Source organism: Anolis sagrei, chromosome 2 (assembly GCF_037176765.1).
Source record: "Anolis sagrei isolate rAnoSag1 chromosome 2, rAnoSag1.mat, whole genome shotgun sequence".
NCBI classification, from domain to species: Eukaryota; Metazoa; Chordata; class Lepidosauria; order Squamata; family Dactyloidae; genus Anolis; species Anolis sagrei.
This window is the reverse complement of record NC_090022.1, coordinates 136,024,080-136,168,258: the sequence shown is the minus strand read 5'-3', so window position 1 is coordinate 136,168,258 and position 144,179 is coordinate 136,024,080. Positions and strand designations below refer to the sequence as shown.

At 41.3% G+C, this 144,179-nt stretch overlaps 3 protein-coding genes across 4 annotated transcripts in view; 1 reads left to right on the top strand and 2 right to left on the bottom strand.

Annotated features, from left to right (window-relative positions):
• The window catches only part of LOC132768391 (keratin, type II cytoskeletal 80-like), a 42,428-nt gene extending 8,556 nt beyond the window's left edge, over positions 1–33,872 (top strand). The window contains exons 2-10 of one of the 2 annotated variants that reach the window (XM_060764210.2): positions 8,336–8,550; positions 14,538–14,598; positions 17,429–17,524; positions 25,497–25,664; positions 26,338–26,463; positions 27,202–27,422; positions 28,201–28,256; positions 28,483–28,605; positions 32,681–33,872. In XM_060764210.2, the coding sequence (XP_060620193.2) occupies positions 8,336–8,550; positions 14,538–14,598; positions 17,429–17,524; positions 25,497–25,664; positions 26,338–26,463; positions 27,202–27,422; positions 28,201–28,256; positions 28,483–28,605; positions 32,681–32,778 (1,164 nt within the window). In that variant the 3' untranslated portion in view covers positions 32,779–33,872. Of the gene's footprint in view, positions 1–8,335; positions 8,551–14,537; positions 14,599–17,428; positions 17,525–25,496; positions 25,665–26,337; positions 26,464–27,201; positions 27,423–28,200; positions 28,257–28,482 lie in introns of both variants that reach the window. The other variant, XM_060764209.2, reaches the window with a different exon arrangement.
• A 37,364-nt stretch (positions 33,873–71,236) lies between these two features.
• On the bottom strand, positions 71,237–74,348 carry BCDIN3D (BCDIN3 domain containing RNA methyltransferase). The gene is made up of 2 exons (XM_060764212.2): positions 74,112–74,348; positions 71,237–72,340 (listed from the first exon to the last, which is right to left on the bottom strand). Exons 1-2 carry the CDS (start codon positions 74,328–74,330, stop codon positions 71,750–71,752), a joined length of 810 nt encoding a protein of 269 aa, XP_060620195.2. The 5' UTR covers positions 74,331–74,348; the 3' UTR covers positions 71,237–71,749.
• Positions 74,349–91,812: 17,464 nt separating this feature from the next.
• Positions 91,813–132,801, bottom strand: FAIM2 (Fas apoptotic inhibitory molecule 2). Its single transcript, XM_060764213.2, has 12 exons — positions 132,340–132,801; positions 127,565–127,754; positions 117,404–117,504; positions 114,870–114,934; positions 113,878–113,931; positions 109,261–109,311; positions 107,474–107,513; positions 104,527–104,564; positions 100,496–100,583; positions 98,539–98,634; positions 95,830–95,883; positions 91,813–92,437 (listed from the first exon to the last, which is right to left on the bottom strand). Exons 1-12 carry the CDS (start codon positions 132,352–132,354, stop codon positions 92,288–92,290), a joined length of 942 nt encoding a protein of 313 aa, XP_060620196.1. The 5' UTR covers positions 132,355–132,801; the 3' UTR covers positions 91,813–92,287.
• Positions 132,802–144,179: the final 11,378 nt, after the last annotated feature.

Sequence of the window (144,179 nt, the reverse complement as noted above, 5' to 3'; positions counted from 1 at the left end):
TGAGAAAACTATGTTTGCTTTTGACTATCTTTAATGTTTGGCCTGGATTGTTGTTCTTAAGCTTTTTTATAATATATAGTTTTAGATATATTGTATTTAAAATTATATTCTAAGCTACATTGGGTCCCAACTGGAACATCTGAGCTTAATGGGTTTGGTATCTTCAGTACACAGAATACAATCAATTATTGATGGTTCTACACAGTCCAATAAAATGGGTCATAACCATCATTCAAGATGCTGGTATCTTCCTACTTCCCAACAGGATGGCCTTGAGCTGCCTGAGTGACTGCTGGGCACCTCCACTGCCTAGCCAGGTTGAACCTGGTTCATCACCCCCAGGCAAGGTATCAATTGTTGCCACCACCCCTCCAATGTTGTTGCTGGTTATTACAGTTCTGACAGGGTGGCTTGGATCATCTTTCCAAGTCTCATGTTTTTGCGAGGCACTCTGTTGCTGCTGTAGCCAGCAGTGAAAAGGGGAAGGGAGGTAGGGAACAGTGGTCTTAGAATTATAGAGTTGGAATGACTACACAAGCAATCTAGTCCAACCCCCGCCATGTAGGAAAGCACAATCAAAGTAACCCAAACAGATGGCCACCCAGCCCCTGTTTAAAACCTTCCAAGGAAGGAGCTTCCTCCACACTCCGAGGCAGAGAGTTCAACTGCTGAATAGCTCGTACAGTCAGGAAGGTCTTCCTAATATTCAGGTGGAATCTCCTGGTCATAAGTACCTGGGTCGCTTCAGCCCAGGAAGCATGGGGCGGCTGTTGGGACCCCTGCAGCCGGTTCCACATAGGAACTGTCTGCAGATATTTGAACTGCCATTTGAACTGGTGCAGGATTTGGATGTTCCCCAGAGTTATATTAATCTCATTAAACAAGGTCCCCAGAGCTAATTTAGATCAACCCACATATATTTTGTGGTCACCTTTGGGCTGATTCATCCCCACACTAACCTAAATGGTCAGTCAAGATGGAGCATCTGTTATACCTTTCTACCACAGTCAATTGAAAACATTTCAGTCCTAAATTAGTGCCTGATTTGGGTGGGATGGGATGGAAGTAGACAAATATAATTTCAATCCAGACAAGGCAGAGCTGCTTCTGGACAATTAAAATACAGCTCAGAGAACAAACAGTCAGGCTGTGCTGGATGAAATTACACACTCTCTGAAGATGCAGATCTGAAGTTTGGATGTATGCCTGGATTCACCCTTCTGTTTGTGTGTGCAAATGAAATGACATGCAAAAAATCACAAGAAAAATCTTCATTAATCTTTTGTAATCTCTTGTAATCTTGCTAAGAGAAGAGAGAACTTGAAAATCTTAATTCTTCCCTGTGTGAACAAGATAAGTAAAGATTTATATCTCTAGTCTGTATGTAACTTTCAGTTATGATGAGAAATCACTGTTACATGTTGAATTTCAGTCTGAGGTTTGCTCATTTTATGCCACTGATAATTATAATCCAAACCCAGAATGTTTTGTAATGGGTTCCAAGAGCCAAATGTTGTAAACAAACTTCAGCCCTCCACGTGTTTTGGACTTCAACTCCTAGAAATCACAGCCAGCTGACTGGCTGTTAGGATGTTATGTCCAAAACACCTGGAGGGCCAAAGTTTGCCCATACCTGCTTTAGTGTGAACATTAAATGAGCTATCCATGGTGCTGAGCCTACTTTTGTGATAGATTTCAGGGCTCTGGACAATTCCTTCAAAGTTCACACTAAATCCACACAATAGAACCACCAACCATCACTACTAGTTAAGAAATCTGAGATGAGGGTATCTTCTCTGGTGAGCCAAAAAGTAGAATCGTGGTTCCTGTTCTTACCTTTTGCTATGGTGTTTTAAATTTATATAGATCCACAATTTTTATCCCACAAATTAGCAATGATTCAGTTTATGAGCCTATTGATTATTAGTGACTCAAACTATTTGTTGTTATTTTTCTATTTGTTTCACGTGTTTGAAAAAGTAAGCTGTTCAGGAGGTGAGTCTATTCCCCATTCCTGCTCCCATGTTCTGGGTTGAGCTAGCCATTTTGGAAATGATTTTATCTTTAAAAATACTTTTTATTGATTACAAACATAGAGTTCCATTTATACAATATAAAAAAGATTAAAATAGATGGGGATAATTGGGAGGGGTCTGGACAGGTAATTATGTACACTTGCCCCTACACTACCTCGCTAGTATACATGTAAAAAAGCAACAACCCAGAAACAAAATCTGTGGAAGGAAAGGGGGGTATGAAGGGGAATAAATAATTTTATATTTGTTGGAATATGCCAGTATAGCTTTCTGGCAGTCATTTCTGGTACAGCATCCATTTATAAAATCATTGCAGATTGTCTAAAGTCATCAGTAGTATCCAGATGCACAGTGAGACAAGCTTTATTCCAATACCACAATTGCCATACATTTCAATTTAAGTACAGGGTGTGCTAATGCTCACAATCTCTGTGTGTCCATAGGCCACAGATTATGGGTTCTCACCACAAAGATCTGTCCAGATCAAGCTTTCTCGCTCTTTTTTCTTTCTTTCTGGTCTTATAATCTTATAATGAGATGGATCTACAAAACTCTTAAAACAGAGTGTTTTTAATTCCTGAGCACAAATCCAATACCTGTTGGGGAAAGTATGCCTGTAGTTTCTTGCACCATCCTCTTGAAAAAGACATCTACTTTAATTGCTGGGGAGCATTTAGTGGCTTTTAGTGACATTGCTCTCATGGATGAATACGTTCTACCTATAATTTTGGAAAAAGGGGGAATGTATACTTTTTAAAAAACTGGGGGAATACATTAAGTTTTACAATCTGTAGTGTTACTTTCACCTTTAAGGGTCAATCTGAGGCATAGTACTGAAAGAAAATTGAATAGGTTGTGAACACTGGTATCTTCCAAGAAAAGCTTTGCACTTCAGTGTCTAATCAGAAATGCACTTGACTCAATTCAGAATAGCGGACTTCCTCCAACCATGTTCCCTTTATTCCCCCTGATTAATTGATGTTATTTTTTCCACTCTACTTTCTCACTCAGCACTACATGGAAGAGAAGACTGCCTAGATGGAAATGTTGAGGTAGTAGTTGTTACAGTCACATCTTATCATATCAGTTATTGCCCCAAAAGCTATCACACCAGAAGCGACTTGCAGTTTCTCAAGTTTCTCCTGACACGAATAAAAGTTATTGCTCCATTATTAGACTGCATCTGCAGTAATCCACTTCTCAACAATGAAACAGTTTGCCTCCCTTGCTGTTGATGAATGCTGCCTCTGATCCATTTCTCACACACACATGCATCCACATACATTTTTGTGATGACTCCATGTATAATACTATTTTAGTCTCCATGGAATTTTCTGCTAAGGGTTTCCATAGTTTGTCAGCAGATTTGACACTACTGGAACCGCTGGTTATTGTTTTTTAACTGCAAAGATTTGTTTTATAACAAGCTCAAGTATTTTAAGCTTGAAAAAATCATAGCATTTCAACTCTCCTGATAATTTGAGCTATCACATATTTTTGGTCCCTCCCATCTATTTTCAGCTTTGGTTTCAATGGATAATACCTTATTGTTCATTTTCTTAGCACAATGGACACAGATGAATCCAATTTACTTCAAGTTGTCTTTTCCGATGTCTTTGGATAACCCCCACCCAATTTGGGTGTGTGGTTTCACTTATCTCTGTGAAATTTAAACAAATACATGAAGGGATGAAAATGTTATTCTATTCCTCCTTCATTAAGGATGGGTTATGATGTTTTGGTTTTTCTTTTCCTTCTTGGAAAATATGTTTTTCATGCTATCTGACATAGTGTGTCATCAATCATTTTCACCAAAGAGTCTAAAACTGGTTTTATATTTGTGCCATTTATTAGGGAAATGTATTAGCAAGAGGATTGATGGGGGGGGGGGGCATATTTCTTAATAGGTGGAAGTAATTAAGATGGGCACTGTTGCTGACATCTTGGCCTTTGGCACTTTGGACAGAAGGAATAATTACCATTAAGCTTCACTTCTTATGTAGCAGATCATGGGTCACCCCTGCAGGCTCAGAATCAATGCAATTGATGTGGCATCATTGGATACAATGGGTAGAGAACATGGATTTGGTTAAGTTTTATCACATGGGTTTTGTGCCAATAGGAGAGTAAGTACATAAAATAGCATGGAGTGTCTGGACCAGAGGTTACACAGAGGTGATGTTAGTGGTGTTTTGAGAAAAGGTTTGAAGACAGGGAGAGATGAAGCATGATGTATATGATCACAGAATCAATTTCAAGCATGAAGGTTACCCATGGGGATAAATATCAAAGAACAAACTTGAGTATGGATTGAGACGATTGTACCTTCCATTAATACACAGGTCCAAAATAATAATCTGCATGTTTCCCAAACATTTTCATGTAGTTCTGAGCTCAAAACAGGTGAAAATTGTTTTTAAATGCCTTTAAAAAATACATTTTAGGGTTTTATGAGTGGGTTTTTAAAAAGTTAATCCAGGTAGAAATTGGATGCAAAACCTTTAGAAGTAAACACATTTGAATGTAACATAGACCATAAATAGTTTAATTCATCCAAACCTAAATAAGCCTAATTGGATATGATGTGATTCATTGAGAATAAGTAAGCTTGCAATCCTGTAGTGGACTTTGAGCTCAGTGAACTTCCGAGATGACATCCATAGGGATGTGCTTTGGTAAGTCTGATGAATGTACCTCCCTTTTAGTATTGTTGTCTTTAGGATATTTCCAACTAATGGCAACCCTAAGGTGAACCTGCATAAGATTTTCTTGGCAATATTTGTGCAGAGTGATGTTTCCATTGCCTCCCTTTGAGCATTCAGCATTCAGATCAATTTGTATCTCCCAATTTGAAATTTTAGGCATGCTGCCCATCAGAATGTATGGTAGACTCTCAGTTAACCAGCACCCATGGGGAATTGGTACATGTGGGATAAATTTAGTTTCTGGTTGCTTGAGAGTTACTATTAAAAATAGGCATAGCTAATATTACACCCCATATTTTACCATACCATAAACTATATACTGATTTGATATAATATTGAAATACAATAATTAAAAGTAAATAAAGACCAACTTAACGTAACATAATTTTACTGTATTATAAAACTTGGTTGTGAATACATTATGCAATTTTAATTAAATGGCATCAATAAACTTTTCAGACTAATTAACTTAATAAATAATTTAATTTTTTATTTATAGTGCTACTTTTGGATTATTATTTTTTTGCCTGTTGCTTTAGCGTTCTAGTTAACTGAGGTACTGGTATGTGTAATGACCATGGGCTCTACAGATACTTTCAGCTGGTGACTTTGGTCTGGTGCCTCTACTGAATCCCACCAGTGTACTATTAACTTAGCAATTTGTAAGAATAATTACTGGGGTTAAACAGATATTGGAATGACACTGTCAGTTGGTGATATCAATTAAATCATAACAGCAATAGCTATTACCCAAAGACCCCCACTAAGCATTTATATATGTCCACTAGGTTGCTATGTGTATTTTGGATATATTTACTTACTTATGTGATCTATCATCTGGGTATGATGGCCCTCCAAGTGCTGTGTTTTGACAGTGGATATGTAGGTGGCTGTAGAGCCCTATTCTTGATCGACATGTTCTTCCACAGTGAGGGCATCAGTTTCCATGTGGAAGGCAGTCCCAGTCAGGGTTGGCTTGACACACCTTCCTCTTGGCATGTTTCTCCCTTTCATCCTCCATTTGAACCTCTTTGAGTTCCACAGCACTGCTGGTTATAGCTTACCTCCGGTTAGAGCTCACAAGGGCCAGGGATTCCCAGTTCTCGGTGTCTATGCCACAGTTTTTAATGTTAGCTTTAAGCCCATCTTTAAATCTCTTTTCCTATCCACCAACATTCCATTTTCCGTTCTTGAGCAGAGAGTAGCGTAACTGCTTTGGGAAACAGTGATCAGGCATTCAGACAATGTGGCCAGTCCAGTGGAGTTGATGATGTAGGATCATCATTTGAGTGCTGGTGGTCTTTGTTTCTTTCATAATGCTCACATTTGTCCACCCGTCTTTCCAAGAGATTTTTAGTTTCTTTCAGAGACAACACTGATGGAATTGATTTGATTTTTAAAAAATTACGGTCTTTGACCAGCACAGTATAGAATGGGGCACCGGTGCCCAAGGAAGGGAATCGCAGTTCCCAAGTAGGTCAGGTATAAAAGCAGATTAAAAGCATGTTATAAAAGAGACAAACTGAAAAGATAAAACAGCCTAAACTTACAGTTTAAAGTGCATGTATGAATCTAAAATAGGGGGGCGGCTAATAAGAAATATCGGACAACTGGGAAACTCTAAAAAGGGATGAGAGGGGAGCATTTACAGCATTTCAGTTATTACAGATCATTCTAACTATATTTCTGGCAGGAAGTTGACTGGTGGAGTCAGTCATCAGCTGTATAATGTTAATTGCTGCAGCACAGAACTTGGCAACACTATAGGTTGTCACAGGGCAAGAGTCCGAGAGCAACAGGGAGGTGTAAGATCTTTCAGTGCACCCTGGATGTTTTAAAAGCCATGGAGTGATGAAATTAGCTCTAATGTCTCTATAGAATACACATTGGAGGAGCACATATTCAGTTGTTTCAGTGTAGTCAGACTCACAGGGGCATAGTCTCTCCTGGGCAGGGGTCTTCCGGTACCTCCCCTCCAGTACTGCTGATGGAAGGGCATGGCATCTTGCCAAAGTGAAAGCTCTTCGGTGTTTAGGCACCTCCAGGTTTGCTAAATAAGCCATAGGAGCTATGAGATATCTGTTATCTTCGCTAATGGTGAATGCTGGAGAGCAGGCTAAGTCTGATTGTTGCTCTATATCCAGGATCCGTTGTCTAATAAGATCCTTGGTTTGGTCCCATCCCATACCTAGCAGTTGTCCTTGAGAGAAGCCTAGAGTTGCGATTTTGATTGCCACTACCTTATTCCATGTAGACTGAAATTCATCTCTCAGAGTTAACGGAGCAAGGCCACATGTTGAGAAAGACAGATGCAGCCAATAATTGAGGGTGGCTGTCCACACTCTCTCCTCCACTCTCACGAGGCCTGTCTCTAGTCACAGGGTGGCGTTTGAGACACATCTGGGGACTTGCATTGCCGATCTTAGAAATTTTGATTGTACTTGCTCCAGAGGGGCATAGTTTGAGAAGGGACCGAGTTGGGCTCCATACATCATTTGTGCTATGGATTTTGCCTCAAAGAGCTTAAGTGCAGCTGGTATGTAGTGGCCTCCCCCCCGTTTTGAGAAACTTCAGGATAGCATATGTGCTCTTTTGTGCTGCCTCTGCTACGTAATCCACATGTACCTTCTTGTTTCCAGTGCAGTGATAGAATACTCCCAGGTATTTAAAGCTGGAGACCTGTTCAATATTGTGTCCATCTAGTCTCCAGATATGATGCTTGGGTCGTTTCGCAAATACCATAATTTTGGTTTTTTTAAAATTAAGATGAAGCTGTTCTTCATTACAATATTTTGTTAAGGCTTTTCAGGCCTACTTGAGTTCTGGATAGTATCACTGCAACGTCTGCATAAAGCAGGGTAGATACGTGTCTTCCTGCCAGTTTTGGAGGGTGGTAGTCCAAGTTGTAAAGGTGCTCCACCATGAATCCGTCATTATGGTCCACACGTGCACTGATAGAATCATTTCAGAAGTTGTGTGTGATGTCTATAGATGGTCCACATTTCACGGGCATATAACAGGGTTGGAAGGAAAATAGTTCTATAAACAAGCACCTTGATATCCTCATGGATGTCCTGAACTTCAAACACTCTCTGCTTCATTTAGAAAAATGCTGCATTCATAGAACTCAGGAGGTGTTGAATTTCAGTGCTGATGTTAATTTTTGTGGAAAGGTGGCTGCCAAGGTAGCAGAAATGGTCAACATTTTCTAATGTTACACCATTATGCTGTAGCAGTTCCTTAATGGAGCAGTAAAGTCAACATGGTATAGTGGTCTGAGCATTGGGCTATGATTCTGAAGACAGGGTTCAAATCCCTGCTTAGTCATGAAAATCCACAGGATGCCCTTGGGAAAGTCACATTGTCTCAGTCTCAGAAGAAGGAAAAGACAGATATTGTAGTATTGTAACATCCACCATTCCTCTGAACAAATCTTTCAAAAAAATATTTGAGGACCATTTCAAGGTCCTCATAAGTCAGAAATGACTTGAAAGCACAAAAGCCTCTCCAACAATTAACACATAGTTGCAGGTAAGTTGTCAAAGGGATCATTGTGGTCATCTTCAACTTTCTATTCTTCTAAACAACCCACAGGTCCAGAATCTGGAGCAGCACAACCAAGTCTTGCTCACCAGGTGGAACTTTTTGAGAGAACAAGACAACTCCCTTTCTGATTTGGACATCAAACTCCTCTATGACCAGTATATGAACAGACTACGGCTCGAGATCCGCTCTATTGATAATGAAAAGGAACAGCTTGATGCAGAACTTGATGAAGTGTTGGATACCATGGATAATGTTCGAAATAGGTAGGTCTCTTTTCTTTCTCCTTCTGCCTCTTCTGAATTTCTTTCAGAGTTCTTGGACAGATTAACAAATCTCTTTTAATCCAGTGGCCTCAAAAACAGTCTTGGGGGCTACACGCGGACTATGGGCCACATCTTATTCATCACAGCCTTAAGGTTTAAAGCCATCAATTGCATGATCTGTCCAAATGCCCTATGTTGTGAAGAGAGGTCTTTTTTCCAGATGCACGCTTTCAAGAGATTTTTTAATTAGTGAATGAATGAATGAACGAGAACTACATTACTATGGGCTGGAGAAGATGGGATGGGTATCAGTAGGTCAAATCTTCTTCAGGCAAACCAACATGTAGGTCTAAGTACAACCATAGTATATCTATGAGAGATTCATTTCTGATTTTACTTTGGAAACAGGACGCCATGAAAAATAGTGAAACCTGTTGAAATGAAGCATGCCATAAAATCATTTGGAGGATCTAAACAATTCCAATAGTTGATCTATTTTGTCAGATGCAGTAGATGAAACCACTGATACTGGTCCGAAAGGTATGGGGGTTAGACTGTATGTCTGCAGCTGCTTCTTAACACCATAATTTTACCAGCATGCTCATGTTTCTGAGTGCTGTAAAGGCATACATTTCCCCCAGTTTTGAATAAATACCCCTCATTTAGAGATGCCAGAAATATTTATAATTTTCCCAGTACTAGAAATACATATTTGCCAATATGTAAAATTATCCTAAAGGTGTATCTCTTGTCTTGCACATTGCTCTTATTCACTTCATTCCTTTCTTTTGAAATACAAGGCAGGCCACCCTGAGCATCCTTTAGGACATTAGACATGGTTACATATAGATAATGTTGGCAATGAAAAAGCACAAGAAGCACACTCTCTCTCAAACACAAGTCATTTGGCAACATCCTGGTGTAAATTACATGAGTGTATGTGTATAAAATTATTTATAAATAAGATGGTTTGTTTATCTATCCCCATGTTTCTTACAGTTGGCAAACACACATGGTTCTCCATAAGGAACGTAAACTGTTGTAACTTGGAAGGAACACTTTGCTTCCACATGAATTGTCTCCTAAAACCACCTCCTTGATCCCAGAAACTTCTCTGCAAACACACCCCTAGTCAAAAGCATATGGTTGAGTATTATGGGCTTTGAGCAGAGAGACAGGCCTCATGTTTGCTCCCCAAACTGTCAAATTATGTCAGAGAACCTTGCAAGACATAATGTCTTCTTACTGAGTTGGATGAAACCAGGAGATAACCAGATGAGGTGTAAAAGAAGATCTGAGTTTGGAGGATGAGGTAGGCTGTAATTAAACACAGCATGTGTACCCTGGCTTTGTGTCAAACATTCCAGCCCAAAGGGCAGGAAAAACCAGAAGAACCGACATTTCTACCATCAGCATCCTTGTAATGGGACTTACGAAATAGGTAGCTCCCAGGGTGAGGAGGAGATTCTGTCAGTGTCCTTCTGTTTGGAAGAGCTATTTCTTCCCTAAGCCATAGGCTGTTTCTGTTGGTTATTGCTTGTTTGTTTTTAATTTACACTTACTGAATCTTCAACAGCTGTGTTGCTGGTTCTGCAGTTTGAGAGCTTGAATTGAGGGCCTTGTAGTCCAAGGCTGTGATTTTCCTAAGATCTGATGCATGTTGAGGTCTCAGAGTTTCCTTCAATAAAAAAGGAAGGCATGGCAGTGCTTGGCATCATGGCCTCTGGATTGGTCAAGGCATGTTTAAATCCTGGGCTTTTGTCCTTGTCTGAATAAAAGACCTATAACATCTACTCATTAAACTTCCATGTCCATCCATCCCTCCTTGACTTAAGGACATGGGAGAAATTGACTAAGTTCATGAATTCATTCAAGCTTCCTCGTTCACAACCTTCCTAGACACAAAGGCAGCCCTGCAGGCAAACCGTCATCAGAATTTGCATATCTATTAGCCTCCAGCGATATTAACTTAGCAACCAAAGATATTTGGAATGTATACAGTTGAACATGCACAAAAATGCACACGTTGGGGGTGGAGGTGAAATATACACAGACACAATGTAGTCAATGGAAACAAAAGTAGAAAAGTAAATGTAGAAAATATATAGAAGTGTCTATGCAGGAGAAAAGCCTCCAATCTGATATTGATTGTGAGTTGGAACTTACTTTGAGGAAGAGATCAGAAAATCCTAACATTTGTGAATTTTATAGATTTTCACATTCCTGATCCCAATCCAGGAACCTTATTCCAAGGCTGAAATTGGTCAAGATCATCTATGTAGCTCCAGCTTCAGTCTTACATAGGTTCTGTGTAGAAAGATGTGAACAGAGATCAGCTACATAATAACATGTCTACCCATGCATTACATACATATCTATTGAAAATAAGCCTCTTTTTAAAAACATCAGGAGTAATGCTAATGAAGTCAATACACACATGTGGATGCTATGGTACTGTTTATGGGGTCCTAAATAAAAGAAGATCAATAGGTACTGTTACAGTGGGAAGATAACAGCACTCCATGCAGTCATGCCAGCCACATGACCTTGGAGGTGTCTATGGACAATGCAGGCTCTTCATCTTAGAAATTGAGATTAGCACCAACCCCCAGAGTTGGACACGACTGGATTTAATGTCAGGAGAATCCCTTAACCTTTACCTAGATCAAAGAAGGGAGAAGCTTTAGGAATACAGATAAGGCTAATAGTTTGGTAATGACATTATACAGATGCCTTGAAAAAAATAACAAAGGATGGCTATTCCACAATAAATGACTTGTATCAGTGAAACAGCACATGCTTATTGAGCATAAAGTCCCTGGTTGAGTCTCTAGCATCTGCAGACAGAGGAGCAGAAGAGTTGTGTCTGAAACTGTACAAATCTTTTTGTCAGTCAATGCTATTATAATGGTAAGCTACATGAATGGATGGTCTAACTTGCTGTAAAGCATCATTCTACATTTCTGTGTACCGTATGTTACCACTATATATCAAAGTTATAGACGGATCTGGTTTGACACATTCATGGCTACTAATCACAACGCATATTAAAGTATAGATGCAGAGGCTATGTGTCTTCATACCAGTTGTTGCAGAACGAATATGGGAGAAGCCTATTATCCATATGTGAGTTTCCCAAGGCATCAACTTGGCCACTGAGAGGAAGAGGGTGTTTGACTTGTACTCTTGAACCGACTCACCTAGGAGTAAGCCACTAGAAATTACTGCAACTTATTTCACAGTAAATAGGTATAGGACTGTTACAGAACTTGCAAGTGGCATGTTAGAAAGGAACAAGCAACATTTTATGGTTCTGCCCAGAAAAATGAGAAGGAAAGAGGAGAGTAAGATGCACCCAGGTCCATTGTCAGTAAAAATAACATTCTTACTTTATTGTAATACATAGCTTTTGTACCATCTAACATGACACAGCATTCCTCTCATTCAAATTAATCAGAAGCATGCTTTTTTCTTTGTTATTTAGATGATACAAAGGTTGTTTGGCAGGGCTGTTAGTGTCATTCATTATATTCAAAGCTTGCCTCAGGGGCTAGTGTGGGACATACATGCCACCTGAGGCTACACCCCATGATTTCCTAGTGTAAAGAAAATGGGCCATGAGCATCTTCATGACTACAGGCTGCCAGTATCACAAAAACTGAGCTGCCTTGCTCCCAATCCCATCTTCAGATCTTTACAAACCTGTTTTGAACACCTACACTAATGAAACCTCTTCTGGGAACTTAAGAAGAATGGGACACCAACCCATCCATCCAGTTCTTTCAGCCTTGGAATTGCTGGCAATGTGAGGCACAGTTTGCTATCTCTTTATATGATTATTCTTGAAATGGGTAGATGCACAGAAAGCTTGATCTATGATTTGTTTGGGAATTGCTCTAATATTTGGTGCTGTAAAGTACATATTAGAAAAACAAGGGTATAGTTCTTACTAAATAAGGACAACTGGATTACATAGACTAAGAAAATTACCAACCCCTATGCTAGCGAAGAATGATTTTGATCAGACTGCATTAATTTTCTTCACCTTCAACTCTACCTGATTTCATGCCATTTGGAAGTGGGGTGATTCCACTGGAAATGCAATGCAAAGAGTGGTCAAGAAAGTACTGCAATGTGTAATTTTTCATTCAGGCACTGCTCAAATTGACATCCCACAAGACTCTCTGTTCATCAAGTTACAGTTCACAATTTAGTAAATCAGGCTTCAAATACATTTACTTATTGGGCAACAAGAATGGTTTTATTTATGCAAAGTTTCTAAAATAGTGATGAGATCATAGCATAGTACGTTCTATAGTTGGCACATAGTTGTGGATCTGCATCCTGTTGGTTAGTCACAACTGAAGTCAACCCACAAAATAAATTATTGAATGGTGAGACAACAAGTAAAGAAATTCATTGATTAAATAGGTCCATTCCATAGATCAGTGCAGCGAAAGAAAGATGGTGACAGTATGTGTGAACAACCGATTGAGCCCAGTCCAAATGTCCATTAGTCCCCAAAGCCCATGGATATTCCATCATTTCAATTTTGCTTAGTGCAGAGCAAAATCAGGCTACGTTCAGGCTCTGGTTATTTACTAGAAGTCCCTGTGAGTCGTGAAGACTGCCAACATCAGATTCAGGGTGAGTACGTATACAGGAGCCACGGTGGCATAATGATTTAAACCCTTGTGCCAGCTAAACTGCTGACTTGAAGACCTGAAGGTCGGCAGTTTGAATCTGCGAGATGGGATGAGCTTCTGTCTGTCAGTCTCAGCTTCCCATGTGGGGATGTGAGAGAAGCCTCTCACAGGATGGTAACACATCCGGGTGTCCCCTGGGCAACATTCTTGCAGACAGCCAATTCTCTCACACCAGAAATTACTTCCAGCATATTCTCAATTCGCTTCTGACGTGATTTTTTTTTTTAAAAAAAACTAATGTAGACAAGCCCTACCTCCTTCAGGGTGGCTCTATAGTAACTTCCACCATAAGGTGTTCATTTCAGTAGGGTTCTCCTATTATCCATGGTTTTCTGTTTCCATGGTAGATACAGGAACATAATCCCCATTGATATAGAGGTTGTGCTATAAGAAGTAAATTTATCATGTGTATGTACATACTATGTACTTTATTTAGAAGTGTGTATGCACAGAAACAGTGTTTGCATCCAAATTTACTATGTATGGAAACATTTTTCTTATTCAACTCAGATATGATATCTAGGTTTGGAGAAACACTGAATAACAGGGTGGACTAGGTAAGGTTCCATGGGCAGAATGGATGTGGAAACAAGACTATAAAGTGAGACTCATGCAGAGAGAATGAGTCCTGAGTGTCAATTACCAGCACAATAATCAAACCCAAATATAAATGCCAAAGAAGAGAAAGGGGGAAATAGGACTTTTTGTAGGGACATGGAACTTCAGGTGCTACCAGTGGAATCCATGAACAGTGGAACTGGTAAACTACTAGATCGCTTTAAAAAAAACCTGAACATTGAAGGCAGGACATGGGGTGGTGATGTTGGAAGGAAATAGTTTGCATTATTTGAGGCTTGTGACAAACCACCCACCACAGTGATTGGGGTTTGTGTCCAGCTCTTCTAGACTTACCCCATACCTGACATCTTCCGCTCTTATTTCCAACTCGATTATGTCTGACATTATTTATCCTCCCACACATTTTTCAGGAGGTCCGAGAATTCCTCTGGAAGTGGATATATTTCACATTATTGTGTTGTATTGTATCTAGGAAAATGGGCCCATTATATGACCAATTAAGAGCTGTGATAATTCACAGACTAATGAGCAGATGGCACAGGTGTGGTTTTTTTATGTGTTGATGTGTAAGATCACTGGTTTTATTTCCCAAACAGATTAAGGAAGTAAATATAGAGAACCCAAATTATATATACTGCTTAAATTATACCTTTTGTCATTTCATTCATACCAATTATCCCCCCCCCCCCCATCTTCTCGTAGCTATGAGGAAGAAATAAACAAGCGGACTGGGATGGAATTCACCTTCACGGCTCTGAAAAAGGTAGGCATGTGTAAACATTTTAATGTCACATTTATGCACCGATTTAGCCAAAGGGATTGATCACATACAGATTTAAGTTACATTTTATATGAAAAAGAAAGGTCCTTTGATTCCCCCTCCCAAAAAAAAAAAATAGTTGGTCTGAATCACTTTTTGAGGCACTGTAACCTATAAAGTGCAAAATTAAGACTTCTTTTTAAACCTTCAGAACTTAAACTCTTCTGCAGAGTCATTGTCCAACGGTCAAACCAGTATATCACACTGAGTTTTGGGATTAAATTCTATGCAGGTTTAGTCCTTGTAGTAACCTATAGATGCAAGAGGTGGACCATAAGGGAGGCTGAATGAAGGAAGATAGATGCTTCTGAACTGTGCTGTTTGAGGAAAATTTTGAGAGTGCCTTGGACCTCAAGATGATCAAACCAGTCGATATTCCAGGAAATAAAGTCCGACTACTCACTGGAGGGAAAGATATTAAAGGCAAAGATGAAATACTTTGCTACATATTGAGAAGACAGGAAAACTTGGAGAAGATAATGATGCTGGAGAAAATGGAAGGAAAATGGAAGAGGGGCCAACCAAGGGGAAGATGGATGGATGGTATCCTTGAAGTGACTGGCTTGACCTTGAAGGACCTGGGGGTGGCCATGGCCGAAAGGGAGTTCTGGCATGGGCTGGTCCATGAGGTCACGAAAAGTCAAACAACTGAATGAATAAACAACAACAGGTTTAGTCCAACTCTTGTATGGTAGGAACAGGTCTTTTTTTTTAATTGCTAGTTTGATTTGTTTCCTTCATATAATAAAACCAATGAAAATATTTTTATTCTTTTTTTCCTAGGGAAAAAAATGTTTGGGGAGATATTGTGCCTTATGATCCCTCTGAACCCAGCCTTGGGGTCACATTAGGTTCCGGGGTCCATTTTGCCTAAACCAATTGCAGGGCTTTCTTGAAAGAATAATGAGATGACATCCCATTCTGCCTTACTTAAAATACTGAGAATAGTTAAATAAATGCACAATTATTTGCTTCTAAACCTGAATTCACCCATACACAGAAATTGAGGAGAGAAGAATTATTTATTTATTAATTTATTTATTATTTACTTTATTTCTATACCGCTTTTCTCAGCCCTCATGTGACTCAAAGCGGTGAACAACATCAGTACAAATTATCACAAAACAAGTATAGGGCAATTAAAAACAATTATCACATAAATCATTAACATCAGCATAACAATCATTAGCGCCTCAACAGTAAAATCAGAATCCAGTCTCATCATCCATTATTCCTTTTCCTATGTTCAATTACACTGTTTAATCAAATGCTTGTTCAAACAGCCAGGTCTTCACTTTCCTCCGAAACGCCAGCAGGGAGGGGGGCCAATCTGATATCTGCAGGCAGGGAATTCCACAGCCGAGGGGCCACCACTGTCTCTCGTCCCCGCTAAGGCCCTGTCTCTCGTCCCCGCCAAGCGCGCCTGTGATGCAGGCGGGACCGAGAGCAGGGCCTCCCCAGATGATCTTAGTGTCCTAGTCAGTTCATAGGAGGAGATGCGTTCGGAGAGGTAAGTAGGGTCAGAACCGAGATGAGGTAAAAATTTCAAATACACTGAAATGCTGCAAAGCATTTCTTAAACTTTGGACAAGAAATAATAGTAGGAGAGCTTTTAGGTGCTTCAGCTAATAACCTATTGACCTCTAAAACAATAAACTCCAACCATCCCTGTCAAGGAGGGTGAAACCAACTGAATATTGAAATTAGTATTTGGGGTTTTTTTTTTTTTACCTTTTAAAAACATATAATTGGATTTCCTCCTCTTTATTTCTGAAAAAGTCAATCCAATGGCTTGGTTTACTCATCTTTGTTCCTTCTCGAAAAGCAAGTGAAATCTGTGATATAATGATATCAAATCATCAGCATTTTTTTCCTCAATTTTTTTGGGGGGAAGAAAGAATAAATAAATCATAGAGCTGTTGAATCTGAGGCAATAGCTACAATGGTAGTACAATCATAATAATAAAAAACAAGTTTTCAGTTTAGACCTTATTGTGATTATTCACTGGAAAACAAGAGTTTTTAAAGCAAAGCAAAACAAAAACAGGCCAGACGCCCTGTAATTGTTCAACATCACCTGGCACTCAGGCAACAGCGTCTGAGCCAAAACTGTATAATTATAACCAGTCTGTTTAAGATTGTCAAGATTGTCATGGTGTGTTATACGCAAAGAGAATTTTCCAGAATTTCCTGCTCTTAAGCTTTATGACACTCTTGTGCCTCTAGAGAGTTGCTTCACTCCATTTCTGAAGGGATGGCCTTAAAATGTTATTTGAAGGCTATTGTTATGGAGACCTTCAAGGATGGGACAGGTTGGGCATTATAAATGTTTTCTATGATGACCTGCTTGATGAATTGTAAATACCTTTTAACTGTGCTCATCCTCTAGTGAAACCTGCTTGCAAGCGCCTTTCTGTTTACTCTGCAGCTACTACTCAACAGTCTGATTTTTCTTATAATTAAAGGATGGCTCAAACACTTTTCCCCTGATCCTCCATGACAAAGTTTTGCTGAAATCATGGCTATATTGTGCAAAATGGAAGGGAAATTAAATGTAAATCACAAGCCTAGAATGAAGATTCTTCAACTTTCTTTGTCCTATACCTTTTCTGGTGGAACTGATCAGTAATGATCTGTCCCAAAAAGGGAGCAGCACAACATTTGCATTAACATTCCCATGTAATACACTGTTTCCCGTTTATCTTTTAACTTAAACATGTATCCATTCTTTGGACTAAAATGGAAAAATGCTTCTTCTTATTGTACTATGCAGGATCTGGACAATGGCTTCTTACACAAAACTGAACTGGAAGCAAAACTGAGTGGACTTCAGGCTTGGGTTGAGTTAATGAAAAACATCCAGGAACAGGTAAATAATAATCATCATAAAGAAATAAAGTAGAAGCTGTATGGAACGGGGAATCAGGCTATAGGAAATTTCTAAGATTCAGTTTTGTTGAAACATTTACAATGTGACTCCTGTACCTTCAGAACCAGTATCTATAGTTTAACCTACTTTCCTCTGACAAAATATTTAACTTTCCAGACAAATCTATTATACCCTTCTGCCAAAAGTTAACACAAAATCACACTGGAAGACCTAATAAATAAATAGAATACTTATCCAGGAATTTTCTAAGTCCTCCAGCATAACTTTATGGTAACTTCTGGTGGTGGAAGCCATTCATTTCAATAAGAGTTGTAGTTTTCACAGTATGTTCAGAAATGTATCTCTTGTGAATATACGGGTCATCATTTAATAACTCCCCCCCCCCCCCCGAGCTTGTCTAGATCCACTTGTAAATAGCAAATAAAGAGAGTTAGGTAACTAACACACAAGAAAATGTTTAAATTTACAATAGATTTACCAATAATCAACAGTCCACATATAATTAATTATTTCGTGTGTGTCAGGAACAGCTTCAGAAAATGCAAGTCGCTTCTGGTGTGAGAGAATTGTCTGTATTATTATTTGTAATATTTGTATACCACCCTTCTCAACCCCAAAGGGGACTCAGGGCAGTTCACATGTATTCCTTACAATTGTACAGTAATAGATGTGCTTTTAAAACAACTATTTATCTTGACAAAATGCCTACAGAAAATGGATAAACTCTGTGTACTCTGGTTTAAAATTAACTTGTGACACTTCTTGAGAACTGGGTCCTCTATTCCGCCCCAGTTATGAGCCCCTTTATCAGCAACAAGATCCAATCCACAATTATCTCCAGGAAGTTCAGGAAGGAATTCCCTAGCACTCCTCTGCCTTATCATCACCCTCATCATGCTTACCCTGCACTCATAATCAGTTTGTGACCTTTAAAACATGGAATTCAAAATGTTTGAAATATCCTCAAGGAGGGTGGCTTACTGAAGTGCTTCAGCCACAAGCTCTCAACCTGACATCACCCTTCCAGTCAATTTATGGGAAGAACTATGCTCAGCCTCATTCAGTTCTCTTGAAACTCCATTGTCTTTCAAAGGGACATGAGAGATGGTGCTTTGGGAAGTTGAGGACAGGTTTATGCCAACCTTTTTTCATCTTTTGCCTCAGAACCCTCTGAAGACTTGATCTTTAAACTAGTACCTTCTGTAATTAACCTTCAGTGTCCATCTCCTTCCTCATGTTCAAAATAGCTCTGTAGGGTCAACTCTGCCTTGGGATGTAAGCTGAATTCAAAGCACTTCAGTTTCCCAAATCCATCAAAGACCAAATAAAGGCAGGAAGAGACCGCTAGCAGATCCTACAACTATTGGTCATTGGTGTGCTGTTCTGTACTTTCTTGGGCACTTACTTAGGGTCTCTCGTTTTCATTGCTCTCACTACATGAATAGTGCAAGGACTTCACTCCTATTTTTACATGAATGGATGTGCCTATTTAATTGCAGCTGACAGGATTAGTTTATTGCCATCTCCCTTTAGGTTTAGTGCAAGATGTCTGGGCTACACGGCAAAGACAGTGATGCTCCTTGTGGTAATAGATGGCGTCAGGTTGCCTATGGGACACCCATGATTTTTAATAGCCTCTTCTCCTTCCCTTTGCCGATGGGTATCTTGCACTTCTACTTTTCCATTTAGGCCACCTTCTATTTTGCAAAGCATTTTAAGGACTTTATCACACGGGAAAATTTACCCATCATACAATGCTTTCACCACCATTCAGGGATGGAGCACACCAGATTCCATCAAACAATGTAGAGCTACTTCTGATGGCACTCCGTCTCTGAATTGTGGTGAAAGCATTGTATGAAGGAGCAACGAGGCGAATGCAGGGGGAAGCCGGGTAGTGACATTTTATCCTGTGTGATGGGGAACATGCTGTGGGCGATGTGGGGCAATTCCCCTGGTGTCCGCCAGATTCGTCATGCTACCTGCTTAACCCCCCCCCCCCCCCGGTCACTCACATTGGGTGACTTCATGTGATAAGGTTCTAATATGCCTTTTTGCCTCCAGCTGTACTCAGAGGACCACAAAGGTCAAAGCTCTGGCACAAAGAGACTGAAGCCCACCCATGCTATACCTAAGCCAAGAGTGGGAAACACATAGTCACCCAACTGTTTGGCCTACAATTTCCATCAGCCTCACACAGCATAGTCAATGTTAACAGACAATGAAAACTATAGTGCAAAAATATATGGAAAGTATATTTGGCACAAACATTTCTCCACACACTCAAAATTCAGAAATACATAATCAAATCTGTCAGTAATAAGCATGTAAATTTGCCTTACCCAAGTCTGAATGCATTCATTTGTTTGTTTGTTTGTTTGTGTCAACATGAATTTTGGTATACTGAGAATTTTCATTTTCTAAAAACATGAATTAAGAAACAGCCCAGGTCCAATCCCTATCTGTTTTACCCAAAAATGTTAATATTTTTAAAGGAACTGTTGAAAGTTCTTACTGATATTTTTCTAAATCAAAACATGAAAACATGCCACAGAGAAACCTTGCATTTATCCCTTAGGAATGAAGTGTGAATGAAGGGATCTTGACAGATTAGAGAGATGGGCCAAAACTAACAAAATGAAGTTCAACAGTGACAAATGTAAGATACTCCACTTTGGCAGAAAAAATGAAATGCAAAGATACAGAATGGGTGACGCCTGGCTCGAGAGCAGTACGTGTGAAAAAGATCTTGGAGTCCTCGTGGACAACAAGTTAAACATGAGCCAACAATGTGATGTGGCAGCAAAAAAAGCCAATGGGATTTTGGCCTGCATCAATAGGAGCATAGTGACTAGATCTAAGGAAGTAATGCTACCCCTCTATTCTGCTTTGGTTAGACCACATCTGGAATATTGTGTCCAATTCTGGGCACCACAATTCAAGAGAGATATTGACAAGCTGGAATGTGTCCAGAGGAGGGCGACTAAAATGATCAAGGGTCTGGAGAACAAGCCCTATGAGGAGCGGCTTAGGGAACTGGGCATGTTTAGCCTGAAGAAGAGAAGGCTGAGAGGAGATATGATAGCCATGTATAAATATGTGAGAGGAAGCCACAGGGAGGAGGGAGCAAGCTTGTTTTCTGCTTCCTTGGAGACTAGGACGCGGAACAATGGCTTCAAACTACAAGAGAGGAGATTCCATCTGAACTTCCTGACTGTGAGAGCCGTTCAGCAGTGGAACTCTCTGCCCCAGAGTGTGGTGGAGGCTCCTTCTTTGGAAGCTTTTAAGCAGAGGCTGGATGGCCATTTGTCAGGGGTGATTTGAATGCAATATTCCTGCTTCTTGGCAGGGGGTTGGACTGGATGGCCCATGAGGTCTCTTCCAACTCTTTGATTCTATGATTCTAAGGAAGTTGATATTCTTTCATAGGAAGGAAATCAATCAATTTTCTTAGGGGACCAGAGCTATTTTCCTTTGAGAAAGCTATTCACTCCATCCCTGCATAATTTGCTGCCCATGACTTCCTTTAGTTTCCAGCTTACTGTTGGTGAATATTTTTCTGTCTTTTCTTCAGTTGATCACTGAATCACTTCCAACTCACTATGATTTACTGCTCTGTGCTTCTATCACCCAGGAGCAAGCACACTAACAATGAACTGGCAAGAAACTCAAATAATGGGGTTTTCTAGGGATGGGTCACTTTCCCATTTTAACAATGAAGCACACCTTCAATTCTGATTCAGCATGAAAAAGTTTGACAGCTATTTTTTTTAAAAAAATGTTCCTTAGGAGTGTGGGAGTGCTTTAACTGGTATGTCTTTTGTTGGGATAAAGTTGTACCAACTTATAAATTGGCAGTACTTGCCTTATATGGCTTGCCTCCTTATCTACAAATTCCTTCTTCCATCCTCACCACACACATACGCACTCCTCCACTTTGAGCTGGGTTTTGATGTGCTTAGCTTTATTGACTTTGGCACCATACCACATTTTTTCACCCACCCTTTATTCACAGAAGTAATAATTTGCTGCCTCTTCTCTGCCACCTTATCTTTCCCTCAGATTAGAGTTGTGATCATGTGAAGGTAAAAAAAAAAAGGTGATAATAGCTTCATGGTCGCAGCAGTTCTTGAATCTCAATTCACCACAAAATCTAGCCCACGCAGTCTCCTCTGCAGCACTTGTCACCTGAAAATTGGCTTGGGCTGCACAAAGCTTCCTTGTAATTCTGCTCCCAAAGGCTGGAAATGGTAGCAGTAAAGATTCCTTGCAAGAATACCATAGATCTCAAAGAAACGGCTCAAATGCTTTGCAGGTATGCACAGCAGCATCCCTCTGTGCCAGGAAGCCTGGTAAATTTAGTTCCAATTGCCTTCAGTGCTGTAAACATTTGTGACATTACCCTGAACAAGTTGTAGGACAACTAAATTATCCTATGGTTCAAACACTTTCCCCCTGAGGCTTCATAGCTTCGGGTGGGAAAGGTTGAATAAGGGTTAATATGATAATGTTATACAAATTTATTCATGGTTTGGAAAAAGCAGACAGTGAGAAGTTCCCTTTCCCCAAATGCTTGGGCTCTAGGCTGCCCAATAAAGCAGAATAATGGAAACCTAAGAACGTACAAAAAGAGGCACCTCTTCACACAATGCCATGAGGTACAATGAAATGCCAAAGGTATGACCACCAACGTTGGTAGCTCTGGAAGATTGAATGCAGGGAGGATAAAGCTATCAAAGGCTACTAGTCAGAATGGTTACATCTGCTGCCTTCAGCATTTCTCTCAATACCACTTCCTGGGAAATAATAGTGGGAGAGCTTTTAGGTGCTTCAGCTAGTAACCTATTGACCTCTAAAACAATACACTCCAACCATCCCTGTCACTCACATGGCCACAAACTTCACCTCCCTTCAGCCCATTACAGTTGGTGTTGGCCTGGAAAAGAGGTGGGAGAAGGCAGAAATAAAGAGGAAGTGAGGAAGATCTTCCTTTCTCTTCCTCCTGTTCTGCTATAGAATCAAATCAAATAAAAGGAAGTTTGGGTAATGAAGAGTTTTCAGCACCCATGGCTTTCTGGCACATGGAGGAAACTATATAGCAATCATTGCACCTGGAATGTTGCTAAAAGATCTTCAAACAAGATTAGCAAATGTGGCTAGAGGTAGGAAGTTGAATCACACTAAGAGATGGAAGAATGGAGGCAGGCAGGCAGAAGTAACTACAGTGTTCCCTCACTTATTGCGGGTGTTGTGTTCCAGGAACACCCGCAATAAGTAAAAATCCGTGATGTAGGGATGTCTGGCTCCCCCTCCACTCCTCTTCCTTTTCATCCTCCTCTTCCTCATTCCTAAATCTTCATCGACTTTGATGGGCTTTGAAGTGAGGCTGTTGAGGAAAGGCTAGACCAGGCCCTCAGGCAGGCAGACAGGGAGGAAAGGAGAACATGGGAAGCATGCCCCTGCCTCCTTCCTGCTCTGGTGGCCCCTTGGACAGGCAGGGAGGAAGGGAAAGAGTGCACTTGCCAGTTGAGGCCTGCTGTTGCTGCTAACGAGCTCTCAACCCCTCTCCCTCTCCCTCTGGCCTTCCTGCACCACAAGGAGAAACAGCTGGTCCCCAAAGAGGTGTGCGGGTCCTCACCCTCCCGATGCTGTCCTTTCCACCTCCAGTGCCTTTGGACCTCCAGCCTCAGGCCTGCTCACCTCTTTGGGGACCAGTTGGTTCTCCTTGTGGTGCAGGCAGGGAGGCAGGCCGGGAGATGGAGAGAGGGAGAGCTCATCAGTAGCAACAGCAGGCCTCAGCTGGACAAGCGCACTCTTTCCCTTCCTCCCTGCCTGTCCAAGGAGAGGTCTCCTCCTCCTCCTCTTTCTCCGACTCAGCCCCCAATAAATTCATTTTAAAAAACCCAGCAAAACAGTGAGTCCACGTAAAGCAAACCACAAAATAGTTAGGGAACACTGTATATTCTTTTTGGGTTTGGATTCAGAGATGGCAGAGGAACTGTGCTTCTTCAGTACAAAAGTTGTAAATCTTGCCTCTACTGATATATCAGAACACAGGTCAAGTTTTCAATAAAACACAATAAGGTCATGTGGTCAGTTGAAAGGAAGAGTGGAAATTTCAAAGGTTTCTCACAATTAGGTGAGAAACCTGCCGGCCCTCTCGTGGCACATAGAAATGATGCAACAGGAGAACAAGGGGGGGGGGGGGGGTGAAAATCGCTTCTACCTCCAATTTTTCTGGTACATCATTTCTACATGCCAGGAGAGGGCCAGCAGAAGGGAAATGCCAGCCGGATAACTAATTGTATTTTTTAAGGCTCTTCTGGGGTTTTTTTTTTGTTCATGTCTGGGTGCCATGCTGGAGCCCCCTCCCCCCCCCCCCCCAAGAAGTGCATGGAACAAAGAAGTGCGGCCTGACCTGGTTTTTTAAAATGACTTTTCCCTTGTCTGGAACTGCCCTTAGTTCCTGCAGGGTCACCATATCCCACTTCCCAGTTTCTGTGAATATTTCAAATTTATGCACATGCATACACTTGTACCTCTCTCTAGTGATCCCTGAAGGCTTGTTTAAATGCAAGGGCCCTGCCTGTTTACCTAGGAATTAAATGTTAATGGAAGAGGTAATAAGTTACAGACTTGACTTGTTGGTAGGCATCTTTCTTTGTCAATGGGTAAACTATGTATGTACTCTACCTCCGGTCTTTGTTCCTTCTCAGTCAGGCAAGAATCAGTAGAAGAAAACAGTTTTAAATTGTTTCATGAAGGTAAGGTGTGGAGGAGACTAAGGAGAGGCTGAAAGGGGATACAAAAGCACACCTCAGAAAGACTCTGGTTGACAAGGCCAGAGAAATAAGACAATTGACTGATTTCCCCCTTTTTTGAGGTGAATAACTCTACTTAAATCAGGCATGCATGGTAGAAAGCCAACGGTTCAAGAAGTATAAGACTAAGGGAAAAAATAAGGAGGTGATCTGGCTTTGAAATCTTTCAGGTTAGGTCTTGCCTGCCTCTCAGTCATGCTAGCAGATGTGTGTGGTTTTACTCACTGGGATTATGATGCTTTTGAAAGTCATTGAGTTATAGCTGAATTCATTAGATTGGCCAGGGAGCCCTTCCTCTGCATCTTGACAGGCTCAGTCACCACATGGGTATGTTCCAGAGGTCAGGGAGATGCTTGTTGTTATAAAAGAAAATTAAGATGAAAGACAAAAGAGGTGGAAGAAAAAAAAGGACAAGGCAACCGCTTTGCAGATGCAAGCTTTGCTTACTATTTGGCAATAGAAGAATCAGAGGTTGGTAGGAAGACCAGGTTTGCTTACTTCCCCCTTTGTGGTAGGCCACAGAATAGAGACAGAACTGAAAAAGGATTCAGATGCATTAATAAGTCTCCTGTTAAAAAACAAACTCTTGAGTTGAATGAATTAGGGCAGGGAGGAAGGAAGAACTATTCCAAGTAATCCTCCCTCCAGTGACATAACACTGCCATGCAGCTTCTGCTCCACTGCACATATCTTCACAAAGACAGCCCTAGTACATGTAATTCTCCATTCAAAACTCTCCACACAGTGCAAAACCTTATGTAGTTCAGGTTCCTTGATTGCACAGAGGTTTCCACATAGAATCATAGGATTTCAAGAGTTAGAAGGGACCATAAGGGCCATCTAGTCCAGCTGTCAACCATGCAGGTCTACATAGCTAAATAACTATTGGACAGAACCCCATCATGCTTAAGTACAACCATTGGTGAACACTTTTGACCTTTAGTCACTCAATCAGTTAAAGATTCACCTAACTTTAGCACTGTTTAGCACAATACCAATATACTCTACAGAGCTGTTGTATAATTTAGAGAGGCAATATATGTTAAAAAGCTAATTGTTATTAGTTCCAGGCACTGGTTCTTAGCTGCAAGCTGTAACTCAACCACAGTATTTCCCTCCTGTTTATTTAGGAACTTGAAGAAGTGATGTCACAGGTTAAGGATGTTTCAGTTGTGCTGGGGATCGACAACAACAGATACAACCCTGATCCACACAGGATTGTGGAGGATGTGAGAGCTCAGTATGAAGCCCTGGCTATCAGGAGCTGGGAAGAATTAGAAGCGCTCACCAGAAGCAAGGTATGCACCCACTTGGCACTGAGGACTGTCCAATCTACACTCTTGCAAGGTGGACATACATCCTGATGGAAAGATGCAAAAGACATCACAATTATATTACAACAGTAGAGAAGGGGTAGTACGCACAAATGTGTGTGGCATTTTATTTTTGTGAAATCTCACGGATGTGTAAATCAGCACTATATGTTCTGCCTCTCACACTATCTGAATCATCTGAGTTAGTATTTGAAGTTTGACTCTGCTAGCACAAGCTGGTCCAGATTTCACTAGCTAACACATATTTGGATGCCTTAAATGTTAGGCCTGGTCCAAATATGACACCAGTTTTCCCTATCAGCTCTAATGTATGAGATACATGCTATCTACCAGTTGCTATCTGCTCACTCATGGACAACCATAATAACCATATCTAAGAAACTAGAGCTGACACAGTCTATCCAACCACTATTCTAGCTCTCCGTGTACTAAATCCTGGAGACTACTTAAAGCCTTAAAAAGCTGCACATTCGTGCTCATATGTCTATTTCCTTCTATATTAATGCCTACAGTCATGGTTGCAATTTTTCCTTAGAAATGTGGTTATTTGGAACCCTGCATCTCTTGATTCCACTATGGTTTTTGTTTTTTGTTTTTGGCTGATAAGAATGTAATGTGCTCTTTATCTTTTCTGCAGCTGAATGAAAGAGAGGTGCTTTCAGTTAAGTATGGGGACCATCTTCTTCATGACCGGAGAGCAATTGCAGAGTTAAACATACAGATCCAGAAAATGAGGTCTTGCATTTTGTCCTTAAAAAGTCAGGTAAGATATGGCTGACTTGAAGGTTAGCCTGAATAGAAAAAAAGCAGGAAAGCATATGTCAAAGCACAATTTCATATAGAAGATGCACTGTCCTTGCTTCAAAGATGAAATTGCGAACACTTTTCTTTTTTCTGAGAACATCACTGGGAATTATGGGGGATTTGAAATGAGGGTTATCATACCGGAAGCTGTTAAAATTAATCATGGAATCATTTTCATTATGAGCAGCTGACTGCTACAGTGCATGTCTACCACAATGAAAATGGCGGGCAAAATGTAATATGTCACTACGGTCAATATTTAGATGTGAGAGGGAATCACTCAAAGCTCATGCTTCCACCGATGCTTTGCTTCAGGTATTTTTGCATTGCTGACAGCCTCTGTTTCACCATGGGAAGGCACAGGCAGAAGTGTGGCTTGGGGTTTTATAGCCCATTTCTTCTCCATATTAACAGATTTCATGTGACATGTTTATTGGAATATTCTTGGGAAACAACTACCAGATTAGCCCATTATATTGGAAATGACAGAGTTGGGGGGGGGGTGTTAAAAGACCCAGTAAAATAAGTTTTTTTCCCTCCTATCTACCTACTCATATTCCCAAAGCAAGTCCATTTCTGATATCTTTATCCAGCCTTTTTACCAGGGTCAAAGGTGAAGCAGTGAGGAAAAGAAGAGACCAGACTAACAAAAAATTGTCCTCACCCATCTTCCATGTTGCTTCCCTGTCTACTGTAGTGTCTGCGTCTGGAGGACAACATCAAAGATGTTGGCTTGCAAGGAGAAACTGCCCTCAATGATGCTAAAGCAAAACTGGCCAAACTGGAGGAAGCCCTTCATAATGCTAAGCAGGACTTGGCTCAGCTGGTTAAACAATATCAAGAGCTGATGAACATCAAACTGGCCTTGGACATTGAGATTCTCACCTATAGGAAGCTGATGGAAGGTGAAGAGATCAGGTGAGTAAGCTGGTTTGGAGCCTCTCTGAAATGAACAAATGGCAGATCTGAAACTTCTCGCCTAAATGTGCAGAGGTCAATTCATATAGGAAAAAAATAGGTTAGTGGAGGTCTCCCTGGACACATTAGGTCTACATAGAGGCCACTACACAGAATTCTATGTGCATTGGTGCTGGATGTGAGGGTCTGAGCCAAATACCTATGTGATATTTCTGATTCACTCTTTAGTCACATGGAGCCCCTTCTTTTAATTAACATGGGAACAGGTTTTTTGGATGCTTGGGATTCTCAGCACTCGTGCAGTATTCTGAATATCCAATTGGACTCTTGCTGGGTTATTGTCACTTGTGTTGTATCCTATGTTGTTCATGCTGTTGTTGTCTTCAAGTAGCTTCTGACTTATGAGAACCTACAGTCTATTACTGGAGCTTCTTTGCAAGATTTCCTTGGGTGCGTGACTTTGCCTTCCTTTGAAACAAAGAGAATTTGACTTCCCCCAGTAGGATTTCATGGCTAAGTAGGGATTCAAACCCTGATAGTGTATTTTTTGGGAAATGGGGAAAGAGGAGGGCCTAATGAAAACTTTTGTCATTACAAATAATACAACTGGAAGGAATGGGGGAGGAGAGCGTTCAGAATGGAAGCTCTCAAGATACCAAAGATCTCAGGGAGAACTACAGATTCCAAGTTATTCATCATAACAACTGTTATTTTTCTTAAGACTAACTTCTTATTGTACCACTTAACTTATTTAAGTTGTTTTTTTCTTTCCTCACAGCATGGAGTCCCCACCACCTGCAGTTATTAGCAGAATCTATTCCACTCCAAAGCTCTGTAAGTTTTTTTGTTTTGTTTTTAAATTCATTGGATTATCTAAAAAACTTTCATATTAAAAATGAAACAAGTGAATGAAACAAGAGGTCTTTCTAATGGGGTGATTGAGGATACCATTTTGAATTGACTGCTCAGATGGGATGCCTTTTAAATAGGAACACTAAATTAAAAGATGTGAAGTTTGCAACCAAAATACAGCTAATTTCCTTCTATTTTTCTTTTTCAGCTTCACCAAATTTCAGCAGCACACCCAGCCCATATTCAACAGACAAGATGAGCCACAGTAGAAGCAGTTTGGAAAGTGGACTTTCCAGATGTCAGAGTGGTGGAACTGGGGTGGTTTCAGGAGGTGATTTGTCTAGAAGCCATAGCAGTAGAAGTGTGGGTACTGCAGATGGTAGCCTTTCTAGAAGCCATAGCAGTATGAGTAGCAGTGTCTCAGAGGCATTTAGAAGTGCCAGCCACAGAGATACCCTGGAGAGTCGTTCTTCCAGAAGCACTAGCAATAAAAGTGGAAATTTTGCAGATATTGAAGATACCATAGAGAGCAGTGTTTCTAGAAGTCACAGCCATGGGAGTGGTAGTTACAAAACTCATAGCAACAAGAGTGGGGATAATCTAGAAGACAGACTTTCTGTAAGCCCAAATAGTGGAAATAGAGGCATCTCAGAGGGTTGTCTTTCTAGAAGCCAAAGCAACAGAAGTGGAGGTCTGACTGACAGTGTATTTACCAGAACCAACAGTGGTACAAGTGATGGTGCACAAGAGAGCAACTATTCAAGGAGCCAAAGCCACAGAAGTGTAGGATGTTCACCCTCCAGTTTTTCCAAAAGCCCAAGTGGAGAAAGTAATATTGTTCCTGGTACTACCCATACTAGAGACTTCAGCTCTGAAAGCAGCAATGTTCCACAGGGCAATGCTTCTAGGAGCCAAAGCAACAGAGGCAAAGACAAATCAGACAGCAGTCTTTCTAGAATTCACAGTGGTGGAAGTGAGGCTATCTCAGAGGGAAGTTTTTTTGGAAGCAATAGCGGTAGCAGTACATCCTATGTAGAAGGTGGTCTTTCTAGAAGCCAGAGTGATGAAAATGACATTCGTGGCAGTGAAGATTATGCTGAGCCTACTGTTTCCAGATCCAGAAGTGCTGAAGATGGTGGAGTCCCAGTGGGTAGTATTTCTAGAAATCAATCTGGGATAAGCAGGGACATGTCTACAGAGGGACACCTTTCTAGAAGCCAGAGTGATAAAAATGAGTCTCATGCCAATCGTAGAAGTGGATCATATACTGATTCTGTTGTTTCCCAAACCAGAAGTGCCGAAGATGGTGGGGTTCCAGTGGGTGGCATTTCTAGAAGTAAAAGGTCACTAGAAGGCAGCCTTTCTAGATGTCAGAAAGAAGAAAATAAATTTTGTGGCACTGAGCCTGTTGTTTCCAGAGTCAGTAGTATTGAAGGTGTTTCTAGAAATCGTAGCATTGAAAGTAGGGGAGCCTCACAAGGGAGCAGTTTTAGGACACCTAGTATCAGAAGTGTAGACCTAACAGACAGTGTTTTTATAAGAACTTCAAGCAGTGCTGAGCAAGAGGTTCAAAAGGAACCAAGATCAAAAATTCGCAGTGCGGCAAGTGAAAGTAGTGAGAGTAGCTTTTCTAGAAGTCAAAGCAACAAAAGCAGAAACTTTGCAGAAAGTGTTTTAGCTAGAGCTCACAGTGGTACAAGTGAAGATCGCCTTTCTAAAAGCCCAAATGATGACAGTCATGACTTCATAGAAGCTACAGCTCCTAGAAGTCATAGTCATAGAAGTGGAGGATTTGCAGAATCATCTGTTTCTACAACTCCTAGGGAGGAAAGCAGAAGAGTCTCAGAAAGTGCCATGTCCAGAAGTCCCAGGGCTGGAAGTAAAGACATCTCAGAAGACAGTCTTTCCAGAAGCCAAAGTAGCAGAAGTGGAGGATTTGTAAGAGGCAATAGCAATAAAAGCAAAGAAAGCGATAGCAATGTAAGTGGGAGATATGTAGATGAAAAAAGTCATAGAGAGGTAGATGTTCTAGAGTCTTGTCTTTCCAGAAGTAGAGGTATATCAGCAGGTCACTTTTCTAGGACTCAGAGTGATGAGAGTGAAGGCCCTGTGGAAACATCTACTCCCATTTTCCTCCACAAAAAAAATGAAGGCACTATGGAACATAGCCTTTCTAGAAGCCACAGTGGAGACAGCGAGAGCTTTAAAGCCACTGGGGTCTCTAGAAGTGCCAGTGAAATAAGCAGAGTTGCTTCAGAGGTTAGTCCTTCTAGAAGCAGTAGCAAGGATAATGAAAGTTCTCCAGAGGGCCCACTTTCTAGAAACTACAGCTATAGATGCGCAGTTGAATCACACCCTTGTATGTCTAGAACAGAAAGTGATATGTCTGAAGCTGTTCCAGAAGGTAGCTTTTGCAGAAGCTATAGCTCAGGAAGTGAAAAGCCATCAGAAACTGGAAGCCAGAGTGGTGAGAGGGGAACTATTTCGGATGCTGGTCTCTCAACAAGCTGCAGCAGCAGCAGTGGAGAGGCTTCCATGAACAATCCCTATGTAAGCTACAGTGGAGAACCAGAGGGAAGTTGTCAATTTGAGGATGTCTCACATTTGCACATTTCTATGGATGAAGATGTTTTGCATAGTGGTGAAACTGGAGATCTAGTGGAGAGAAGCCAGAGTGGTGAGGCAGCAACTCCAAAGCCTGTCTGCATGGTTTATGAGTTTTCTTCAGATGAGGATCACCATCCTCCATCTGGTGAACTATGCTACTATGTTGAGACCAGCTCCATTGAGTAGAGTGTCCCATGTACACATCAATGAGATCAAAATAACTTCTTATAGAATTCCCTCTCCATCCATAGGATCATAGACCATAGATAGGTGTCCACATTCAACCTTCTATTAGCAAGGTTAACAGTTGGAAGCAGGACTTTTTGCAGACTTGAATATGGCAATGGAACCTTCTTTGTCATGATTTGTGGGATCAAGCACAGAGGATAACTTCAGTCCTTCTGATAGTATACTCTATAGTAGTGAATACTAATAGTGTAACTATTGGTATGTTACAGGGATTAATTGCAAGAAAACATAAGCTAACAGCATAGTCTTTTGACCAGTATTATAAAAAGGATATTTTTCTTTTTATCCAGCCTTTTAATATGCAGATAATTCAAGGCTTTCTTTTTAGGGAAAGCAAGTGGCGTGATGCTCTACAAAGGATTATTTTTGTGGTATGAGTTAATAGGTGTATCATTTTGCCTGTCTACCTGAGTTAAGAAAACTGATGGTGTTATGTATACTTTTTTCCTAGAATATTATAGCCATAGGTGAAAGGTGTTCTTACTTTCAAAGGCTGATGAGTCCAACATTCAGGATCTAAGACTTAGATTAGATTAGATTAGAAGATGATATTATTGCAGTTTTGTGTCTGTTGGCTGGACAAGCTTTAAGAAGCCAGCTTCTTACATTTTGATCTCCATCAGTGGCACAGTATTAAGAGGGTCTCAGAGTTGCTGTGAAATAGAATGAATGCAAAGTGATACACTTGCTCTAAATCAGGAAGATTATTTATATTAAATCCCTATTCAAATCAAAGGATGAGTTTGTTACAAGCAAAGTGCTTAATTTGTTACAAGCAAAGTGCTATGTCTATTCTTGCTGCTTTGGGCATCCTTGGTTGGATTCCTTCATCAGTCATGGGATGTGGTGATCCTATAAACTTTTTATAATATTCACAAAGTAAACAAGCATGGTCCGCAGCATTATGTGGACAATCAGAATTATCTGTATGTTGATAGTGGTGGTGGTGAATTTATTAAAAACAATCAAGGCTTACACAAGGAATGGGACTGTGTCAAGCCCATATATATGTAGAATATATATTGCTTTCACTATTCTGATGACATTACCACAAAGTCAAATCTGACTATCTGGCAATGTCACTGAAATATATAACTGTTAAAGCAAAGTATATATTGTTAAAGCAATGTGGTACTTCAAATGGAATAGGTAAGCATTTTCAAAAGTAGTGCCAAAAATTAGTGAGAAGATTTTTTTTCAACTGCTATTTGCTCTTAAAAGGTGAGTTGTTCCGGCTTAGTTCTAGTGACAAGTCACCACCCTTGGATGAAGCCTTTGTGTTCTTAGTAGTTCTGTATATGTGATTATTAACCTAACTACTTAATTCTCTTTAGTTTCTTTTTGGTCCACTGGGGGGAAATAAACTTTGTAAAGGAGACTTTGTCATGCTGTGCCCACTTCCACCTGCTCTTTTGGCTTTCTATACTTTTAGTTTCTCCCAAGGCTGCTATTAAGGCAATAAGCTCCTCATAGATCCCTGGATTTTTTAGGGAATAGGGGAAGAGTAGATACATAGTATACACTCTTCCTGGTGTCGCTTCTGCCCACAGGGTGGTTCAACAGAATGCTGGAAAGTCAAGATAACCAAGGCTGCATACTTAACTGGGAGAGAGATCTTCTGACTTCAATGGTACCTGCTCATCAGTAAATGCACAAACCTGCATAGGATTGCATTCTGTTTGGAACTGGGGGTGAAGGAAAGGATCCACATACACCCAAGACAAAGAAGGGCCAGGAGAAAAAAATATTTAGGCAAATGAATTGTGACTTTGAAGAGGTTATGTGAAACCAGTGCCACAAAAACAAAGAAATCATCCCAGTTAGGTTCTTCAAAGAAACTGTATATAGGGGACATTTCTGATTTTGATGCACAACCAACTGCTAGACCATTATGCTAATCTGTTTCATAAGGGAAGATTTTCTCACTATTGTACACATTGCAAATAAAAACTGGGTGTTATAATAAGAGACAAGCAGGAAATGTGAGGCTAGATGCTATTCTCCTGGATTATTTATTGGTATTTGTTGTTTTAATACAATAAACAATGCATATATATTTAAGTTATTTTAATCCTGCAGACATAATGCTTAGTTTCTCACCTTTTTGGCTAATAAACCTATATCCTACACTAAAGTGGCATTTCTCTGCTTTGGGGTTGGACTTTGCATTCAGCAGGCACTATTTGCAACCTTGCTGCCATTTTATGAGAGTACTAGAAATTCTCATTAGTTTTGTGCTAAAGGGATCAGTAAATATGGGTGAATGCATATATAACCAGACATCTTTTTTTAAAAAAAGCTCTTCATATATGTAATAGGTCTCTCCTTCTATTAGAGGTTGATATAGAACAAGTAAAATGACCATGTTTAGTAGTTTTTAAAGCATGCTGGAAAACCATCTGTTAAAGCTAGTCCCAACACTGGATTGTCAAAAGAATGTAAATATTGGATTCCACCCCTACTAAGACATGTCCTCAATCCTGTTTGCTCAAAGAAAAGAAAACCAGGTTTGAGTTTTCTATAGACCTAATACACCAGATTGAGTTTTTAAAAGATGTATTAATCCCAACAAAGGTTAAGAATCACTGCAGTAGTTGGACCATGATTGTTTTCAGGCCCATTATTCTCATGTAGCTTACTTGTTATCAATTCACTGTGAAGTTTGTCATGTAAGTTTGTCTGGTGCTCCTGAAGGCAAAATCCTCCCCCGCCCCCACCCCACCGTGTTTCCTCTACAATGTATCAATACATAGCTTAATATATAATAAAATACTTGATAATTTTAAAATAATGTCATTTATTCTTGATTATGATGCAAGCATTTGCCCTTACACTCCATCAAGAGAATTCTGGAATATGGCTCTTCATAAAAGTTTGAAAAAACTCTTTTGATCTACACTAATTAAGTCTTTTTCCACAGGTTGTTGTACAGTAACTCCCATCAGCTCTAGCCTATCTAGTGTGTAATGAGGAATGTTGGCATTTACCATTTAACAAATTCTAGAGGGCCACAAAATTCCCATCTTGATCTAAAGCAACTACACATTTCTATGTTCAGAGTAATTCAACATGGCCTACTGTAACACAGCCCAACCATTTTTTTCCTTTGGGGCTTAATGTTTAGGCCTGTTCATGGAATTATTTAGGGAGCTGATTCAGAAAATTCAGCTCTAGTTTTTTCGATATGGTTATTATAATTTTCTATGGGTGAGGAGATGGTGATTGTAGATGGCATATGTCCTGCATCTCAAAAACTAGAGTGATAGGGGGAAACTGGTGCAATTTTTGGAATCAGCAGTCAAATATTCTCAGATACAGAAGTATAATTTGAGGCACCAAAATGTGTTGGCCACTATAATATACCATATATTTCTGTGCTAGGTGTTTCTTGTTTCAAGGAGCATATATATTCTATGCAAGATTATGCAAAATATCACTTACACCTCTAGAGGTACACTGGATCCTTGGGCTTTGGTTCCAGGACCTCCTGTAGATACCAGAGTCCATGAATATTCAACACTCTTTATATATAATGGCATAATAAAACAGTGCCCTTATATAAAATAGCCAAATTGATCTTTGCTTATTTTCAGTGTTGAAAAAAGTATTTTCAAGTCATGGGTGGTCGAATAAATGAATACAGATTCTGTAGGCACAAAGGGCCAACTGTACTTTCAGACAAACAGGTCACTTGACTACCTGAATTTTATGGTGATCTACATTGTATCATTTAACATAGTTTTTTTTTAAAAAAATGTTCATTTTGCCTTATTTATGTAACTATTTCAAAGGCTTTCAGATTTGTATGTTTCTTTTTCACTTCCATATTTCAGAGGACTGACAAGAAGCAAATTCATCAAATCCTCTTCCCACATCAAGGATATGTCTCCACCCATTAAACTGTATCAGTAACTACATACAAATAAACTCCTCCCACCTCCACACCCAAGCGAGTAGACCGCTTCACCTACTATGGTTCATTCATACAGGAAACTGGGTGGCATAAATAATTACGTATCCAGCTAACGTTTCCCTTGCAATGACTCAAGGCTGCATGGAGGAAGCCTCCTTTTGTTTGACTCCTCTTTGCTATACTTTATCTAAGAATTTCTTCATGGGACAAATCTCATTTGTCACTGGGTCTTTCCCAGCTAAACCTTGGGAAATCATTCCAGCCCTAAGAACTCTGTCTTAACTTTGTCTCCTCCAACAGAAATGACACACAGTTCAGAAAGCCATACAACCAACTGAATATGTAATGTATAGGACATTGGTGATGTATATCTTCAGACCTGTCCCAGCTTACATCTCTGATCTGGACATGCATAGTATACCAGCCCTATGTTCCTGTAAAAGGGAAGACCTTCGTCTTAAAATGCTAAATAACTTCTCAAAAGGGTGGACAATTAATCCCACCACTCCTCCAGGCTGGTCATTCTCCCAACATCTCATTTTATACCACAGACATGTTTTGGGGCTGCCTTTAAGGTATGCACTGTGATGTAGGGTTGTCGTTATTGAAAAGCTGGGTAGCCATCAGAATGCAGGAGATTTCTCAGAAGGGCAAAGAAAACCAGCTCTACCTTGAGACAGAATGAAGCAATTGCTTCAGGCCAGAGAACCTGGTAACAGCAACGACAGCCCTCCTCTCCTATGTTTTCCTTGAACCCTTGGCTAGTCCCCGCTATTAAAAGAGAAAGCCTACCTTGGACCCTCTTTTACTAGTATTATGCCTTCATATGTAGTAGATCCCTATTCCATTGGTAATCTTGGAATAAGATTAAATTGGTCACCCAGCCAGGTTCTGCGCAAACAGGAGAAGAGACATGTGCCATTTTGTCCTTTGCCTCAAGCAGCAAAATGTCTTGGGCCATCTCTGAGGGCAGACAACAGATGACATTACTAAGAGAAGATCATTGTATCAGATAGAAAAACAATGTAGTCAAGTTCAACTAGAGACAAATGGCAAGAGGGCCAAAAGGGCAAATACAAAGAGGCTTTAGAGGTCTGACTCACCAAAGAACCACCTTCATACTTGTGGTGTTTTTCTCTTTTGGTGTTCTCTTTAGGGAATTTCCAACTGTGGCTAAACAACAAGAGAGGTTGCTCTGGAAACACAGCTTTCCATTCTTCCAAGTATTTGGCAGTATTTCCGAGCTTCTGGGAAAGGCTTTGAGCCAACAAGGAACTTGCATTGGATAGGCTGCATTCTGTCCCAGGGAAGGTGAGATAGTCTACCTCATGAACAGGTTTAAAAGGTCTCTTCATAAGAGAGAATAGTATGCTTGGACAATTTTACTTTTTTTTTTAAATTTTTTTACAACACTCCGAATTACCTTCACCCAAAATCCTTCCCATAGAACAGCTAACATTTACTTGGACCAGAAAGATAAGGTAAATAAAACTCAACATCTGGGGATACTTCATGTTGGAAGCAAAGCTACCTCTCCATACTGGGAAGGCCTGATTTCTGCAGCTTGAGTCCCATGCAGGCCCGTAGCCAGGATTTCATTTCGGGGGGGGGGGGGGCTAAAAAATTTTCAGGGGGGGGGGGGGGTTGGGGGGGGGCTGAGTTTCGGGGGGGGCTGAGTCTGAGTGAAAGAGGGTCTAGCCTAGCAAACCTTTTGTATCATTACCCCAATACCCCCATGCATATGGGATATATTGAGTATGGTGATCAGATCATGATATGAATAAACATAACAGTTTAAATAATGCACCAGTGAGGCCTTTTCGCGAACCACCATGAGAATTTCGGGGGGGGGGGCTGAAGCCCCCCGAGCCCCCCCCCTGGCTACATGCCTGGTCCCATGTGTCTGTATGTGGGGCTCACAACACATTCCAACTGTGCCTATGTGGGTATACACACAACATCAAATGCTGAGCTCTGCCTTGTCCATGTCCAGGGATATGAAGGAAGAAGCAGCAAGGGGTAGCGGAAAACTCTCATTAAAAATAAAGACATTCAGAAGCACCCAGCATGACAAATGCTACAAATGGTAACTGGAAGCAAAGGAGAAACAAGACCCAGACTTTGAAGATCAACAGATAAGAAGGCAATTTTCTTCAGTAGTACTTCTGCATTAAATATTTCACCTCCTAAAAGTTCCCTTCAGTACAAACAACTGAACTGGTAAAGAAGACTCCAACCTTTCTCTTTGCTTCTGGCTGTCCTGGAGAGCTACACCACACATTCATTTGCCTGGTTTGCATAGTCAGCCATTTCCATGCTCTGATTCAACAATCCATGGGTTGAGTGTGTGTGTGTATACCCAAAAGAAAATCTTGATTTTGCCATTTTATACAAAGGACACTATTTTACTATATTGTAGGGCTGGGCGGTTTCGTTCGTTAATTTCGTAATTCGTTAGTAATTCGTATTTAAAGTGGCTTACGATCCGATATTGAACCATTCAGGAGCAACTAAAAATCGAAACGAATTTTTAAAATTTATTTCGTAATTGTTTCAAAATTGTTTCGTTATTATTTCGTTATTATTTCCGTATGTCTGGTGCAAGTTTTATAGTTGTTGTTTGTTTTATCAGTGATAAAAAAATAAATTATCACACCAACAGTCAACAACAGAGGGAGAGGGAAGCTTCAGAAGTTCCCCCTGTCCCATTTGGAGGGTTTTTTAGCGTATTGCGCAATCGCGTCCGCCATTAACGAATCGATTCGTTATTGTTTCGAAATTGTTTTGTAATTTCCGAAATTTCGTAAATATTGAACCTTTTTTTTAAAAAAAATCGGAATTCTTTTAAAAAACAAAACGCTAAACCCCCCTAAAAACGAATCGAGTTTAGAAACAAAATTTTCCATGGTTGCCCAGCCCTACTATATTGTTGTATAATGGATCTTGATCACCCTTGGATTTTTGAATCCATGGCACTGGGATGGGCCATCAGCCCCAGAGGCAGACCTCAGCAGATATTATGTGTCTATAACTTGCAATGGTTGAATGACAATTACTGCCTCTTTCTCATACCCATTCTGTTTAGCTTGCCTTGCACTGCTGCCTGATAGATATGTTAAGACTACCACACCAGTAATTTCAAATAGTACTAGGAAAATTATCTGCAACTGTATGCCCCCAGCAAATAGGTGGAGGGAGGGGGAGGAGGGGAAAGACTGAGGTCCCCTCCACACAGCTCTATAAAATCCACATTGAACTGGATTATATGGCAGTGTGGACTCAGATAACCCAGTTCAAAGCTGATATTGTGGATTATCTGCTTTGATATTCTCAATTTTATGGCTGTGTGGAAGGGCCCTAAGACTCGAAGCTATTATTTTCTTTCTTCTGTAGCATAAATGCACAGTACACCTTGTAGAAGGTATGGCGCTCTCCCTTTGCATGGCTCACTCTTTGGGATCATTCACATATGTGTCAACAGCACCCTCTAGGCCTGAGAAAGGGAAATCCCTGCTTTCAACCTGAGAACAATGCAGAGCTTGTCTGGTGAAGAGCTGCTTCCTGAAATGAAAGAGTGAAGAAGTACATGGGGTGTGTGTGGGGGTGGCAAGGAGGGATGAAGACACCAAGGAATTAGTGAGTAAGCTTTGAATTACTTCTGTATAAATGGAGGGATGAGGCTCCAAAGCTTGTGAAAGAAAGACAAAAAAGGGAGAATGTAAAGCTGCACTTCAACAAATTAATGCAATTGGTCCTCTAAAGTCACTGGAGCTAAGGAAAAAAAAGTTGAAAATGAGTAGGAACCCCCCCCCCCACTTTTTTTCAACTTGAGGGAACACCTTTCTAGAAATCTGTAGGTCCTTCAGCATGGCTCTATGGTCAACTTCCAACAAAATTTCCATTGGGAAACAGGCTGGTTTCAAGGAATGATTTGTTGCAAGATATGTGCTTAATCAAGAGATGAGCCTCCAAATGTTTGACCAAAACTTCTATCAGCCCTAGGGCTCATTCACACTACAGAATTACATAACAATAATTCCATTTAACTGTCATAGGTCCATGCTGTGGAATCCTAGGCTCTGCAGTTTAGGGAGGGACCTTTAAGATCCTTAGCCAGGGAGCATCTGTAGCAACTCTGACCAAACTACAAAGCCCAGGATTCCATAAATGCCTCCATAGCAGCTAATTTGCAAACATTATGCAGTGTGAATAGGCCTGTCATCAGCACTGGCAATGGTAGGGGACCATGAATATTGAAGTCCAGCAATATTTGAAATGCCCCAAGTTGCCTGTCCTCAGCTTCACCATTCCTCACCGGGCTGTAGCTTTTCCATACTATCTTCCTTCTGAATGCATTGTTGTTGGCCTGGATTATATTCCACTTCTAAAAGTAGAAATAAATCCAACTGGGGGAAACAACTTCTCTTTTTTCTCATGGACCTCTATACATGACATTCTTCACATTTTCCCATTATCATAAAACAAGGGGAAACTGCTTGGATCATACTGAACCACGCGTCCATCTTGCCTGAGGTTATGTCCCCTGAGTGGCAGGGGTACTAGAAGCAAAGGTATTTCATACCATCTATGTGAAATCCTTTTCACAGAGAAACACAAGGTCTGAAGCTGGAACTTTTAGTATGTGCTTTATCAGTTGCCTGAGACATGTTTGGGAACAAGTAAGAAAAAGCTGTGCTTGAAGTATCCACTCCTCTGCAAGAAAGGAGTTATGAATTCCTATTTTTTGAGAATAACACTGTGGGTGCAGTGCTATAGACAGCTGAGTCAAATTACTTCCATTCCAGCCATGTTTTTGGAAAGGAGGACATATCAGCTTGACTATTTATACCTGAATTCTGTGGGCCCGGGCAAAATGTGTAACCCATCTCTGCTGCATTTTTAAAAGTTGCCTTCTGTATTTTTGGTGCCATCTAGAGGTAGACAAGTTTGGCACACGGACACTTAATATCAGTAGAGGGGATACACTTGTCTCCAGGTTTCATCTCACATTTATCTATCATCTCAAAAATGCAAACAGGCAGAAATATGCCCCATGGCTTGCCAGATTTTTCTAGCATAAGATAAGAGGAGAGAGTCCTCCTCCTGGAATGGTATCAGCATTTAGCACCATGGGCTGCTGCCAGGGCACTACAGATGCCTGCCTGCCTCCTTTCTTCTTTTTCTTGCCAAAACCCACACATCTGGATCTCATCCCTATTCTGATTTCTCATAATTCCTTTCATAGAAACCTCTGGGACATGGTAGCATCCACAGATTTTGCCGGAACCAAACCCCACTACAGCAGATTCTGAGGCCCTGCTACAACCACATTGTATGGAAAAGGGGAACCTATGCCACCCATGTTTCTTATCCTTGCTTCCTTGCTCTAATATATGAAAGGACTCATAAATGAAATCCAGAAGCACAAGAGACACACCACATGGTTCTCAACCTGTGGGTCCCCAGATATTTTGGCCTTAAACTCCCAGAAATCCTAACAGCTAGTAAACTGGCTGGGATTTCTGGGAGTTGTAGGCCAAAACATCTGGTGACCCACAGGTTGAGAACCACTGGGTTACACTAAGAAATGTTGCTGAATGCTACAATTTCCCACCTCAGATACCAGGTGTGTGAGTAAAGCCATATTTTGTAGATAAATAGCCTGCCAGGGAGACAAGTTCTAACCTTCCTTTTTTGATAATGTTCCAAATGAAGAAAAAATTAATGTGTGAGTGTGCATGAGTGTTGGGAAGAGCATTCAAATACACATATGCACCTGAAGCTGGAAAAGATGGTACATTCCATGGAAAGCTTTGTTGCCAGGTGAATAAACTGGCTCGCAGTGAGCAAGGGTTTTGCGGTTAGCATTTGATCGGGTTCCACTGGCAACATGAATGAGTCAATTAATGAGCTTTTCCTCTCCTTTGGCTTTGGCAAAGGCCTGGGTGAGTGATCTAAACATGTTTGATGGGAGCTGGGTAGTTTTGCAGGAATCCAGTCCAGCCACACCTATGGAACAAAGGCTGGGAGAGGTTGGTGGCTGAACAATAAATTGCTGCAGAAATCCTTTAAAATAGGAGCTAGCTATTGGGAAGGTTGCTTGTTGCTTATCCCATAATATTTTCCCATCAGTGAAGAGGGTAGTTGTATGCTTTAGTAGTTAGGTGGGTGATTCGTGTAGTGGGAAGGCTATGGTTTCAAATTTCAGACCATAAATTGTTTAAGATAGCCTTTCCAGGATTCATGTTCTCATATGAAAAATGGGAAGGAAAGCACAGACCAACCTTATGTGCTTGGTGGATTGATGCTGATGTTGGATCAGGTGTTGAATGGTAAGCCAAGCCCTAAATAACTCTCACTGAATCAATTTGTATGTTCTGGTTGGGATGACCAATAGGATTTGTAGCACCTATACACTCTCACGCATATGCACACACATTGCTAATTGTTACTATATCATTCAGCATTAAGTATCCCTCAGTGCAGATGGAAAGTAATCATTTTCCAATGGGTAAAATATAGTTTGACACTGTCTGTTTGGCTTGCAAGCAAAGCTAATTCAGTTTACAGCTATCAGTTGTCTACCAATAGGTGGGAAAGCCCATATGGGCCTTTCTTACAACAAATCCTAAACTTTACTAAATAAAGCCTTGCAAGAAACCAGGTCTGTACATGTGCCTTTTCCGCTCCCCTTCAAACAGACCTAGGACATCTGTTCTGTTAGGTATTTGCATGCATATTGCTTCTACACCTCAGATGCTTGTCAGAGGGAATTTGGGATTGTGTGTGTGTGTGTGTCCTACATGAAGCAAGAGAAAAAGAGAGACCTGCTTAAGCTGATCTGGATGACATTTGATCGCAAGTTGTGGAAATGCTATCAAACTGTTTCCAGTTTTAGCGGGTCTTTGAAATCACCATCCCAGAAATGCATTCAGTCCTGAGAGTCTGGAAGAGTATGATAGTTTGGAGACAAACCTATTTTTAACGTTTCTTGGGCATTTGCTACTTTTGTACTGCTACTAACAGGAAAGAAAGATTGCTTCGTTCAAGGGAAGAGAGCAGCTCCACCCAACTAGGGAAACAATTAGCATCTTGCCTGACAAGTCCAGTCCCTGACTGAGGCGTGGCAGGTAAGGCAAGCATTCTTCTTCGCCTTATAAGGCCATCTTTTGCTCCTCTGGCTTTGCGACTGGCCAATCAGGGAAGGCAGGCATACATTCCAGCCTTCACTGCGGTTTACAACATCTGCCAAGTCTTTTTGCTCAGGTGTTTTTACCTTTCCAGGTGCACTGGCAGCAATCTGCAGGCACAGCCCCGGTGTGCATTAGTCAAAGACACTCCTATTTGCTCAGTTGCTGGCTTCCGAGAAAGACACATATCTGCATGAGGCCCACTCCCCATTCCAATCCTCCAAGGGCAAACTTTCCAGGAATTTGGAATCTTTCTTAACAGTGTAGGACCTAGGAGACATCTTTTTCTGATTCCTCTCATAAATATTTTCTTGCATGAGCTGATGCCCACATTACAGCTACACCTTCAATTCATGCTCTATGCCACAGCTAGGTCCCAGGATTCTAAAGCCAACATGGCCCAAACTGTTCCAGTTTGCAAAATCTAAAAGGTTATGTTTAAAAAGGGTCACTTTTCCAAACTCTAATCATGACACAACATATAGTATGGTCAACCTTTCAGTATCACAGAGTGCAGGCCATTTTAACCCATCCTGCTCCGATCTTTGGTTCTGCATGGTAGTATGGAAGAGCCAGTATGTTGTAGTGATTTGAATGCTGGACTACAACACTGGAGACAAGGGTTTGAATCCATGCTTGGCCATGAAAACCTATTGGGATGACCTTTGGCAAGTCCCACTTTCTCAACCTCAGAGGAAGGCAAAGGTAAACCTTCTCTGCACAAATTTGCCAAGAAAATCCCTGTGATAGATTGGCCTTAAGGTTGCAATAATTCAGAAATGACTTGAATGCACTCAGTAACAATGGTGGGCTGGTGTTGGAGGGGGGGGGGGGTCACTTTGGTTTTGTGTGGTGGGGAAAATAGGGAGCCCATTCCACATGATTCATGTGATAAGCCATTGCTGCTTACTGCTTTGCCACACCTGTGAAATGCTGGGGGATGTGGAGTCAATAGTTGAAGTGGCATTGCAAAATCCAAGCATGAGACTCTATCCATACTGGTCATCACAGAGTCTTGCTTCTCGGCTGGACTACGCTGTGTGTGCTTTCATCTTCCAGTTTTTAAGCTGACATAGACACATATATACAATTGAAAGATGGGTGCCAAGGAATCAACTTGCCTGTACATGTTATGGTCCTGAAGAAATATCTCCAAGAATTCCAGAGGAGCCAGCAACATGTGCTGTTGTGCTGTCAGGAGTCAGCATTTTGTCTTGGAAGAATATAATGGATTTTCTTGGTACTCAACCCCCCCCCCCCCACACACACACACACACACATACAACTTTCTCATTGAAGAAGGAAGGAAGGAAGGAAGGAAGGAAGGAAGGAAGGAAGGAAGGAAGGAAGGAAGATTGGGTATTTTTTAAAGTGCTAGTGCTTGCTTTTTAGATTATACCTTAATTGGCAGAAGCTTATGTTTTATGTCTAGCACAGCTTGCCCAACTTAATGCCCTCTTAGTGTATTGGAGGTTTTTAAACAGAGGCTGGATGGGCATCTGTCGGGGGTGCCTTGAGAGTGATTTTTCTGCTTCTTGGCAGGGGGTTGGAGTAGATGGTCCATGAGGTGTCTTCGAATTCTGTGATTCTATTGGACTGCAACTCGTATCACCACAATAGGCTGTTTGCACAAAAAATAATGAGTCAAAGACATCTAAGAGCTCACTCGTTTTGGGAAAGCTGGTCTAATGCATATTGGATCATTCGTACTGCATCCCACTCTCCTTCCCTTCTCAGATACACACTCTTCTTCATAATGGTATCTCAGAAACACACAAGGAATTGCCACTAGACTCCAAATATCTTTGGCCTAAAACAGGGTTGGGGAAAAAATTGTGGCCCTCCAGATATTTTGAACTTCAGCTCCCATGTGCTTTAAGCTAGTGTAGCCAAGTAGTGAGACAATCTGAGAGTTGAAAACCAACACTATCTAGAGGGGCAAACTTTCCCCACCCATGGCCTAAACACTGTTCTGAGTGCTAGATTGATACCTCTATAAGTCTTATTGATTCAATTGTTCCGATCTAGTTGGGATGAGAAATGGAAGTTAGACTTCTGCGCCGAAATAAGATGACAGTAGCAGACACTGAGCCCTGTGACCAGCTTGGTGCACCCTTATGTATGTATGTAGGCATTTATTTATTTATTTATTTATTTGTTGTATTATTGGATTTATACCCTAACTTTCTTCCAGAATGAAATTTGTTAACAGTAGATTAAGTTGTTGCTCTCATGAAGCATCAAGTGTTATAGAGGAAGAAATTTAAACAAATACAACTTGTCTAATTGAGGCTTTACAAAATGTAACATTTGGCTGCTCTACCTGACTGTTCAAAGTACATGAGCCCTGTGCCGCTTCTTTGCATTGGGTCACCTAAGACAATGATAATGATCTGCCATGGATCAGGATTGTCCATGAAGGTGTTGTGTAGGTGGATAAAGTTTAGTTTACGGCAGTGTAGTAGCAAAGCGGATCAGAAAGCCTGTTTTCCCAAGGGTGGGGTGTTTTAATTACATAGTTTTAGTGCTCCTGCCAACATACTTAGGGCGAACTGGGGCAACATTGCCATCAAGTGGCCATTTCAAGTTTTCACATAGGAATGGAAGACAGAAGCAAGCTACTACAGTCTAGTACAGTGTTTCTCAAACTCTGGCCTTAACCAATGACTAGGGATTCTGAGAACAGGTTATTATTTTTTTACTTTTGTGGAATGAAATGATTGGGCAGAGTTTGTATTGCAATGGTGTTTGAATTCCAGCATGTGTGTGCAAAATTAGCACAGCATTTTTTTCTGATTTGCATATGTGTTTTTTCTGATTTGCATATTTCTGGACTCAAACTATGGATTTCATGTGCCACACACTTTGAATTTGCAAGAAGAAAATACAGCTGTTGTGGAGGGAGAAACTGTGCAATGTGAGAGCCTTCCAACAGAGAAGAGGTCATATACATGTTCCCCACAGAGTATTTTGGACCTTAAACATCACATATCTGATATGGGATCAATGTTCATAGATAAAAGGTCCTTCAGCATGGAATCTCCTCAATAGGCAGAGGATATATCATTCTATTGGCTCCCCATCTTCATCCTCCATACCTTGAAGGGCTTATTTGTAGAACCTGCTTTTCTGATTTAGTCTTGCTGGATTAAGTAGAACTCTATGTAATAGTTCATGTTTTCTAAGCATGGGTAGGTTTCTTCTGCAGATATTCACTTGCAAAAAATGGAAGAGGAAAAGGGCTAGGTAACCCATACTTTCTTTCTACCAATGAATAATCCTAATTGAATGAGGAAAACAGAATGCCCAAATAGAATTACTGTTGCAGATCTGGGGTTTCTGTGATAATAATTGTCTGTGTTTAGGGAACTAAAGGTGCTGGGGGGTAGGATGGACAGTCACTGCATTTCTCCACATTGCCTGAGTCTTGGGAGGGTGCAATGGCTATGAAGATTTAATCCTGGATCCCACATAGGATATCTGGGATTTCTGTCCCCACTGTACCAACACAAGGGAAGATCTGCATCCTGGAGCAAAATTTGGGTCTACCACTATGTTATTTTAATCTAGGGTGCATTCACATTAAAGACGTCATCACATGGGCAAGACGCCCTGTCCTAAAATGCTGCTGAGACACAGCCAGAACAGGGCCCACTGAAGCATATCGCAGGATGGAGCTACTTCCAGAGAGGCTCTGTCCACACTGCATCTCGGCAGCATGCTAAAAGCCACCCCTGAGAACACCTCTTATCGCACTTTACACCCATGTTTACAACTAAAAAACAGGTTGGTTGGGAACCATCCAAGTTTCCTGTCCTGTTTCATTGCCCAACCATCAGCAGTCTCTTGTTATCATATGGGGTTTGTTGCAGAACAATATGATCCCAACAAAATAAAGGGTTTTAACCTGGATCACTGTCTCTTGTATCGTATTGGGTTTGGGGCAGAACAATTTTATCCCATGAAAAGAAGTGGTTTGGGGCATAGCAAGGGATCCCTTGGTTTTTGGATATTGTTGTTTCTCCTGTTTTTTAAAAAAGTAAAACTGACTTTATGTTGAATGTAATATGAATGTATTATCAGCTCTTAAGTTTCCACATGTGAGTGTGATGAAGAGACAGAACTTGAAACGGGACTGTTGGTGGTAAAAGAGGGGTGATTCTCTATACTAAAAAGATGTTCACCCATGCTTTCCCCTCTCAATGTGATGAGGTGGTAAATGCCTATTTTTCCTCTCCTCGGTCCTATTTGCAGCTTATCGCAGGAATGTCCATGGATGGAGCATTTCATGAGTCAGATTGAAGGAGTGCCTTCAGGACTAAAGGTCAAGTAAAACAAATGAGTGCTTGTGGGATGGGGGCAGACACTGAACATTTTCTTTTGCTTCCCCCTTCATCCCTCCTTTTCTCATCGAGTTATGGGAAAATTACCCTCTTCTAAGAGGGGATTGAGAGGAAGAACTTTTATCAATCAAAATGGGTGGAACAAAGACTTTCCCAACTTGGCTACTTTATCTGGCAAGGACATTAATGGCAAGAAGCCAGACATGGCACAGCTTGCACAGTGGAACAGCACTGGAAACTTTGTTCCCATCTTCCTGCTGGGGCCTGAATTCATTTGAGAGTTTGGCAGGCACACCCTCTGATTCAGGGCTTTCAGGTGTGTATATACTTGTGGTGAGTGTGTGTTTAAGGAACAACCTCAGAGCTAAAAAATCCAGAGAAGGGGAGGGAGATGCCAGCTGCAAGGACTGCCAGAGAAAGGAACCTGGAGAGGGGGAGCTTATCCAGATAATGTGCAAATATTTTACTTCATATTATTCTCCATTATTCTTTCAGTGCAGTGAATTAAAGCAGAAAGTTGGGAGAGTCTTTACAGTTTCTTTTTAGTTTACTTTTTGACCTTCTTTTGCTCCTCTCCTCCAAGTTTACTGAGCATAAACAACTTTGCACTCAATTTTCAGCAATGGAAGTAAGATGAGAATGAAGAGGGAAAGTGGGAGGAGGAGTGAGAAACAGAAACAATCCAAATGCTGTTGGAGAAGTAGGATGGCAGATGATTGATAGGGACTGTTCCTGCCAAATTAGGATGCTTGGAGGATATTATACCAGCAACTACTAAGTGCATTGTAGTGGTCAGTGGGCTGGATTGTGATTAGGGTCCGTTTGTATTCTCCTTGGAACCATAAAACTCATAAGTGGGTGATTTTCTCCACATAATTATATAAACGATGTATAATAGTCCCCTTTCCTTCAATATTGCTACAGACAAAAAAGGTGGAAATTTCCAGTAGGTCATTTGCACAGAAGCATGTGTTGGTGATGATGGGAGGCTGGCCAGATCAGTAACTGGATACGTGAGTTGAGCAGCTATAGGGGGCTTTAGTAGTGTCCAAATCATATGTGAGGATAAACTGTGGATAACTTGGGGGGGGGGGGGGGTTAAGCAAAGAACAAAATATTTACTGGTTTTAGAAGTAAAGAGCATCAATATGTGTCGCAAACGGCCAATAGAGTAGAAGGAGCAATAGACAGCTAAACAGCCAAGTAGGCTCTTTGCTGTGTAGGATACCAAATGCTGTGTAGGATACTAACTCAGGAAAGAAGTTAGTGCATTTTTGTTCATTCATTAAAAGAGGCCTGTAGCCACAGATCAGTCTTGTCTCTAAGGGCCCTTCCACACAGCTCTATATCAGAATATCAAGGTAGAAAATCCCACATTATCTGAATGTGGTCCTCCAACCTAACTGTGGTATTATTGGGCCAAAGATCTTTCATTTAAATAGTTTTCACTATTATCTGCAGTTTTATGTATCCACAGATATTGTCCCTTTCTAAGCACTCTTCTTTTCACAAGCAGTGTCACAAACCCTGCCTATAATCCAAGGACTTTGAGATGAAGAATATTGTGGCAATTTTAAACAAAGGAAGGAAAATATGGGGAGTGCTTAGTAAAATGCAAAAATGAAACAAGACATATGGCTCAATCTGCTCAAATATGGTTCTTTATTGCAAAAAAGTGATGCTTATTTATAGCAATAGAAGCTATTCAGAATTATAAAAAAGGCAATCCTTCCACCCCATGTTGACTGTCAACAAGGCTCAAGTGCTTTATTATTGGCTTTCCAACTTTGCTGGGCACCCAAAGGAAAGGATTTCTTTCTGCAATGGAGAAAGATGTAACTGGAAAGTCCTGCCTCTGCATATTTCTAGTATATGCCTCATACTCTATAATACCATCAAACAACTAAGGAGCATGTCTGAACCTGGTAAGAGCATCCAGTGATTTTTCCAGAGGTGGCAATCACCCACATTGAGCAGCACACTGGGGTTGCACAAAAATGCTTGCTAAGCAGGACACTTCAACATGCTGTTGGCATCCAGAGAGTGTCTGCCAACAGACGGCATTCAGGACTGCAACACTGGAAGAATTTGGAATTCATGAAGAAATGTCTCACTGGGAAGATTGGGAGACTAGTTCTTTGTCACCCAGACAAAGTCTATACAAACATAGGCTGCAATTCTGTTGGATAATTTGAACCGGTTCCATGAATTGTTGAGTTCTGAGTCAACATCTTACTTAAATCAATTCAGTAGCTTCGCTCTCCCCAGGACTAATGGGATTATTAGTTCAGCTGTAGCATAGATTTCTCTAAATTATATGCATTGCCTGTTCCATTATCCTGACAAAATGGCAGTGGTAAGGAAAGGTGAAGACTATGGATGTGAGAGAGTTAGTATTAATAATCTCATCCCTGGAAAGCTTTGTCACTGAGGGCCAAATCAGTAGATGGGCCCACAAAGGTTTTATTTTTATCATGAAGGCACTACTCTGGCTGCAGCAGAATGGTAACCGTTTACTAATAAGGGAGTACTATGTGTGAGCGGGTGGGAACATCACCGCTAAACATTATCTTCTTGTATGCTTTTAAAGTCCTTTCCTGCTTATGGTGACATTAAGGCAAACTTGTGCAAGGGGGAGTTGCCTTTGCCTTTGTGAGGCCGAGATAGAGTGACTTGTTCAAGGTTTCATGGCTGAATGGGAATTCAAGTGTTTGCTCAGTATCCTAGTTGTAACTCAGACCACTATACCATAGAGCCACTCAGGACTCTATCCCATGGTGGTGGTGGGAAAACATCAAATTACCATCGCATTATGTCCCATAACATTATAAAGGCCATCCTTCAATTTCTCATTCCCCACTTGAGGGGAAACCTGACTTTAAAAAATTACCATGCCAAGCTCACAAAGCAGGATTTTGGAAGATAAATGTCAGTGCTTGGTAGCAGACTGCCCATAGGAATGCTCCTTATTCAACATCACAGAAGTGATTCAACTCGATCAAATTTGACAGCGCTTATCCCACATTACTTTCGGTTTTGCTCCAGTTATATCCCAGTTCCTGAGGCCAGAAGTCGATCTCTAATAATCTTCTCCCCCCTCGCTTTTCTCGGACTGTTTCAGACATTTCCCTAACGAAGTTTAGTGGAGATGACAGGAAGTTCCCGTGCATTGTGAGGGAAGGAGAAATGGGGGGGGGGGGGGTAAAGTCTTCATTGGACATATAAGGATGTTAATATCCCACTCAAGACCAATGCAGGGTCCCACTCTTTCCTGTGGAATTCCTACTTGCAACTGAATGTTGGAACAATGGGGCATTGGGAAATGTATAAGTGGCACAAACTATTCCCATTCCAGTAATCATCGATTAACAGTATAGCTTTATACATGCTACTTTTTCCTTGGGCAAGTGTATATAGAACAGTATCTTAAAACAGCATTTCTACAGAATTCCTAGAAATCAGTACAGCTGGACTGCAGTGAACCTGAGCTCCATTTCCTCGGCATAGTGATGAATGCAGTGACTTTTATTATAGAAGCTGCTTATGGCAGTCCCTTACTCAATTACTTTGGCTTTCATGAAAGAATGATCTGAAGTACAATTGCCATGCTGTCTCCTTGACCTGACTGCTGTAGAATATGCCTCAATCCAGCAGACACACCCTTGGAATCCTGTCTCCATAAAGTGAAACTTAGGTCCTTACAGGACAAACACCAAGGCATTGGAATGGGAAACATGGCCTCCTAGAGATAGTTTTACTTCAACTCCCAAAAGCCCTAACCAGCACCAATCAATGCTGGTGGTAGTGTCTGATTGTTCTTTTTTTCTTTTTTGATGGTTGTTCTTTCCTGGGGAAAATACTTTCTTCATGTGCAAACATATGTGACACATGATTTGCAAGCCTTTCTATGGCTCATTCTTATACATGCATAGGAAGCCATAATTTGGATCAAATATTTCAGTGATGCCAAGAATGGGGTGTGGAAAATATGATAGGACAGGCATTGCAAAGATCCTTGCCCCATCATCTCCCACAATGTGAGTTGCCCTTTAATGCCCTTCCAAGTACTTTTTGGTTCTTGATCATATCAAGAAAGGTGTGATTCCAACAGCACCAATAGCATTGATTAAAGAGAGGCTAGTGCTCAAGAAATACCTCCTCATACATGTGGAGAGAGGGGAGAGTGAAGAAAAATAGGAAGATGGCTGGTACTGCAAGGATTCAGTCTCCATGGTGTAATCAGGAAGGATTGCCTTCCTCTTTTTCACAAATAGAGTAGATGCAGCTAGAAAAGACATAGGGGGTGGGGGAGAGTGCATTGACTTGATGTCTCCCCATCACCGTGTAATGAATGAGATGTCCATTGGCCTCAAACTAGTTATTTAAGAAAGGGCAAGAGTTTAAACGTTCTATTCCTTCCACTCTTCTTTTCAAGGGCAGAGTGGTCAGCGTTCCAAGTTGCACGAAGTTGTGATGGCCATAACATAACATGCTGTAACTACTGAAACATTCTGCTGGGAAAGCAGCACTTGGTGAAAACTCACCAAGCCCTGGCAGGCTCACCTTGCCTGAGGGAACAACCTGTGGGTGACTCATCAAAAGGCTAAGACGGAGCTTCACATTCATCTTAGGGATGAAAAGAAGAAAGGGTGTATCTTATTTCAGCTTTTTAGTTGAGACATTAGCCACTTTTTGTTCGGTCTCACTTCTTTCCTCTTTGGTGAAAGAGTTACAGCCAGTCTCCATTACAGAATGTTTACTTCAAGGGCCATTATTCCATGATATGATTGTTCCTTGAATGATAATGAGATCCAGAAAAATTTGTCCTAAATCCAATTCCTAACCAGAGACAACTAACTGAATTACATAAGTGTTGACTTACTATTCAGTAATTCGTACAATTGGCTACATTAGTTGGGAGTAGGAATTAGATGGAGGGCTTGTTTAAGCATATCATCTCTAACTTGATGCCTTCTCCATAAACTTTTTCCCCATTTTTATTGACCTAGTACAAACTTCTTTGTGCTGCTCATACATTAAAAGGTTAGTTAGATCACACATTGATACCCTAATCAATTAATGAAGGCCAACTGTTTTATGCCATAGAGTAAGAGCCCTATCTGTCTGCCCATAATCTATTATTACTTTCACTGCCCTAAATAACATTGCGCCTTCAACAAACTCAGCCACCTCACTATTCACCTCTGACTTCAAATCATTTATGAATGAGCATTGGTCTTATCACAGAGAAATAGTGCTGCTGCTTGCCTCCATCCACAGCAAGAACTGACTCTATTACTTGTTCTATAACAGTTTTTTATTCATAAAGAGAGTTATTTTAGGAATCCATCACTATTCTGTTTACTGTTTATAGAATTTACTGACACACTTGTTTACAAATAATTGTGTATGCAAAGTTTGTAATACCTTTTTTTCATTAGTCTTTCTCCTCCAGCTCAGCCTGTTGTTGTTGTTCATTTGTTCAGACGTTTCCGACTCTTCGTGACCTCATGGACCAGCCCACACCAGAGCTCCGTCGGCCATCACCACCCCCTGCTCCTTCAAGGTCAATCCAGTCACTTCAAGGTCCCCATCCATCCATCTTGCCCTTGGTCGGCCCCTCTTCCTTTTACCTTCCATTTTCCCCAGCATAATTGTCTTCTCTAAGCTTTCCTTTCTTCTCATGATGTGGCCAAAGTCCTTCATCTTTGCCTCTACCCTCCTTCCCTCCAATGAACAGTCGGGCTTTATTTCTTGAAATATGGACTGGTTGGATTTTCAGTTCAAGGCACTCTCAGAACTTTCCTCTAGCACAACAGCTCAAAAGCATCTATCTTCCTTCGCTAAGCCTTCCCTATGGTCTAGCTCTCACATCCATAGGTGACTAAGGGGAATACCATTGCTTTAACTATGTGGATCTTCGTTGCCAGTGTGATGTCTCTACTCTTCACTATTTTATCGAGATTGGACATTGCTCTCCTCCCAAGAAGTAAGCGTCTCCTGATTTCCTAGCTGCAGTCTGCGTCTGCAGTAATTTTTGCACCTAGAAATACAAAGTCTGTCACTGCCTCCACGTTTTCCCCCTCTGTTTCCCAGTTGTCAATCATTCTTGTTGCCATAATCTTGGGTTTTTTTATGTTTAGCTGTAACCCAGCTTTTGTACTTTCTTCTTTCACCTTGATTAGAAGGCTCCTCAGCTCCTCCTTGCTTTCGGCCATCAAAGTGGTGTCATCTGTATATCTAAGTTTGTTAATGTTTCTTCCAGCAATTTTTACCCCAGCCCTGCATTCCTCAAGCCCCATTGATGGAGTTCAGAATGCTCTTTGATTGTAAGTGAACTATACATCCCAGTAACTACAACTCACATATGTCAAGGTCTATTTTCCCCCAAGAGCGCTTCAAGAGCACCCCTGGGCAAAATCAACTATACTGCAAATGCTTACTTTGCGTAATGGGTTGAGCCGCCCCTGACTGACAGATGTTTGAGCAGTCTTTAGCATTTCCCTTTTTTGGTATGGGGATATAAGTTGATTTTTCCCAGTCTGATGGTCATTCTTGTGTTTTCCATATTTGCTGGCATATGGCATGCATCACCTTGACAGCATCATCTTTCAAGGTTTTAAACAGTTCAGCTGGGATCCCGTTGTCTCCTGCTGCCTTGGTATTACAAAAAGTATTACAAAAGTACTCCTGGATATTGGATTCAACATTTCACATATGAAAACCAAAACACATGTGGTCAAGCAACATCAGTGTTTGATCAAGTGGCAACAATTAGAAACACACAAGCCAGAAGGTGCTGGAGAAGTTTGTTTGTGCCTGAAACTACTGTAAAAGGACAGTCCTTCACCTAGAATGCCTCTAAACTGCAGAACAGACAACAGTTTAACAGCCATGGCTCAATGTTATGGAATCGTGTGGTTTATAAGGTCTCTAGTCTTTTCTCCTACAGAGTGCCGGTGATTCATGAAATGACAGATCCCCGGATCCCATATCATTGAGCCATGGCAGTTCAAGTAGTGTCCAACTACATTTATTCTACAAGAGAAATCCACTGTCATTTTACAGCCACTGAAGTATGCCTAGCACATGGGGTGAGGTGGAAAGAGGTGAGAAAATGGGGCATTTGGAAAGCAACTGAAAAAGTGGGATAACAGTGGATTAATTGCGATTGTGCCAACCAAATTGGAATAGTTGGAAATATGATTTGACCCTGTGGGCTGCTACCCCTCTGAAAGAGCTGGCTTCCCCTCTAGGGCTTGTGAGTAACTCAGAGACTATTGGGGGCTTTGCCTTAAGATTAAGGCTTACGGCTCCTCCCTGTTCTCTCTTCTTTGGAATTTTTGCACCGTGTTGTCACTGGGAAAGGTTTTTCATTGCATGCCAAGGCTCCACACCCTGGATGGTAGCTGCTGCTGCTGTGTATATGCACACATAAACAGGTTTTCATCCTTCAAGAGGCAAAAACTTGCTTTGACTGGTTTGCAGGAAGTGCTGACTTCAGCTGCAATTGAGATATGGGTGTGGAAAGGAACATGGAAATACTTTTAAAGAATAAACCAGCAAATGTTATTAAATCAAACATTTGCTAAGTATTTCTTTTCACTTTTCTTGCTTATTAAAAATAAAATTAAAAAGTCCTAAAGGGCCCAGAACACAGAAAGTAGTTGCTGTTAATTATGAGATATTCAAAAATTGTTTTTGTTTCATCAAAAGTTTTCAAAGAGATGGGCCATGCTATTTAAAAGAAAAGGAAAATCAGTAAGGGAAGTGAAATATATTAATACTTTTAAGACTGATTTATTTCAGCATGAACTCTCATGTTTTTCAATCTTCTTCAGATGCAGTAAAGAAGAAAAGTAACTAAAGTGGACAAAAAAACTCCATAAAACTCCATGCTGAAATAAACCATTCCTTCCAGCTGTCCCAATTTGGTAGGGATCATCCTTCTTTTTCAGCTGTTTCTAAAAGGTCTCAGTTTCGCTCTTCTCTTCCAACTTTCCTACTGTGAAGTTGGAAGAGAAGAATGAGGTAAAATCATTCCAGTATGCTGAGGTAAAAGCAAACTTCTGCAGCTTTTTCTAGGTTGTATGTTTTCCTTTACTCGTCGACTTAACCACACTCCCATTTTACTTAGTCACACATGTCCCCATTTTCTTCTGCAAAATTGGAGGGTATGAGATGCCTCTTGAAAGGCCGAAATCAGGACATAAAAACATGCTGATATTTCCCAGTAACTGAGAGTTAGAGACAAGTCCTACCACCTCTTCACATGGACCTTTTGGGCTGTGCCATTATTTTATTTATTTCTCACACTTCTACCCCGCCCTTCTCAACCCCCGAGGGGGGACTCATTATGCTGGCAATAGCCGATAAAAGGGAAGGCGCGCAGAGTGGCCCATGGCACCCTACGCACCCTCCTTCTTCCCATCATCACATGGAAGGGACAGGAAAGAGTGCTTTGGCACCCTTTCCGCGCCTCATCAGATGGCAGAAAGGGCAGCATACTTTCTGCCATCACACACCAAAAAGGGGAGGAAAGTGCGGACTACACTTTCCTCCCCATAGTGGATGAGGAAAGTGGGTGAGGCCTACTATGCATTATGTGATGGCACATGGCAGGCCCCATTCTTGCTGCAATTAAAAGTGGCAAAATGGGGCAAAAATGCCCTGTGTGAAGAGGTCCTTAGAGGCAGAACCCAAAAAATCTAGGTTGCCTTGTCCATGGGCCAAGGTGAATACCATATTTTAACTCTTAGCAAAAAAAAAGTAACCATCCTTTCTCTGAGTAGAGTGGCAAAAGGCAAGAGCTTAATATGGCAAGAGCTTAATATCTGCTGTGCTCTCTCCATCATGGCACTGTTGTTTTTTTAATTCCAGGGTAGGGAAATGGAGGAGGTTACTAGAGCGCCTTTGCCCACCCACCCCCCCTTGCTACCTCAAGGCAGCATTGGTACTTTACTTTCTCTGTGAATGGCACCACAAGTTATCATTGAGTATCATCAAAAAGCCCCAGGCTGTCAAAGTTGGCTTAGTCATTTTCAGGGTCCCCATGAATTGTGAAATCACAGTGGTCATCTGAAGTGAAAAAGAGGCATATATCTGTACATTCAATTGCTCCATCAAAAAATAACCCGGTAGAGTGGAAGAAACTCAGTGCTGTGCAATTGAAATAAAGAAGGCTTTTGCCTGACAGGAGGAATGGAGAGAATAAAACAATGGTCTGCTTTGCTGACAGCCCCCAATTCTTTTTCAGGGCCAGAAAGAGCTCTGCCTCCATGCAAAAGTTAGGTGACAGCTTTAGTGAAGAAACAGGCTGGCGGCATCATCTCACTACCCACCACTCCACATTTTGATCATTCTTCTTCCTGAGGGGCTCTGTGGATGCTAGAACAACAAAGGAAAAGTGCCAGGCAGGATATTTTGTTTCTAGAAATGATGAAATCCCAGAAATGCTTCATGAGACAGTAGATTCTCTCAGCCTCAACCATGTGCAAATTGTCTCTTTCATTGAAGTGGGGGAAAACAAGCCAAAGTTCTGTTTATTACAGGTTTTGCATTGGAGATATTAATTGCTTTTTGTTCCAACACTGTTTTTCTAGGACTTTTTAACTTTGCTGGCATTCAGTCCTTCATAGATTATATAGTAGCATTGATTTTCTTCATCAGTTTAGGAGTTCTGGCAATGGCAAGGGCGATGATACAACAGGTTTGCCGTTTGGGCTACATCCATACAGAACATGGCCTTAGAAGGATGTATATAATTCATTCGTAACAACATTTTGAGCAGCCACTTGTAGTATTCTGACAACTATCTCAATGACTCTTCAATACCACCAAAAGAAAAAAATGAAACCTTAGACTATAATAGCAATTAACCATCACCCCCTCCTCCAGAACATGGATAGCAATGTTTACACACTCTGGTTACACACAGCATTTCACAGATGAAAACTAGGACACGTGGCTTAAGCAATATAAAAGGATGGTTAAGATGGCAATGGTTACTAATGACAGAAGGAAAAAAAAAACAGGAGAGGTTACAGCAGCTTGTTTTTGCCTGAGCCTACAAGGAAAAGCAAGATGCCATTCTCTCCTTGCGTCTCTTCTTCCTCCTGAAGAGTTAATTGAAAGCAAACTGCTTTTTTCAGTTTGAAATACATTCGCAACCATTGAAGTAAGAATTGAATATGACGAGGGAAAGTGGGAGAAGAAATAGAACTTGGGGCATTTGAAAAATTATTGAAAAAATGGGATGATAGATAATTAATTGGGACTATCCTTTTCTAATTGAGACATTTAAAGTATATGCCATTGTGTTTACCACCACCAGTCAAGTTTTCTATTTGTCAGGCCAGTCAGCTACTACCCCTTACCCTCCCTCTTGTAGTAGGGATAAATAAGAGGGAAGAGATTGTGTGCTGATATGGAAAAAAAAAAAAAAACAAACAGGCAAAGTGGCATGTGCAGAAAGCCCTTTCAGATCTGTGGCTGGTTTTTGGGAAAGGCCTTCCTGTTTCCATTGTGTCCATTTGGAAAACTGCTAAGTATTTGATCCATTGCCCTGAAGCTGCTGCCAGGTCTAGCATTAAACAAGGAGTGGCAATGTTTAGGTGGTATTAATGTTATGGTTGAGATGGTATTGTGTGCCCCATTGAGAAGTAACTGCTCTGTTGGTATGTAAGTTGATTGTTCTGGTATTACTTTATCTGGCTGAAATCTAGTGCACATGTTGGCATTTATGGAACTCAAAGAGGTACATTCCTTCAAAGAGGAGATGAAGGAATGTCCATGTGCATGACAGTGGCCTTCAATTTGTGGTCTATGTAGAACCCGCCCTTATATATAACCATTATCTTCTGTCAACAAACTTGTAGGACTGCTATCCAACTAGCTACCTTCAACATGCTATCATCCCAGCCTTGGCTTTTTACGTAGCTGTCTTGCCAGTTTTTAGTTTTTGAGAATTAACCATTACAACTCTATACTTCTTGTTCTGACGTCTCATGTGTCTTTTGCCTGACATCCTTCCTTGGAAACCTGTAGCTCCATGCTTTAGCAGGAAGTATAAATCATTCTTCACAAACAGGTTTCACGATGGACCTCAGCTGGGATGTTCATGGGTGAGGAAGGACTCCAAGGCAGAACTGGGACTAGTAAGAGGAAATCCTGAATGCTTCAAGGGTGATTGGTTGCCTCACCCTTTGCGTTGGTTGTTGCGTCTCTTCTACAAAGAAATAATCAGGGATAATTAGTTACCGCATCGTGGGTGGTGCAAAACATTTAATTATCTTAAATACAAGGTAGGTGCACATAGTGTTTAGCCTCAGAGACCACAAGTACTGATTGCTTAGCAGTTAATTAAACTTTCCTTAGGGTCCATCCGTTTAGCTGCAGGAAATTTTGTGGGGTGGAAGGGCTGAGTTTCACAGCTCTGTCATTACGCATAGCAAAGTGGCACCCAGAATGGTTGCTTGTGTCCCAGCTTGCCACTTTTGCACAATGGCATACTTGAGACAGGCTACACCTACTTGCTAGGGAGGGTCACCTCTGTCATGATGCCACAGAACAACTGGAAGAATGACAAAGTGTGGATCTCTTTTGTGAAGTGGATTCCAGAGAAACAAATGCATGAGAAAATTCAGCAGTAAACGGAGTGCCTTAATGAGGGCCAGGGTGGGTGGTAATCCTGTAGCTGACAAGATATTGTTGGACAGCAATTCCCAGAAGCCCCAACTAGCAGTAAAAAGGAGAGGTTTGGTGGGAAATGCAGTCCAACAGCAGCTGAAAAGATGCCTAGACGCAAGGCAACTTGTGGCCCTCCACATGTTGGCCTAAATCAAGTTGCTACTGTCAAGGAGAATAAACACACTGTATTATTTGCTGAATGATACGTCAGAATGGATGTAAATCCCATTCAGTGGGTCTACTCTAACTGGGGCTAGCTATTGGACAGAGATGAAAATATTACAGATGTTGTTGGAATATAGTTCCCATTACCCCTGGCATTATAGTCAATTGTGAGGAATGTTGGGAGTTGCCATTCAATAGCATCTGGAAGACCACATCGTTCCAACCCCTGATTTAGACCATTATGTGAGCCTCCAACTCCCATCAGGGTCAGCTCATATGGCTTAAGTAAGGGGTGATGGGAACTCATCAATATATGGAGTAGCAAAAGTAGTTGGTTTGTGACTGCAAATCCTTCTGCTTCGGCTAATAATCTGAGAGTTTACCAACATGCTATGACTTGCCAAAATGTTTGCTTGTGACTAAGGGATTGTCTGCAAAAGCCAAAAATGCTCGCCATAGTGGAAGGCTGTATGTCTTCTTGATGGACAGCTACTTCTAGTGAGTATCCAGATGCTTTTAGCTTTAAAGCGGCTTTGCTCCAGGAAACTCCAGAGTCTGGACAGTTGGATTAGGGCCTATTTAGCCTGATCTACTGTCCAGGTGGGACACTGGTGCCATCATCTATAAGAGCTCATGGCCAATGTGGGCTCCTCCAATGACATGAGAATAGGACTCCCACAGAATAGGGAAGAAGATGGTCCCTAAACCCTTTTACTTTCTTGTGGGCCATGCACTACCTCTCTGCCTCAACTTCTTTCATCAGATTGTCATTGCAAAGATAAAGTGGGGAAAAGAGCACCAGATATTCAACCCATTCAAGGAAGGACGCATGCCTTCAAATCAGTTCTGAGTTACGGCAATCCTAAAATAAGCCTATCATGGGTTTTTTTTAGCAAGATTTTTTCAGAGTAAGCTCATCATTGCTCTTCTATGAGACTGAAAGAGTGTGACATGCCCAGAGTTCCCAGTGTATTCCAAGGCCAAACCCTGGTCTCCGGAGTTATCGTCTAACAAACTACAGGCAGTCCCCAAATTATGAACAAAATAGGTTCTGTAGGTTTGTTCTTAAGTTGAATTTGTTTGTAAGTCAGAACAGGTACATTGTTAAGTGCCAAAACTATATATATTTTTAGCTTTGGATAGTATAAGAAAGGATTAGCACCCCTGTGATGTTTATTTTGCTGTCTGTGCCCCTGTTCACAAGATTCTACCTCACTTTCTGTGCCTGTGATAAATGTGGCTTGTTGTGGAAACAAGGCTTGGTGAAAAAACTTCAGTTGATACACATTTTTCCCATGATAACTCTTTTAGGAGTTAATTTCTATTTCTAGGGGTAGATTTCTCTCACTTCCTATTGTCTCACCCCCATTCTTAATTATGAGTCATCTTTAAGTGGGATGTTTGTAACACAGGGACTGCCTGTACTTCACTTGCTCTTAACTCAGCAGCATATAAAGCATTTTTCCTAGTTTTTATCTTGAATTATATGTCTACTTGGGGAAGATGCAGTGATATATCCACCACCATCACTTCCAGCATGGGTAAACATATGTCACTGTCTTCCTTTCCTCCCCTCTCTTGTTCAACTTAGATCAGTCACAGAAAGCAGTTTCCTTCCGTTTATATTAATCTGTCAAGGGCTATTTGAAGAAGTAGAGTCTCTGGACAAGCAGCTGGACAAGATAAACCACCTCCTCCTTTCTTCTGTGCTATGAGCAAGGAGAGTATCCTTTCCATAGCATTTTGTACCAAATTCTCATGCAACATTCAAGAAAATTGGGCAGGGAAGGAGGCAGCATGAAAGCACATTTGGTCACCACACTCAACTCTTTCCAAATACAAAAAGGTCTGACTGAGAGTAGTAATGCATATCCTCTATTATTTTGTACCTGCATGATAGGATGAATAATTCTTATTGTTTTTCATTCTACTGTTGAAGAAAATTGGTGTCTTCACAATATTATCCCCACAATCACATATGCCAAAGGATTGCAGAGGAATTATTCTGTGGTGAAATACACATGGATTTTTGTGGGTCAGGTGCACAAACCACATGTTTTCTATACTGGAAATGTGCTTCTTAGATAGAAAAGAGGGTTTGCTGCACATAATATCTGGATTTGTTGGTTTTTCGCACACAAACTACAAGTATTTCTCAATTAATAATTCCTTCACAACACTTTGAGACATTTGAACACAGGCAAAACTATACACAGGTCTTGCTGTTCTATTGTTCTTCCTGACATGGCTCAAGATATAGTCTCAAGAAATTGAGGATTTGGGCATGGAAACAAAAAAAAATCCCTAAGTGAAAATATCTTGCCCATTGGCCAGAATTTGAAAAAAATATATACTTTTAGGACTAGAAATCCTAGAATCCTGCCAAGTGGCAGGGGATTCTGGAAAACATTGTTTTGAAAATAACTTAGGGTCTGGTCCCCAGGTTCTCCACCCTGCTGCTAGCACTAACAATTGTACGTTGTTGGTGGTGATGTTGTGTGCCTCTAATTTTTTTCTAACTTATGGCGACTCTAAAACAAACCTATCTGGAAAGATAGGTTCAAAAGAGGTTTGCTATTACCTTCCTCTAAGGCTGAGGGAGAGTAACTTCCCCAAGGTCAGCCAGAGGGTTTCCATGGCAGAGTACAGATTTGAACCCTGGCCTCCCAGTTTCTTAGACCAGAACTATACCACATTAACTCTCCATTCACAATGCCATGCTGAAAAATACAACTTTCAGCTGTGTTCAGAATCCAGCCATGGCAAATAGCTAAAGCAATTCACCATCTGACTGTGGAACTCACTTAGGAATTCTCCAAAAGTGAAGCACAAGAAAAGGAAATGGCCTTCCTCCTATTCTTTGATATGAAGGCCAAAGCTCAGTCTCAGATGAAGCATGTAGGAATAGGCAGGTAACAGCAACCTGTTTTGCAAGACAAAATAATAATAATAGGGAGAACCCTCAAAGCAGAATTTGTTCTGTAATACTCTACTGCCACCAACTGGGTCATTTAGGTATCAGGAAAACAGAGTAAAAAAAAAAGATGACAAGCGTATAGATTCAATACTGAGTTTTATCCAATACCAGTGTTGTCACGTGCAGAGTCAGATTATTGGCGCCATCTAAGCCAAAGACTGTTGACTTTGACAGGTAGCAGCTTTTCAGGATTTTACAAGTGGGATTTCCCCAAGCCCTCCCTGGAGCTTGTTAAGAGCTAAAATGTAGCAGAAAACTGTAATGGCCTCTCTGTGTGTTGTCAGCTGTTGAAAACAACAGCTGCATCTTGAAGCCACCTATGCTATCCAAAGATGTGTGTGTGTATGGCTGGAGTTATTCTTCCATTTTTATGACTTCCATAAAAATTCAACTTAAGAACAAACCTATAGAGCCTATCTTGTTCATAACTTGGGGACTGCCTGTATATTATGGTAGTTGTTGTTGGTGTCTGCTGGTGGCAATGGTGTTACAATGTTACAGAATTATAATTCTAGCAATAAGGACTAAAAATATTTTACTGAGACTTTCTCCAACAGGCAGTAACATGATGGCAAATAATGATTGAGTTCCAACAGACCTCACTACCTCTGAGGATGCTTGACATAGATGCAGGTGAAACGTCAGGAGAGAATGCCTCTAGAACATGGTCATATAGCCCGAAAAAACCTACAACAACCCAGTGATTCTAGCCATGAAAGCCTTCGACAATACAATGATTTATTAGCTTAAGTAAGGACAGTTTCAGTGTATACTTATTATTATTATTATTATTATTATTATTATTACTTTATTTGTACCCCGCTAGCATCTCCCGAAGGATTCGATGCGGCTTACAATAGGCCGAAGCCCAACACAATACAACAATACAACATCTAGCAAATAAAAACAGTTAAGCAGAAAAACAATAACAATGGCAATACGACAAGACATTATTAAAAACTGAGTCGGCCGAAGTAGGGGTACAAGGTTAAAAGTGCTGATGTGTCGGAGGGGTGTGGGATTATGATATAAGTGCGGTGTGCAGTGTGCGGTGATTTTGGTACTAAAGTGCTTCTGGGATTTGGTACTGGGAGAATTCCTAATCTGAAAAGGCACATTGGAACAGCCAGGTTTTCAAATTCTTCCTGAAGACTGCCAGTGTAGGGGCTTGTCTGAGATCTTTCGGGAGGGCGTTCCAGAGGCGGGGGGCCACCACGGAGAAGGCCCTGTCTCGCGTCCCTACCAAGCGCGCTTGAGACGCGGGCGGGATCACTTGCCTCAATCCAATTCTATTAGTTTTCTGTTTAGGGTTTATAAAATAATAGACTTCCACTGGTGGCAGAAATGCATTTTGCTGGATACCTTGAGCCCTCTTCCCATTAATGAGAAGGAAAGGAACCTATGAGAGTTCAGCAATTGTCTTCTGCAGACAATTTTCCCTCCACTATAATATCATCAACCTAGGATGGGGCCTATTAGGGTTGAAGCCCCAATTGTGCATACCATCCCAGTTCTCTCTTCATACAGTCTTGAAAATAGCATGACCTCAGTTGTAACATCCAAATACATTTTATACTATTTTAATTTCAAAACATCTGAATGGAGGATTTGCAGTGCCTTTTCTCCTTATGTTTACTCCTTTGCAGAATCCTGGATAGGAAGCTTGGGTACCTGGGAGAAGTGTCCATATTGATAACAAAATATGACTTGTTCTAATGGCCCTGCCTGATGAATAATAAGAATTAAAAATCCATTCGTTTTCTCTAATCCCAGAGATGGCTTCCTAAATGCATTATTTTCAAGGGAGGAGGTGAATTGCTCTTGTTCCTGGAATGAGATGGTCTTAATAATTTACAAAAGGTTTGCTATGATAACAATCGAGAAGGGAATAAATAAAAGAGAAAATGAAAGATTAAGGAAATTGAGGTCTGAAGTAGAAGAAGCGTTCCAATCATTTCAAAAAGACCAAACAGTGGGGGGGGGGGGGGGGAAGAGATGGATAGAGTTAAATAAACAACTAGAAAACCTGGAGGAAATTGAAAGTACAAAGAAATATATCTGGGTCAAGAACGACTTTCAGACAAACTCCATAAATAACACAAAGAAATTAGCAAATTTCCTAAAAAAGAAACAAGGGAAAACAAAAATCTTTAATTTGAAAGACGAGATGGGCCAAATAAAAACAAGCGAGGAGGATCTAAAGGAAATAATGGCCAATTACTACGAAAAGCTTTACATGAGTAAGGATACAGCGAAATCGGAAAGACTACTCCAAAAAAAATTAGACCCTCTATCCCAAGCAACACTGGACAGGAACATCACTAGCAATGAAATAGAGGAGGTAATAAAGTAATTAAAAATAAACTCTTCACCAGGCCCCGATGGGCTCACTACAAATTTCTATAAAAATTTTCAAAAGGAAGTCACCCCTAATTTACTAATACTATATAATGAAATCATGGAAAATAAACTAATTCCAGAAACATGGAAAAAATCCGAAATTATAACAATTTTAAAACCAAACAAAGAGGGGACTGACCCCAACTCATATAGGCCTATTACTTTATGCAACGTGGACTACAACATTTTCACAAAAATAATTGCTAATAGGCTGAAAGAGGTAATATCCACTCTAATTGAGGAAGATCAATACGGCTTTATTATAAAAAGAAAGATAGCGGACCCAATTAGAAATATCATAAATATAATTGACCATGCAACTAGAGAGAAAACAAAATTACTTCTAATAAAATTAGATGTTTACAAAGCATTCAATACAATAAATCACAATTATTTGGCTAACTTATGCAAGGAGAGTAACTTAGGAAAAAAGATATGTGGAGTAATTAAGGAACTGTATAAAGATAATCTAGCTGAAGTGATAGTAAACGGATCCAATTCTAGAACTATTGAAATCAAAAGCGGAACCAAACAAGGTTGCCCTCTTTCCCCCCTTCTCTTTGCACTAGCGATAGAACCTTTTGCTAATCTAATCAAATCAAACAAAAACATAAAAGGATATAAGATAGAGAAGAAATAAACATAAATTTGTATGCAGACGACGCAGTAGTCCTCATAGGTTCAATGGAGAATTCGGTAATTGAAGTAACGAAAGAAATTAAAAAATTCGAAAAGATCTCAGGCTTAATAATTAATATTGAAAAATCAGAAATCCTACCTAAAAACATGAACTGGAAGGAGGTGAAAGAAGTCCAATCTATTCTAGGGGTCAAACTGGGGGAAAAGAAGTTAAAATACTTAGGAGTGTATATACCTAAAAATCTAAATAACATAATTCAGATAAATTATAACCAACTATGGAAGAAAATAAGCAAACAGATTAACAATTGGAAAAAATGGAATTGGGATATAACAACAAGGGTGAAGACATATAAAATGATGATACTGCCCAAACTTTTGTACTTATTTCAATGCCTTCCATGTAGCATTCCTCCCAAAATAATAAAGAAATGGGATAACTCAATTAAAACATGGGTAGTAGGTTCTAGTAAAACCAGAATTGCAAATTCAATTTTTTATACTCCACAAGAAAATGGAGGTTGGGGAGCACCTTGCCTCCAGAACTATTACGAAGCCTGTCAATTGGCTAGGTTACTTGAATTAGATATCGGTGAGCCCAAAAGATGGGTTAGGTTAGAGAAATTAACAAACGGGTGGGAATATGGATCTTGCATTATGGGGAAAATTGGGGGAAAAGAACTAAAAAACATAAAAGGAGGCCCCTTGTCATTAACAATGACTTGTTGGGGAAAATGGCAAAATAAACTCCCAGTAAATAAAACAGACAAGCTCCCAATAGGTTCCTTAGACAACAGAAAACCCCAGCTATATCGCAACATGCTAAAGAAACTGGAACAAAACGGAATAACAAAGATTGAGGACTTACTAAAACCAGACGGGACTGTAATTCAATGGGAAGAAATAAAAGATAAATGCGGGCATGGAAATTGGTTACAATGGGGAGGGCTGTCTAAAAAGCTAATAGAATTGAAGAATAAGGAAACCTCAGAAACAAATCTCGACAAAATAATAAAATGGAAAGTAGAGAGGGAGAAAGGAATCATGGGATTTATATATAACACAATCACCGAAATACAATACAACACAAAATCTACCCTAATAGAAGTCTGGAAGGAGGAATTAAGTTGCAGTGAGAGAGAAATAGACAATTGGATTAATTCAATCAATAAAATAAAACACCTAAAGATTAAAGAAATGCAACGAAAAATATTTACAAAATGGTACAGAACTCCTGTGCAACTGGCGCATATCACAAAAACGTGCCCAAAATTATGTTGGCACAACTGTGGTAAAATAGGAACATATGCCCACATGTGGTGGGAATGTGAAAAAATCCAAAAGTTCCAAGAAATAATCAGGAAAGAAATGGAGGAGCTATTAGGGATCAAGATAGATAGAATGGAATAAGGCCCAATTTTTCACTCAGAAATTCGAAAATAAAGAGGAATATAAGGAAAGTGAGGAAATAATAAAACATATGATAGAGGGAATTAAAGCCTCAGTGGCTCTGGGCTGGAAAGACCACAAGAAATGGGATACAAAAACCTGGTACAAATATTTAGCAGATTTCCTTCTTCAAGATTATATTAGCAAAAGGAAAAGTTACTATATGACGGGTCAAAGCAAAAAGACATGGAAAGCAAAATGGAAGGGTCTCATATCTATCTATCTATCTATCTATCTATGTATATAATAAAAGTCAAAACTTGTATGCGGAGGACAAAAGTGCGGCGGGAGGAGTATGTGCCAGCGTTCTGATTGGCTGCCGCTGTGGTGCTATTTGCATATGGTCTCTGATTGGCCAGCTTCAATAGGAGCCCCTGGTGGAGAAAAGAGTTCATGACAGAAATGGGGACATGAGAAGGAAATTTGCATATGGTCTCTGATTGGCCAGCCTCAATTCCAAGATTCCGAGATGATAAAGAGAGGAAAGGAAAAGGCCAGAGGGGGCTGAGTCAGACAATTACCAATACAGACCAGACTTGGCACACAGAGCCCCCATGACCCACTCTACATCCTACTGCAGTTTGGAGGAGGATGAGTCATGGATGTTGGGACTTGCAGTACCATCACTCACATTCTGAGACCACTGTTAACCTCATCTAATGACTGACCAGGACCAAACTTGGCACATAGACCTCTCATGACCCATCTTATGTCCTGGTGCGGTTTGGCCGGGGATGGACCATGGATTATGGGACTTGCAGTACCTTTGCTCAATTATTGAGACCACTGCAACCCTCATCCAATTACCGATAGACCAAACTTGGCACACTGAGTCTCCATGACACCCTCTACATCCTGGTGCAGTTTGAAGGAGGATGCACCATGGATGATGGGACTTGCAATACCTGCACTCCCTTCCTAAGACCATTACAACTGCCAACAATGATGGATCAGGACCACAATTTACACAGAGACCCAGCATGACCCACTCTACATCCTGGTGCGGTTTGGAAGAATTTGACAATGGATGATGGGACTTGCAATCACTTCACTCACTTCCTGAGACCACTGAGACCCTCGCCAATGACCAATAAAGACCAAACTTGGCATACAGAACCGCCGTTACTTACTTTCTCTAATAACCCGGGCAGCGCCGGGTCCCCAAGCTAGTGTATATAATAAAAGTCAAAACTTGTATGCGGAGGACAAAAGTGTGGCGGGAGGAGTATGTGCCAGCGTTCTGATTGGCTGCCGCTGTGGTGCTATTTGCATATGGTCTCTGATTGGCCAGCTTCAAAAGGAGCCCCTGGTGGAGAAGAGGGTTCATGGCAGAAACGAGGACATGAGAAGGAAATTTGCATATGGGCTCTGATTGGCCAGCCTCAAATCCAACATTCCGAGATAACAATGAGAGGAAAGGAAAGGCCGGGGGCTGGGTCAGAACACTCCCAATACAGAACAGACTTGGCACACAGAGCCCCCATCACCCACTCTACATCCTACTGCAGTTTGGAGGAGTATGAACCATGGATGATGGGACTTGCAGTACCATCACTCACATTCTGAGACCGCTGTTAACCTCATCCCATGACTGATCAGGACCAAACTTGGCCTCTCATGACCCACTTTACGTCCTGGTGTGGTTTGGTCGGGGATGGACCATGGATTATGGTACTTGCAGTACCATTGCTCAATTCTTGAGACCACTGCAACCCTCATCCAATTACCGATAAAGACCAAACTTGGCACACACAGCCCCCATGACCCACTCTGCATCCTGCTGCAGTTTGAAGGAGGATCGACTTTGGATGATGGGACTTACAGTACCATCACTCACATTCTGAGACCACTGTTAACCTCATCCAATGTCTGAACAGGACCAAACTTGCCACATAGACCTCTCATGACCCACTTTACGTCCTGGTTTGTGTTTGGCTGGGGATAGACCAAGGATTATGGGACTTACAGTACTTTTGCGCAATTCCTGAGACCACTGCAACGCTCATCCAATTACCAATAAAGACCAAACTTGGCACACTGAGTCTCCATGACGCACTCTACATCCAGGTGCAGTTTGAAGGAGGGTGCACCATGGACGATGGGACTTGCAATACCTGCACTCCCTTCCTAAGACCATTACAACTGCCAACAATGATGGATTAGGACCACAATTTACACAGAGACCCAGCATGACCCACTCTACATCCTGGTGCGGTTTGGAAGAATTTGACAATGGATGATGGGACTTGCAGTCACTTCACTCACTTCCTGAGACCACTGAGACCCTCGCCAATGACTAATCAAGACTAAACTTGGCACATGGAGCTCCAATGACCCACTCTACATCCTGGTGCAGTTTGGAGGAGGATAGACCATGGATGATGGGACTTCAAGTACCTCCACTCCCCAAGACTGCTGCAAAACTCATCTAATGACCAATCAAGACCAAAGTTGGCACACAGAGCCCCCATGACCCACTCTACATCCTGCTGCAGTTTTGGAGAAGGGTGGCCCATGGATGATGGAACTTGCAGTACCTTCACTCACATTCTGAGACCTCTGCAAACCTCATCCAATGACAGATCAACACCAAACTTGGCACATAGACCTGTCATGACCCACGTTACGTCCTGGTGTTGTTTGGAAAAATTTGGAGATGGATGATGGGACTTGCAGTACCTTTGCTCACTTCCTGAGACCACTGAGACCCTCGCCAATGATTAATCATGACTAAACTTGGCACATGGAGCTCCAATGACCCACTCTACATCCTGGTGCAGTTTGGAGGAGGACAGACCATGGATGATGGGACTTCAAGTACCTCCACTCCCTTCCAAAGATTGCTACAACCCTCTTCTAATGACCAATGAAGACCAAACTTGGCACATAGAGCCCCCATGATCCACTCTACATCCTGCTGCTGTTTGAAAGAGGATGGACTTTGGATGATGGGACTTGCAGTACCTTCACTCAGTGACACCACTGCCACCCTCATCTAATGACTGATAAAGACCAAACTTGGCACACAGAGCCCCCATGACCCACTCTATATCCTGCTGCTGTTTGTAGGAGGATGGCCCATGGATGATGGGACTTGAAGTACCTTCACTCACTTCCTGAAAATAATGCAGCTGTTATCCAAAGACCAATAAAGACCAAACCTGACATACAGAACCACCATTACCCACTTTCTCTAATAACCCGGGCAGCGCCGGGTCCCCAAGCTAGTATAGAATAAAGGGGAAAGATAAATATACGGTGTTGAACAAAACTATTCTCATGATTGAACAATTGTAATAAACACAGCTAAAGTATTTATTTGTTCCCGGGGGGGGGGGGGTGCTGGTGACGGGATTGGGGAAAAAACTGGTATTTTGAATGTTATTTTCAAAGATGGTATGTTTCTATGTATTATACAATAATAATAATAAAATTTAAAAAAAACAACTTGATGGCACACATACACAAACTGGTGTCTATGAGAAATAGAGTCCAACCATTTTTAATATATGTGTGCTATGGTGACAATTTTTATGCTTATATTTTGTTTTGTTAATCTTATGGTTATGCTGTTTTTTACTTTGTATGTTTTGTGATGTTACCTGGGTCCCCTTAGGGAGATGGAGCGGTATATAAATAAAGTTTTATTATTGTTATTGGGGGGGGGGACGTATATTCCTGCCTTGGTCTTACCAGATAACCCATGACATGCTTGGAACACATAAAAATGTTATATGGAAGAAAAAAAAAAGGTTTGCTAGGGTAGATCCTCACCCCCCCCCCCCGAATCAAACTCAGCCTCCCCCCCCCCTCCCCCCGAATGTGCAGGCCTGATCTCAGGTCATGATACTTATTCTCTCCTAAATGTGGGCCAAAAGGGCTATCAGTAAGTTCTGTGATTCCTTGGCAGGCATGTCCACAAAGGTAGAAATATAGCTTGACTCTCATATCCATAGGGGAGATGTTCCTGGACCTTCCATGGATAGTAGCAAGCTGTTATTTTATATAGGACAAATAACAGAGGTGACGAGAAGAGGATGTAGTCTATATAGGAGGCGTTAGGTGGATGAGTAAAATTACATATTTTGGCTCCACAGAGACACCTAAAAGTAATTCAAGAGAGCCACCTAATGGAGAACTGGATTGCTGCAACTTCCTTGATAGGATTTCTCACACAGATCACTGCTACTAGTAGAATCAAAGGCAGGAGAGACTGCCAAGGGCAGTCTAGTCCAACTCCATTCTGTCATGCGGGAATACTTAACCAAAACACTCCTGATATATGACCATCTATCCTTTTTAAAAACCTCTATAGAAGGTGACTCCATCACCCTCCAAGGCAGCCTATTCCACAATATTGCAGTTATTTACTCAGGATGTACTAAAATAAAAATGCATTGCTCCTCCCTCACCCCTTGAGTCAGTTTATGGTCATGATATCAGGAGAGCCACAAATTGCCCATGTCTGACTGAGCTGAATGAAGAAGGAATGTGCATCAGGATGAAAGGAAGTGCCATAAGAAATATTGCTCTTCACAACAGTCAGCAAAACAGGTGCTTGGTAGTGTGTATGTGCATGTACATAATCTGGTATTCAACACTTGGAAAGCTTTGGATGCAGAGTAATTAATGCACATTTTTACCTCACAGGTCTAAAACTGAACGTTTTATGGCAAAGTGATATAGAGAAATGGGGTGAATCAATGTAAGCACTTTCGATTGACGGCATTTGTCTGGGTTTTGGGTAAACCTTTCACAACTGCAATCTTTTTTCTCCTGCTGCCTTGTCAACACTTGTGAGGCTGAGTGCAATGCACAGAGGTCTCTAGCCAAGTTACTAAGCAACTAGACATACCTCAGATGGTACTTGGGTCTCTGTACTTTGTACCTCTCCAGTAAAAAGATGAGAACCTGCCTTTTTCTCTCTTCTGCAAAAAGATCCTCAAATATTAATAGTTGGTTCAGTCTCTCTCTTCAACATAATTTAAAACCCTGCTAGAATTTAGGGCAGAAGAAGGCAGGCATATATTGTGATATGTATGCCCTTCCCATATCCATTCTATTGCTATTTGAGAGCATCCCTCCTCTATCACCAAAAACACTGCAGTGATGGCAAAAGTTGAATTCCCAACTTAGTTTTGTTGTGTCACATAGGTGGCTGTAAAAGGATGACAACTATGCAACCTGAAAGCTCCCCTTGATGGAGGTTGGGAGGACACTCTGTCTAGCCCTCTCTTGGATGTTCTTATAGGCAGCAGGACGTGGGTCCAACCACTACATGGACTTTATATACTAAACTATATGAAGAACTTAATGTAGGAGGGAGGAAAATGATAACACCATAAAGAATGACATGTTTTTATTTAACAAACACATGTAAATCAAATGTAAGAAAAGCTGGATCAGGGAATCTATCTCTGTTCTGTAAGCTGAGACAATCTACCACATATTTTATTCCCTTTCCTCTCTTCATAAGGAGGGTGAAACTGCTGGCTGAACCCAAAACCTTCCTCCCATCAAGCAGGAACCCTCTGTTCAGCACTCTTCAAGCCATCTTCACTCCCAATCTTGGATAAAAGGTGGGATATAAATAAAAATAACAATCAAAACCACATTAGAAGTTTTTAGGGCTGCATCGTTATTTCCCATGTATATTCGGGCCCTTTTTTGGCAGCCTGAATGGCCTGAAAAGTATTTAAAAAATAAATAGTTAAAAATGCATAATTTTAAGGCTGCTAAGTACTCTGTTCCCTTCTGTTTTTTCTGCACTCTTGCAGTGCAGTTCTATCACTGTAGGGAACAGGCAGTTCTACCAATCGCTACCACTTTTTCTCTCTGAATGGCAAAGTCCTTGATCATGGCAGAGATCTGGTCTCTTTTGATTTAAATAGCAGAAGGCTCCTGTCCCAACTGGTGCTTCCGAAGCAACACACCAGTTCCATGGCACAGCCCTTGGTCAAGATCTGTGTGATTTCCTCTGCCATGTTCCCACTGATGGTGAGTGATCGGAAATGGTCGAAATCATTCCTGCCCAGTTTCCGCAGGCGTCGAGCAGCTGCCCGGTAACACTTCCATGGCTGAGGCTCAATGAGCAAATATGTACATTGTGAGGCAAGGCAGGACAAGAACTTCACCAAGCCACTGTCCCCATGGTTCAGGTGGATCCACATAGTCACAGACATACAGAAGCAAATATCAAAGGCAAAGCGGCCAAACCTGCTTAGATAGGAACTCAGCAGCACCTCCCTTGCATCGGTGTCCATGATATCAAGGGTGGCATAGGAGATGGCACCCGGGAAGGGGCTGTATTTCTTGGCTCTTTCAATCAACCCAGGGTCAATGTCGCAGCAGAGGAGGCACAGATCCTTTTCAGGCACTGAGCACCCTTGGCTAGCTTCACTCTTTCCAAACCCAAGGAGGTGGCTGTAGAGGGCAGTGCTGAGCTCCTGAGGAGATAAGGAAAGAAGAAGCCTTTCAGCTTGGATGTTCTGCTCTCAAACACATACACTGAAAGGCCAAGCAGCCCTCCAGCCCTAGGGCAAACTTTGCCTGGCTCTTGGTAGTCCTCACAAAATCAAGATACAATCACGATATAAACAGATCTCCTAGATGAAACAGCATTGCTTTTCACATTGACAATGAAAGTTGAATCTCTAGCATTGATTTTTTAACACAGTAAGACACACATATCTCATTTCATTTTCCTGTCCTTGGAGGTGGGGTATGAGTTCTCTAGGAATTTGCTGTGTCCTCCAGACAATATTTATTTATTTATTTATTTATTATTTGCACTTGTTAACCGCCACTCTCAGCCCGAGGGCGACTCGTGGCGGTGTACAGAACATAGAAAAGACAACAATTTACATTAAATCAAGACCATAACACAACATCTAAAAATCCGCTTCGTCTAGTTTGGGGTCATAGTCAATCTCATAGTCATAGTCCATTCCGGTGGTCATTCCAAAAAACAGAGCACTTAGTTGAAGGCCTTTTCGAAGAGCCAGGTTTTCAGGCCCTTGCGGAAGGCCATGAGGGAAGGCGCCTGTCTGATTTCAGCAGGGAGGGAGTTCCATAGCCGGAGGGCCACCACCGAGAAGGCATACTATAATATGCTTCCCCAAATTACCATAAAGTTGCATTGGAGGTCCTAGCAAATTCCTAACAGGGAATCTCTGGCGCTCCAACACAATTCTAGGGTATGCCGGGACAAGAAGTCATGCTATTTAATAGTAATCCATCATACCTGCCGTTTCAAGTAATCACAGTCCAAATTTTGAACCCATCCCTGCCTTGAGTTGCCGTATGACTGAGAAAGACGAGCTACAAATATCGTAAATAAATAAATAAATGGCAGTGTGGACTCAGATAACCCAGTTCAAAGCAGATATTGTGGGATTTTCTTCCTTGATATCTTGGACTATATGGCTGTGTGGAGGAGCCCTTAAAGGATCACTGACTGTGGCAGCTGCAAAGACTTGTCCGTCATTCCTATCTGCCATTATCATTTAATTTTATTTCTGGGTTGCTGTGAGTTTTGCAAGCTGTATGGCCATGTTCCAGAAGCATTCTCTCCTGATGTTTCACCCACATCTATGGCAGGCTCTTCAGAGGTGAGGTCTGTTGGAAACAAATGGGGTTTATAATGACTGGCATGTAAATAATAAATGCTTCTGGAACATGGCCATACTGCCCGGTAAATTCACAACAACCCAGTGATTTTGGTCAGGAAAGCCTTTGACAACACAATTTTATCTCTCTTTTGCAACTATCTAAGGCCCCTCCTACGCTGTCCTATATCCCAGGATCTCACGTCAGGTTATTGGTTTTGAAGTGGATTATATCTACACTGCCAGATAACCTGGGATATGCAGATAATCTGGGATCAGATCCTGGGATATAAAGGCAGTGCAGAAGCCGCCTAAACTTGCAAACAGCAAATTAAAAGTGTTCGCATGCATTTCATTTATTGCTTTACATTTATTTTGATCCAGGCCCAAGTGGCCTCGCATGTAAATAAGAATATAAATTTTGTAAAAAATAAATAAAATTTTGTGTAAGTAATTGTAAAGATCCAAATACATTTCCACATATATATTTAAGAAATGCTTTTCTCTTGTTTTCTGTCCTTATTGGACGAAACCAGTTGCCAATTCCCGTCTATGAAACACTGATACTGGAAGGGGAGCACACTTTGGAACCCCCCCCCCCTTCTCTTACCCCGGAATTGCACCCCACGTCCAGCCCCAAAAGCGGCCCGGCCCGTGGGCTGGGGAACAGCTGGCTCAGGAGCGCGGCGGGCAGGAGGCGGAGCCGCCCTTCCGGCGGGTGGAAGCGGGAGTAGTCCGGGAAGTTGCCGTACGGAGCCGCGCCGCCCGGGAGAACGGAGCACGCCTCGCCCAGCAGCCCCTTCCCACTCTCGCTCACGGGCGCCGCCATCTTGGGAGAGCGACGCAGTGCACGTCCGGCCGGGAAACATTGGACGCGACGAAGGTTCCGGGTGGAAAGATTTCGGAAGGGAGGCGGAAAAGACAATTGAACGGGTTATGATTCTGGAATTTATTTATTTATTGCATTCCTCTCCAAAAAAAAAGTATATAATTCCGGATGCCAGAACATCCTGCTGCCTCTTCGACCTTGCCACGTATTATGGTCTTATCCAGGGAGTCATGCCTTCTTGCAGAATGGCTACATAGTGTCATTCAGATTTGATTATTAGCTCCTGGACTCATTTATTTGTCATTTTTTGCATTTCATTGCCTCTGTAAATCTCTGAGGGAGTAGACCAAAACCTTAGGCCAAAAACACAGTTTAAAAAGCATCTCTGTGGAATTCAAAGACAACAGAAAAAATAGGTTTATTTATACCATTAAGCCTAATTGACTGGAAACTATATGACATTGTCAAGAAGGAACGCAGAAAGGTCCTTCTTCACCAAACTTCTAAAATATTCATCGTCGTCATCTTCATCGTCATCTAAACCATTATTAATCCCCATGTTAACACATACTTTGGGCCAAATCCCTGGTTAAACTCATTTAGGGCAGTTTCTGAAATTAACAGAATATATGTAAATCCTGACTAAAGTATTATGTTGATTTCTGTACTTAGGATCCATCTACACTGCCATATAATGTAGTTTGAAATTGCATTATATAATCAGTTTAGACTCATGTAATGCATCGAACTGCTTTATATGAGTCTACACTGACCATGTAGCATCGGCAACCACTCACAGCCGAGTATGATTATCTTCCAAGTGTTGTGTCTTGACGGTGAGTCTGTCCATCAGAACATGAGAAGCTGTAGATGGGTCTAGATTCCAAGTGTCACAATGAGAACAGTCTATTGAGCCCATTCTGATATTTCTGTGATTGGAAAGCTCAAAAGCTCAAAATGTGGTTTTAGCACTTAGGTCAATTTTATGGGGGAAGGTGCAGCAACCAAAGTACATAAAGACATTATTATTATTATTATTATTATTATTATTATTATTATTACAGATCACTTGGGGTGTGTGTGTGTGTTTATAAAGGATAATCATCCTCCGTTGGCTCTCATGAAAGCCCAAAAATACAAGAGGAAACTACGGTACCATCTCACATGTTTTTATCTATTTATAGTGATTCTTTTTACCTGGTGGTTTACAGAAGTCTGTTACGACTTTTGTGTAAAGGAGGATCAATTCTTGATTGCCAGCAGGTGGTGCCATCCTTTTAAGAAATATTAATGGCTTTAAAGTCTGTTTTCTAAGGCACAACTTCTTGAACTCTTGCTCCTGGGACACTTTTTAACACAGCTTTTTTTTGTAAACGTGACCCATGATATATAGGTGTATAAAAATAAAACTTTTACTGATAACAAATCATTGCAAGGTTTGCTAATCAGGCTGGTTTTTCTTTTTATGAAGTCTTTGTAGACAACAATAGTGTGCTGCAGCAGCTAAAAAAGCCAATGAGATTTTGGGCAGCATCAAAAGGAGTATTGTGTCTAGAACAGTGGTTCTCAATCTGTGGATCCTCAGGTGTTTTGGCCTACAATTCCCAGTTTACCAGCTGTTAAGATTTCTGGGAGTTAAAGGCTAAAACATCTGGGGACCCACATGTTGAGAACCACTGGTCTAGAATCAAGGGAAGTCGTGGCACCTCTCTATTCCGCTTTGCTCAGACCTCACATGGAATACAGTGTCTAATTTTGGGCAACGCTGTTCAAAAGAGATATTGACAAGAGGACGGCATCTAAAATGATCGAAGGTTTGGAGGCCATGCCATATGAGGAGTGTCTTAAGAAACTGTATTTTTAGCCTGCAGAAGAGAAGGCTGAGAGGGGACATGGTAGTCATACACACATATGTGAAAGGATGTCATAAGGAAGAGGGAGAAGGCTTATTTTCTTCTACCCTTGAGACTAGGACTCAGAGCAATGGGTTCAAATTTCAGGAAAGGAGATCCCACTTGGACATTAGGAAGAACTTCCTAACTGTTAGAGCTCTTCAACAGTGGAACTCTCTGCATTGGAGTGCGGTGGAGGCCCCTTCTTTAGAGACTTTTAAACAGATGCTGGGTGGCCATCTGTCAGGGGTGCTTTGGTTGTGCTTTTCCTGCATGACAGGTGGTTGGACTAGATGGTCCATGTGGTCTCTTCCAACTCTATCATTCTAAGTACAGCTGAAGCATCTTCTGCGGAGTCCACTGTCAACACTGCATAACAGAGTCACATAAATGGTGGAAACAGCCACCAGGTAAGGTTTAGAAAAAACATTGAACTAAGGGTATCCAATTTGGGGTCGAGACTCACAGTTTAAGAAGCAGTGTTCTAAGGGAATTATCACATCATGCTGTTTTTACCATCATAGCAATGCATTAATCCTGCTTGCATCTCAGAATTATTAGATAACAGTATGACTCTCCAGGCCTTTTCGCACTGCAGAGTTGTTGAAAACGTGGATTTTCTTTTTTACCCTGGAAATAATCTGTTAACAAACTGTCTATCCCATGGTAATTCAGTAAGAAGTTCAAGTACAGATAGTGCAATCTTCCATCCTAAATAAATGTTCCCAAGAAAATCTGTGGCAGAAAAGTCTCAGGCCACTTCCAGTGCTCCAATGTGGAAAATGACTTTATTGGTGTGATTAAGCCCTTCTATACCATCTCTTAGGGAGCCCCCAGTGGCACAGTGGGTTAAGCCACTGAGCTGATGAGCTTGTTGACCGAAAGGTCGCAGGTTCGAATCCAGGGAGCAGCATGAGCTTCCGCTCTCAGCCCCAGCTTCTGCCAACCTAGCAGTTTGAAAACATGCAAATGTGAGTAGATCAACAGGTACCACTCAGGCAGGAAGGTAATGGCACTTCATGCAGTCATGCTGGCCGCATGACCTTGGAGGTGTCTACGGACAATGCTGGCTCTTCGGTTTAGAAATGAAGATAAGCACCAACCCCCAGAGTTGGACACGACTGGATTTAATGTCAGGGGACAACATTTACCTTTACCTTTTAAACCATCTCTTAAATTTTGCTTGGTTTTTTTCCTATTTGCTGTTATAGCATCATAGCATGTCCTACTGTAATACCATAATACTATACTATAACACCATTGTAGCACTATTGCAGTCACAATGTTTGACAAGCAGAGTACAGAATTCAGTAATGACACCATTAATGCAGACCAAAAAAACAAAAACAAAAAACCCTGATGCAGATTATGCTCTTATACTGCAAATATGAAGAGCTTGTTTCCACAAGATACCAAATCCTCCTGATTAAATTTTACAAGAGTTGGGGGGGGGGGGGGGGGGGCTGCTGAGAAAGTGCATTCTTTTGCTTAGTGATTTGATATATTTCGCCAAAGCGATTTGATATATTTTGATAGTTTTAAGCTGTGCATAATGTTCTTCTCCTAGTAGCCAACAATGTACTGCCACTTATAACGGAATGGTACGATACGGCCCTAATTATCTAGGTATTCATTGACACTGCAGTGAAATGCTGCAAGTCAAATGTAATAGGCTAGTGATATTCACTCATGACTTCAGTGTCACACTTCGGGAAATTACCACCCTTCTCTCTAGAGGCAAATTCGGAGACTATTTCCATGGTTGTCATATTCTTATTATCACTTAATTTGAGTCTTTCTCTGGTACAGGTTGAGCATATCTTATGCAAAACTCTTGGGACCAGCACTCTGTGGATTGTATTTATTTATTTATGATTTTGGAATACCTCTATTTGGGACATGAACTTCATTTACATTTCACATATAGGTGGATAGTAAATTTATACAATGTTTTAAATAATGTTGTGTATGAAACAAAGTTTGTGTACAATGAACCATCAAAAAGGAGAAGAGTCACAATCTCAGTCTCTCACATGGAAAATTTCCAATTTTGGAGTATTTCAGAATTGTGCATAAGGAAATTGTGCATAAAGACATTCAACTTATAACAAGAACAAAATGAACAGTTCATCGTGAGTGGCAGAATGAGGAGAGACCATTGGTTTTATTAATTGCATTTTACTAATTGTCTGGATCAATTTTGATAACTAATTTAAGGAACATTTAAATTTTTCCATATTGATGTTTTTTTTAAAAAACTACCTTTCTGCTAGAATAGCAGAGAGCCTCATGAGGGTCACCATGCCCTAAAAGATTATTTTGAACTCTTTTAGGAGTAATAAATTAAATCACAAGAAATCAATTCAAGTATTTGTACAGAATGTCCCCAAGTCTGAGGGCAACAGGTGCAGAATCTATGAACTCTCTTTGTTTTTCCTTCATATATGCCACCATCTATCTTATGTTTCTTTTGCTTTTGAAACCGAGGGAAAGCAAGTAATTTTCCAAGAAATCCTTCTGAGGTCAGAAGAATGTATATAGGTTGCATACCGTACCTCTGTTTCTGCCCCGGGGAAAGCCTAGTACTGGCAACTGAAATTCCTAGGTGAGGAGATTTTACAACCTCCTTTGCAATTTTATTTTTATGACTAATTCAAACAGATGGATTTCATGAATCTTCCTTTACAGCAGTGGTTCTCAATCTTCTTAATGCCACGAATCCTTAATATAGTTCCTCATGTGGTGACCCCCAACCATAAAATTATTTTTGTTGCTACTTTATAACTATAATTTTGTCACTGTTATGAATTGTACTGTAAATATCTGATATGCAGGATGTAGTTTCATTAATTTGACCTAATTTGGCACAAATACCCGATATGTCCAAATTTGAATACTGGTGGAGTTGGGTTGGGAGGATTGATTTTGTCATTTGGGAGTTATACTTGCTGGTATTTATAGTTTACCTACAATCAAATAGCTTTCTGGACCCCACCAATGGTGAAATTGAACCAAACTCAGCACACGTAACTCCCATGACCAATAGAAAGTACTGGAAGGGTTTGGTGGGCATTGACCTTGAGTTTTAGAGTTGTAGTTCACCTATATCCAGAGAGCACTGAGGACTCAAACAATGACAGATCTGGATCAAACTTGGCACGGATACTTAATATGCTCAAATGTGAACACTGGTGGAGTTTGGGGAAAATAGACCTTGACATTTGGGAGTTGTAGCTGCTGGGATTTATAGTTCACCTACAATCAAAGAGCATTCTGAATCCCACCAATGATAGAATGGGCCAAACTTCCCACACAGATCCCCCATGACCAACATAAAATACTGTGTTTTCTGATGGTCTTTGACAACCCCTCTGACACCCCATCCTGACCCCCAAGTTGGCAAACGTTGCTTTACAGTTTAACCCATATCCCCCCTCCCTCCTTTCTATCTCTTCCCCATTTAGTGGCAGACTGAGGAAAGGACATCCACCTGGAAGGGCGGGGGGGGGGGGGGGGAAGCAAGTGGAATCCTTTTCTTTGCATGGAGTTTCATGGCCTTTGTCTTTACAGAACACTTAGGATTTACTCTCTCCCATCATACAGGATCACTTCCTCCCCTTTCTAGCTCAACCATTGCAAGGATGCCAACACACTTTTTAAAATCAGGCACCCTTTTTGAGACACCACTTTCCATGGGATCGTTCCCCTTAAGCCTTTACACTAAAGGATCTCCTTTAGTGGCACCCAAGTGTTTCCTCTTCCTGTAGCATCTTCTCCTTATTTGTTCCTTCTTCCTCATTAATAACTTGTGCCATCTTGACCACATTGTGATGCTGCTTGACCACACATGTTGAGGTTTTCATCTGTGTAATATTGAAGACTATGTGACTCACAAATGAATACATCCACCTTGGCGGAAGTGTGACTTCCAAGAGGTTCAAACACAAGCCATCTTTCTAAGCAATCCTGGTCTACAGCAGTCTCCAAGTTACAAACTTTTTTTTTATTTTTTTGGCGGCTTGGGGAGCTTCATCACTTAACCAGGTGTTTGGTAGGCTTGTTCTTAAACTGAATTTGTTTTTAAGTTGGAACAGGTATATTTTAATGTAACTCCAGACACACACAAACACACACACACACACACAGGGTAAACTCCAGCCATATCTATATCTATAAGCTTTTGATCAAACAAGTAAGGGTTAACACCCTTGTGGTATATGCTTTGTTGTCTGTGGCTCTGTTCAGAAAATTTCACCTCACTTTCTGTCCCTGTGATAATTGGATTTTGAAAAAATTGATTTTTTGTGGAAACAAGGATTGGTGATAAAGCTTCAGTGGAGACACCTTGTCCCCATGATACCTTTTTCAGGAGTGGATGTCTCTTCTGATGGGTAGATTTCCCTTACTTCTTGTTGTCTCACCCCTGTTCTTAACTATGAGTTGTTTATAAGTTTGTAACTTGGGGACTGTCTGTACCTTCATGTGGAAGGGCTGACAGGTTCTATGAAGTATTATTTTATTACAACAAACCTGGGGTGATTCAAGAGTATGAGTGTTGCAATCCATTTGAATAATCTAGATTTACGTTGTTGATACTGCTGGCAATGAAAACTGGATTAAGCCAGAGGGAGCTGCTATATAAATGCTAATATAACCAATTTCATACACAAACAATGAAGGGCTTGTGCTTTTTCGAGGAATTATATTACGTTTCAAGTTAAGAATAATAGCAACATGTTCATCTATATGGTATTCTTCCATGGGTCATTGCAGTTAACAGGCGTGAACTAACATGCTTAAGAACATTCTGGTACTCAAACCTGGATGAAATATATGTTTTAAATGGATTTAGTGTTACAGACAGTTTCAAAAATAACATGTGTATGTATGTATTGATCAGTATATCTATTGCCCAAATATTTGGTCTTCCTTGTAATTCACTTTGTCTTGTCAATTAATTTTAATTTCAGTTTTGAGGAAAGGATGGTGCATAGAGTAATAAAATACAATACAGTGAAGTACATTGAACGAAACATGCAGAATAATCACATGACGTCTCAAACCTACACCTGTTGATAAATTCTACAAGTCAGCTGGCATTGTCCCCCGCCCAATGTGTGATGGGAAGTTGCTGCTAACTGTGAGAGGAATAAGGTTGAACACTACGAAAGCCATTCACTGCATGGCTATTGGCCTCCTCCCAGTAGACTCAAATCAAGGAAAAGTTTCATGACAACCACCACTCCTCTAAATGTTTCCCCAGCAACAGCAAGGGTCCCTCTGGGCAGTTAAAACAAGAAATCCCAAATGGATGCCCTCCCTCCCCCACGAGGGTCTGCTTCCAGACACGAACCAAGAATGGGCAGCTTGGAAGTCCCTGAACATACTTTGAACTGGTGTGGGCAGATCAAAAGACAACTTGGCAAAATGGCACTACCTAGAAGAATCCTCTACTTTGTGCAACTGTGGAACAGAACAAACAACTCTGTGCCTGTATGCTTGTCCACAGTTCCCTGCCTCATGCACAGAGGAAGAACTGTTTAAAGCTATAGACAATGTGGTTGCTGTGCCCTGGTTTTGGTCAAAATATTTAGCTGCTTGTGTTCCTTTTATTTTTAGAAGTTTTATTGATATGAAATAAATAAAGTGAACTACAAATCTTCATCAAAACAAAAACGGTATTTCTAAAAAAAGGAAATCCTAAAAAATTCTAGGAACATTGGTCCCCCCCCCCCCCCTAAAATGGAAGGTTCAAAAACAGAATGCATCTTACATTCAGTGGTGCCTTAGGCTTTGTGAAATGTGGTATATAAGAACAGCAACAAATTCCTTCTGCCAAATGAAGCTTAGGAAACTTGTGAAGCTTGGGAATAGTGATGGATTTTTATACCAAAGTGGTCTGATGCTTAATGAAGGCAGTACTTCCTTTTTTTCTGAGTTAATATTTTGCAGTAGTGGGCGCATGTTGTGTTTTGAGGAAAAATCATATTCATTGGGAGCTGATTTAGGAGGAACTGAAAGTAACACCACTAAAAAACCACAAGGGAGCAGCAAACCATTGTACATACTGTGTCAGTGCTGCTTTCTTGATTAATTCTTTACACACACACACACTTTCATGTGGTTAACCTTCTTGGCCAGTAATCTAGGATTAAGAATAAGTGGTTGTGTTTAAAGTGCTAATAACGTCAAGGGATAATGGTGATTTCTTGAATTCTGGATCTTTTAAATATTTTCATTGTTTGTTACCAAAACAGAATAGTGTCAGCATCACTTCACATTCCATCTGTTTCAGATTCTCACCAAAATTGTGCAAGGTACTGGAAGGAGCACACTTGCCTAGGAAATTGATATATATATAATTGATATGTCAGGACAAGCCTGAGTTAAGAGCCGGATTGGCCTGAAACAACTTGTTACTTGAGGGGGGAAAAACAAGAGGGCAGTTTCCTCACTTGTCCCATTCCTTGCACCTACAGAAACTGATCTGACTGGCAGTTAAATCCAGGCTGGTGATGGCACCGCATTCTCCACTATGTCGGAGAGCAGCAGGGACGCAGGGGCAGCCATGTAACACACAGTTTATTCCTCCAACACCTTGTTTGTGTCTCTTTTGTGTCCCTGAGGCAATTGCCTCATTATGCTTAGAACTAGCCCTGATTTCAGAGACAACACATTCATGGGTATATTCTGATAAGGTAGCACAATCACACTGGTCCTTTTTCAAATGGGCCTTACTTCTGGCTTGAATAGTTGTCTCTGGAGTTCCTTAAGACCTGGGAAAAGGAGAAGGTTGAAGTGGGCATGAGGCTTTAGGAACAAGTGGGAGTGAGAACTAAGGACCAATCGTAGTCTTTCTTCAAGACCCCCTCTACCTCCCAGCAAATATACCACTCTCATTGGCTCCATGTTCTTTGTTTTATGCCTCCCTCCAATGGTTTCCCAAGGATCAGGAGAAAGAATCAGGTAGAGATTACACAAAATCCAGGCTCTGTTTCTTTCCAAAATTATCTGACTGCAATGTGTACTTGTGTGGGTCATAGTCTAAAGTTTGCATGAGATCAATACAGGAAAGATAGGCAGGATAAAAGTTTACATGTGATATGAGAGCTTTATCTTGGCATGGATTTGCCCCATCTCACTCATCTTCCCTGGTGCTGGAATGAAAAAATCTTTACTGGATGAATAATTCCTCCTGCCAGTTACCATTTAGAATTTCTTACTAATGACACTGTGGAACAGAGCTGACTAAAGACATTTTGCAGGCAGACCAGCAAATGACTGCTCAGCCAAGTAAAGAAGCAGAGTTTCCTGAGCCAGTTATTACATGATGCAGAATCTCCTCTTCGCTGGCAATAAAAAGAATAGTAGCAAAGTAAAGATTGATAATTTGCCACCCTCTTATGAAATTCCAAATTTACTGGTTGTAGCAGCTGCCTCACCCTCCCTAATGATGGAGCTAAAGAGTGGGGGAAGTACACAGGGGGAGTGTACCCCTGCTGGTTCGGATGGACCCCACAGTAGCTTTCAGTGCTATCAATCATGGCATCTTTCTGGAAGTATTTGCTGGGATGGATCTTGGAGGCATAGTTTTATAGTGGCTCTGTTACTTCCTGGAGAAGTAAACCCAGAAAGTGGTGTCAGATGATTCCTATTTCACTCCTTGACCATTAGTCTGAGGAGTCCCTCGGGGCTTGGTTCCGTTCCCCATACTATTCAATCTCTACATGAAACCACTGGGAAAAGTCAAGCAAAGTTAGGAGTTCCATCCCACCAGTATAGTGATGATACCCTGTTCCAGTTCTGCTTGTCACCTAACACTAAAACAGCGTCTGCCATCACCAATGGACTGGATGAGGACAAGAAAATTGAAACTTATCCAGAAAAGACAGAAAGGATAATAGGGATTTAAGCCTGTGTTAGATGGTATTATATTTCTTTGAAGTCTCAGGTTTGCAGTTTGCTTCTGCTTTCTGCAGTGACCAAGGAGGGTTTTGCACACTTCATGCTTATGAGCCAACCATGCTTTTTCCTGGATTTGGCCACAGTGCCAGATCTAGGCTGCATATTGTTTAGATAACTGTAATGTACTATACCTGAAGCTGCCTTTAAAGGGTGTTGTTTAGCTGGAGGATGGACATTGCAGGACTAATTACCAGCTATCCCTTTGCAGAATATTTCTCCAAAGTACTTACACTTGTATAATCATGGATGTGTAGAATAACTAACCAAAGGAGTACTGCCTAAAGATATCCTGCATATCTGTCTGTTGGCTGCCAGTAAATTGGAGAACTCAAGATCAGACTGAAAAGCATGGGAAAAATGTGCACAAAACCCCCCACCCTCTGCCCCCTGTGGCTCCACATGGCTATGCTCCGATTCACAAGGGAACATCAGCTGGGAAAGTGAGCATGCAAATGATTGTGCAAAACACCAAGAGAGGAGGACTGTCACAGCAACTGGCCAACACACTCCATCTCCTGTTTTCTTTCCTGGCAAGAATTGCCACAGGCAATGGAGTGACGCAGACACCTCATAATTCCCAGGGAGATTTCAGATAATCTGTTCCTATCAGGTAGAAGAATCACATTTTAGAAAACCATTAAAGGGTGCTTAGAGCCATCTCGGCCTGCACCTTGCCCTTAGAAAATAGCTGATTGGGTTCCAGGGGAGGATATTACTACCACATGGAGATGGAAAGATACTTTGATGCACTCTGTTGGGTTCATTCAGGCCGCTGCCTGAGGATCACAAAAGGAATGAAGCAGTTATGTAAAAGAGAGAGCTTGTCTAGTCAGCAAAGAAAAACTCTCTACAACATCCTGGTTTTAAGATTCAGCTGTATTCTTTTCTGTTTCATAAGCCCAATAAACTGCATCTTGACAATGGCTGACGTCTCTCCATAGTTTTTGCTCAGCTCTGTCATTTGTGCTATGCTAGAAATGTTGTAATTGCAATATTGTGTCACCAGAGACATCAATCAGACATCAGGTTACGTATACTGCTAGGCACCTAGAACATCCTTGTAAACAACAAACATTCTTGGACTACATTGTGTACTGATCACATAGATATGGATTGCCATGCATGCATTAGATAGTGGCTCCTGCACACTGTCCTTCTCCGCATAACTCTGAAGTACTATGAAATACTAATGTCTGGAATTAATTTTATCTCTCATGTCCAGTGCTATGAGCAGGTTGAATCGAAATCAATGCTGGGGTTTGTGAGATCCATTGCCCCAAAGTAGTCTGCTTTCTTGCTCAGTTACAGGGCTCATTCCAGCTCTGTGCCCCAGCTCTGATACAGAAGGGCTGATATTTCAGTTCAAGTAGACCAAGGGTCACATTGAGAAGATGGCAATGGTAGCTGAAGACTCCAGTCTTATCTTCCAAATCCCCCACCATTGTTTACTTTAAATTGTTGCTGTTGATATTATTTTCAATTATGATTGATTAATGTGACAGTCAAGTCTCATGGGCACTCTAAGGAAGAGAGACATTGATAATGTTGGGTTGTTTAGTTAGAATTTAGTCAGAATTCAAAACCTTTCCCCAAAATGGTGAGCTCCTAAGATCTAGGTGGGATAAAGCTGCTTTGTGTGACTGCAAAGTGTATGTCTCCGATGCAGTAAAGCAACGCAGTGGGTGCCCCCCAACACCACCATGAACAAAACACTCCAAGTCAGAATGTACATGTTTAATGACTGAATCACCTGAGAACATAATATGCTATTAACACTGTTAAAGCTAAGCAGGTCCCAGCCTGGTCAGCTCCTAGATGGGAGACTGCCTGGTGCTTTGAGATTCTAGGAAGTAAAGCAAGAAACTGGCACCACAAACCAATAAAATTATTACACAAAACATTATATGATACTGTCATCTCTATCTACAGATATAATCTGATGTCAGACATGGGTCATGAAGATCTTGGTAGAGACCAGGATTCAGATCCTTTCTTAGCTGTGTTACTCCAGGGATTGCCTTAGGCAAGTCACAGTCATCTCAGTCTAACCTTCTGCCCTTGGAGGTCTCAGACTACATCTCCAGTTATCCCCAGCCAACATGGTCATTACTTGGCAGCTGTAGTCCAACAGATCTTGTAGCGGGGGGGGGGGGGGTTAAAGAAGACCCACTTAACCTCTTCCACAGGGAGGACAGCCCTATAAGCAGGACAGGCTAGACCCCTGAGTTCAGCAGAGGATAAATGTGATAGCAATGCATAAGAAATGATGAGGCTCATTATTGTATATAGTGAAACACAGTGCAAATACCAATGCTGTGGCTGCATATGTGGTTGTGTATTTTGGGTATGTGGCATGCTGCAGATTGTGCAGGAAGTTTGCACATGGGTCTCGTTTGCACTGGAATAAGGTTCTATCCGCTTGTATACCAACCGTCTAAAGATTCCACCGGGGATCATATCAATAGTTAACTAATTTGCCATCACTTTCATCCCCATTGGAGGGTAATATATACTACCAACTTAGTATATTCCTGGTTGTCATTTGTACCAATATGGTGAGAACATAATAGAGCACTTTAGGCGCCTGCCGCCTGCTGCTAGATTGCACCAGCACTTTCGCCCCTTCCCCATCCCTCCGTGCCGCACTTTAATTATTGTCGAATAGAGCACTTTAGACCTAGCACTTTATGATTGTGCCCGATAGCACGTAGTGTCTGCTGTTGATTAAATACTACTATAGACAGGGCTGCATTTAAAAACTTGCACTTTAAGATCTAGCCCATTGGTGTGGCTGGAACACCACCACCATCTGTATTGCTGCTATCCATGTGGTTCCCCATCCCCATTTATGTACTGTCCCTGTTACTTCTGTGTAGCGGAGGGGGCAAAAAAGGAGGTGGGTTGGAGCCTGCGAACGAAAATGGGATAGGGAGGGAGGGGGAGGGGGAGAGAGGATGTTGGCAAGAACCAAAAAATCTAACAACGAGCAAAGTAGAAAGCAATTTCTTGACTATGGATGGCGGCATGGAGGGGGGGAGGTCTTCCACTAGCCGAGGGGCCCCCATAGAGGTCGTGGTGGGAAGGAGGAGATGCGGAAAAAGGAGACCTCAAATTCGGCCTAATTCGGAACGCTTATCCATATTAACAACCCCCAATCGGTCTCCTAAGGTAAATTGGTGTAACCAGGTGAGCGGACCCTCTGGCTTGAAGGTGGTGTTGTTGAACGCCAGATCTGTCAACGGAAAAACGACCTGGATCCAGGATTTAATCCTGGAGGAGCGGGCAGATCTGGCGTGCATCACGGAGACCTGGTTGGATGAAGCTGGGGGCGTAAATCTCTCCCAGCTTTGCCCTCCAGGTTTCTCCGTGCAACACCAACCAAGAGCCGGAGGACGGGGAGGCGGGGTCGCAGTGGTCTATAGAGATTCCATCCATCTGACCAGGAGCCCCATCCCGCAGACCACAAATTTTGAATGCGTCCACCTGAGGGTGGGTGACCGGGACAGAATAGGGATTCTGCTAGTGTACCGTCCACCTCGCTGCACTACAGTCTCCCTACCTGAGCTAGCGGGGGTGGTCTCGAGCCTGGCGGTGGAGTCCCAACAGCTCCTTGTGCTGGGGGACTTCAACATCCATGCCGAGGCAACCCTCACAGGAGCGGCTCAGGACTTCATGTCCGCCATGGCAATCATGGGGCTGTCCCAACGGATAACTGGCCCCACCCACTGTGCTGGACACACATTGGACTTGGTCTTCTGCCAGGGATGGGAGCAGGGTGGCGGTGTGGAGGAGCTGTCTATCTCTCCGTTGCCATGGACCGACCACTTCTTGATCAGATTTAGGCTCACTGCGCCCCCTAACCTCTGCAGAGGTGGAGGACCCATTAAGAAGGTCCGCCCCAGGAGGCTTATGGATCCGAATGGATTCCTGACGGCTCTTGGGGATTTTCCCGCCACCTCGGTAGGTGACCATGTCGAGGCCTTGGTCGCTCTCTGGAATGGGGAGATGACCAGGGCAATTGACAGGATCGCTCCGGAACGTCCCCTCTCGAGTAACCGAGCTAAACCAGCCCCTTGGTTCACTGAGGAGCTGGCAGCGATGAAGCGAAGGAAGAGGGTACTAGAGAGCGTGTGGCGCTCAGACCCAAGCGAGCCAAACCGAACACGGTTTGTGTCCTTTCTAAGGGCATATGCCGCGGCAATAAAAGCCGCAAAGAAAATTTTCTTTGCGGCTACTATTGCGTCTGCAAAGAACCGTCCGGCGGAGCTGTTTCGGATTGTCAGAGGTCTTTTAACTCCCCCTACCTCAGGTGGGAGCCCTGACAATTCGGTCACGCGCTGTGAAGCATTTGCTCGGTTTTTTGCAGACAAAGTCGCTTTGATCCGCTCTGAGCTGGACGCCACATTAAGTGCAGTCTCTGTGGATGTGACACAAGCACCTGCTTGTCCTATTTTGTTGGATTCTTTTCAGTTTGTGAAGCCCGAGGATGTGGACAAGATACTTGGAGGAATGAGGCCCACCACGTCCATCCTAGACCCCTGCCCATCCTGGCTTCTGAAGGAGGCCAGAGGGGGATTGGCCGAGTGGGTAACGGTGGTGGTGAATGCCTCCCTTCGGGAAGGCAAGATTCCAGCGAGCCTAAAACAGGCTATTATAAAGCCGCTGTTGAAGAAGCCATCACTGGACCCCACCAAATTCGAAAACTTTCGGCCTGTTTCCAATCTTCCCTACTTGGGCAAAGTCATGGAAAGCGTGGTGGCCTCACAACTCCAGGTATTCTTGAGAGACACGGATTATCTGGATCCGGCACAGTCTGGTTTCAGACCGGGACATGGTACCGAGACGGTCTTGGTCGCCTTAGTCGATGATCTGCGCCGGGAGCTAGACAGGGGGAGTGTGTCCCTGTTGGTGCTCCTGGACCTCTCAGCGGCCTTCGATACCGTCGACCACGGTATTCTTCTGGGGCGCCTTGCAGAGATGGGTCTCGGGGGCACTGCTTTGCAGTGGCTCCGGTCATTTCTGGAGGGCCGTACCCAGAAGGTGTTATTGGGGGACTCCTGTTCAATACCACAGCCTTTGACCTGTGGGGTTCCTCAGGGCTCCATCCTGTCCCCCATGCTGTTTAACATCTACATGAAGCCGCTGGGTGAGATCATCCGGAGTTTCGGGGTGCGGTGTCATCTGTACGCAGATGATGTCCAACTCTGTCACTCCTTCCCACCTGCTACTAAGGAGGCTGTCGAAGTCCTGAACCGGTGCCTGGCCGCTGTAATGGTCTGGATGAGGGCGAACAAACTGAAATTAAATCCAGACAAGACAGAGGTACTCCTGGTCAGTCGCAAGGCCGAACAGGGTATAGGGTTACAGCCTGTGCTGGACGGGGTCGCACTCCCCTTGAAGGCTCAGGTTCGCAGCTTGGGTGTGACCCTGGACTCGTCGCTGAGCCTGGATCCCCAGGTTTCAGCGGTGACCAGGGGAGCATTTGCACAGCTCAGGCTCGTGCGCCAGCTGCGCCCGTATCTTGGGAAGTCTGACTTGGCCACGGTGGTACACGCTTTGGTCACATCCCGCCTCGACTACTGCAACGCTCTCTACGTGGGGCTGCCCTTGAAAACGGCCCGGAAGCTCCAGCTAGTCCAGCGCGCGGCAGCCATGTTGTTAACAGGAGCAGGGCGTAGGGAGCACACAACGCCCCTGCTGTCCCAGCTCCACTGGCTGCCGATTTGCTACCGGGCCCAATTTAAGGTGCTGGTACTATCCTACAAAGCCCTAAACGGTTCCGGCCCAAAATACCTTGCAGACCGCATCTTGGCCTACGAGCCCACGAGGACCTTAAGATCATCCGGGGAGGCCCTTCTCTCGATCCCGTCTGCCTCACAGGCACGCCTGGCGGGGACGAGAGAGCGGGCCTTCTCGGTGGTGGCCCCCCGGCTGTGGAACGCCCTCCCTGCTGAAGTTAGACAGGCGCCCTCCCTTATGGCCTTTCGTAAGAGCCTGAAAACATGGCTCTTCGAGTTGGCCTTTAACTGAGTGCTATATCTTGGCAATGATGACCGGAATGGACCACGACTATGAGACTGACTATGACCCATGATATGACGAAGCGGATTTTTAGTATAAGTATATGTCAAGTAGTAGTAGCATGTTATGTATTGTTCTGATTACTGTAAATTGTCTTTTCTATGTTGTTGTTCACCGCCACGAGTCGCCCCCTGGGCTGAGAGTGGCGGTAAATAAGTGCAAGTAATAATAATAATAATAATTCTAATTACTTTTAAAAAATAAAAAGTCCTCATCAATTTGAATGTACTTACCTTCCTTGCACATCACTTTTGTCCAGTGGTGCTCAAGCTTTTTCACCCTGGGTATCCCCATCTTTAGCAGTCTCCCTATAACCCATCCACTTCCGGCAGAAGGAGAAATGGCAGAATGAACTCAAATTACCACCAAATATTAGGCAGGTATTATGGGACTGGCTGGCTAAAATGCTATATAGTAGTGTTAAAAGTGACTAGACGATTACTGCAGAAGTTGGTTGCAAGTCCATTGGTGAAAAGCTCTACGGAGCAGAATTATAAAGGTTATCTATAGGATTCACTTACAGATGAAATTTACAGAAAATTTCCATTTCTACATCCAGCATTTCTGAATATGTCAGTGGAAAAATAATCTAAATATTAATGAAAGCGATAGAATCAGATTTTGATTCTGGAAATGGTTGCCTATGAATGGGCTATATATCAAGGGTCCTAAGGGAGAGGAGGGAGACTTCTGGTCCATCAGTGTAATCTGGCCTGCAGATGTTTTGTATTTGGCGTGTGCTGGGTCGACAGGTGGCCACTTTATAATCTCTTTATAAAGACAGAGAAAAGTCTGTCTTTATAATGTCTATTTCCTTTCAAGAAAATATAGTCACTTTCTTCAACTCATAAGAGACTATCAGTGCCAAGCTTACTTAGCTGGGTTGGCAGAAGCAGAGGAAAACATAACTTTTGCCTGCCTTGCTTTCTTCTGAGCCATGATTAGCTCCCCAAGTGAAACATCCCCCAAGTGAAACATCATCAATAGCCCAGAAAAAGAATGATACATCAGGCAAAAGAGTAGGTGCAGGGGCAGTAGTATGAAAGTGATGGCAAAACGAATATCTGAGAGTCAAGAAACTGGCAAATTAATGGGCAAGCAATTGTTTGTTCTGTACTAACACTATGATTCTTGCATAAGAGTAACCACAGCATCAATTTCTTGAGGAATTTCACTTTCCCCTTCTGTTCCTGCCCTAGTGAAGCGGAACTGTGTACAACTACTGAAATTAACATTTGACCTCAACATGAAAGTGATGCATGAAAACGCAAAGACATGCAAAACTTTTTGTGTTGTATAACCAAAGTGCCCGGTGAGTATGAGGACACATGACTATCACTGAAGCTAAGGGGGGGGGGGGCAAAAGCCCCTTAGATGAGGATCTCTGTGGATCGTCTGACCTCTCTGAATTAAAACAATGTTTGAGTTGGAGCTTGGATGTTAAAGGTTTACAATATGTCACATTAAGAACACATTGAAACCCAATGATTCATTCTGTAGATATCCACAAATTGCTCACTTTCCACTAACCTGAATGAAACCAATTTTGAATTGTGACTCATTTTTATTCCCACACAATTGTTTTCTCTCCAGTTTGAAGCCGGCACTGGGCTCTCCAAAATGTATTTACCTCGCTCCCAATGTTATTTCTAGAAGCTGCTACTCTAAGTCTAATTTACAGCTTGTAGACAGTTGTGAAAGCAAGGGAAGGCCTAGCATTTACAGCCTAGTTTGCTGGTTCTTCTTTTTTTTTTTTTTTTTGTCACAAAAAGTTTCACAGCATAGATATGTATGTACAGACTGCAGGAGGATCTCAAGAAGGCCAGCAGGTTGTGGGTTGGTGGATGGCTGGATGAGTAATTGACCATCTGATGGAATGGTGCTTACTAAAGGGCCAGAGAGGTCAATTAATTTTCCTCTCCTTTTTGTTGTTGTTTATTATCTCACATATATATCTATATATGCATATATGCTTGGTTTGATCATACAAAAGACCACTTAGTAGCTATGCTGCCTAGCTCAATCTCGGCTGGACCCAAATATCTGCAAGAAAAAGGAGAATATGTAGACGATGTCCAGGTAAATGTTGAGGGCTCCAAAGATATATTCTTCTGGGCTCAAAGCATAGTTACGATTCCCCATCAGGAGTTGTGTGTCAAAGGCCAGGAACTGAAGAGGGAAAAAAATAAATTAAGAGGAAGGCTTGGAAGGCAGTTCTGTACAAGCTAACTCAGAAATCCCAGGCAAATAAGAAATGCACTCAGGGTGTGAAGTCTCGGCCTAGTATTTATTTCCCTGTGTGCTTTCTTGCCTGTGGACTGTTCCATTTTGCTAAGTTTAGGGGAGAAACTTAGGTTCCCCCTAGAGGCCGAGCTCAGTTGGTGCAGCCCATTCTGACTCAGAGCCAGAATGGGCTGGTGAATGAACCTTTTATCACTAGGTTCTTGTGGGTTTTTTCGGGCTATAGGGCCATGTTCTAGAGGCATTTCTCCTGATGTTTCGCCTGCATCTATGGCAAGCATCCTCAGAGGTAGTAAGGTTTGTTGGAAATAGGACAATGGGTTTATATATCTGTGGAATGGCTGGGGTGGGGCAAAGAGCTCTTCTCTGCTAGAGCTAGGTGTGAATGTTTCAACTGATCATCTTCATTAGCATTTGAAGGCCTGCCTGAGCCTGGGAAAAACTTTTGTTGAAAGCGACCTTTTATCGCTTTCCTTTTGGTCATAGCTTGTAGTTAGTTTGCCAGAAAGTGTCTGGTCTGGCTTGCAGTCTGAACAGGCCATCCTTAGAACATATATGCCATAGTTAATAGCCATACATGCCTTAGAGTTTATAGATTATAGAATATAACTTAGTTAATAGCTATATTTGCCTCATAGAATAGTTATACATGCCCCAGAATTTATAGTTGTTACCTCAGAGTTTATATTTCACTATTCTAACTCTATATCAATATCAAACTGCACTTTTATACCTTGATTATTCAGTAAACTCAATTGGTTGAATTTAGTCTTGTCTGTAGAGTTTTATTTTGGGGGAATTACAGTACTTATAGGGCATACCGATGGTCACTGGGAAATGACTAGAGTATATGACTGTAGTGCAAAATTCAGCAGGCATACATCATTTATGTGTAACACAACCTATCATCATCATGGCAAGGAAAGGCACAGGGTGGTGATTTTGAAATTGTTTAAATTGCTAGGAAGATGGAAGCAAGATACATAGCTTCTTTTGGCCCTAAATCAGTGGTTCTCAACCTGTGGGTCCCCAGGTGTTTTGGCCTACAACTTCCAGAAAATCCCAGCCAGTTTACCAGCTGTTGGGATTTCTGGGAGTCGAAGGCCAAAACATCTGGGGACCCACAGGTTGAGAACCATGGCCTTAAATACGTATTATGTGGAATGCCAAGAAGGGAGCAACCTAGCCCTGTTCAAATGGAGAGCAATGAAACTGAACAGATGAAGCTTCCTTATGCTCTTTATACACCCCCCCCCCAAAGTCGGGGTCCCCAATGACATGAAGCATGTTCAAAGTCGAAAAAGCTCTCCTGTTGAGACCTGTCACATTCCAGGACAGTGATGAATCTAGAAACTGGAACTGGTGTGATATATTGCTCTTCTTCCTCGTGGACTCAACTTGCTCAATAACAAATGAAATGGGGTTATTGCTGTGACCAGCTCTACACTAAAACTAGGTCATTGAATTATCTTCTCATTCACAATAAAAGCATAAATTTAGTTTTATTGCTCATTGGAAGGCTGACAACTTCACGTTCATGAATCTAGAGATGAGTAGAGAAAAGAACTTGAATTTTTCCATGCAACATAGCCAATGGAAAATTTCCTTAGCCTCTAGTTGCCCTTTGTCTTAAGATTTAACACTGAGACTGGGCTGAGTGATAAATAAACAAATTCAAGTAAACAATCAAATTAAAACAGATAGTTGGGAGTTATGAATACCACTACCCCTATTTAAAAGGACACTGATTATTTCAGATATATGTTGTTAATGTAAATTTCTAAAATGCTCTTTGAGATATGGTAAATTACTGTGCCCTGCAGTGGTTTCTTTTTGGTTGAAATGTATTATTTGTATTGATCTGGTTTTAATTTTAAGAAAATAATTTTAGACATACACATGACCTTTACATTATATTCTGATATGGAGATCAAGAAATGAACAGCATAGTTTTTATAGCAGCAAAGCAATTTATATTTCAAGGTTAGGAACGAAAGAAAACCAGCATTTATCTCAGTGACATCCAAAGATGTCAGTAGGCAAACAAAATTAAGAAAGGAATGCAAATACCAAACTTTGATGCTATTATATATATATATATATATATAGAGAGAGAGAGAGAGAGAGAGAGAGAGAGAGAGAGAGAGAGAGTAGGACTTGAGTATCCATGGATTTTGAAATCTACTGGGGTTCTGGAACTGAACCCTGTTGGATATCATGGGTGCTTTGTACAGCAAATATCAATGTTCTAGGTACGAAGGACTTTCAATCATCTCATCCTCTAAAATACTAGAAATTTGGCAACTAATGAAAAAAAACATATTTGAGTTCGCAGAATTATTATTTGGGGACCATGCCATCATTTTGATCTCTCACTTTTCCTACCTCACAGCTATACTCCTGGTTCAGGGGAGGGAAGGTAGAAGGAAGGTAGGCAGGTTAATTCAATCTTCCATATTCAATACTGACACCCTGGTTATTCTGACTTTGGGGACAAAATAATGTGATTGGCCCATTCTGCTGGGAACTACAGAATTTACTGTTGTGGCTAAAGGCCCTTCCACACAGCCCTATATCCCAGAATATCAAGGCAGAAAAGCCCACAATATCTGCTTTGAACTGGATGATCTGAGTCCACACTTAGATAATGTGGGATTTCCGCCTTGATATTCTGGGATATAGGACTGTGTGGAAGGGCTCTTTGAATGAATCTAAGCAGCAAGATCAGATGGAAACACAAATATTTCACACTGGACTGCACGACTACCAATCCATAAAATACAAAAAGGAGGTCTTGCAACTCAGGGGCCAGACTGCCATTTGGCTGAAAGAGAGAGTCATTTCAAGTAGCAGATTGCAGGAGGTAGCAGCAAGGGGTTAGAGATAGGAGGCTATCTTCACCCCAAGATAGTTTCCTTCTTTTAGATGTCCTGACACACACACACAAAAAAGATGTCATCAATGAAATAAGATTCAACTGCCACTGTTGTCTGCTTTTGTTGATGGAATGGGGAGAGGGCATCTTACTCTTGGGGCCCTTCCACACAGCCTTATATCCCAGAATATCAAGGCAGAAAATCCCACATTAACTAAGTGTGGACTCAGATCACCCAGTTCAAAGCAGATATTGTGGGATTTTCTGCCTTGATATTCTGGGATACAGGTCTGTGTGGAAAAGCCCTTAGTCTCAAACAGCAAAACATCATGGGTCAGGTCCACTGCTAGTACCAACTGCGGAGTCTACAATGGAGATGCTAATATTTTAGGAATTCTTCCTGTTCATCAGGATAAGGTGTAAAGATGAATTTGAGTTTACTTACCATAGTAAATACAATAGCTCCCAGCACAGCATAAACAGCATGGAGCCATGGCACCTATATGGGAAGATATAAGATAGGATCCTCAATAAAACAGAAGGAAAGGGAGGTGGATATATCTGCCCAGCACACACACAGTAATAGAGTAGCATAGTAGTAACACATAATAACAGATTAACATATTGACAGAGACTGAGAACCAGAGTGGTGCAGTGGTTGAGTATTAGACTTCGGCTGGAACTACACTGCCATATAATCCAGTTTCAGAATGCAGATTAACTGTATTGAAGTGGATTATATGAGTCCACACTGCCATATAATCCAGTTAAATGCTGTTAATCTGCATTCTGAAACTGGATTATTTGGCAGTGTAAATCCATTTTATGATTAGGGTTCAAATCCCCACTTGACCATGGAAACTCACTGGGTGACCTTAGGCAAGCCACATCTTCTTAGCCTCAGAGAAAAACAATGACAACCCACATCCCAAACAAATTGTGGTGGAAAAAAACCTATGGTAGGTTCGCCATAAATCAGAAATAACTTGAAGGCACACAACCAAAACGGCAACAACAGCGAGGAAGACCAGCCAATTCTTCTCAGGCAAGGCTACTTCAGAAATCTAGGCATAACTACTCTCCCCCCTCCCTTCTTTCCTCTGTTAATATTTAAGATAAAGGTATGAAAGGAGTTTGTTATACATTTCATACATAACTTGATAACATCTTGTTTGTGCATTATTGGGCTGGGCATAGGGGAATGGAAGCACGTATTCACCTGGGTCAGATGTTGAATAGCTATCTGGTTGTTACTACACTCTTAAGGGGAAAATCACAAGGGCAATATGTGACCTGTTGGTGTTTATTATCGGGGTATTTTGGGGTCAGAGGGCCAACATAATTCAAGTAGCAAAACTTGTTCCTGCTTATTTCACTTGTGGATAACATGACTAAGATTGCAAAGTAACCCTTGAAATATAAGAAACTGGCCATTTTGGAGAAGGATTGCCTTCTCAATGACATATTCGGATTCCTATACATGGCGTTTCCCCATCATCCAAATTTGGAAGGTGCTCAGATGTGTGATCCGCCTGAACCACTCCCTTCAGATGATTGGTTGTATCTGGTGACTAGACCTGAGTGATGATACTGATAACTGAAATAAAGTTTTATAAACAGCCTTTATAAATGTAGGGCAGTTTCTCTCTCCAAATGGGTTTTGTCTGCAACTCCCATCATTCCATAATTATCCTATCTAGGAATATATAAATTCTAATCTAATATATTTGGAGGGCACCAAGTTGGGGAAAAGCTTCTATCACACTCAATTGTTCTCTTCTCTCTTTGTTCTTTTCCAACTATGCACACCGTATAACTTTTTAATCCTTCTCTTAATGTCCTTTACTCCTGTTTCCACATCTTAGGGAACATCTACACAGTAGAAATAATGCAGATTGACACCACTTTAACTGCCAGGGCTCAATGCTATGGAATCCTGGGAGGTGTAGTTTGGTGATGTAACAGCAGTCTTTGCCAGATGAAACCACAGCTCCCATGATTCCATAGAATTGAGCCATGGCAGTTAAAGTGGTGTCAAAGAGCATTAATTCTACAGTGTAGATGCACCTTTCTTCCCTCTTCCTTAGCTGGAGAGGTTGGCACTGGCTTTGTTGTTAATTATATAATGGCATTGAATGTTTGCCATATATGTATTCTGTAATCCACTCTGAGCCCCCTCGGGGAGATAGAGCGGAATATAAATAAAGCATATTATTATTATATTATATCACTTTCCCCCAGCTTGGTGCCTGAATTCAACCTCTTAATTCCTTTATGGAGTACTATTTTTATTATATCATTATCATTACCATTATTATTATTATTATTATTATTATTATTATTATTATTATTTTATTTGAAAAAATGTACATAACCATAACAGTTGATGGCTACTGTTCATCGTTATTTGGACCCTTTTTCCTAAAGATAACATGACTTCATAGCACAAAGCTCTTTTGGTGTGAAAGTACAAAGCTCTTCCTCAACCATCAAGAGGATGCAAAGCAGCACTGTCAGTGTTGACCTCTCTCTCTCTCTCTCTCTTGTGATCACTAGTGCATCTGCTGCTTCCCAGAATCCAACTGAGAACTGGGGCCTAGATTCAACAGTGCACCCAGTATAAATATCCCTAAACCAGGAGTTTCTTCCTCAGTGAGCTTCAGCCAAACAAGAATGAATGAGAGAGCCAAACAACAGAATTGGGATTTACTCATGCTGCATCTCCCAGTGAAAACAGAACTCCTGAAGCTCTCCTTCAGAGCAAGCTTTTATGGGCAAGGGAGGGCTGCAATCCTTGTCCCATAAAAGCAACTGAAACCAACAGAAGTTCTTCGTTAGATCCAGGGTTGCATCTTTCATCAAGATAAAACTGGCGCGTAACCAAGGAAGAGGAAATCTTTGTCTCCCTCTCTGGTGTTGTAGAGCTGCCTTTGCTCTACAAACATCTTTCCATAGTTAACCTAGTCCTTGTTTCGTTTTAAGGGCTAGGTTGTGAGGGACTGCAGGAAAGCAGAAGATAGAAAGATGTATTCTTTAGGCCTGGGTTCATAACTCTAGTAGATTGCAGCCAAGGTGGCACACATTATCCCCTCCCAGCTATTTCACTGATATACAAGTGATGGTTCTATTGGCAGAAATAAAATAAGATTCTTACATATTTGAATGGAAGCATAATGGCCAGGATAATCCCACTAAAGAATAGTACCATCATCATCACAAAGAGGATCCCCTGGCAAGAGGTGAAGTCATACTGTGGAGAAGAAAAAAAACAGGTCATAATTATGTCAATGTATAACAGAGAGATAAATCTTCAACACATCATGCAGAATGTACAAAGTGCTTACACAGGACAGAAATGTGACTTTTGTTAGAAATCTGTTATTTAATCTACTATTCATTTGTGAACTCATTCTTCTTCCATTGTGCCCTACTTCATGATGTTTTTGAATGCATACCTTTTCAGACACAGACACTGCCACATTCAACTTTAACTTTAGATTAGGGGCAAGAACTCAAGATCCTCCACCTATTTTGCCTAAAATGCCTGTCAGCCATGACAACAGCAACAATACTTTATGCACTTCAACACTAGTGCTGAGATAGCATTGATTCAAACAGTGAATCCATGCTCAGAACCTTCCAAAATGGGGTCTGGCTCGTAGCAGCACTTGCCTCTGCCATCTGTGTATAGAAAACTTTGTTGGGAAATTAGATGCATATAGGAAGGCAGAGGATATCTCGAGTTACCCATAAATTTCCTTTTAACAATGTTATGTTACCATTTCACATTTTTCTCATATGTCTAGGCCTTTCATGTTAATTGGAATGGGTTCCAGGACCCCTTGTGGATACCACAATCTGAATGCTCAGGTCCCATTATATACAATGGTGTAATAAAATATAATCTCTTATATAAAATGGCAAAATCAAGATATTTTAAAAATATTTTTTTCAGGTTGTGGGTTGTGGGATCCATGGACAAAGAATCCACAAATATGGGGAGGATTGACTGTTACTATCAGAAAAGTCATCAGGCCTGCAAAGAAAGTCTCTGACCATAAATTCAGCAGAAATGTATTTTGTTCTGCCACTCATCTGAAAATTGCTCCAATGATCCTGTCAAGTCAAATGACTGGGAAATAATTCTGCCTTATGCTATAATTATCTGACCCATAGTAAATTGGGTGGTGGTCAGAGGTACTTCCAGGTTTAGCTTTTTCTCTAAGACAGTTAGACACTGCATCAGCCACAAGACACTGGTGAGGCAGCCTGTTCTTTCATCCAAATGCAGAAACAAATGTGTGTGAAGCCATGTTTGCCAAGATGGTATTAACTCATATTTGAAAGCCACATTTTGCTATTTAAACCTCTCCAAGAACTTTAACAAAACCAATAATGTATAAATTGAGTGTTGGCTCCTGGAAATGGGGAAATAAGACTGTGCAAGTTCATTCCTGACTGGGACATATACACTAGGCTTGTGCACGGCTTCATTATGGACATCTGCCTTTGGCTTGTTTAGTTGATTCAGCTGATTCAGAAGCCCATAACAGCATGGGCTCCACCACTATTTTTTTTAAGCATCCACAAAAGAACACTGGAAAGAATTCCAAGAAGTGAGGTTTCTTAAGCCCTTTCTTTAAACCCAGATCTACTCTACAGACTGAAGGGAAAGGATCACAGGAAGCAAGGTTTTTTAAGCCCTTTCTTTAAACCTAGGTCTACTCTACAGACCAAAGGAAAAGGATCCTAGGAAGCGAGGTTTCTTAAGCCAATTCTTTAAACTCAGATGTCCTCTACAGCCAGAAGGGAAAGGATCGCAAAAAAGGTGGTATCTTAACTCAGATATTTTAATTCAGGTCTTAATGAAGGATATAAGGACTAACAATGGCTAAAATGACAGGAAGGAGAGCCTGGGAAGCCCCTCCCCCCTTATTGGTACCAATGGGCCGGATAGAAAACAAATCTTTTGGATTTCTGGATTGAAGGCGGATTTCTGTCCTCCTGAATTCAGGAGGCTCCCAAAAAACGGATCGGGGCCCTCACAAAAATCTGGGACACTGAAATGGATTGTTCTTTACCCAGATTGCACATGCCTAATATACACTCACCTTGGTCTGGAAGCTGAATATGGTGACAGAGATGCACACCAATGCTGTGATCATCAGGCAGAGAAGGATGGACTTGGTGTCATAGTAGCTGCATGAGAAAAAAATGAAATTCAATTGATTTATTTCTATCACAGGATCAAATACAAAGGGGGAATTCAAGAATGTCTGCTTAAGAGGATAATAATGTCCAAATGGTATGTTTTAGACAACCAAAGATGTGTAGGTGTGAGGCTAAATATCTAATGGCTGCTCCTACGCACACCATGGAAGAGAATGGCAGCACCATCTCTCCATGCCTATTTTCCAACCAGCCTCTATGGAGAGCTCAACTTTCTCCAGCCTTCCTTAAGACCTACTGAAGACTAATTGAGACAAAAGACAAGATGGTGCCCCTCTATTTCATGTGCAGAGGCTAACTGTATTGGCAGTTGACTGGATCAAAGCTTCTGCCTTGCTGTTTGAGAGCTCTATTCTGTCTCTTAAATTCCTCATCACACATGCACTGTAAGGGGGGAAAAATCTTAAATACAGTATAGGGCAGGAACATCACCAAGCTGCCAGAAAAGAACTAGCTATGCTAGATACAGAATGATTGACAGTTTGGAGCAGAATTTGGGTGGGAGTCTAAATGAAATGGTATTAAATTCTGAACAGTAGCACTCCCAAACTATATTCTACTGCATACTTGTGCTCTCTTGAAGGACATGCCTCTCCTTAAAATCCCACAATAAGAGTGTTTCAAAATGTTCTGGCTGAAATCCAACCAAATGGTTAATAAAATGCAAGGTATTTCCCTCTCAGTAATAGTTGTGTGTCTGAAAGCACAGTCAGTTCGAGCTCTTGAACACCCAATGAGCACAAATGAATACTTACCATTTAATCAATGAACCAATAACACAAATTCAAATCAGAGGCTATTGACACATGGATTAGAAAAATGTATATTAATGCATTTTCAACTCTATTTTTTTCAAAAATCATTTTTGACACTCAATTTTGGGATTTGTATGAATGGAGAAAGTTCAATTTGTCAACCACTGAATGGGGAATGGGAATTTTTTAAATGTCTTATTATGATGCTTACATCATACTCTATTGTTGCTGTTGCTGCTGCCTTCCAATCATTTCCAGTTTTTGATGATTCTAAAGTGAACCTACTGCAGAGTTTTCTTTGCAATATTTATTCAAAGCAGGTTTCCCATTTTGTTTCTCTTTTGCCAAGAGAATGTCCCACAGTCACTCAATGACTTTCTATGGCCAAGGAGAGATTTTTACCCTGGTCTCCCTAGATACCTAGTCCAGCACTCAAAGCACTATACCATGGTGGATTTCTAGGACATGCTCAGATACTGTGATCATTAATATGTTTGTGTAGAAACAAATCTGCATTATTTTATCATTCCAAATAAATGAATTTAGGATTGCGGCCCAAATACGCATTTGCTTTTGTTTCCTTTCTTTTGCAACAACAGCAAATGTTTGCTGCTGCCAGGTCATTCGTATTAACTGTTCTCTGTTCAGTTTCAGTGAATGAGCAATGTCTTTTGTTTGCTGCTCTGCCTGCCACACTTGTTTATTTTTGTCCTACCACCACCATCACCACTGGCGAACCATCTGATACACATGGAACAATGAGAATCCATGATGCTTTCATACATGAGATTATAAATAGCATCAACAGAGGTAGAGTTGCATAAAAACTGAATCGTAAGGAGAATTCAAAAGAAGCAGAACTTGGAAACACTGCTTTTTTAAAAAAATGCTCCCTTTTTGGAGTGTAAATATTTACTACGTTGATTCTCTCATAGGAGAATAGTTGCAAGTGTTCTCTCTCTTGAGCAAGACTACATTAAATTCACCCCCCCCCCCCCATGCAAAAAACAAATACAGGGGCAGATAATCTTGTAGCAGTTGATGTGCGATTTTGAGGTTTCGAAGGGTTTTTATGAGGGCTGGGTGGGAGACACCCATTATATTAGCTTTCCTTCCTTCCTTTTTTACTTTCTGGGATGAAAACATGTAGCTACTATAAGTGCATTGGATGTGGTGCACAAAATGGGATGCTGAGAGTTACCGTTCCAAAACAGCAATTCCTTCAAGCTAGAGATGGAAATGTCATCCTTGTAACATTGTCCCTCTCTATGCCATTCACATCAGTCAAATTTGGAGCCTACAAATTTGATTGATGTGGCTTGCATTTAGTGCTCAAATACCAACTCCTTCTGTGAATGTTTGCAACGTAAACATGGCTCTCATTGTTCGGAAGTGCAATCTGGCCTGCTGTCAAAGCTCTGCCTTACACAGATATCCGATTGTAATCATTTTTGACCAAACGTTCTGCAATCCTGAACTGTCAATCTGCATAGGTCTGCTATGTATACGATACAGGATTCTATACTAAGAACATGCCTGTTTTCTTTTTTAAAATTACAACAAAAACAAATTTGTAGCCCACATGGCTACAGAAAAAAGCTCGATAGATACTGTCCTAAGAATCATGGATCTAAGGCAGAAGATATATATATATATATATATATATATATATATATATATATATATATATATAATGGTATCATATCAAATAACAAAAACCAAATGGTTCAGTTGGTACCTGGTTTTATTTACCTATTTGTAAAGCAAAACAGTAGTTGTGTCCCTGTAAACTCAGAAGAAAGTCTAATTTAATTCAGTGAAATTTACTCCCAATAAATGGGTTTCACAATAACTTGTTTAAATTAATTTGATTCTAAGCCACACTTTCCCCCCAGAAAAGCATGTATAAAATTGGGGTGTGTCTCAAATCATGGATGCATCCTATGTATTTTTTTTTTGTTGGCAGTGGTTCTGAAATTAGGGTGCATCTTACAATTGATGGCACCTTCCACACTGCCATATAAAAATCAGATTATCTGCTTTTAACTGGATAATATGGCAGTGTAGACTCAGATAATCCAGTTCAGAGCAGATAATGTGGATTATCTGCTTTGATAATCTGGATTATATGGCAGTGTAGAAGGGCCTTAGAATAAAAGAGCTTCAGAATAATAAAAAAATAGCCTACTCTAATATTCTGAATTCATTTGAAATTGGATTAATCTTAATTATTTTGACATGAATGATATGATAACAGCCATCATTACGGATTACAAATGGGAGTTTAATATACCGATAACATTAGTGTCATTTTCTAGTCTTATCTTTTTAGAGAGCTAGTAACAGGAAATCGGTTTTCTGGGCTTCACTGAAAAATAGGTTGCCCTGTGGGTACATGATCTCAACAGTCCCTAAACAATTCTAAGTCACTTGATTTCAACACTAATCTATCCTTGTATCATCCTTTACATGGTACAGAAAAGGACTGGTTTGAAAAAGAGGGTTTTTTTTTAAAAGTATCACTCCTTTTATTTGATAGACATATGTTTATTGATGCCACAAGGATTCCTTTGGGGAGGAAACAGCTTTGCAGATGTCTTTAGGTAGGTTAAAGGCAATTTTAAAAAAAAAAATCAGGGAACAAGGAAACACAAGTTTCTGCGAGCCTAAACATTAAGGATGTGCCCAATTATAGCACTGTGACACCAGAATGTCTCTTGTCTCTGTCCTACATGATCCTGGAATATGTAATTTATGGGTTTAGTTCAGTGGCTCATGGGAGCTCAATAGGTCTTAACTATGAATAAAAGTTCTATGGGAGTTCTATCGGTCTTAACTGCGGGCCATGGAAGTACTTATACATCTCACCAAACTACAAATCTCACAATTTCATAGAATGGAGCCAAGGCAATCAACCTGATAGCAAACTTCTACAACTGCTCAGTACAGTTACATGCAAAGCCATGCATTTTGATAGATCTCTTTTCTCTTCTCTAAAGGAAGACAGAAAAGAGGAACAAATTCTATTGTTCAGAAAAATGATCAGTGAAGACCTATCAAAGAGAAATACTGAAGAATTATACCTCTCTTTCTCTTTCTCTTTCTCTCACACACAGACAGAGTGGCAACCATTCAGGTTTCTTCCATCAGTAACCTACCTGGCAAGCATCCCAGTCATATAGGCCATGGAGAGAGTCTATGGAGACATTAAAAGAATAATTTACTTTAGATGCTGGAGCCAGTTGCTAAGGCACAAAACACACCAAGGAACATTTGTTAGGTCTGGACCCATGAGGGTCTGGCCCAAGTGCATTTCCTAGGCCCCACATTTATTTCTCGGTGTTTTAAGGTCCATGGGAACCAATGCAATTTTTTCTTCCTTCTTAGAAGAACTGTGGCCCATCCAGACAGGCCCATATCCCAGGACCTATTTGGGTTTATACCGGGGTGTCCAAACCTCAGTTATTCCAAATTACTGTAATACCCCCATTAGATCTTGGCCTTCCTGAAAGAGAGACCCCCTCCCCCTCTTAATGGTGGCCTGGTGAATTTTTTTTCAAGTTTTAAGGGTTGTTTTGGGGGGCTTCTGAGTGGCTGCATGACATCCCAGTATTTACCGGGATGGTATGTAAACACCTCCTGGGGAAGCCCAGGGTTTTTAAGGGAAAGTGAGATGGGAATCCGTGACAAAACAGGTTTGTTTAACCCACTTTGACATAGATTTTGGCACTGTCTGGAAGTGCCCAGTGATGCAGTGGACATTTTCAAGATGTGTCTCAAATAAGAATGGAAAAATTAACTCCCTGTACCTCATATGCCTCCCACACTCCCATCCATGGTCTTTAAGTCTAGAATGAAATGGAAGCTCCTCATTACTACTCAGTTTCAGAGATGCAACTTTGTCTCATATTGGAAGGCTAAGGAATTTCTAAAAGAATACATCTCTGGGACACTCTAGGTCTTCCACTGTGTTTTGAGCAGAAATTGACTATAGAATTGTGCTGGAAGCCCTACAAATTCATAGAGAGGTGTCCTCTCAGGTCAAAAATGAAATTTTATTCTTTGTGATTTTTCATTTTCATGCGGATCCTGTGCCCTGCACCCCAGGGAATGTGGAGGGCTGACTATAATTATGTCTGAATCTTCCATGATCAGGTTACGATGCCATGTTAACAGACAACCTGTTTTTCACTATTTACCTGAGGCTGTAAAAACAAGGTCAATGAGTTCTTTGAGCATGCTATCATAATAAAAGACTGCTATTCTATATTGGGACTTATGACTCCTGTATTGTGCAGATGTGCCCTTATCCAATATACAGAAGTATTCATCTGGAGATATATTGCCTTTAACAGTAAATTTCTACAGACTTTATGTGAAATTATACAATTGCACTTCCTCTTCGAGTTCTCCCCTTTGTTTTACACTGAAAAACAGGCATGTGGCATGAAAGAAATAGAGTGTCATAAAACAGCACTCTGCCCGATATAATAAAGAATGAAAACCAAACAGAATAGCCTGGATGAAAAGTAAGTACTCTCCATCCTACAGGTATCCACACTTTTTTCAGGCATCTTGGATAAAATAGGAGATCTCTTCTGTGGCCTTTTTGCTGTGCATTCTGAGAACAACACTTGCATCTAATATAACCTAAATATTGTGAAATAAAATGTCACTTATTTATCTTCCTATATGATAAATTTAAAACTGGTTTCTCTGCTGGGTCATATTATAAGGATTGGTGTACATTTTTAATGTGTGGCTGTGTGTTTCAGAACTATTTGAGAAATTGTCAGTTTGCATTAAAATATTTAACACATTATTTTTCTTCGCACAAAAAGAGTTATATTTTGTGTAGCCACCTTGCTGTGCAGAATCACTGAACTTCTCTATGCCATGCAAAGATGTCTCAATTTCACCAAGATAAATTACTGGAAAATATCCAACACACTGTAATGTGTTAGGGTGCAATTTCTCACCAATAAAGATAACATTTGCAAACACTGTTTACTCCATTAGTTGGACAGCACTGGTTTGGTTTGAAGAGCAAAACCAAGTTCACTTTGATTGGATCTGCGGTAACATGTAGTGATGCTCCTCCATTGCCTGCCTGACCGAAAAAGCATGATTGGTGGAAACATCCAGACACTAAACCAATAATAGCAACCCCTCCAGAGGAAAATCTTTGCTGTTCCCAGCTGGGCTCCCCCTTGGTTTCAAAGGCCTGGTGAGTAAGACCAGCAAATCGAATGTGTACCTCAATTTTGGCAATGTAATTTACCCATAAAGGTGTGCAATAGTAAATACTGTATATACATCTTTTGTGAATTCCATAAATGTTCCTTCAGGGCAAGCCTATCAGGTTTACCTACTACGTGCACAAAAACACCCTCACTGAAATGGGCAAAATTGGGGGAAAGACGTACATGGTGTCTTAAGGTGTTAACACACCCTTCGTCACTTAGGTCAAGAAAAACTGAATTCTTTATGTCAGAGAAATATAGAAGGAGAAAATATTTTTAAAATATTTGTCAAATGGTCAGAAAACATGTTTTTAAAGTGTTGAGAAACCCTAATGGAAAAAATCCTGGGCTAATGAGAACATTTTTCGTATACATGTAGTTGTTTTGCAGAGAAAACAGCACTTTATGTACAGGAAAAAGCATTTTCTCTCTGGAAATACTATTTTGCTACAGACATTTCAATTCATGTGCAGAGAATGATGTTTTCTGCACAGAAAATGCTGTTATAGGGGACTCATTTCACATAAAACACACACACAGTTTATTTTCAGAATATGAATTCATATCTTTACATTACAATATTATTTTTCACTCAGAAAATGCTGTTTTTTGCACAAAACAACGATATGAGAACTTTTCAGAAAATAATCATGAATAGCCTTTGAAAACTGCTTGGTTTGGGAAAACTTTCGTACAAGTTTGAATTGGATTGGTTTTATTTCTTTGCAAGCCACGCATGGCAGAAAAGTGGAAGATGAACAAATTAATGTGTGGCTCTTTACTCAGCTGCACTGCCACCCTATCCCTCTCATCCAGTCCCCATCAACTAGCCATGAGTTGCTATGCCAGGTGTGCCACTTACGAAGATGGTCAGGAGGATCAGGTTCCATGGGAAGTACCTCCTGTGAATTAAGCAAAAGGGAGCCAAGTCAGTTTTGTTATCCAAAGAGCATAATCACTGAGAGGAAAATTACATAATGTCATATTGTGTAATAAGGTAATTAGAGAACAGCGCAGCCATTAGAGCAGTGGGGCAAATGGCACGTAATAATTTTGCAAGGTAACTGTAGTTCGCAACATGCTTCAACATCAGATCAGCAGTGCTTCTCTTCCTAAAACAATGTGAATTAGGATTAAGCCATCTTTTTAGACTTGCTGTTTGTCATTGTGTCAATGCAAACTGGATTCAGCAAGTGAATGTTATCACCTTTTAAAAGCTGTGGATAGAGCTACCACCACAGCCATTGCCAGAGGGCAGTTGGAAAGCTTTCCAATGTGATTAGAAGATTGCTTCAAAACACTGAGAAACTAAAATGCTCCAGCATAGTTACACAGAAGATCAGGTTCAGGTGAAAGAGAGTTCTCCCTCTCCTTTCTAAGCCAACATGTACCTATAACACATTCCTAACAGTGCCATGAAGCACTGTCCTCTGACACAAAGCCATAAATGAAACTGATGGCCCACAATGCAAACTGTTTGGGTCACTGCCTTTCTCTCTCTTTCCTAATTGTCTGTTAGTATCCTGAGAGAGATATCAGGAGGCACTCTTTCCATTTACAATTTGGCAGCTGGCGTGCAAGTGAACAGGTGATGATTGATCTACACTTTTGTATAACGGATGGCAGCACCCATGCTAGGCTATTTTTAAGCTTGGCAAAGCTAACATTTTGTTCTTGCATACACTCTGAAATTGCTAACTTCAGTTTCTTGTTGTCTTGTTGTCTAGTAGAGAAACAAATGAAAAGCAGAAAACCTAATTCTGCTAAATTTAAATTGCAGTATGTAATAAAACCATCTTTGATTGCCTTTCCAAATACAAAAGAACTAGGAAAAAGGGTTTATATATCTGTGGAAAGGGTTTATATATCACCTAGCTCCAGCAGACAAGAGTCCTTTGTCTCACCCTGGTCATTCCACAGATATATAAACCCTTTTTCCTAGTTCCAACAGACCTCACTATCTCTGAGGATGCTTGCCATAGATGCAGGCGAAACGTCAGGAGAGAATGCCTCTAGACCATGGCCATACAGCCCGAAAAAAACCTACAACAACCCAGTAACAGTATTGTGCCCTTTTGAGAGTTGAGCCCAAGATGATCCTAACAATAGCGCTGGATCTGAAAGATGGTTAAGAATGTTCCTTTGATGGATAGAGATGGCAAAGAAATATTGCCTTCAATGAACATTGATTATTACTGGATACCAGCATTTTAATATACTAATCCGTTTGGATATATTTGAGAGGTGGTATTTCTTATATAAAATGACAGGATCGACGTTTGCTTTTCAGATTTTTTTTCTGGACTATTTTCAAGCTGTAGATGGTTAAATAAGGACACTCCGTATTATAGAAACAACACAGTTCTCTTGTGCTTTCTTCACAAAAGAGAATCAACCTTACAAAAATTGAGGCAGCCTACAAACTATATAATTATTTAGGATAAAATGAAGGCTTATGTGAGTAAGAATTCTAATGCTTTGAACACCATAGGGTTATTCCAATAGAAAATAGAGACAAAAAACAGGGAATGGTAGCAGAAGGGAAATATGTGCTGAAATGAAAGTATCCAGCTTTCCAAAGTGAGACACCTTCTTTCCTAAAAAGAAGAGCTGTAGGGAGAACACATATCTTTTATATAATGAACTGACCTGGGTCCAGAGCAGCAGGCCAAAATCAAGTAGGTTACAAAGAAAACAGCACTGTGGGAGGAAAACAGAGAAAGCAAAAGTGAACTCAGGAAATACACTCAGGAAATACAACTCATAGTTTCTGAATAATCTCCTGTGTGCCTTTTCACCTTTTACAGGGATTGCACAAAGACAAGAAATAGGGAAGTGACTATTTCAAGTGGCAAAATATTTACTGTCAGTGTTAGAAAGCTATTTTCTGCCTCAGTTGTCCAAATGTCCTGTGAGTTGTCCAAATAACAGCGATTTTGTGGACTACTGTTTCCAGCATCCTTGACTAACCACCATGTTAAGTGTGGCTGATGGAAGTTATTATCCAAATCATCTGGAGGGCACCGGTTGGAGAATTACTGACTAGCATTCTATTGTTTAGTCCCAACTAAAGCTGGAATGTGTCCAGAGGAGAGCGACTAAAATGATCAAGTATCTGGAGAACAAGCCCTATGACGAGCAGTTTAAAGAGATGGGCATGTTTAGCCTGAAGAAGAGAAGGCTGAGAGGGGATGTGATAGCCATGTATAAATATGTGAGAGGAAGTCACAGGGAGGAGGGAGCAAGCTTGTTTTCTGCTTCCCTGGAGACTAGGATGCAGAACAATGGCTTCAAATTACAAGAAAAGAGATTCCATCTGAACATTAGGAAAAACTTCCTGACTGTGAGAGCTGTTCAGCAGTGGAACTCTCTGCCCGGAGTGTGGTGGAGGCTCCTTCTTTGGAAGCTTTTAAACAGAGGCTGGATGGCCATCTGTCAGGGGTGCTTTGAATGCAATATTCCTGCTTCTTGGCAGGGGGTTGGAATGGATGGCCCATGAGGTCTCTTCCAATTCTATGATTCTATGATTCCAAAGCGTAACATTCAATCCATTCTTGAGTGATAGGTAAAATCTCATTAATTCAATGGATTTACTTCTATTAGGATTAACAATAGGATCTAGGCCAAGATGTTTGTGTTTGTTTCTTTATGTCCCATCTTTAAAAAGATAAAAAAAAACAATGAAACCATTATAAATACACCTTGAAAAAAAGTCGAGGAAATTATACAAGGCCAATTTCCCCTGAGAAATTAGATGTTTGACACTGAATGCCTTTGGCTAACATATGGCACAGCATAATGCAAACATATAGCTTCTTCCTTCTTTAACTTCTATACCAAAGTAGCAGCAGATATGTAGTGTCCCCACATAAAAGCTTGTTGGGTAGCAGCCTTCTTGAAATTAAGAAATTTAAGAACCACCATTTCATAAAAGCAAGACAAAGTCCAAAAGGAAGGAGGAAGGATGTTGTGGGTACTTCGCTGTCTCCAAATTAATTACTTAATAGACCATATAGCTATAATTCTAAGCTTGGAAGTGCTATTTTGGGAGTCTGGGAGTTATATCCCAAAAGATAACAACTTTTGCAGCATGCTGAATCCCAGACCCATCTTTTACATCTGTGAGGCACAGTAGAAAGTGCAAACATTTCTCATATAATGTAGTTCTGAGCAAATACAACAAAATGAGGGGAAGTGGAGAAAGACCATCAGCTCTGCCAAGCAGTAGAACCCAGTGGAGAATTCTGAGCAACTTCAAATTCAACATGGAATGGCAGAGGCTCTTTAGAAATCTGCAAGTATTTTTCCACTAAGTAAGCAGTTGTCAAGTATGCCCCCGAGCTGCTTGCTGTACCTGTCAATTTTTGCCTTGTGGGGAAACAGATTGATAAATGAGAAGACAAGGCTCCAATTACGTTTGCAACAAAGATGCTGTGGTATGTAGACAGTCTAGGGAGTCAAACCAGCTACTATGGAAAACCTATCTAGCATTAGACTAATTAAAAAGAAAAAAAGGGGGGTAAGGCATCTGCACATTTTAAAAGATGCTTCAACAAGGGGAATTCCACAGGTGCAATTTGGATGACAAGCTAAACACATGAACATCGCCTATCCATCACTGCTGTGACTTATCACATGCCATAACCCCAGGTTTTCACAGCAGTGATTGAAGTGTTCAACTTTTTTGCAAGGTGTAAAACCTGCTGAAGAATATTTAAGGGTCTCAAGAATCAGACTACTACTCTGTTAAACATTCCTCCCAGACAAATATTTTGGGAGGTTGGTGGTCATGGGGAAAAAAAAATCCACACAGCTTGGGAGGGAAAGTCGGCATTTGGAGAGAAATAAGTTCCATATGGGTTGTGTGTAGGGTTGATTTGTGATGGTTATTTTTTCATTTCTCACATCTTTCCTCTGGCAATGACTCTTATGACAGTTCGACCTCACTTCAGACACAGAGCCCTGCTGGAAGAAGATCTATGCCGTGTGATGGGATCCGGCAGGTTTCTTGTCTGAAGTGAGGTTGAACTGTCATGGCAATTTTGGCCATGTGATGAGGTAGTAAAAAGCAGTGTGGCTTCAGAGATTTTAGCAAGACCAATCTATCCCTGGAGTCCAGGATCTTGTCTTAGAACACAATCATGACCAGGAGCTAAGATATATGGGATTGGAAAGAATTGTTCCAAAAGCAATCCCTCTACTCATACGGTTTTATCTCAACCCAGTGTGCAAATTATTAAAGGGAGAAATTGAGAGTTACATACACTAGCCAACACCTAACTTCTCCCAGTTTTAGCCAAATCTTGCCCTTCCCATAGCCATGTAAAAACAGAATTAGGCAAGGGATCACAACAGTTAATGGTGAGGAGCGCACATGCTTCACCTCTATTCCCTATAGTACAAGTACCCACAGTCTGAGTAAACAAAGTAAGGTTCGACTTGGAGACTAGACTTGTTTGTTAACAAAGGCTCCAAGGAAGGGGCAGATGAAGACATGCTGGGAACCTAAACTAGGTCCTGTTTGGCATTAATCCCCCAAACCCCACCCCCACATGTGTATTATTCCAACCATTTTGTAAAATGTCAAAACGCATTCAACTCATGGATTTAGAATCCCTCCATGATCTGAAAGGCTCATCTGTAGTCTATTTAGCTTATACCTCCACTTCACATCACATGAAGTGACAGAAAGTGTTAGGAGGGAAAGAGGAACTTTGAAGATTGGAACTGTAGGTTGAATTGCAACCGTGAGTAGCAATCTGGGGGAAGTTGGTATACAAATGGGACAAATAAATCGAAAATTAAAATTGCAACCATGGTTCTTGCACACTGAAGGCTGCCTGGCCTCATCTGATTGCTTTGGCAGGCCTACACAAAAACTCTAGCATTCCCTCACTTCTTCTTTGCATCTTGCAGAATGACTAGGTCTCTTTTCTAAGAAAATGGCTTCCAATGCTATGAGTCACAGAGCTACACCTCTCACTAGAGCCTGTCTCTTCACTCATCCTTCTTCATGGCTTCCTGGAAGAGGGAATTCAGCTACAATCTTGCTTCTCAGCTAAGGGGGACGCAGTCAGTCAAACAGCCTAGACCTGAACCATCTAGGGCTAGACAAGCTAGGGATAGACATTGGCAAGGATGGGTATATGCCAAAATGGAGAGTCAATGGAAACCGAAATTCAGCTTCCTAAGAAGCTTAGGAAGAGGAAATTTTATGCCCACTAGTCTGACATGCATAACAGAAAGTATGTGGATCTTTGGAGTTCACCCACACTGGTTTCAACTGCATACCAATGTGGCAAGCAAATCAGAGCTCTGGTGGGAACAAGAGAGAAGACCATTGGCTGCCCCTCGACTCTAGAACTCCTTTTTCCCAGGGAAGCCAGAATGGGCCCCTCCTTGTTGTCCTTCTGGTGGCAGGCTACAATCTTTTTATTCAGTCAGGCTTTAAAAGATGAAGGTGTTTAAGATCAAGTTAGAGGGTGCTGAGGTTTTTAACTTTGAATATGGTTAAATGGATTTTAACTGTGAATTTCTTAATACTGTTTATATTTAATTCTATTTTAATGATTGCATATTTGTATATTTCAAATTGTTTGCTAATGCTTTTGTGTTAAGCTGCTTTGAGGGTTTCTCCTTTGAGAAAGATGAAGCGGGGTATAAATATAATAATGATAATAATAATAAGGCCACCTTACTTGGATCTGCGCACATCATTCAAAAATACATCACACAGTCCTAAACGTTTGGGAAGTGCTTAACTTGTAATTTTGTGATATGAAATCCAGTATATATATCTTGTTTGCTGTCTCATACCATGTTTTGTGTCAGAATAATAATAATAATAATAATAATAATAATAATAATAATAACCTATGCACCTTAAAAAAGCCAAGAAGAAATTGTGCATAAAAGCATACACACATACAATTTTTCTTTTAATTTTCCTTCAGCAGAAAATAGTGTTTAAAGTATTTCTCTATCCAGAGTAAGGGCACCTCTGATCCAAAAAGCATTCCACTCTCTCTTTCTCAGTTGGCTTTGTGATGGTCACATTATCAAATTTGTTCAGCTGCCACTACAATTACCACATGAGTCCCCTTGGCTGGGTTTACTCACAGAAATAATACCAGAAAAACAGACCATAATATTCAAAGATCACCTTCTGTAATATTTCCTTTCACCTATTTCGAATACCATAACTTTGGCCCCAATTCAAATGATGACTGGCATAAAGATGCTTTCTGATATAAGGCCAACACTTACTAGGAAGCCCAATACCAGCCAGGATTTGCTTGGACATATCCTTTAACTGGGTCACTGAAATAAAGAAAGACAAAGAGATGAAACAAATAAACACACGAAAACAATTCAAAATAGTTTAAATACAGAAAGAAACAGAGTTGATCCAGCACATTAGTTGTGCAACTTATTCATAGATCATGATGCCAATATGGGGAAGGACACGACAATGCACTTAAAGAGCAAACACCAATAATTACTTTTTGAAGTTGGCCTTAAGCCTCGCTACAGCTCAGGGCAGAGAGGCAAAGCTACTTAGTTTTCACATGGCTGTAAACATTAATGAAGTGTGCATCACAATAATCCAGCTAATGCCATTGATTTCTTCACTTTATCCTACACCAGGGAAATCATTATGGGGAGAGCTGATTAAATGGCCTGAAAGGTCTCAAGTGGTGCCAATTTATTATTGATGCTACATGCAAGTTGACACTGGTAACCCTTTGCTTCCATCACTGTTGTTATCTGAGCTTCAGGCAAGCAGACTGACATTACTGGATGGAACAGGAAGATGAATGCCAGTCTCTTGGTGAATCCTAATGGCTTGTTTAAGAAAATTGCATTTGAAAGGCATAGAACAGAGGTGGCCAAAGTGCGGCCCATGAGCTACACACATTTTTTTTTTTTTACTTCTAGTCACTTCCTGATTTTTTAAAGGCGTCTTCTGGGCCATTTCATTGAATGCTCCAGAGTTTAGGAAAAACTTCAGAGCAGCCCTGCACTTTGGGAATAGTATAGAAAGCACGACCACCTCTGATTAAGACTGGGCCACTACCCACATGGGTGACTGCCATCCTTTTTTCCCTGCCCTCATCAGCACAAGGCAAAGGGAATTGATCTGTGTCCATGTTGCCACTTCCAGATGAGTTCCTGCCAGGAATTAACATCAGAGAAACTCGGAGAAGAAAAGAAAAGAACTTCAAAGAAAAATACTTCTTAATAGGTCCAAGACTTACCAGAAGGTGAAGAGAGCAACAATGGCAACTGTAACAAACAGCTGAAGTGAAATGATGCTGTAAACCTAAGATCAAGAAGACAGGAACAACATCAGAATAACTGAGACTCAAATCCCGAATCCAGCAACTGCTCTCCTTGTATCACCTGAGCCACTAAAATTCAAGCCAGAAGTTGGAATAACCTCTTTGCTCTCACAGTTTCACCAACTCCTGAAGAGCTAGAGCAGTGGTTCTCAACCTTGCTAATGGCATGACCCCTTAGTACAGGTCCTCATGTGGTGGTGACCCCCAACCATAACACTATTTTTGTTGCAACTTCATAACTGTAATTTTGCTCCTGTTATGAATCGTAATGTAAATATCTGATATGCAGGATGTATTTTCAGTCACTGGACCACATTTGGCACAAGTACCCGATACGGCCAAATTTGAATGCTGGCGGGGTTGGGGGTGATTGATTTTGTCACTTGGTAATGCTGGATTTGCTGTGATTTATAGTTCGCCTTAAATCAAAGAGCCTTCTGAACTCCATCAATGATGGAATTGAATCAAACTTGGCACACAGAATTCCCATGACCAAGAGAAAATACTGGGAAGGTCTGGTGGACATTGACCTTGAGTTTTTGGAGTTGTAGTTCACCTATATCCAGACTGTGGACTCAAGCAATGATGGATCTGGATCAAACTTGGCACAAATACTCAGTATGCCCAAATGTGAACACTGGTAGAGTTTGGAAGAAATAGACCTTGCCATTTGGGAGTTGTAGTTGTTGGGATTTATAGTTCACCCACAATGAAATAGCATTCTGAACCCCACCAATGATAGAATTGGGCCAAGCTTCCCACACAGAACCCCCATGACCAACAGAAAATACTATGTTTTCTGATGCTCTTTGGTGACCCCTCTGACACCCCCTCGCGACCCCCACAGGGGTCCCGACCCCCAGGTTGAGAAACACTGAGCTAGAGGATCACAGCCATTGCACCCTTACCACACAAATATATTTGCTAGCTGTGTCCTTTGTTGACTCTGCATTCAACTCCTTTGCGCAAAGCCTATATCTTTATATACAGTATGGCTACAGTATCCATGGATTCAATATCCATTATTTCATTTACCCATGCTATAAAAATCTGAAATGTTTGTGATCCTATCTAAATCATCCAGTGTGATTCTATGATTTACATACAAGGATAGTCAAAATATATGGTTGACTATTTTCTGTGGTTTCGGGTGGGGCAAGGAGGGGGTGTCTTGGAACACATCCTCCATAGACACAGGGGTCATACAGTACAAAGGTGTGGCTGAAAAACCAGTATTGGGGTAGCCTACGGCATTTAGGGCAAGAGACATGGTAGTGTGGATGTCAATGTGCAAGGGATGTGGCTGATGGACAAATCGCCATTCTGCCTCTTTCTTCATTCACACACAAGAGGATCAATTGGTCAGGCAAAAAAGGGATCAAACCTCCAGATTCATTAAGCCCAACACGTTTTGAAATAATTCCTTTCTCAATGGAACTCTTGAATATTAATTTTCAGTCCGGTTTGTCAACTAGCGTTATTGCTTGTGAACCTTTTCTCTGGCTATACCGAGTGTGATAGATCATTAGGAAAGTTGTGTACTGGCATAGAGTGATGGGCAGATTTTTATATATTTTTTTCCAGCAAATAATTATCCTTATCTATTATGAAAATGAACACTGCAGTATAAGAACAATTCAGGAGACCTCTTCCTGTACATCTAGAGAGGTCAAAGTAGTGTAGCTCTACTTGACCAAAGTGAGTATTGGCTCAGCATTCCATTATTAATTCATTGATCATACTCTAGCATGGTCTAACCCATATGTGTCAAACTCAAGGTCCACAAGGTTCATGTCATTATATGTGGCCCTCCAGATCCTGGACTACAACTCCTATATTCTTCATTATTAGGCATCATGACTAGAGTTGATGCGAGTTATGATATAGTAACATCTAGAAAGCTGCAGCTGTTCTGTTTAGTCAGGAGAGTGTGGTTTGAATTTAGATCCAAGGCTACGATGCCTGATTTTAAAATGCCTTTTAACCTTTCCCCGGCCTCTGAGTTATAAGTGCTGTTGGGTTGCAATTCCCAGTCCACATGGTAGATAATCAAGAGTGATGGGACTGGTCATTCAATAACATCTGGGGACCCGAGCCAGATAAAAACTAAAGAACACTGAGCACTTTGTAAAAAAGTATAGTTGGCCCTTTGTATCCATGGACTCTCCATGGATTCAACAGCTCTTTCAATGTAACCATAAGGCAGATGTGGCCCTCCATGAATATGAGTTTGACACTGCTGGACTAACCAATAAGAAGTCTGCCTAAGTGTGCAGTTTCAGATGCGGTGAAGTTTAAGAACAAAAAGTCCAAAGTGTGTATGGGCTTATATTAAGAAGAGTGGTTGTAATAATATACCTGTAGTTATTACAATAATTGTAATAATATATTTTCCACAGTAAGGGTATTACCTCTGTTGGTTTTCAGTGGGTAGTACACTCAGACATTACCTTCCTGATGAACACTCTGCGAACATTTAGGTCATCCCAGCTCAAAGCTGTGAGAGTTTCAGTATCACCGGAGTATGCATTGCCATAGTGAGGGCTGGTACCTGAAAGAAAGAAAAAAGGAAACGAAGGCACACCTAAATTGTGACATTTCCAAAAACAGCTAATGTCCATCTCTAAGAAAATAGGATAGAGGAAGGGATAATGGAGGACTCTAAGAGAAATGAGATTTCACTGGTGTATAGTTTGTACTGTGAACAAGATGCCAAAACCAGAACAACACAGCATATGGAGAAATAGAATGGCTTCCAACTGCCCTAGAAGTCAGACATGGATGCATTTTATTACCCTAACAACTCAAATTGCATACAGAACATATCAAATGGAAAATGATTCAGAAGAAGAAACATTGATAACTCAAAATATACAGGTGGCACTTTATTATTAACACAAAAAACAAAGACTTGCAATAATTGCTGATGAAAGGTAAGAAAGTGCAAAAAAACAGTGTTATAGATGAATATTAAGGAAACAAAAGTAATGACGAAAAAAGTTAAAGGTGTGGAAGTGGATTAGATGGATATAATGGACTGCTAAGAGAAACAAATAATGTTTCCAAGAGCAAATCAAGTCTAAGTTTTTATTAGGAGCCAAAATGCTTATATCAAGGCTATCATGCTGTGGACATATTATGAAACAATATGACTCTGTAGAAAATAAAACAGTGCTCAATAAAGTGGGAAGCTGTAGGAAAAAGGAAGTTCATACTGTGTGCAGACTGAAGTCAATCAAAGAAGCCAACAGCTCTGAATGTTCAAGGTCAGAATAGGCCTGTTAAGGATGGGGCCTCTTGAAGGTCTCTCACTGAATAACTATTAAGTTCAAGTGACCTCTTGCCACATAGCAACATTTTAAATAAATAAATAAATATTTGTATACTTCTTTCAGAGGATGGCATTAATATAATAAAGATACTGTGAACAAATTGGACATGCTCATGTAAAAGCAAAAAACAACAACAATGAATAGCAAAGAGAAGTTTGAAAAAAAAGCATTTGGACTATAAATGTGCTAAACATTATATCAAAGATGCCTTTGTAAATGAAGACTGCTTTTAAAAAATGAAAAATGAAAATTTGTAATGAAGGGCTTCTGATCCAAGAATAACATTAGAGCTGTTTTGGAGAGAGCATATTCCATAAGATGTGAATAAATGAAATAGTAGAAACTGGTACTATACTTACAGGGATCATACTGCACATTTTGGGTAAAGGGGAAATAATTTTTAAAGTCTCCATAGGGCTGGATCTGATTTCAGCTACACTTATCTCAACCATAATAAGTACTTCCCATACTTTGTTATATCAGCCTCAAAATTAAGGGTGAATCAAGGCTGATGAACAGAAAAGCAAAGATCAAATATAGAGTGAGGGGCCAGATCTACATGCAGGTCCATCACATGATACTTCCCAGATGAGTGTTTGAATGTGTCAACAGAACTCACTGACATATATTGTGTCTGAGCTGATATTAAAATTCTGTGTGCAGAGTTAAAGCTGTCATGGCAGTCATGCAATTCATTTGCTGCCCACACTGCAGCATGAAGGATGTGTGAATCAGCTCTACGAATATTGCAACAATCAGATGCCCAAGACTTCTGCTTTTATGCCCACAATACATTAAGTAGAAGGAGAATCTTATCCATCTTTAAAGCAGTGCCAAGTTTCCCTCATATGTTGACAGTATGCCACCAAGGGCTTAGAATAAATACCCAGCACTACCAATCAAAGGTGTCTTCTTGTGTTTCTCCTTCCTCAATAGATTTGCAGTGGTTAATTTGGATAGTGATTTCTGGGCACACATCTCTTCAGCAAATGTCCTAGAAGGAGGCAAGGAGTTTAGAGGCCTCCTCTCTATTCTTAGCAAGCCAAAAAAATATGCTCCATACCAGTATTTACATATTCAGATTCCCAGGAATGAAAAGACAATGCTCCACCACACACAAAAAAAGCAACATGCATACCAAAGAGAGACTCTCGGATGGGCAATGGCCATGGCCAATGGAGAACAGAAACAGTTCATCACATGAGAAAATGATTCTGCTGAGGTGGACAAGAGAGAACTAACTTGGATTCAGTTTGGAAGCTAAAGTGGATGGAAAATTCCAGTCTCCTCATATGAACAGTTAAAAAGATGTCATGGATGATAGCTTCAGAGATCAAAGGTACATCATGAAAAAGAAAAATATAACTTTGAAAATTGTAGTTCTGGTGAAAAAGACGTGACCAAAAGACTACAAAGGCGAATCAAATGGCCCCAGGGTCCAAGGAACCTGGGCAGATGTGGTATTCTCTTAGGACTATAGGAGTGTCCCATCACAAAACAAGACCATGATGTCTCGGTTCTGAATTTAAAATGAAATTTCAAAATAATAATAATAATAATAATAATAATAATAATAATAATAATAATCAGGTACATTGCCATATATTTTGAGTTGAAGGAATCACCAGTATAAAATAGAATATATTAGAATATATTAAAAGAGGGGACAGTGTCTGATATTTGTAATTATATTATTAAACCAGCTTCAGAATCCTCCAACAGGAAATAAATATGCGGAAGGAATCGGTAGTTAGTGGAGTTATATAACAGCAGCAAATGGATTTCAGATTTTAAGGCCAGAATTTTCCAAACATTTCATGTTGATTACACATTTTAGATGTGTATCATTTTGCGACATAGTAATCAATTTTACTAAGAAATCAGGGGTTAAATCAATTTCTTATAAGTTAAGAGATATGGGCACATAAATAAATTATAATACCTAAATATATGAAGACACAACATATCTCATGAAAACCTGTCATTTATATTTTAAAAAATAAATGATTACTTATTTCACATAAGTAAGGTTTCTGGTTACTTTTGTGTGACACACCTACACACTACAGCCAACAAACTAACATGTCCTGACACATAATTTGAAAAGCTTTACTTTACATTTGAAGAGTGTCCTAAACGCTGAAACTAATTTGGAGGGCAGCACCTTGGATAGCTTATTTACAAGGATTCTGTAATGGCCAAACATGGCAGAGTGGGGAATTGAACCCTGGTCTCCAGACTCATAGTCAATGCTTAAATCATTAGACCATGCTGCCTTTCTCAAAGAAAGAGTAGGAAGGCAATGTTGTTTCTTGGTGGTTCTGTGGGCAGAAGGAAAGGAACGATTCGGAGAAGAGCCAGCTAGTGCAGCCAGTGCCCTTATTAAAATAAAAAGGAGCAGTGCTCAATTTTGACCATCTAAAGGAAGAACACTATGGCAAGACAGCATGCTTTATACCCTATTTTTTAATAATACAACTGATGAAATTTCATTTCCTTTATTTTCCAATATATTGTTCACTGAAAGAGGCTTCATGGGAGGGGGAAGTCAGGAGAGCACCAATTTCTACCTATGCATAGAACACACACACCCCTTCCCCCAGTGCATAATGACAGGTATTTTCCTAGTAATGAGGCTGCCTGGAATGTTGTTCCTGGTATCTGGCTCATCATGTCATAAACTATTTAAAGAATGTTTTTGAAGTTACAGTCTGTACTTTTCTCTTCTAGTCCCAGGCCTTTTACTGAACACGGATTCTTCTTGTGAGCACATGAGATGCACCTGCCAGGGGATATTTGACCTAAGGCAGAAGCATTCCCTCAGACTTGCTTAATTGTAATAAATTAATATAGATTTCCCTGCCCCACTACTACCCCAAAGATCAATGTATCCCAGATACAACAACTGGCTTCTTTTAAAAAGTTGCTGCCTTGTCCAAAGTACCAATTGACAAATCAGACATACAGCCTTCAACTAAGGAACACTCCAGGCTCGTAGCCAGGATTTCGTTTCGGGGGGGGGGGGGGAGGGGGAGGGCTGAATGTTTTTCAGGGGAGGGTTCGGGGGGGGGGGCTGAGTTTCGGGGGGGCTGAGCCTGAGTGAAAGAGGGTCTACCCTAGCAAACCTTTTGTATCGTTACCCCAATACCCCCATGCATATGGGATATATTGAGTATGGTGATCAGATCATGATATGAATAAACATAACAGTTTAAATAATGCACCAGGAAGGCCTTTTCGCGAACCACCATGAGAATTTCGGGGGGGGGGGGGGCTGAAGCCCCTCAACCCCCCCCCCCCCCCGCTACATGCCTGGAACACTCCCTTTCCTTTTTACTCTTACGAACATTGTGTGGCCCTGATCCAGATCAGTATCCATCTGTGAGGCTGTGAAAAGAAGGAAATTTAAACATTTGCCAATCTCCCTCTCTGTACATAATTTTAAAAATTATGTCCAAAATCATCCAGTGGATTTCTGTGATCTCTAGATTTAGAATTCAGTTCTGAAACCATGACACCATGAGGTGGGGGAATAATGATCTTTAGCTACATCCTAAATGTGTGATATGGCATTGTTTGCATTTTGGTAATGAACACATTGAATCCATTCTTTTGCACCATCTAACACTGGATTCAAAATTAGTGGGGGATACCCATGTGTCACCAAAAAAAGATGAAACACAGCAGCCAAGATAAAGAGAATAGGGGATAATGTGCATAAAAATAGCTCAGAGTCATAACTGGGTATATGTGTATGTGTGCACATCTATAAAAGTTTAGAAACCACCCTTGTCAGTCAAACAGAAATAAAGAACGCTAGAGAGAGGAAGTCTGGACTGGTGACCTAGATAATAACAGCAGGGGTGCTGATGTTTTGTCTTGTGGATCTTAATCTTCAAAACAGAGTTCGAGTGGAGAAACCTTCCAACAGAAGACACATTAGAAGAGAACACTTTCCTCTGCTGGTCTTCAAAAAGAGAACTGTTCTCATTCTAGACAGCTAGACAAATGGCCCTCCTGTTCAAATTGGTGGCATTCATTTAATAAACATTATTTTCAACATCTAAAATAAAAGAGCTGTTCCATGAAATTCAATACAGATCAGAAGCAGTAGAAGAAAATCCAAACAAGACTACATAATAGACTAAAAGGTAATAATAATTGCTTTCTAAAAACACATGGGACAATGGATACTCTGGAACACCAAATTCCATACATTGGGTACCACAACTGAGAAAACTCTGCTCCATGCACCTATACTCATATATTATCCAGCCACTGATGGGAAACAATAAAGGACCAATTTGGATAACCATACAAAAAAGGGGGGTTCATATGAGAAGAAATAGTCCTTAAGATACCATAGATGATTCCACACTGTAGAATAATGTAGTTTGATAGCACTTTAACTACCATGGCTCAATGCTATGGAATTATAGTTTGATGAGACACCAGTATTCTTTGACAGAAAAGGTTCAAGGCTTATATGATTGCTTTTAATGTATTTTATGTATTAGTGTGTTATAGGGTGTGATGTTTTTAAACTACTGTTTATGAATCTTGTTGTAAACCGGCCTGAGTCCCTCCCCGGAGATCGAGAAGACCGGTATATAAAAGTTCTAAATAACTAAATAAATAAATATAACTCCATGATTCCATGGCATTGCGTTATTCCAGTTGAAGTAGTTGGAATTCAACCCCACACTGCCCAGGTCTCCAGTCCTCAATGAGGAACAGTTAGTCAGCTTTAGGAATAGGCTGAGGAATCCCTCCCCCCTCCCCCCCGTCTCCTGTATGGCAGTTGGAATGTATGTATTTGCTCTCTCCTCTCTCTTTCTGCTTTCACTCTGATTATGTAGAATGGATACTTTTTAAATGCATGCCTTTAGTTTCAGACTTCTGTTTTTACATGTTAGTATGATGCGTGTTTTGAGATCTCTCTCGTTGCTTGTGTGTCAGGAGAGATGTAGAGCTTTGTGATTTTCCCCTCTCTTTTTAAACTCTAGAAGAGAATGAGTATAGCGTAGCTCAGACCCAGTTATTTACTATTAAGAAATGTAGTTATTATTTTTTAATGTAAATAAACCTTTTGTAAATTATAAAGACTGGACTCTGCATCTTTGCCAGCCTAAGCTCTACATTCTTTACAGCCACAACCAACTGAACTTCACACTCTGCTTGCTGTGAGCTGAATGCTCAACTATAAGTATCCTGTTTGTGTTTTGGATGCTCTGCTGTTTTTTGGGTAGTTTTCCCTAACAGAACTTGTGTCAAACTGTATTAGTTCTATAGCATAAATGCACCCCTGATTGTTAGGGAGCCAGTCACAAGACTTGCATTAAGATGAAAAATAGTCCAGCAAGAAATTAAAATGATGTAAATTCAATGTAAGAGCCCAGTCGGTAGACACAATTCTCTGTAAGACACCAGATGACATTTGAGAACATTATTCAGAGGCAGCCTCCCACATAACACACTAAATTAAAGCAGTCTGGATGTAACCATGGCAATGGTAACAGGACCCAAATATATCTTTTCTAAGAAGGGGAACAGCAGGTATGTCAGCTGCAGCTAGCTACAGCTGCCACCCGAGCTTTCAAGATCACATCTGGGCCAAAAAGCATTGCTAAACTGAGAACCCAATTCTTACACTGGTGCAGAAATTTTACCAAAAACTGACTCTACTGACTTAGGACAGAGGATTGTCATTTATTTACTTGATTTTTATCTTGCCTTCCTCCCAATATAGGCACTCATCCAAAGGGCAAAAATTCTCCCCTAGGGCTAGACCAGTGGAACAGAGAATGCCTTTCTCCCAAGTTTCAATCCTAAAGTTAAGATAGGATAATCATTGGTCTACCAAATATTCTGCCTAGTATTCCCAGAATCCCTCACCATTGTCCATCTTGGCCAGGGAAGTCAAAATATATTGGGATGGGAAGCAAATGCTCCCCATCTCTGTAGAAGTGAGAACCATGTTGCACTCCAGGCAGTTGGTTCCCACTCCTTCAAGGATGCTGGAAATAATTCCATGCTTCAGAATTAAAATAGTTTGATCCCACATTAACTGTCATGGTTCCATCCAATAGAATTCTGAAATTTTTTATTTGGTGACATCTCAGAGCTCTTTGGCAATAAAGTCTAGATATCACACAAAACCACAAGTCCCAGGATATAATAGGATAGAGCCATGGTAATTTTACTGGCTGCCAACACAGATCCACACACAGGCAAAGGAGGTAGGGAACATGACTTTCAATCGCCTCCTCTTCTGTCTTACTGATAACCTAGAGACCATCTCCTGTATATGACATTCAGCTAGATCTCCAAGCTGGAGCTCAAATGAAATGATTTCTCAAAGTTTATCACCCTTTTGAAGGTATCAACTGAAATAAGAATCATTTCATTGATTATCAAGGATTGTGGCAAGGTTTTTCAAATGATTTTGTCAACAAGGGTTGTTTCCTGAATGTGTGATAGTTTCCTAATGCTTCCCCACCAGCACCATTTTACCACTTACTACTGTCACTACCAATAACTGTTAAGGTCACCATGTATCCAACTTTACTTATTATGATTCTATACATTAATCACCATAATAATCAATTACTATTATGTATAATGCATAACAATTTACTTTACAATTTAATGTTCTTAATTGGAAGAGTGTGGGCTGCCCAAACCAATGTAGAAAGCATCAGAAGGGAACTAAGGAAAAGGACATTGCACAATATACGGTGAGCATCTGAACCACAGATGGGGAAAATGTGCACACACATCTGTTCCATCTGTTTTCCCACTATAGTCAAATATACCATAGGTGTTCCAAAATAAATCTGACTGCAGGGTTCTCAACCTGTAGGTCCCCAGAATTGTTGGTCTTTAACTCCCAGAAATCCCAACAGCTGGAAAACTGGCTGGGATTTATGGGAGTTGTAGGCCAAAATACATGGGAACCCACAGGTTGAGAACCACTGCCATAGAGGAAACTGACCAAAACCACCAGGGGACTGCAGCAAACACTCCGTCCTTTTGATAAAGCTGTAACCTGCTAAAGCTACAAATATTGGCCAATGACCGAACAGAGAGCACTAGATTTTATTGTGGTGGTCAAAGGAGGGAGGCATAGGTCTCCAGACAAAAAAAATGGTGATACATTAAAATAACAGCTACTTTCCAGTCACAATGCCAGTTTCCACCACCTTTCCAACCATAATGCCATATGTTAGTGAGATTCCACCACCATGTGACAAGGTTTCTGTATAGTATGCTATGAAAATATTATTTATTTCAATCGGGTGACACATACAACAACATGAGATAGTCAAGCACCTGTACTTGTCACAACGTTCACAGATACCTTTAGCTTTCTTTTTAGACTTTTCCATCTGACCTTATCTTAAACACTCATTCCAAATGCCATTTTCTGCACTAAAATCTATGATAAACATTAATTTGTTCATAAATTGCCTTTAGTGTATTTTGACAGGGACTCAAACTTCGCGTTGCCTTTACGCAGATAAAACTTCTTCATTGCCTTATGATGGCTCAGGCAGCCTCAAGAAACAGAGAGAATCAATAAGAGTGCAAGTCTTCTGAAAGGCGTGTGGCCACATCATTGTGATGGCACTGGTTTAGAACGTTCAGGTGGGTGACACATCCTTCCCCACCACCATGTGGGCCTTTGCTTCATCACTGTCTTGCAGCTTGATCTTGCAGATTCCTCACCAGGGCCGGGAGAGCAGGAGTGTCCTATATAGCTTGTATACCCCCTTTTGCCCTTCTTTCCCCAGTTCTCATGTGTATTAGCCTTCCTGCACTTTTTAGGTGTTAATTGGGGCAGCATGTTATTGAGCCCTCAAATTAACATTAGATATTTTTTATATTAATGGTTCTCTGGTCGATTCTGGAGAAATATTAATATGAAAAATAGCCAGTGTTAATTTATAGCAACACCAGAGGCACTCAAAGTGGCCAGCTAAAGGTCAAAAGACATTTAATAGAATGTCAAGTTTGCAAACTTTGTGTTTTTTTTTTTAAAAAAAAAACAATTGTTTGGTTCGCTCCTGACATGATAAATAAATAAATATTAATGTTAGTGCAGATGGCCCCCTCACCATCAAAAAAGAGAAGTAGGGAAGGGAGAGAGGGAAGGATTCGGATGAAAGGAAAAGAAAGAAATGGGAAGATTCCCATAGTATTTTTCCACTTCCCTAACCAAGGTGAGAAGGCTGGAAATGTTACATTTAAATACTATGCAGTTGTAACACGTCTGCATTTTTGCCTAGCTTTTTGGACAGGTTAATTGAACCCTTGCTGGAGGTTAGAAGATGTCAGCCTTTGAAAAATGTTGTACATAGCAAGTGTGCAAATGTCGCAGGTGTTCTTACTGAAACAACATCAATGACAAATAGGATTAAGGGCACATAATGACTCATTGAGTAATATATTATTATTATTAATCAGCCATTATCAAGACCTCAAAATCGAACTGCAAAGGCTCTGGCATAAGCCAGTACAGGTGCTCCCAGTGGTCATCGGCACATTGGGTGCTGTGCCAAAAGACCTCCGCTGGCATTTGGAAACAATAAACATTGACAAAATCACAATCTGTCAACTGCAAAAGGCCACCTTACTTGGATCTGTGTGCATTGTCTGAAAATACATCACACAGTTCTAGATGCTTGGGAAGTGTTCGACTTGTGATTTTGTGATATGAAATCCAGCATATATATCTCATTTGCTGTGACATACTGTGTTTTTGTGTCAGTAAAATAATAATAATAATAATAGCTTTATTTATACCTTACCACCACAACAACAACAACTTTATTTTTGTTCCCTGCCTCCATCTCCTCAAAGGACTCAGCGCGACTTACAGAAGCACATACAAGTACCATAATGCATAAAAATAGAGGTAAAATTACATCAACATATTCAAACAATGACAACATCAGTTAAAATATGGTAATAATAAAACATTTTGGACTAGCATTTTCTGTTCCTCTGTATACACAGAGAAGGGAAAAAATTCAAACACCAGGCATTTCTCTTGATGTCTGGACCAAAGCCAAACAACTAGCCTATTCTCATCAACAGTTTTAAAGAGCATTACTAGTTGAAGGTTTCTGCAAATCACTGATTTTTCTTTCTAAACATGACAAAGTTCTTTGAAACTGATTCTGAATTTCAATTCTATTTTAACCCCAACCACATTGACTCATGTCAGCATAGTATCACTTCAGTGTGGAATTCTTTTTTCAAAAATGGCTAACTCACTGGAATCCACATATGCCCATGTGGGATGGAGAGGGACATTCAAGGGGGGAGGGAAGGCCCCTGCCTTCACCCCTTCTGCTGAGGTGGCCTCTTCATAGGTTGGAGGTGCTGATGGCACTGTCCCGCTGTCCTTTTTCTCGGCATTCCCCTGCTGCCCTTCAGAGTTGGCAGGCTTGTTATTCACGGAAAGCTGTTGAGCAAAACATAAAAGAAAAAAGTAAGATTTTTTTTTTGCAACTGCCCATCCCTAATGCAATAGCTGCTGATTGTTGGTGGTAGGAGTATGGCTGTGAGATAATAAATTCATGTGAAAGGTAGTGCTGGAAGAGAGTTCTACAGATACCATGAATTGTTTAGAAAAAAACCCAGATGAATGGGCTCTAGAACAAATTAGGCCAGAACGATCTCTAGAAGTCAAAATATTATATTGAGTTCGTTGTATTTTGACCATATCATGAGATGTGATGCTCACTACAACAGACAATAACGCTTGGTAAGGTGGAAGGCAGTAGGAAAAGAGGAAGACATCAGCATTGGTGGGTAAATTCGGTCAAGAAACCCATGACCTGCGCTTGCAGGACTTTAACAAGACTTTGACAGGGAGAGTTGGAAGTCTCTCATTCATTGGACTACCATAAGTTGGAGTCAATCTGATGTCAGTGAATGACAATCACAAGAATTTTGGCATGGGATCTTGAGGAGGCTTCCTGGGCTGGACATGGTGGGGAGGACAAACCATAAATTCACTGGCTCTTTGACCTCCTCAGAGAGCTCTTTGCTCCATAAGACCACAGCTATTCTTATTCTGAAAAATGCATAGAATACTCATGGAGAAATGCTGCAGGATTGAGTGGTGCGTAACTCACTGTTCATTTGAAGGCTGAGAACAGGACTTGTGTTTCACAAGGCTATCCCTGCCATTTGTAATTAAAATCAGTAATAATTGTGAATTGTGGAAAATCAGTCTAAGAAAACAGAGGATTGCTGCACAGGCAAGGTTGATACTTGTTTCAACATGGCTTCATCTCAAAGAGATGTTCACCCACACAGCCATTTGCAGGCCCTAATGGGAATGGGTTTTACAAATTTATTTCAGGTAAGGAAGGTTATTTTTCCATGTTGCTAACTGCATTCATCCCTCAGAAAAGTCACCAAATGTACATATTTTGGCATACATACATAATGTTTATGTATTTGTTTTCTATGTATCAAATCAATATTATGGGAATGGAGTTTTGTATAACACCATCATGGGCAAACTTCAGCGCTCCTGGTGTTTTGAATTTCAACTCCCACAATTCCTAACAGTCTACTGGCTGTTAGGAACTGTGGGAGTTGAAGTCCAAAACACCCAGAGGGCCAAAGTTTGCCCATGCCTGGTATAACATCACACTCTCAGTCATTGGGAGAGTCTGCACTTTAGAACAGAATTTGAAAGAGGGAATCTGAGCTGAGAAATTTTCATTCATTGAGATTTTTTTGTCCTCAAGGAAGGGAAGGTTTGATATGTTGTTAGCAAATACCCTGATCCCCACTCTCTCAACCACTATTTAAGGCTGTTCTTATGTATCCCCGTCAGCCTTTCCCAATGCATTGTTCCTCCCAGTTGGACTAAAAACCCTTTGCTTTTTGTTGATTAGGTGAGCTCTATTGTTGGCACATGTCGTTTTGGTTTGTTAGCCACAGTTCTGAAAGATGGTGGAAGGAAGGGTACAAATAAATTGAATACAATTAAGCACATCCAAATTTAAATTGCACACATCTTAGACAGATCACTAGTGCTTTTTTTACATGAAGGTAAAATAAATGTTAATTGTCTAGATCAGAGGTGTCAAATTTATGGCCCTCTAAATGTTTCAGACTTCAACTCATCCCTTACTAAGAGCCCTGCAAATATATTTGTAACATCTTTCCTTAGTGAGTGATCTGGTGATTTTGAAACCTTTCTACATTTTGGTAATAAATGTTTGGTTGAATCAAGGCATTATACTAATATGGATGCCATGATCATCCAACATGGATCAACTTTATCAGCAATGGCAATCTAAGGGTGAAGTTGGAGGCCAATTTCCCTGACCTGGATTGTATAGAGCAGTGGTTCTCAACCTGTGGGTCCCCAGATGTTTTGGCCTTCAACTCCCAGAAATACTAACAGCTGGTAAACTGGCTGGGGTTTCTGAGAGTTGTAGGCCAAAATACCTGGGAACCTTCAGGTTGAGAACCACAGCTCTGAGGACAGCTGGAATCTCACCTCTAGATTTGGTAGAGAAAACCCTTATTTGTCTGATACCATGCCCTGCAAGGTGGAGGTGCAATATGTTTGAAAGGGGCAATGCCTCTTCTTTTTGGCATCTACATACACTTTAAAAAAACAACCATTGTTGCAGCACTCTGTTACACAAAACTATTTCAAGATAATGTATGTTAAAGGCTATTCAGCTATTATGGACCAGCAAAGGCCTCCCTACCACTCTTTCAAGCAGCCACACAACTAGTGCCGCTTGGATTATCACAACTCAATACATGGCAGATAAATAACCACGAATATCACAACTGACAAAGGCAAGGAGTTAATCCTGGCATTGCATCTCTCTAGTGCCATCTGGATTTGACGATGACCTAATTCAAAAGAAGGAAGCACTGAGAAAATGATGGTATAGAGGGGATGGATGGGAGGGAAGGCATTTTCTTCTTTGAAAGAAAACAAAAAAAGATAAACCCCACTTGCCTAGTTTCCAACAGACCTGAGGATGTCTGCCATAGATGTGGGTGAAATGTCAGGAGAGAATGCTTCTGGAACATGGCCAGACAGCCCAGAAAACTCACAGCAACCCAAAACAAGACTGTCCCTTTTCTGTCTAAAGAATTTGCTAAGAGAATAGCCTGGCTGTTTTGCAGGAGAGGTTTTTAATATTCCCTTCCTGTCCCATGCATAGTATGGTAAGCAAAGGCATTCATCTGCACCCATAACATCAAGACACATTATATCTTGTTCAACAAGTAAGATTTAGGAGAAATCCCTACTGAGGTTGCATAGCTCATGTTAACAAACAAGGGACATGCCTCACAAGCAGCAGGACACCTCCTATAGATTCCTTCCAAAGTTTCTAAACTGAACATATGGCTCCAAAATTGGAGCCCTTCAACTCCTGGAGATATTAACCTGGTACTGTTACTATGAGTCCCTTGGCAACAGATGTCCTGGAAGAGGGCCAAAAGGATGGGATGGACAGGCCGCTCCCCCATATAGCCATCTCTTGACTTGGGAGAAGAAGAAGATGGTGTCCCAAAGGCTCAAGGTTCTGATAGGAGCAAGGAAGGATAGGAGCTAAGGTAACTTCATGGACAGCCATGCCATTATAGGGTTGTTGTAAGTTTTTCGGGCTGTATGGTGGTGTTCTGGAAGCATTCTTTCTTGGAGTTTCACCATCATCTATGGCAGGCATCCTCAGAGGTTGTGAGGTCTGTTGGAAGCAAGGCAAGTGCAGTTTATATATCTGTGAAATGTCCAGGGTGCGAGAAAGAACTGATGTCTTTTTGAGACAGGTGTGAATGTTGCAGTTTGCCCTCTTAATTAGTATTACATGGCCTTGTAGCTTTAAAAACTGGCTTTTCTTTCTCCTTGGATATATACACCCCATTTTCTTAGTTTCCAACAGACCTCAAAACCTCTGAGGATGCCTGCTATAGATGCAGGCGAAATGTCAGGAGATAATGCTTCTGGAACATGGCCATACAGCCCAAAAAACTTACAACAACCCAATGATTCTGGCCATGAAAGCCTTCGACAATACATGCCATTATACATTAGCTGACACGGAGAAGAAGAGAAAAAAGAACTAGGAGAGGAAGGAAAGGAAGAGGAAGGAGGAGAGGAAGCGAGGAGAAGAGAGAAGAAGAAGAAGCCTTTTCTCTCATCTCTGATGGGATTAGGTAGAGCTGCTTCCTTCAGCACCACATGATGATGCCTGCCCATGAGCATGACTTCCTCTAGTGCAGTGTTTCTCAATCTGGGGGTCGGGACCCCTGAAGGAGTTACAAAGGGGGGGTGGGGGTGTCAGAGGAGTTGCTGAAGAGCATCAGAAAACACAGTATTTTCTGTTGGTCTTGGGGGTTCTGTGTGGGAAGTTGGTGGGGTTCAGAATGGTCTTTGATTGTAGGTGAACTATAAATCCCAGAAACTACAACTCCCAAATATCAAGGTTTGTTTTCCCCAACGTCACCAGATTGAGTATTCGTGCCAAGTTTGGTCCAGATCCATCATTGTTTGAATCCAGAGTGCTCTCTGGATGTAGGTGAACTACAACTCCAAAACTCAAGGTCAGTACCCACCAAACCCTTCCAGCATTTCCTGTTGGTCATGGGAGTTCTGTGTGCCAACTTTGGTTCAATTCCGTCATTGGTGGAGTTCAGAATGCTCTTTGATTGTAGGTGAACTATATATCCTAGCAACGTTGGTGGAGTTCAGAATGTTCTTTGATTGTAGGTGAACTATACATCCCAAATACAACTCCCAAGTGACAAAATCAATCCCCTCCCCAACTCCACCAGTATACAAATTTGGGAGTATTGGGTATTTGTGCCAAATGTGGTCCAGTGAATGAAAATACATCCTGCATGTCATGACTGTAGCAAAATTGCAGTTATGAAATAGCAAGGAAAATAATGTGGTTGGGGGTGACCACAACATGAGGAACTGCATAAAGGGGCCACAGCATCATTAGGAAGGTTGAGAAACCTTCCTAATTCCCATTGCCATTCTGTTCCGGACCTACCTTTCCCTGCGTCATCTTTTTCTCTGAGGTGATGCTCCCTTCTCTGGGCGAAAGAAAGGAGAGAGCTACTGGCGACCCTTTAAAGACACACAGAGACCCGGGGGCTCCTTGTCACGTGGCTGTCCCTGGCTGCCCCGTGGTCCTCCTCCCCGGGCGGGCCCCTTGGCGCCTTCCCTCGGCTGCAGCCTGCGATGATGCTCTCCGCTTTCCAGCAGCATCTAGCTCGCCTGGCCGGGCGAGTGGGGGGACTGTACCATTCCCAAGCCTTGAAGAGGGGAGAGGATGCTTCTGGGGGAAAGCAGAGGCGAGGGAGGCAAGGAGAAAGGGAGGCTGCGAGGAGGAGAAGGGGAGGGGAGGGGGGCCCGCAGTGACTGCGAGGCTGTGACGTGGGCTCGTCCCCCGCGGGATGCTGCAGCCAGCCAAAGTCACAAGGCGAGAGAAAGAGCCAGCAAACGCCAGGCTGCAGCAGAAGGCCCTGGACCCTGGAAAAGTGGGGAGAGGACACGCAGCCAGAGAAAGCCAGGCAGGCAGGCAGGGAGGGAGGGAGGGAGAGGGGATGCAGCTGGGAGAGATGCTCTGCTGAGATGCGCCACTTTGCTGCAGCAGGAAGAGCAGCCCAGCCCTTGGATTCCTGTAGCACTTCCAGCCTCTCTCAGGGCCCTTCCACACAGCCCTATATCCCAGAATATCAAGGCAGAAAACCCCACATTATCTGAATGCCGACTCAGATAACCCAGTTCAAAGCAGATATTGTGGGATTTCCTGCCTTGATATTCTGGGATATAGAGCTGTATGGAAGGGCCCTCAGTGGTTCTCTGTTCTACTCTGTGCTACTCTGCTGCTGCGTATGCATGCCCAGTGTGGAACACATCTCACCACACTAAAACAGTGTCTCTTAATGAGACATGCCGCATTATCACGGGGTGTCTGTGCCCTACACCACTGGAGAAATTACACTGCTTAGTCGGTATTGCACCACCTGACATCCGCAGGGAAGTAGCAGCCAATAGTGAAAGGACCAAGGCAGAGACATCTCCAGCTCATCCCCTGTTTGGGTATCAGCCAGCACGTCAACGACTTAAATCTAGACATAGTTTTCTAAGATCTACAGAGACACTCGCTGGAACACCTCAGCAAGCGAGAGTCCAAAAGTGGCAGGCTCAAACCCAGCACCTCAACCAATGGCTGATACCAAATGAGAGACTCCCTCCTGGGCACACAGAAGACTGGGCGACTTGGAAAGCGCTGAACAGACTGTGCTCTGGCACCACGAGATGCAGAGCCAACCTTCAGAAATGGGGCTACAAAGTGGAATCCTCGACATGCGAGTGCAGAGAGGAGCAAACCACTGACCACCTGCTGCAATACAACCTGAGCCCTGCTACATGCACAATGGAGGACCTTCTTGCAGCAACACCGGAAGCACTCCAAGTGGCCAGATACTGGTCAAAGGACATTTAATCAACTGCCAAACTCACAAGTTTTGTATTTTTCTGTTTGTTTGCTTTGTTCTGTTAGAAATGTAATATAATGGACTGGTTGCTCTGACACGACAAATAAATAGTGGTTCTCAACCTTCCTAATGCCGTGACCCCTTAATACAGTTCCTTATGTTGTGGTGACCCCCAACCATGAAATTAGTTGTAGTTCACCTACATCCAGAAAGCACTGTAGAGTTAAACAATGATGGATCTGGACCAAACTTGGCTTGAATACTCAATATGTCCCAAATGTGAATACTCATGGCATTTGGGGGAAATTGACCCTGACCTTTGGGAGTTGTAGTTGCTGAGATTTATAGATCACCTACAATCAAAGCACATTCTAAACCCCACCAGCAATAGAATTGGGCCAGGCTTCCCATACAGAAACCCCATGACCAACAGAAAATACTGTGTTTTCTGATAGTCTTTGGTGACACCTTTGACACCCCCTTGCAGTCCCCCAAGGGTCCTAACCCACAGGTTGAGTAATGCTGGTCTAGCTCAAGGAGATGAGATCCCAGTATCCCATTTGGTCTGGACTCTGTAGGAGCCAAGATCTCTTCTGCCTCGATTCCAACTCGGTCATTTTAATTAGTGCCTCTACACACACACACACATTTTATGACCACAAGCCTTGTTGTTTTATGTATTTACTTACTTTTACAAATGCACAAGCATCTTCTTGCATGATTGTTATAAAAATAGACCCCCCCCCCCAAAAAAAAAAAGAATTATGAGATGCAATTCCATCGGGAAATACAATGTGCACGCCTTTGCCTTTTCCATTTCACCCTGTGATAACCCTTCCTGAATTCCTTTTGCATGTTGCTTTGCCATACCTTGGACTCCAGGAAATGATGCCTCCAAATTACCACAACCCTTTTACAACAGTGGTTCCCAATTTGTGGTCCGTCAACCACCAGTGGTCCACAAGAATGAAAATAAGGTCTGTAGCCTCACCATTACTACATGGTTGCCTTGAAACCACGCAGCAACAAGAGCGACTGGTCTCATGAAACCCTCTTATAGTGCCGAGGCAACGGCGATGTTTGGAGAGGAGAAGATACACAAGGAGAAGAAGAGGAAGATAAAATATTACCACTACCACATGAGCTCTAGATTATTAAATATGGTTTTATGTAGGTGAGCAGATGGCAACTACTGGATGGAATATGTTCTGTATCAGAAACTAGATTTGATGTGGTCTATCCAATGTAATTTTTAGTTCTTGCAGACTACTGATGATCCACGGACAACAGGTTGGGAACCACTGGTGTAGATGCACCCAACAGCTTGCCCAAGAACATCTAGTGGGTTTCCTAGCTAAGAGAGGATTCAAACTCTCACATCCAGAGTCATAATCCAATCCTGAAACCAGTGCATTATACTGGCTCCTTATTTTTCTAGGAAGTCACTGCACACCAATAATCATCACATATGGACCAGTGTTGGTCCATGCACCATTACTTTGAGTAACCCCAGCATATGCACCAAGCAATAAATTCTTGGAGGAGAAATGTATTCCTCTTAATCACTGACCCCTTGAGAGAACATTGCTTTCTTAATTGCATTTTCTTCTTTCCTTTGCCACTTCCAGCAAGAACATTGCAAAGAATAGATCAGCCTTGGCCATAGGGGTCAAGAATCTGGTTTTTGGGGTGGGGAATTCACTTTAGTTTCCTTGGGAAGCATTCTCTGTTTTCACTTATGTTTTCACAAGAACAATTTCGTGGTTTAGCGGTAGTCGTTTCTTTCCGGCTTCTTGTCAGTGTCAAGCATGACAAGTTTCATCAAGAACGTTCTCCATAAGGAGATCTTCACGATGGAGAGACCGATAAACAACCACAAGCCACAGTAATCCAAAGCCAGACTGCAAAGTGCAGTGTAAAAACGAGAAAACTGGCAACCAATTAACCACAGAACCCAACAAACTTCATTTACAAGGCACCACCTATAACCACTTCCAGTCGTCAGTGAAAAGGCACCAATGATTTAATCTCACAACCCACAAGGTAACTGAGTATTGTTTTGTTTACATAAATAAATAGTATATTTAATGCCTGCCACATAGAAGAACTAGCATTGTTGATCAAATTACAAGTGTCTGCAATGAAGAAAGGCATGACTGATGCTCTGTAAGCATGAGCTTTAAAAAGGCAATTTGTAGGGTTGTGTGTGTGTGTGTGAATAGTCCAGGCCTAGCCTGGGGCAATATGTATGTTTACCTGGTAGTGGCAAGGGTAATTTATTACAGCCAGGAGATCAATGAGAGATAAGCTTATGCTGCTAAACTGTAACCATGGGGGAAATGAAGGATGCATTATAAGTCATCCTTGATGGTCATGGCTACAAAGATAACACTTGAGGTCTTCTCGTGCCAATCCAAAGATCTGCAAGATCAGAAATAAAACCAAATAACATTTTTCATACAGAGCAAATAATGGAAGGACAGAAGCTCTAGAACTGAGTAGATACTTTAGACCTGCTGGCCTCCAAGGAAATGAAAGATGAGCACATCTAGGAGAGATAGGGAGAGAATGTGTAAGAGAGAAGCGGGGGGGGGGGGGAGAGGAGGAGAGGTGTAGAAGGGGGATTGTGGGCAAGGTCTGCTGAAAAAGACAAGTGAAGACAAAAGGGGAGGAAACTGGAAAAAAAGAAGACTGCAGAGTGAAGGAGGAAGTGAATGAAGGCAGGAAATGGAAGAGAAGGAGGAGGAAGAAGAGAGAGAGAAAAGGGGGAGACATTTGTCCAGGATTTGTGGAGGGGAGGAGAAGGAGAAGGAGAAAGAACAAAAAAGTGAAATCAAGAATTGAAAGATTAAGGAATTAAGTGGTTATACAGAGCCGAGGAAGAAAGACATTTATATTATGCTTTTTGCAAAACAAAAGAGCAGATATATGACTGACCAAGAAGAAAAATATACTGTAGCTTCAGCCACTTAGGGTGGGGTAAAGAAGATGAAGCAAAGACCATACTAGATCTTTTAAGTCTTTTAGAAGGAAGCCTTTGTCTGTCTAATCCAGATTTGGAAGATCCAGTATTAGACAGCTTTGAACATTCATCCTTGCTTTTAAAATATAGGTGGTTTAATTATGGTGTTGTTCTTTTGACAGTGCATGATCTTTGTGTAGACAGCTATCTGTGAAATTGCTGTTATTCTAATTTAACGATAAAGTATTTCTATTCTGCATGAAATTTGGAACTATTGCCCCCTGGTGGTGCAGCGGGTTAAACCACTGAGCGCACTGAACTTGCTGACGGAAAGTTTGGCCGTTCGAATCTGGGGAGCGGGGTGAGCTCCCGCTGTTTGACCCAGATTCTGTCAACCTAGCAGTTTGAGAACATGTAAATGTGAGTAGATCAACAGGTGCCGCTTCTGCAGAAAGGTAACGGCACTCCATGCAGTCATGGCGGCCACATGACCATGGAGGTGTCTACAGACGACGCTGGCTCTTCAGCTTAGAAATGGAGATGAGCACTACCACCCAGAGTTGGACTAGACTTAATATAAGGGGAAACCTTTACCATTACTGCTAGTAGTTGGGAAAACTTCCCTGCCCTCATACTAAACATACTCTTTGTAAAACAGCATCCTATGAGAAGTATGTAAGAAAATAATGTACTCTCCAAATGAAGGTTTAGGTCATGTTAACCAACTGGCAGTTTTTTAAACTACAACTGGAAATATCTCTGTCTGGATCTTTCTAAGCCATCTTAACTCTTTCTGGATCTTGTTATTTTATTAATCAGCTAGTTTATGTACCTGGCATTGCCTAGGTATGCATTTTCTAATGCTGTTTATTAGAAATACTCAGTCTTCGTTTTATGAATTCTCCCATTGGAAAATGTATACCCATATAATAGGAACTTTTATAAATTAGTATAGAGGATGGGTTGAAATTCCCATTATCTCAAGACTTGGCGAAGCTGCAACTCCCATCAGCTCCAGATGTGGTTGGTTGGGACTCCCAACAGGCCTAGATCTGGACAGTTGCAAATCCCATCAGGCCCAGATCTAGCCAGCTAGAATTCCCATGAAGAGTATGTATATCAAGTTAATACAGCTACATCTAACATGTAGGAGTCTTTGCAGTAAAAACATACATACATACATTACATACTTACATATTTTCACCTTTAAATTATTGACTTTTGTCCAGACAAAAAGGTCTCTGGCACAACCGCAGTCTACAGAAATAACTTGATGATTTATTCTATCAGAGGGAGGCAGACCCAAAGTGCACTTGCAGTTGTTCAATAGAAATAAATACTTAGGTTTAGGAAATAACATTAAACTTCTGTTTGTTTCAGGAATTTCATGAAAGATAGGAAGCGAACATTAAACAAGGTTACAGAAGCCTCTAAAGTTGGTTTCTTTGCATGTAATGATGCTGGATGCCATTCTGAAGGCTGTATGTCTTACTCATAGTGGTAATGGGAAAATTCATAGATATTGATTAAGGAAGTTTAGGATGACCTGGGACTCTATTTCCTTAAACGGTTATCTTTCCTGCTCCCACTGTGAGTGACATAGACTAATAATCTCAGGCTCACCCCACATCTTCTCAGTGTTCATTCAGCCCCTGGATTTTCCACTTTCTTGTTCCCTAGAGTGTAGTTAGCCCAGATTAGGATCACCACCTCCTTCCTATCAGAAATAGAGTTCTAAAGATTGCTTTAAACTTCTAATGTCCTTTCTCCTTGAAGAAAGCCTGGTGTGTCATTTGGAAACCACTTTCTTCAGTATCAATATGAAACTACATTAAATGGTCTATGTAGATGGGACTATTTGTTACAGTGTTGAATCTTTTTTATTTCAGACAGGCACCAAAATGCAAGAGAGAGCTATCTTGCATAGTGTGTGTGTGCCTTCAAGTGGCCTGTACACATATGGCAGCCCCCATGAATTTTGTAGGGTTTTCTTCTAATTAGTCAAGGAATGCCCAGAAATATTTTTGCTGGCTTCTTCCTTTGAAATACAGCACATGGTATTTCTTGATGGTCTTTAAGTACCAAGTAGAGAAGACCCTGCATGGCTTCTGGGATTTGGTGCCTTTAGGATTTGTATTTAGACCGTATCTTGCTTTGTGTTGTGCTAAAGTTATAGTTCCAATGCCATCAGCATTCTGCGTGAAATGGAAAAATCATATTCTGAGGGACATGGAAAAGGTTTTGCTGAAATAAATACCATCCAAGAGTAAACATGCAGTTTTACTAACACTGAGTATTTTTTAAAACGAAGGCTCTCTGTCTTTTCTATAGCCAGGTAGAAAACCATCAAATGTATCTCATCACTATATTTTAAGTCTGAAGAAAGGTTGCCTCACAACCTCTGAGGATGCCTGCCATAGATGCAGGTAAAACCTCAGGAGAGAATGCTTCTGGAACTTGGTCATACAGCCTGAAAAACTTATAGCAACTCAGATGCCTTGAATGTACATTTTTCCTTCTCTGAATATTTTTAAAAACAAGCAGACCCCAAGTTACAATCATGATAGGATCTCTAGGTTTGTTATTAGATTTCAGCTTAATTTCTGTCCCTATGATTGGAGTTTCAAAAATCTGGCTTGTTGTGGAAACAAAGATTGGCGAGGAAGCTTCAGTGGAGGCACCTTTTCCCCATGATAACTCTTTCAGGAGTGAATATCCCTTCCTAGGGGGAGATTTCTCTCACTTCCTCATGTCTCAACCCTGTTCTTAACTATGACTTGTTTGTAAGTCAGATGTTTGTAACTTGGGGACTGCCTGTACAGAGAATGATGATGGGACAAGTGGGAAGCAACAGGAGCATTTACATTTCAAGATGTTTTAGGGCTTGCTCTCCTTCATTTGAGGATCTTTAAGTGGAGCAATGTTGCTTCAAGTCTTCAAGTAAAATCTACTTCCATGGGTCTTATCAATGTTGCTTATTGATACATGGAAATTACTTTATTTTCCTCTAAGGCTGGAACTCACAGGAGAACATCTCATGCTGCTGGTGAGAGGCATGTGCTTCACATACCACAACAATCCCAGATGGAGACATTACTGGACTTGTCTAGTCTTATTTTCCATCCAGATATCTCCCATTCAATACTTTTTCTGCAAATGCAGATAAATTATAAAAAGATATAATTTGTTGTTGAGTCTCCTCTGGTATTTAAAACCCCGCTTAATCATCCCTGTAGAAATGAAGGTAAACCTGAAGCTATGCTTAACTCCAATAGATTTAACCAAAACAATACTTTGGGGTGTGTCAATGAGTTTCCTAGGGTGTCAGCTTGTTTTAAAAGTGAGGCACTCCCTGGGATTAAATTATTCTGCCATTTAACAGGATGGTTGGGTCATCACCCCTTGGAGAACATGTTTCTGCCAGGCCACAACAGCATGAAATGAGAGGCAATTAACCAAGGGCTGGTGCACAGCTATGCAAAACTGCCCCACCGAAACTGGATGGATGAGTTGGTTCAAAAGCTCAACAGATTCAAGGTGCATTCCAACGGAAAGATAAATGCCCATGTTATTAGGCATAGTCCCTCTTATATAAAAAGATCTAAGCAGGTGACCTTTCTGGTTGCCAATAAAACTAACAGCTGACGTGAAGCTTTAAAGAGACAGAGACCAAAAAGGTAAAATTGAATCATTGCTCTTCACAGTAAAAATGATATTTTAACCAAGGATGGACAGAGATAGTGAGGATTATTTCCCTATGACCTTTCACTTTTGGCATGTCTATCCCCAACATAGTCAGAACTGACATGCTTCTATTCTGGTACTGAAAATCCATCACCTCTCTCCTTCTCCCCCCTCCCCAGCTTCCATAGCTGGGTGGGCTGGGATGTAATGGATTCTAAGTAATGTCAAACTGCCATTTTTTGGAAATATGTGTAGTTTTACTAAGTTTTGGGCCATTTTTTCCAGCCATCCCCCATATAGGGACCAACGAGTTCTGAAATTCTTTCAATAGGTTTGGAGGGCTGTAGAATTTATCTCTCCCATGGACCAAAAAAAAAAAAGGTAGGGAGATACTTGCCATCAAATTGACAGTTGTCCCAGCTCCTGGTTTTGGCCTCCTTAAGCCCCAGCCCCAAGACTCCTGATCTCCATTTCTCTTCTCATTGACTCCTACTTCAAGGGCCCTTCCCAGATGCCACCTCACAGTGATTTTTGCTTAATGAATAATCGATAAGTTTCCAGCAGGAATTGGGAGGCATTGGGAATGTAGGATTCCAGAGCTGACATAGCTACACTAGTAGAGGTCTGTTTCCAAGTTTAGTTCATGATTTGAGTGTTTATTGCCAATATGGGAGCCTTCCTATGTTGTGCTGGTTCCAAAGGAGCCAGCATGCTTCTGCCCTGTTTGAATGATGCTTCCCCTGTGTGATGAGTAAAGTATCACCACACCAGAGTGGCACATGGGATGACAGAGTTATCTCTTTCACCTTGATTGCTAGCAAAACAGCATTGGGGAAGGCGAGGCTCCCTTGTGTGATAAAGTGGTGTGGGTCCATCTACACTAGCTTCAGACTGCTGTGGTTGACCAATAAGCTCCCATAAAGCACACAAAAGAAAGCTCTTAATATGCATCAGTGATCTGTGGTTTGTATAATCACCATCTGAGCCTCAGACTGGTTCCAGGATTTCCGAAACTTTTTTCTTTAATGAAACTGCATTAAATGGCCAGTGTTGATGGGACCAAAGTGTCTTCATTTTTGGTATGTTTACTATCCAACTTATGATATGTCTTTCACTATTATCTCACTCCTAGTCCATTTTATAATTTGTAGTGATGTCTGAACATGTGAGGTTGAGCACGTGGGATACAACACACAAACGGCAGCACTGGATCAATGATGGCTGACTTAAAGCAAAAACTAAATTGGAAAGGACAGGAACCTTGGCACACCTTGGCTTAAACATGCATTTCTCTCATCCAGTTACCCATCCCTTGGTGATTCATATCTCTAGTGTATGAATAGAGTCTATGAAACAATATTGTGTGGCAGGTAACAAAAATAGGCCCAATAACAACAACAATATTTCTTTTCTTGCCCATCTCTCCCCACGGATAAAGGTGAGGAACAGCAACATATAAAATACAATGCATATAATCAGTTTAAACACACAACCCAGTTAAGACATCTGTTTAAATAAAAATATATAAATGAATATTACAACATTTAAAAATTAAAATTCTATAATTTAAAAATAATCTGGATAGGCCTGCTAAAGGAGACCGGTATATTGCTCTTTTATATTCAGTCAGCACATTCAGCTGTCAAATCTTTTCTGGCAGGTCAATCCACAATCTAGGGCTGATTAAATTCCTCTGAGTGACCATAATAGAACAAGCTATCTCATTTCCTATTTTGTGGGCTTTTCTTAAAATCATAAGCATAACGAGATGCTCACAAGTTTGACTACCACATTGTGGGGGCAACTGGGTCGTGCACTCCCAGGAGTGGCTGCGGGGGAGGTTCCAGACCAAGCACAGTCCGAAGACCCAAAGACCTCAACGGCGGAGCAGGCGGAGGATAACATGGCACATGTTACAACGGCTGCGAAGGCGGAAGAAGGCTGCAACAGACTGAGAAGCCACGGTCATTGTGTTAAACTACATCACCAGTGGAACCTCACTCTGTGAAGTCTGTGTGTTGATCAGTTGTGCACTGACCTCCACACATTAAAAAAACCCACGCACAGGCGTCTTCCAAAGAAAATAAAAACAAACCAACCAAAGTCCCATGGCGATCAGCGAGTGGCGACGGGGGCAGGACTGTGAAATCTGGAAGCCCCTAGTCACAGACTGGCACATGGGCGGTGGGTACGGACTCAGTCGTTCTACCTCAAGGTCCGAGGCAGTTGAGTAGTTCGGCAGCTGTATCCGCGACTGAGCAGCCCTTTTTAGGACCCACTCTGCTCACCCCACACGGGGAGGGGGCTAGAAAAGGTGCCCTAAACATAGTCTGCCTCACTTATCCCTGACTGGACTGCCGCGTCCAGTGAGGTCACCACCCTGCGGCCAAAAAAGGAAAATGAACTTCGGTACGTGGAACGTACGGACTCTGATGGACAACAGTGTCAGTGAACGCCCCGAACGCAGAACTGCCATCATTGCAAGGGAGCTGGGACGCTTCAACATCGACATAGCAGCCCTTCAGGAGACCCGGAGAGCAGGAGAGGGACAGCTGAAGGAAGAAAAAGGAGGCTACACCTTCTTCTGGAAGGGACTGCCCGAAAAAGACCAAAGAATGCACGGAGTTGGCTTCGCCATCAGAAATGATCTGATGAAACACCTGCCCGAAACACCCACTGGCATCAACGAACGACTCTCAACCCTCCGAATCGATCTTGCCAAAAACCAACGGGCAACCATCATAAGTGCCTATGCACCAACACTAGATGCTGACGAAGACATCAAGGAGAAATTCTACTGTCAGCTGGACACCGTCCTATCGGGGATACCTAAGGAGGACAAAATCATCCTCCTGGGGGACTTCAATGCAAGAGTCGGGCGAGACTTCGACCTGTGGCCAGGGACCATCGGAAAAGACGGGGTTGGAAACAGCAACTCAAATGGCATCCTGCTTCTCACCAAATGTGCGGAGCACAACCTTGTCATTACCAACACGCTCTTCCGCCAGAAAAACAAGTTCAAGACATCATGGAAGCACCCCCGGTCAAAGCATTGGCACCTCTTAGACTATGTAATCACACGCGCTAGAGACCGCCATGACGTGCTCCTCACAAGAGCCATGACAGGTGCTGACGACTGCTGGACTGACCACAGGCTAATTCGATCCTCGATGGCTATCAAGATCGCTCCCAAGCGCAGACTCCAAGGAAGGAAGACAAGGCGCAAAATGAACACCCAAGCCCTTCAGGAGCCCTCCAGACGAGCCCATCTCCAAACAGCACTCAAGAACCATCTACCCACAGTACACCCCGAAAATGTTGAGGAACATTGGAACAAACTGAAGACCTCCATCATCCAAGCCTGCGAAGAAACTACTGGATACCAAGCCAAGAAACATCAAGACTGGTTTGATGAAAATGACATCGAGATCCAACAGCTAATTGACAAGAAAAGGAAAGCCTTCCAAGCATGGCAGAGAGACATCAACTGTGCTGCTAAGAAAAAGATCTATGCCAGTGCAAAAGCTGAGGTCCAAAGAAGGACAAGAGAGCTCAAGAACATCTGGTGGACAAAGAAGGCCGAAGAAATCCAACACCTGGCAGATACCCATAATGCTCAGGGATTTTTCAAAGCCACAAAGGTCATCTACGGACCAAGAAACCATGGCATACAGCCTCTACGCTCATCAGATGGAACCAAACTCCTGAAGGACCAAAACTCAATTGCACTACGTTGGAAAG

What these genes read in the sequence shown, in the direction of transcription:
- FAIM2 (XM_060764213.2), bottom strand. An exon ending in GGCTGGTATTGGGCTTCCTA is followed by an intron (nt 109,312 to 113,877) that starts GTAAGTGTTGGC and finishes TTCCTCCCACAG; the next exon opens with TGCTGTTTTCTTTGTAACCT. An exon ending in GAGCTATTGTATTTACTATG is followed by an intron (nt 92,438 to 95,829) that starts GTAAGTAAACTC and finishes TTCCCTCTTCAG; the next exon opens with TTCCTGGCCTTTGACACACA.
- BCDIN3D (XM_060764212.2), bottom strand. Translation starts at nt 74,330, where the DNA reads ATGGCGGCGCCCGTGAGCGAGAGTGGGAAGGGGCTGCTGGGCGAGGCG. An exon ending in ACGTGGGGTGCAATTCCGGG is followed by an intron (nt 72,341 to 74,111) that starts GTAAGAGAAGGG and finishes TTATCTCCTCAG; the next exon opens with GAGCTCAGCACTGCCCTCTA.